The 120566-nt window shown below is 47.5% G+C and overlaps 6 protein-coding genes across 12 annotated transcripts in view; 3 read left to right on the forward strand and 3 right to left on the reverse strand.

Annotated features, from left to right (window-relative positions):
• The first annotated feature begins 1307 nt into the window (after positions 1 to 1307).
• On the forward strand, positions 1308 to 9043 carry MAGOH (mago homolog, exon junction complex subunit). Its single transcript, XM_044004391.1, has 5 exons — positions 1308 to 1540; positions 5545 to 5603; positions 6340 to 6450; positions 7996 to 8078; positions 8806 to 9043. The coding sequence occupies exons 1-5, from the start codon at positions 1453 to 1455 to the stop codon at positions 8903 to 8905; spliced, it is 441 nt and encodes a 146-aa protein (XP_043860326.1). The 5' UTR covers positions 1308 to 1452; the 3' UTR covers positions 8906 to 9043.
• Positions 9044 to 10964: 1921 nt separating this feature from the next.
• On the forward strand, positions 10965 to 21695 carry CZIB (CXXC motif containing zinc binding protein). 4 transcript variants are annotated; one of them, XR_006356277.1, is made up of 9 exons: positions 10965 to 11062; positions 11188 to 11271; positions 11702 to 11758; positions 13809 to 13890; positions 15858 to 15889; positions 16610 to 16687; positions 17371 to 17436; positions 18187 to 18364; positions 21543 to 21687. XR_006356277.1 is itself a non-coding variant. In XM_044000726.1 (9 exons), exons 1-8 carry the CDS (start codon positions 11057 to 11059, stop codon positions 18262 to 18264), a joined length of 483 nt encoding a protein of 160 aa, XP_043856661.1. In that variant the 5' UTR covers positions 10965 to 11056; the 3' UTR covers positions 18265 to 18302; positions 21543 to 21695. The 4 variants fall into 4 exon arrangements, 3 of the variants coding, with proteins under 3 accessions (XP_043856661.1, XP_043856660.1, XP_043856662.1); XM_044000726.1 differs by having other exon boundaries at positions 18187 to 18302; positions 21543 to 21695; XM_044000725.1 differs by lacking the exon at positions 21543 to 21687 and having other exon boundaries at positions 18187 to 18379.
• A 1053-nt stretch (positions 21696 to 22748) lies between these two features.
• Positions 22749 to 36272, reverse strand: CPT2 (carnitine palmitoyltransferase 2). Of its 4 annotated transcripts, XM_044000724.1 has the most exons (7): positions 35945 to 36054; positions 32573 to 32815; positions 32341 to 32467; positions 31935 to 32015; positions 29382 to 29488; positions 23900 to 25204; positions 22749 to 23516 (listed from the first exon to the last, which is right to left on the reverse strand). In XM_044000724.1, exons 4-7 carry the CDS (start codon positions 31985 to 31987, stop codon positions 23185 to 23187), a joined length of 1797 nt encoding a protein of 598 aa, XP_043856659.1. In that variant the 5' UTR covers positions 31988 to 32015; positions 32341 to 32467; positions 32573 to 32815; positions 35945 to 36054; the 3' UTR covers positions 22749 to 23184. The 4 variants fall into 4 exon arrangements, with proteins under 4 accessions (XP_043856659.1, XP_043856657.1, XP_043856656.1 ...); XM_044000722.1 differs by lacking the exon at positions 32341 to 32467 and having other exon boundaries at positions 35945 to 36056; XM_044000721.1 differs by lacking the exons at positions 32341 to 32467; positions 32573 to 32815 and having other exon boundaries at positions 35945 to 36272.
• Positions 36273 to 48331: 12059 nt separating this feature from the next.
• Positions 48332 to 63386, reverse strand: LOC122753358 (carnitine O-palmitoyltransferase 2, mitochondrial-like). The gene is made up of 5 exons (XM_044000720.1): positions 63187 to 63386; positions 58035 to 58115; positions 57532 to 57638; positions 53449 to 54750; positions 48332 to 49252 (listed from the first exon to the last, which is right to left on the reverse strand). Exons 1-5 carry the CDS (start codon positions 63384 to 63386, stop codon positions 48921 to 48923), a joined length of 2022 nt encoding a protein of 673 aa, XP_043856655.1. The 3' UTR covers positions 48332 to 48920.
• A 12434-nt stretch (positions 63387 to 75820) lies between these two features.
• On the reverse strand, positions 75821 to 85633 carry LOC122754543 (carnitine O-palmitoyltransferase 2, mitochondrial-like). Its single transcript, XM_044003070.1, has 5 exons — positions 85431 to 85633; positions 83412 to 83492; positions 81014 to 81120; positions 76935 to 78239; positions 75821 to 76155 (listed from the first exon to the last, which is right to left on the reverse strand). Exons 1-5 carry the CDS (start codon positions 85631 to 85633, stop codon positions 75821 to 75823), a joined length of 2031 nt encoding a protein of 676 aa, XP_043859005.1.
• Positions 85634 to 104439: 18806 nt separating this feature from the next.
• SLC1A7 (solute carrier family 1 member 7) overlaps positions 104440 to 120566 on the forward strand; it is an 88978-nt gene continuing 72851 nt past the window's right edge. The window contains exons 1-2 of the mRNA XM_044004886.1: positions 104440 to 104580; positions 108789 to 108868. Of these exons, the coding sequence (XP_043860821.1) occupies positions 104440 to 104580; positions 108789 to 108868 (221 nt within the window). The remainder of the gene's footprint in view (positions 104581 to 108788; positions 108869 to 120566) is intronic.

Raw genomic sequence — 120566 nt, forward strand, 5'->3', positions numbered from 1 at the left:
CTGCCCCCTATGAGGATTATATTGTTCTACTGCCTCCAATGCTCCCACTTCCCTTTGCCCTCAGCCAAGGTCGAGAGGACTGTAGGGGCTGTTTAGAGCTCTCCAAGGTACCCCAGGGCAATGCTCTGGTGCCTTCTATGACCCTCTGTACCTCAGGATAACCAGCCTTTCTTACTCCTCTGCTGCCATAACTCCTTTCTTCAGTTGTGACTCAGCCCAGGATCCTTTGAAACTTACTCATCATTAATAACCTGCTAATTGAGGCAGCTTCCATCAGGAAACAACATGCAAACAAATAGGTAAGGGCATACTCTCCAGGTCCACCCATTCAACTCTCCCAAATACATTTCAATAGAACAAAGCCTGTGTGAGACCCCGAGTCACTTCCCTAGGTGTAAAATGAGGAGGCCTTCTTAGTGAGAGAAGGGAATAAGCATTTATAAGAGTGGAAAGGTGAGAAGGGGCAAGTTCCAAAGGGCTTGGAATGCCAAAGAGAGGGTTTACAGTGATTCTAGAGATGAAAGGATGCTAATGGAGTTTGAGTGGGGGTGGGGTGGGGGACGTGGTCAGCTCTGGGCTTTAAGACCACTTTGACAGCTGAGTGTAGGATGGACAGGATGGAAAGAGCACCAAAGAGAAGAGAGTAATGGGCGGCATTAGAGACCGCAGAGGTCAAGGAGAAAAGGCCATTGCATTTGGCAGCTAAGAGATCCTTGGTGATTCGGGGGAGAGTAGTTTTGGTGGAATGATGAAGCGGGAAGCCAGGTTACAGAGAGTGAGGGGAGGTGGAAGCACCTAGTGTAGACAGCCTTCCCAAGGAGAGTTTAACCACGAAGGCAGGACAGCTCGTAGGGATGGACGGCTCAGGTGGGGGTGTTTTGAGGTTGAGTGTTTGCAGGTGCAGAGCAGAGGGAGAAGTGGAATGGTGAGAGATGGTGAGCAGACGAGGGGATCGCAGAGTTCGTGGACGTGGAACCTGTGGCCCACGGGTGTGGGATGGCGAGACCCAGCCTAGCTTGGGGAAGTGGGCAGGGAAGTCAGGGGTTTTGCTGAAGGCCCTTCGCATGGGTTGGGAAGCAGAAACAGGCCGCTCCTCCTTTGGTAGGAAGGAGTGGCCGGCACAGAAGGCACAGAGCTGTCCAAGGTTTCCTAGGTGACTGATAAAGCCCAAGGTGAGATGGCCTTCTGAGCATGCGCATCCTCGCTCCCTGGCCTCCGCGCGCCTCGCTCGGGGGCGGGGCCAGGGTGGTGACGTAGGAGGATAGGGTGGGGCCTCGGCGGGCGGAAAGGAATGGGCGGGGCCTCGGCAGCCGGCGGGCGCTGGCTCATGACGTCAGTGTCGCGCGCCCCGCGGCCTAGGCAAAGGCGACGCCGGTCTGGTTAGTGGAGACGGGTGTGCGGCCCCTTGTTCCTCCGCGCGTCCCATAGATTCAGGCCCGGCTTGGCTCGGCCATGGCCAGCGACTTCTACCTGCGCTACTACGTGGGCCACAAGGGCAAGTTCGGCCACGAGTTCCTGGAGTTCGAGTTTCGGCCGGATGGTGAGGGGCGGGGGCGGCGTGGCCGGGGCGGGGGGAAGGGGTTAGGAGGGAGCGGGGGGAGCCCCGACTGGGGTGGGGAGGGACACGGGGGAAGAAAGGGTGCGGGGGGGACCCGGAGTGCGGGGGGACACGGGGGAAGTAGGCGGGCAGGCCGGGGAACCCAAGTCTGGGCATTTGGGGATGCTGACAGCCCGGAGGCCGATCCCCCGGTAATCTGGGGTCGGGGATTGTTGCTTTTGATGGTTAATATACCGGCCTCAGTTTCCTCTTGTGTAAAATGGGATAACAACGGCCCCTGCTCCACGGGGGGTAAGGACAGGCTAGAGGTGAAGGACTGCACACCTCCAGGTGCTGCGGATCGTCTGCTTTTACCGGGCTCCCCCCCCCCCCCCCCCCCCCCGTCTCTCCCAGGCCTATTTCCTACCTTGGGCCGCCGTAGACGGGAAACTCCCTGAGGGTAGGGGACAGTTTGGTTTTTGTCTTTTTCATCCCTAGTGTCCCGTACCTAGCTGGAGTTTAATAAATGCCTGCTTAATGATGATGGGAAGCTGAAGTTTGACCAAAGTGGCAACTGGGGTGGGGACCAGGGAAGGGTACTGGAAGGTCTACAAGCATTCATTAAGCTCCTACTGGATAGGATGGGCTGAGCAAAGAAGGGGAGAAGAAAGGTGAAGGGACCATTGAGATGGGGATGAGGTGGGTGGGGATCCCAGGAGGGCGAAGCCAAGAGATTGTGCAGGATCACGGCTTCCCTGTCCGTGTCCTCCCTTCTGTTCAGAACAGGCAGGTGGGAGAGCGAAAGTCTGATTGTCCCCATTTGCCAGGTGATAAGGTGAGGCCCGATGACTTGCTTCTGTCATCTAGAACCCAGACTCAATGGACCTCCCACAGTTCTTGTGCTGCTTGTCTAAGAGTTTCCCTTTGAATGCCCCTCAGCAGGCTTTACCCAGATGCCAGGCACTGGATGAGGCATTGGAGATACCCCTGCCATCCAGGAGAGTCTCTTCTGTGCAAGGGAAACATGTATCTTAACTGATTAGTTACAAAACACATACAAAGTAAATGTGAAGTGACTGGGAGAGGGAATAGATTAGAAAGAAAAGCTTCACTCTTCCTTCCCAAGCCTAGTTCCTGCTCCCTCTGCTAAGCTGAATGTGTGACCACCTGGCTATTCAACCTCCTCTTTCATAAAGAGAAAACTGGGACCCAGGTGTGGGCAGTGACTTGGGTCATAAAGAGGAAATTAGTAGCAGGACCATGACAGGAACCCCTGTGCCCTGGCTCCCAGTCACTGTTCTGCTCATAAAACTCAGGTGATTTTGATGCTTTCTTTGAAATCTTATTTTAGATATTGAGCATGTCACTCATTTGGTGATCAGTCATCTGTATGAAGCCTTGTGACTTACATTCCCTTGTTTTCCCCTTGGCTTTTCGTGTATTTGACTCTCATCTCCCAGGGAATCATTAAGTCCCTTGAGGCTTGGAACCTTTTCTTCAGATGTCTTTTGTGTCATACATTCAGGGGAAGGAGGGATCTTTCAGATCATCTAGACTGAGCCATCATTTGAAAAGCTATGGAACTTGATCAGGCTCATTTGAGAGGCAGGAAGCATTCAGGATTCAAACCCAAGGCTTCTGGCTCCCAGTTCAGTACTCTTTGCCCTGCATCCTCTTGCTTCCATGTCTGGTGCAGGGCCCTGGGCACAGTCGGTACTCAGTAAATATTTCTTGATTTGCTTTGACAAGTTACAACTCACCTGATTTGTCATAGGGATAGACTAGAGAGATCACCAGCTTGATGACATTTGATGTCTATCTGGGATGTGAAAATGTTGAGTTCTTTACTTAAAAATCTGTCAGGTCCAGAGGGCTGTTGCCCTAAATGTGACAAATTTGTTTAAGGGAGAACCCTATTTGAAGTAGTTAAAAAAGCATAGCGACAATGCATATCACTTTCTGCCTCTAATGTTCTTTCTTTATCTCAAATCTGAGTTGAAAGGACTTTAGAGTCCAAGTTGTACATGAACAGGAAGGTCCTGTCCAATACACCTTTGCTAGAGTAACTCTTTTGATGGGAAACCTAGGACCTTAGAGTTTTAAAACATGGAATCATACTTGACCTTTATCCAAACCTTAGAAATCAGCTCTCCTACCATCTGGATTGCCTGTCAGGTGATGCTCTCTCCTCCTTATAGATGCTGAGCTAGAGTGGTTAGTCATCTTATCCCAAGTCTCCTGTCATTTTCCCTCCATCACCCTGCTCCTCCTTGTTGGTGAACATCAGATCTACAAAACAAATCCCCTGCTTACTGATCTTGTGAAGGAGGAAATCGTCATCCGGGCAAGTCAAGAAATTCTTTGCCCCTCTGCTTGGGCCAGATGCCCAGATAATGGAAGTGACTCAGTCATTACCATAAAATTCCCCTGTGCTAAGCTTCTGGTCCATTTCTTCTGGTGTATTTCACAGCCTGCTCGGGTGGTCTGTAGATTCACCTGTGAAAATTGTTGGTGGCCAGACCAGGCAGCTCCTGAGGTCCCAGAGTGAAGAGCGGCCTGTGCAGGGAGCAGAGCAGCAGCAGAGATGTTCAGAAACTCCAGGAGATAGAAATCCAGGGCCCTGAAAGTCAATCTGGAGGCCTCAGCTGCCCCCACATGGTGGGCACCTTTGCTGATCTTCACCTGAACTTCATTCTGGTTCTGGGTTTCCACCATGATGTTGTTTTTGTAGCACCCAAAGCTGTTGCTCAGAATAACCTGACTGGAGAGCTGGCCTGAGAAGTGGAGAGATGCTATCTGCCTTGGGAGAGGAAGCTCCTCTCTGGGAGTTACTGATCCTCATGAAATCACAGGTTTACTAAAGCCCAACTAATAAACAGACATGATCCTCTATCTGTTTCTTTAGAATGGTTCAAGCTTTTGCAGGACGTGTCGCTTCGTGAGCTCAGGCTCAGTTCCTCTTGCCTGTCAGCTGCTTCTTCGACATTTATGTGTGGGCAGCTGAGGCCAAGGGTTTGACTGGAGCCTCCTTTCTCATCTCTTGGAATTTCTGATCGTCTTTGCTGCTGTTCTGATCCCAGCTTGGTAGCTTGCTCCTCTGGGGCACCATTCAGGGCAGCCCCAAGAATCCTTTAACCACCACATCCCCACTGAGTGGCCCCTAGCCTCTGCCCTATCCCCTCCAGATCTGAACCAAAATCTCTCACTCAGCAGCTTCCCCCCATTGCTCCTGGTTTTGTCCTATGAAGCCAAGGAGAACAAGTCAGCCTTCCTTTCTTGTGACACCTTTTAACAATGAATTACACAGTTTGCTGTTGTACTCTCTTTCACACTGTAAGTTTGTCCCTCTGAATGTCAGCTGTGACAGTCAAACATTTATTCAGTGCTCACCTGCTATGTGTTATACCAGGTGCTAGGGATACAAAGAAGGGTAAAAGACAGGCCCTGCTTTCCAGGCGCTCGAAGCCTAATGGGGGAGACAATGTGGAGACAGCTATGTACAAGCACGCTGCATACAGGATAAATAGGAGACGGTTCACAGATGGAAGGCACTGGGAGTAAGAGGTTTCCTGTACAGGATGAGATTTTAGTTGAGACTTGAAGAAAGCCAGGGGGAGGTCAGTAATTGGGACAGAGGTGGGAGATTCCAGCCATGGAGGGCAGCCAGAGGGAGTGCCCAGGCTGAGAGATGGAAGGTCTTGTTGGTGGAATAGCCAGGAGGCTGGTGTGCCAGGACTGAAGAACACTTGTTGGGGAGCGAGGTGTGAGAAGACTGGAAGAGGGGGGCGGGGCGGGGCGGGCAGGGCAGCCATGTTAAAAGATGCTGCTAGGAACAGCAGATGGGATTTTAGAGTGGATCTAGATCCTGGGAGTGAGAGTGAGCCCCAGACCCGGCGTGTGGGGGTGAGGGGATCGTGGCAAGGCCTGTGTTGGAGCAGGCTGCTTTGGCAGCTGTGTTTTACCAGCTTTTTTTGGTGATCTGAATGTGATTTTTTTACTCCTTATAGGAAAACTGAGGTACGCCAACAACAGCAATTACAAAAATGACGTCATGATCAGAAAAGAGGTGAGAGCTTTGGGAAGCTCCTCCATCCCTGCTCCGTGTCTGGCCCTTCTTACTTTTTAGAGCTGTCGGGAAGGGTGGGCCAAGGAGCTCTGTTCAGTCCCTGCTGAAGCTTGTCTCTGGATTTAAAATCGTGTGCGGCGATTGAGACGGCAAAGCTTGGTTTCTCTCCTGATTCTAGGGGCCCAGATTGTTAGACCTGGAAAGACATTGGGGATCATCTAGTTCAACCACCTATTACAGAGGAAGAAGCTGGGAGGCCCAGAGGGGAAGGGAGTGGGAGGAATATTGGGTGTCCTGAGGCTGCCACCTGCCAAGCTCTTTGCACCTAACCAAGGTGTCTCCTCATTTGAGAAGTTCCCTAGGTTATAGTCTAGGTTTATTTTTTCCCTTTATTCTCCTCATTTATATTACCACCTTTAGATATTTTATTGAGTAGTAGGCCTTCTAAGGCTTTTTGGAAAATACATGTTCCTGGCCTGCCTGAGCTGTCTCTATTTACAGGTGACCCGGAGGTGACAAGGCTCTCATAGCCAACACTTCCCATCTTGGCTCTTCCTTGTACCCCAGGCCGGAGTTGGTTAAGTTCATTAGGGTGGGATGAAGTGTTCAGAGGAGGCCAAAGGTTTCACAGGGAGAGGCGGGAGAACTGGGCCCCCTTGTAGAATAGGGCAGACAGTGTGTACCAGCCCAGCTCACTTGTAGCCTGTGCTGACCTTGTTCTCTGGCTCGCTCCTAGGCTTATGTCCATAAGAGTGTGATGGAGGAACTGAAGAGAATCATTGACGACAGTGAGATTACAAAAGAAGATGATGCTTTGTGGCCTCCGCCTGACAGGGTGGGCCGACAGGTGAGTGGGAAGGATGAGGAAGGATCATGTGACTTTTTTTTACAGCTTCTGCCTTTATTGATACAATGGGCAAAAGAACCCCCCTTGGCAAGAAGCTTACATTTTAACTGTCAGTCAAGGTACAGCAGGGGAGATAACAGATATGTACATTAGTATAAAGAAAAGAAACCGAAAAGGTGCTGGGTGGCCTGTGCATAAGGTAGTTTGAGAAGTCAGATGACAGTGACAGCCGAGGGGATCTGGTAGGTTCTGTGGAGACAGTGGTGCTTGAGCTGCCTTGAAGAGTGAAGGGGAGTCTATGAGGCAGAGGTGAGGAGTGAGGGCAGTCCGGGCATGGGGGCAGGGAAGTGGAGGGAGAGGGCGAGAAGGGGGGGGGGGCGGGCAGGCAGTGGTTTAAGTGGGAACAGGTGGGGGTCTGGAAGTAGAAGTGACAAAACTGCATATGTGAGGAAGGAGGGAGGACCAAAGATGTTGGTGTGAACCTTCATGACTGGATGGGTGGGAGCTCTCAGCAGGAATGGCCGGCTTGGGGACTAAGAGATCGAAGTCTGTTTTGGACACATTGGGTTTGAGTCGCTTCTGGGGAATGCCTGTGGCAAGGTCCCATGAGCATTTGGTGACCTAGGCCTGGCTCTCCACACCTGGTTGCTGTGTGTATAGAGGTGATGGTTGAGCTCTTGGGAATTGATGGGGGTCACCTTAAGAGAGAATAGAGGGTCCAAGACCAAGGCCAGGGACAGCCCACTGGTGGCCCACCTCCTAACTTAGGGACGCATCATTACCACACTAATGTCATCCAAGTTCTGCTTCTATTTTTCAGCATAGTCATTAGCATTCCTCCATATATATTCCTCCATATGATGGGCAATTATTAGAGCAAAAACTTTGTGTAGAACGCAACATAAAATTATCTCAATGTCAGGAAACCCCTAAAATCGTGGTCTCTTTTTTTTTTTCACTGTTGACTAGTATTTAGATTGGAATGGGCTGCAAGATTGTAGCTTTGGATCATCTCATAGTCCCATTTTTCAGATAAAGAAACCAAAGCCCAGAGAAATTGACTTACCTAGGGACCATATAAGCAGCAAATGGCACTGTCACATTTGAACTCGGATCCTCTGTTTCTAAAACCAGCCTTCTTTCCCCATCTCCTGCTGCCTCTCCATCCTCCTCATTCTCTGTTTTGTTTTTTGTTTTTTTGAAGGGCAGTGAGGGTTAAGTGACTTGCCCAGGGTCACACAGCTAGTTAAGTGTCAAGTGTCTGAGGCTGGATTTGAACTCAGGTCCTCCTGAATCCAAGGCCAGTGCTTTATCCACTGCGCCACCTAGCTGCCCCCCTCCTCATTCTCTGAAGAAACTAAGACCCAGAGATTGTAAATGACTTTGTAGGAAGTCAGCACTGTTGTTAGTGGTATGGCTGGGCCCTCCTGACCCTGGGCCCAGAGCCTCGGCCCTCCCCACTTTTCCCTTCGTCTCAGTTTGTGTGGATGTGATTGGGCAGGGCCTGGACTCAGGATGTTTTTTTGTTAAACCATTTCTTTTCAGGAACTTGAAATTGTGATTGGAGATGAACACATTTCTTTTACAACATCCAAAATCGGCTCCCTTATTGATGTGAACCAGTCCAAGTAAGTGTGCTGCCATACTGCTGTCTGCACATGGGGCGGCTGCTGAGACATTGTTTGGGTCACTGGGGCCCAAACAGTGGCGGTGACCACCCACAGAGGTGCCCAGAGTAACCTTGGGGTCTTTCCTGGTAGTGTGATGTTTCAGCACCCTCAGTGCTAGTAAGAATACCTGGGAAGAATTGAAGGTGTTTCATGAACCCGTCCCCACACAGGGGCCCGATAACAGGGCGGCTGCTGAGGATGGCTGTTAGCCACTCTGCCCTTGCTGCCTGACACGTGGGGATGGGGCTCTTACCCTCTGGCTTGCTCCCAGAAAGCGCTGAGCTCACCTCCCACCCTGCCCCTAACCCAGGCTCATTGGCATACAAAACCTATGTGCAGTCTTTGCTGGAACTGCAGGGGCTTCAGGGGCTTCAGGCTTCCTGCCTCCAGTATCCCTTCATGATTGCCGGGAGCTAAGTGGAGAAGGTGCCTTGGGCTGCTCCCCTTGCCTCAATTGCGTCTAAATGAGTCTCTTGTTAACTGTTCCTGTGGATCTCTGCCCTCTCCTCTCTCTGGAGGAGCAATCTGAGACCATTTGTATGGGTAGCCTCACCACAGGAAGCCCGTCAGTCACATGTTAAACACAGGATGGGGGTGGTTGCTCGTAGCTCTAGCGATTGGGCTGGAGAAGACTCACTTTTGTCCCTCCGATACAGAGCCTAACTCGCCTTTCCTTGCCTTGTAGGGATCCCGAAGGTTTGCGAGTCTTTTATTACCTGGTGCAGGACCTGAAGTGTTTAGTCTTCAGTCTTATCGGTTTGCATTTCAAGATCAAGCCCATCTAGGCTGCGGGTTTTGTCTTTTTCCATGTGCTTGGGTGACGGCATTTTTCATTCCCACTGTCAGAAGACTTTTGTGTAAGCTAGGAAAATATTTTTTTATATGCTGTGGAAGTGATTGTCTTTAATAAATATTCAGGTGAATCCAGCGTCTGTTCACTTGCAAAATTCTGCGCCAGAGTCGCCTTCAAAGTTTGGTTCAGGAGGGCCTCAACTTCTGACAGCAAGTAACTTCTGGGACAAGGATGCTGGCAGTGTGGGAGTTCTAGATCAGGGTTGTGTGGCTTGAGCTCCTTACCTGAGCAGCTGACCACTGTTGGGTGCCTGCTGTGTACAGCCTGCTCTACTAGGCCCAGGGAGAAGATAAAGATGGGGCCTGCTCTGAGCACCTCATGAGGCTGCAAGTCCAGTGGGAGAAGAGAAGGCACCGACAGGGATAAATCAAATCCAGATTGTGATAGAAGCGCACTAGAGACAACAAGGAGCAGTCTTCCTCCTGCTCTCAGAGGGTGCAGTGGCTCAAGCTGGCCTGGCCACCACTGCCCCCCACTCCTCTGGGCTGTTTCCCCTTCTCACCTCCCAAATACACCCTCAGGTCCCCCAGAATCCTCCCTTGACCCTGCCTGTCCCTCTTCAGCCTCTGGTTTCCACTGACATTGTTCTTGGCAAAGGGCGCCCTACTTCGATCTGAGCTGCCCTTGGTTGGATGCTGCTGACCCCCCATCCTTGATGGGGCGCTGCTCCTTCTGCCTGCTGGTCTTTCCATGACTGGCTGTTCCTTCTTTTGTCTTCTGGCCTTCCCTGTCAGTGGGCTCCCTTCAGCCAGTCTGAAGGCCTCTCCTTTAGCCCTGAGTAGAGGAGCACCCTGCAGCCCCCACACTGCCCCTCCTCCCAAGAACATTCCCCCCTCAGGGATGCTGCCCCTCCCATACTCGGGTCACTTCTCCAGAGGTCATTCCAAATCTAGGTGTACAGACCCGGTCTCCTAAACTGAAGTCCTGCATGTACCTGCAGGCATTTGCACCAGGTCATCCTGCACACGTCTCAAACTGAAGCAGGACATTCTCCTTCCCTAAATCTGCCCTCCCCGCCTTGCTTATTTCTCCCTTGGGCTCAGAGGGACCTTTCAGGTACCTCCTCCCCAAGCCAATACGGCAGTTCTACAAAATGCCACCAGCTGAGATCAGGGCCCGGGCGCCTCTGGTCTATGAGCTTGTGCAGCGACCATCTCCTGCCTGGAGCCTCTCTTTGCCTGCCTGTCCAGCCCGTGCAGCTGCCAAAAGCACAGGTCTGACCAGGTCACGTGGGACAAACCCTGCACCTTGCTAACGATGTCTGCTGCAGTACGTTTGCTCAGCTCCAACCACACTGGACTTCTAGCTCAGCCTTTTCCCCTTTCTGTGAATAGCCCCTGCCGGCCCACAGGCCTGGAGCGCCTGGCACCTTCATCCCCGTTAAGGAACTTCTGGCTCTGAGGCTGCCAGAGGCTCCTTCCTCCAGGTAGTTTTCCCTGCTTTCACTGCTCTGGCTGAGGGGCATCTTCCCTTCTCGAAGCTCCCTGAAACACTTTACCCCTCTTTCTCGGGGACGGGAGGGACTTGGTGTCCAAGGGCAGAGCCAGGAGTGAGTGACCCGGGCACCCGGGAAAGGAGGTGGCTCGGGGCACCAAGGGACACAAGAGTGGGCGTCTGCATTTCGCGGATGAGGAAAGTCTCGGGAGTGACTTGTCCAAAGCCTTAAGTTTAGCACATGAGATTATGAATAAGCACCAGCCCAATGAGCACTTCTGGGGCGCCTCACGCCTACCCTCCCGCGCAGCCGCGCACTCAATGCCTCAGTTTCCCCATCTGTAACATGTGCCCAGGGTCAGGGGGAGCACGCGTCTTCTGCTCCTGCTGCGTCAAAGCGCATGACAAACGCCAGGTGTTTGAGACCCCTAGAATTATCCCTATAACTAACTGTAAGAGGCCGGGCCCCAAGAACTGCTTTCAAGCAGGAGGGGGAAGGGGGCGCGCCTCTGTTACCGTGGTAACAGGCCCCGCCCCTCCGTCTAAAGCTGTGCATGCGTGCCGGTGCTGCGTGCGCAGGCAGGGCAGTGCTTTTACGCCAGGCCGGAAAGCAGCGCGCCCTCAGTGACCATCGCGGTTCCGGCCAGCCATGGGGGTGAGCGGGAGGGGCAGTGGATGGAGGGGTGAGGGTGCTGGTCGGGAGAGGGAACAGGGGGAGGACTGGGGGGTGGAGGCGCGGCCCGGACCGAGCCTCAGCCTCATCCCTCCCGCCTTGTACAGAGGATCGGGTTGCAGCTCAAGGCCACCCTGGAGAACGTGACACACCTACGGCCCGTGGGTGACGACTTCCGCTGGTACCTCAAGGTGCGGCCCCTGGGGGCGGGGCCTAATGCGGGGGGGGAGGGGGAAGGGAAGGGGCGGGCCTAGAATGAAGTCTAAGGCGAGGGACGGGTCCATAGGGCAGGCAGGTGAGGGCAGGCCGGAGGGGCGGGGCTTAAGGGGCTGACTGGGCATGGGGTGGAGTCTAAGATGAAGGGGCGGGGTCTGCAGTAAAGTCTAAGGTACGGGGTGGACCCAGAGGGCAGGCAGGTGAGGGGGGGCTGGAGGGGAGGAGCCTAAGGGGATGTCTGGGTGTGGGGGCGGGGCCTGCGGAGCAGACCTGGTCAGGGAAGCTGTGATGGGGCACCCCTGGGTGGGGTGTTGGGGTGAAAGCTCTGGGCCGCCGCCCTCTCCTCCTGGATCCCCTCCAGCCCACATTGGTCACTGACTGGCGCTCTCCCTCCTCTTCCCCAAGATGAAATGCGGCAATTGCGGGGAGGTGTCGGAGAAGTGGCAGTATCTCCGGCTGATGGTAAGGCCCCTTCCCAGCCCCAGGGGCAGGGGCAGCCCATCCTGGTGGGAGGGAGGCTGGGGGGGGGGGGCAGGGGGCCCGCCATCTGGGCCCCAGGAGCTGATGGCCAAGGTGCCTTCCGTGCCAACACTCTGAATGATCCCGTCCTTGTAAACGTCAATGGCTGAGTGTCACTCTGTAGAAACTGGCCTGATAAAGTTTAAAAAGAATCCCCCGCAGGGGGCAGCTAGGTGGCACAGTGGATAAAGCATCAGCCCTGGATTCAGGAGGACCTGAGTTCAAATCCAGCCTCAGACACTTGACACTTACTAGCTGTGTGACCCTGGGCAAGTCACTTAACCCCCACTGCCCCGCAAAAAAACAAAAAACTAAAAACAAAAAGAATCCCCCTCCACCCCCAAATCAGAGTTGGTGAGAGACTGAGTCCTTCCGGGCTTATAGCACTGGCACAAATTTCACACGACAAATCTTGATGTTTTTTATGCTGTAGACAAACTCCCCTCGATCTATAGGAGGTGTGGGCTGGGTGATCCCAAAGGCCCTAGAAGCTCTCCCCCTCCATTCTCCCCTAACCGTACCTTACTAGACAGAAACTAGTATCCTGGTAAGGGTGTCCTTGCAACTTTGAGACAATGAGCAGAGAATCCCCAGGAATGGATCTTCCACTTTATTGATAAAAGCAGAGTCAGGAAGGAGAGAGGTGTGATCTGGAAGTTTGCATGAACCTGTGGCTCTTGAGGGAAGTCCCTGCCAAAAATGCTTGGGCTGATCTTTGATCATAGGATTTATCCCCCAAAGGGACCCTAGAGATCCGGTCCAGCCTCCATACTTTTTAGCTAAACTCTCAGTCCTGGGCAGTATCCAGAAGAAGACGGGCAGCAGTCCCATTGTCCTCTGCCCTGGTAAGACGCATATGGAAGCTTTGTTGCGGTGAGTTCTGGATGGCACATTATAGGGGGGAAGGCCCAGAGGAGAGGCATAGGACAGGAACCCATACAGTGGGAAGATCAGGTCAGAGACCTTGGGATGTTCTACCTGGAGAAGGCCAGGTCTGGGGGTGGCGAGGACCTGGAGGGCTGCCCAGACATTAAGCACCTCCTCTATGCCAGGCCCTGTGCTAAGTGCTTTACAAATACCGTCCCAGGCAATCGGGGGTGAAGGGTGGGGGGTGGGGGTGGGGTTAGACTTTTCAGGGACAGAGCTAGGAGTGATGCCTGAGAGTTCCAAGGTTATAGATGTCAGCTGGAATAAGGTGTCTTGTAAGGTAGTGAGTCTCATCACTGGAGATGCTCAAGGTGATCTGGATGGACCTCCTGAGGGAAGCTGGCAGGAGTTTGGGCTGAGGGTTGGAGTCAGGCCTAGATGCCCCAAGGGCCCTTCTAACTCAGGTTCTCACTTTGTCCCTTGGGTTACCCTTGCTGATCTTGCTGGATGGTTTATAGCACTTGGGGAGGGGGCGGTGCAGTCAGGAACTGACCTCCCCTTTTACAAATATTTGATGAATTGAATGTGGACTCGTGCCCAGAGGGGAGTTAGAGAATCGGAGTCTAGCATGGAAGAGATTTCAGGGCTTTTTTGTCCAAACTGCCCCTGCTTAAGCTGAGCCAGGCATCAGCTGCCGTGCTAACTAGGAAGGAGAATGTTCAGTGGCTTGAGAAGTCACCTTGGGGACCTTGACCCGGCAGCTTGAGAGCTGCCCCAGGATGAAGGGTCTTGACTGTGTGTGCTGGACCCCAGTGGCTGTCATTCTGATGGGCCAATGGACCCTTTCTCAGAGTCGTTTGAAATGCATCAAATACACAAGATGGATTATAAGGGAATCCGGTTATCAAGTCCTTTCTAAAAACAAGCTCACAGACCGAGGCTGAGAGCCCCTGAGGAGGTCTGTTTTGGGGTTAGACAGCAAGGCTGGGGGCAGCCTGGTGACCGTCTGATGTGCTGCTGACCCCACCACACTGCCCGCCAGTGCAGGTGCTGACAGAAGCTCCCCCAGCCCCCCTGGGGCCATCCTGCTTCCTTTCTCATTTGGACTTCCTCTCTTCCTTTGCAGGACAGTGTTCCCCTGAAGGGGGGCCGGGGCTCTGCAACGATGGTGCAGAAATGCAAGCTCTGCTCCCGGGACAATTCCATTGGTAGGTGCTTGGGGCGGGCCTCACGGGGGCCCAGGGCAGGCTCCTCACCAGGCTAGACCCTGCTGCCTCTTCTGACACTCAAGGCTTATTTGCCCACTCACGCCTCATCAGGCCTCACGCCCAGGGCTGGGGAGCTCCTGAGGTAAATTAGACACTGTCCCTATCTTCAAAGGGCTTCTCGTCCCTGTGGAAACACAAGCCAGCAAACAGTGCAGGAGGCTGCACGCCCCGGTCTCTCCAGTGGTCTGCACCAATTGTCCAGAACTGCGCATGGTGTCTACCACATCCTCTAGTCCAGGGGCCCCGGTCTCCTGGCTCTTCCAAGAACAAAGCCCTCCGTCTCCAGATTCTGGGCATATGCACTGGCCGTGCCCACGCCTGGGTTGTTCTCCCTCCTCATCCCCTCCTGGCTTCTCTCACCTTCCACAAGAGCCTTTCCCAGCCCACCTCTTGTTGGTGCATGCTTGTGTGCATGCTGTCTCCCCTCCTGCTCCTTGCGGGCAGGGACTGTGGTTGCCAACCCAGTGCTTGCACACAGTAGGTGCTTTACGAATGCATGTTTACTGAGTGTGACAGGAATCAGAGACACGGGGATCACTGGGCTGGAGCTGTCTGGGAAAGCCTATTCGGTCCTGCCTCCAGCTTCTTCCCTCCCCACACCTACAGAAGGGATCCCAAAGCCCACAGGTGCTCACCATGCCCTTCCCCATGGGGCTGCCACACTGATCCCGCACCCCTTCTGCCCAGGGGCCACCCTCAGCCTGGAGCACGAGCCTCCTCCTCTTGCCACTTACTGTGGCTCTGCATTCTGTACACGAGCCTCGTAGATGGATCCTCAGCCGGGATTGTGTCGTGTCCCTCAGGAGAGCATGACCTTTTGCAGGGCAGGAATGTTTCCCTTCTGTCTTCCTGGCCCCTCCTAGATGCTCCTAATGCTGGCGGAGGTGAGCCAGGCTCACCTCCTTTGTAAAACGAGGCTCTTGGCTCTGCCGTTCTTCCTTCCTCCACCCTGTGCACTCTTATCAGGAAGCCTTTGTCTTAGCACCTGGGTCTGGGTGGGGACCCTGGGGAGTGTGGCCCTGACTCCTTAGGCTGGTGCTCTGGCCTCAGCCCTTCCTGCCCATCGCCCTCTCTCTACTCACACAGCTAAGGGATGCCCCAGACTCGCTGTTCTCAGAGCTGGCCATCGGGGTCTCCCTATGGCCCACTGGGCTGGCCATCGGGGTCTCCCTGGCTGTGCCCACACAGCCTGTTCCTGGACCTGAGCATCCCCTCTTCTCCCATCTCCTTGTCCTTGTCTGTTTCCCCCATACCCGGAAAGCGTTCCTTCATCTCCACCTCCCAGAATTCTTCTCTTCCTTCTCAGCTCATTTCACTTGTCCTTTTCATGCCAGTGTTAGTGCCTTGGAGGCAAGGGGTGCTCCCCTTTGTATGTAGGGCCTGGCATGCGGTGCTGGGCATTTCCTAAGTCTTTGGTGAACTGTGGAATCTAATGAATGACTAACCCTGAGGGAGGTACTAAGCCAGGAGTCCTAAAGTCTGTAGTTGGGAGCAGGGAAGAACAGATATCACTGCCATGATTCCCAACATTGTAAGAGGGAGGAAAGGCCGGCGCTGTCTTGGGGAAAGGGAGGCATGCCTGATGCCCATCTGCAGGACTGTGGCATCATTCTCCCTGGCAGCACGCCCACTGTTAGTGGCCTCCGTTTCTGCCCCAGTGACTGAAGCCTGCATCTGTTCTTTGGGTGCCTGAGTCGGGAGTCCCGAGAGAAGGCCCTGCAGGGGCTGGGCCCCTCCATCTACCCCAACTTAGACCCCTGAACCTGGGCAAAGAGAAGCAAGGCCATTGGGGGACTCAGGGTGGCTTTGAAGCTTAGGGCTCAGGCCTGTTTTCTGGGGCAGTGTCGGTAGCAAGCAGCTCTGCTGTCAGGGGCCCAAAAGAGACTCACCTTCTCTTCTCATTTCAGATATTCTGAGCAACAGCATCAAGCCGTACAACGTGAGTCTGACCCTTCCCCTGGCAGGGAGGGTGGGGGTGAGGGGCAGCTACAGTGGCTGCAGCCGGGACTGGGCCTGGGTTGATACCGTCAGTGGGCATGCTAATTTAGTCCTCAGTCTTCTCTCCTGTCAAGTGGGGATAACGACCAGTGCTTGCCTAGGAGGAGTAGGTCAGGATGGATGAGAGGGCACTTTGAAAAGTCTTTTTATGCTTTGGGCAGGTTGAGCCATGGGAGGCCCTCCCTGAAGATAAGAGGAGGTTCTCCAGGAGCATCAGACTCCATGCCAGCCAGAAGCAGGCAGTTGGTTCTGCCTCAGGACTCACTGTGGCCAGTGTAGGGATGGAAGGATCCATCACAATCTGAGATCAGGGGAAAGGAGTGTTAGGAAAGCTTTTTGGTGACCTACAGCGAGAATAGAAAAGACCCTGGGTTTGGAACTGTGATTTGGGTTTGAGTCCCACTTCTGCCACTTAGCACCTGTGTGACTCGCTCTCGCTAGGCCTCGGTTTCCTCTTCTGTAAGATGAAAGGACTGGTGGTCTCGGTCACCCCTCAGGTCCCTCCCACCTCTGAATCCCACGATCCAGTGGCTCTGATTTCCTTTGGGGAGAGTCGCTGCCCAAGGGCGGCCCTGCTGGCCAGGGTGGGAGGACGGTTTCTTGCCAACCCGGGCAACTGAGAAAGGGTTGACTCCCCTCTCTCAACCTCTCGCTCGTGTAGGCTGAAGACAGTGAGAAGTTCAAAACAATCGTGGAGTTTGAATGTCGGGGCCTGGAGCCAGTGGACTTTCAACCCCAGGTAGGTAGTGCCTCCCTAGGGCACCTCCTGTCCCAGCTTGCCTATACGGAGCCAGAAAGACACTGACCCTGGAGGCTGCTGGCATCATAGCCCCAGCCCCCACAGTCCTCTAAGTGTGAAGACACCTGGGCACAGACAGCCCTGGGAGCATCCACAGAGTTATTTGAGGGGCTCAGATCCCCCAGTGAAGTGGGGCTGTCAAGACTCCTCCCCTCCAATACCAACAGGGAGAAGTGAAGAGCCTCTGCTCATGGCAGTAAGTGGAATTCAGATTTATTAAACGCCTCCTGTGTGCAGGGCATTATACCAGGCCCTGGCGGCACAGACAGAAGCCCAGGGTCGGGGGAGGGGACGATGAGAGTGAGGCCACAGAAGCACACAGGGCCCGGCCTCTGGGTCTGGGCTAGACACTGGAAGCCAAAGGGGCCCCACCAGGCTCTCAGGGTGGCACAAGGTACGCATCTTGTAGAGTTTAGAGGACATTTAGGAGGCCAGGTGGTGCAGTGGGGGCCTCAGGGCAACTCCGGCCTCAGTTTCCCCCTCCTTAAAATGACAGGCTTGAGCTAGTGGTCTCTAGTTTTATTTCTAGCTTTCCCATCCAAAGATTACGTGGCTCTGTGACCAGGGCCACGTCCCTAAGGCCCCTGACCTGAACTTATTAGCTCTTTGCTGGTGTCCCCCAGGCTGGCTTTGCTGCCGAGGGCGCAGAGACCGGGACGACTTTCAGTGACATCAATCTGCTTGAAAAGGTATGGACCACAAGGACAGGCAAGGTGTGAAGGGAGGCGGCGTACTGGCCTTCTCTGTGGGCAAGAACGAATGTGGAAGGCCTGCTAGGCTGGGGTGGGATGCACAGGAGGCTGGGCATCACAAGATCTGGGATCTGGCCCCTAAGCCTTGGCGTCTTCGTCTCCAAGCATGAGGGGGTGAATCGTAGTTTCACAAGATGCTGCCCCTTGGCAGACAGCTGCATCACACACTGTTGGGTGGGGCTCGCCTGTCCCTTTGGGGAGGGGGCTGTCAGGGGTATGAAGGAACACTGACATCAGGAGGGTGGGGAGGGAGCGGGGAAGGACTTGAGGACCCCCAAAGTCTCTCCTGGTTCTCTGATCCTGTGGCACACCCTGGGTCAGGAGTGGGTGAAGGGTCACCAGGTCACTGAGCTGAGTCACCCAGGTGGGAAGGTGTAGATCCAGGCTCCGCCCCCTGAGGAGCTTCCCTCTCCCTCTGCCTGGAGGCTTGGAGCAGATGGTGGGTTCCCTAGGCCCGTGGGGCCTGGTAGGGAGGCCACGGTGCCGTGTGGTCTGCAGGGGCACCACAGTCTGGCCCCTCATTTTGTGGAAGAGGCCAGAGGATTCAGGGGTGGGTTCCACAACCTCGGGTTCCACAACCTCGGATCCCGAGGCCTCTCCATTGTGGGCAGGGGTGCAGAGAAGCCCTGGTGGGTGGGCAGAGAACACCTGGCATCCTGGCCACCTCGTGTGCCTCTTCTTTCCCAGGACTGGACAGACTATGATGAAAAAGCCCAGGAGTCGGTGGGAATCTTTGAGGTCACTCATCAGTTTGTGAAATGCTGAAAGAAACTGCCTCTGGCCGCCATGACCACCGTGCACAGGTCGGCCTGTGGCCCGGCCTGGCCCAGCCTGTCATTGTAGCTTCCCGGCTGCAACAATAAAGGCCAGTGTCCCCCAAGCCTCGTGATTCTGCAGCACAGGGAGAGCGCGTGGGGGCCCCGGCTCCCACACGTGCAGAGGGGGCAGACACAGGCGCTCGGGGAGCCCGGCTCTGTGCAGGGGGAGTGGGGCTGCCTCTCCAGCCTACCTAGAGCCTGCTCGAGTATCCGCAGGTCTGCTGGGGTTGGGGGGCAGGTGGTGTTTGAGAACAGATGCTGTCCCTCTGGAATGCAGCAGCCGGGCTCCTGTTAATGGCCGAAAGGGGCCTCATGGGTCCTTGAGGCCAACAGAGACACCTAAAGGCCAGACCATGACTTACCCTGGGTCACAAAAGCAGCGAATTTTGATGCCAGGGCCCTTACACACGACAAAGGCCAGCCACTGGTCAGGCGGATGAGACAACCATTAGTTAGCTGGAGGCCTGGACTAGAGGGGCAGCCCAGGTCAGGAGGGAGCCCTAGGTAGTCTAAGAGCCAGTTCCTTAAGACATGGCGGGGGTTTGAGACCCTGAACTCGGAGTAAATGGCCTTGGTTCTGATGACCAGCAAGAGTCCCAGCAGCCCTGGTGTTGGCGTGCAGTGACAGCCAAGTTCTGGGGCAAGGGGAGGTCATGGGACAAAAATGAGCCAACCAGAGGATAGGGACGGGACGGTACTGTGCCGGGCCCAGGAGAGACAAGGGCAAAAGAGCCCCTGCCCCCCGGGGTCCAGGAGGACCCCAGGGCCACAGTTGTAGGGTGGCAGGCACCTTAGAAGTCCTTGAGTCCAACAGACAAGGACACTTGGGGCCCAGACATGTTAAATGACTTGTCTGGCGTCACGTGTCTCAGGCAGGATTCAAACCCAGGTCTTCCTAAGTCTGCCCTCTGTCTTCTGTACCTCTAATGATGGAGACAGATGTTAGGAAAATCAATAATGTGAAAAGGCTGGTGACATGGGAAGTGTCAAGAAGAAATGGGCTGAGCCCTGAAGGAAGACGGGCATTCTGAGAGGTAGCGACCAGAAGGGCGCACATCCCAGGCATGGGGCACAGGAGGTGGTGTGTGGTGCTTGGGCCAGAGCCCAGTGAAAGGCAGCAGCTCGGCCGGGCAGGCTGTGGCCATTGAAGAGAGACGGCCACTTTCTCCTGGAGACAAGGACTGGAGAGACTTCCCAGAAAGACTGGAAGTGGGGCAAGTGACCAAGCCATGATGCACAGACAGTAACCAGGCAAGGGCTGGTGCTGCCCCCAGAGGAGAGGAGGGAATTGGGGCAGGAGGCAGAGCAGACGATCGAGGCCGATGCTGAGATTTGGAATGGGGGCGAACTAGAAGATGGTGGGACCCTTGACAGAATCAGGAAGTCTGGGAAGAGAATCGACAGGGAATGGCTGCTGTGTAGGGATCTGTTGAAGAGGCCTCAGCAGAAGATGACATTGAGGGAGGGGGAAAGAAGGGGAGGTGCCCCTCATGCCCCCTCCCCTGAATCTGTAGCTTTCTTCAGGATTCAGCTTATGTCAGTTCCTTGGAAGTTTTTCCTGATCCCCAGGGGTGACCACTGTATGCTTCTCTTCCCACCATTTATCCTGTACAGACTCAGCTGTTTACATGTTCATCTCTCCTGGCGAATGCAAGCCTGAGGGATGGGGCCTGTTTTCTAGTTTGTATTTGAATCCCAGTACCTAGTATATGTCTTACATATAGTAGGTGCTTAATAAATGCTTGAGATTGCACTGAATTAGGCCCACTGAGGTTCCTTCTGACTCTGAAATTTTATGTTGTCACCTTATGTGACTTGGTAGACAAGGCCTAGTGAATAAAGGGGCAGAGGCCTGTGAACCACTTAATAGAGGAGCGACTGCTCCCAGGAAATGGCCCCTTCACCACCACGGCTCTTTTCCTCCTGTGTGGGTAGTCAGGCCCACCTATTTCCTGGTCACTGGGGAAGAAGTGAGTCCCAGAAACAAGGGATTGGCTTAGGATCACACCTGAGTGTCAGGGCCTCACCTCCAGATCTGGTGTGTGCTCCCGACATCCCATTGACTCCTCCACCTTGATTATGGCTCCACGTGGGGCCCGTTTGTCCCAAACCTCATGTCTGTACTTGATGTTCGAGGTCCCTTTGTGGTCTCCCTGAAAACTGACCAACATCAGCAGGGATGCTCTCCATTTAGCTGTATGAGTTTCTGTTGGCTCTCTGTGCCCGCCTCGCCCAACACCGCCCGGCTTGATACAGTGCAGGCTGCTTCGTGAAGTTGGCTGAGGTGACTCTAAGTTGGGAGCGGGGACAGGAGCAGGGTGATGGTGGTGACCTTCCTTCCACTGTCTGAACGGTTGTCATGTGGAGTGGGCGTGGGCATCCCTGGGGTGCCAAAGCACTGCAGGAGTGGAAGGAGCCTAGACCAGAGGTCAGGAGCTGGAGGTTTGGGTCCTGCTGCCTCAGGCAAGTCCCTCCCATCTCTGCCCATGGTCAGTTAAGTGAGAGAGCAGAGTTAGCTGGGGGGATGGCAGGCTTGGACTCAGGACCAATGAGAGGCAGCTCAGCCTGGTGCCAGCTTTGTGGCTCGTGCCTCCCTCCCAGAGCCTTGGTTTGCTCGGCTGTCAAACAGGGCTGCTGATAGCTGGAGATGGCTTTAGGTTAATCATCTAGCAAACCACCGTGTGTGCCCTACGTGTTAGCTCTTGCCAACAGACGGAATTGCCAATGACCCATGAAGCAGTGAGGAAGCAAGGTGGAGCGGGGAGGATGAGACTTTGAGCAGAGGCTGCCCTTGCCCAGCGTGGAAGGCTAGACCAGCTCAGTCAGCCCTACACAGTCCTGCCAACTCAGGGACCCCGAATGCTACAGAAAGAACTCAGGAGATAGTCTCATGTTCGATTAGCCAGATGGGATAGAAAAGCTTCGCCCTTGAGCCACTGCCTGATGCTCCCTGGGGTCTCCTGCTCTCGCCGCATACTTTATCTGCCATCACTCCCCCAAAGCCTGGAATGGCAGGAGTGAACCTCCTGCTGATCCTGGTGCTAGAAGCCACTCACTCCCCCTTTCCAGCTCTCTTCAGGCAGACTCAGAGTCAAACGCTTCTTTTTTCTTTTAAATAACAAGGTAAAAACAAACAAGGCACAACACTTCTGTGTTTTCTTTTTAGGATCATAGCCCTCAGGAGAGGTGACCTTGAATCATCTAACTCACCTTTTTATTTTACAGACCAGGAAGCTGAAGCCCAGAGGAATGAAGTGCCAAGCTGGGGCTGAGCCCCAGCTCTTGGATTCCCAGCCACCATCCTCTACCCACAGTATCCCATGGGGGCACTTTTTTTTTTTTAAATAAAGAAAACAATGGGAAAATAGGATCCAGTTAATGGAAAGTTCTTCTTGAGCCATCTTGGCTGCATGCAGCCGAAGGTGGCGCCCTGGTCTGAGAGCTCACTATGGGCCGGGCCCTGTGCTAAGTGCTTTACAAATATCTCACGGCAACCCTGGGAGGTGGGTGCCCTATTTTACAACTGAGGAAACTGCGGCAGAGCCTAGGCGACTTGTCCAGGGTCACACAGCTGCAAAGTGTCTCCGGTGGGACTCGATCACGGCTCCACTGAGCCACCAGCTTCCTCATCTAGAATCAGGAGGTGGAGGTTTGAGGCCTGGCTCCCGACTTACTTGAGCAAAACCTTTCAGTTCTGAGCCTCAGTTTCTTTGTCTTCAACACCAGCCCTGCCTCCCTTTCCAGGGCATCGTGAGAATCAGAGAAAACAAGGTGTGTCAGACACTGTAAGCAGCAGCAGCTATGGCGGTAATCCTGCCCGGTGGAGGCAGAGACCTCCCTCCATCTTCCTTCCTAAGTCAAAAATCTGTGAAACATCTGAGCTAGAGAGGCCGCTAGATATCCCAGGACCAAACAGGCCCAGACAGGGCAAAGGTCTTGCCTGAGGCCACCCCAAGCAGAGCCAGACCTGGCATTTCTTAGCCTCCTGGTGCCAGCGGGCATGTTGGTGCTTTTGGTCCTGGGCTCAATCACTCCCCTCTTCCCTTTTGGTGACCCTAGGGGCAGAGGGCAGCCCTACCATAGCTGAGCCTGGAGAGCGAGGTGGACTCTTGGGAGACCAGAGTTCAAGTCAGCCCTGACACTGTTGAGGCTACTGTCATCTCATCTCACTGAGCCCTGGGTTCACAACCAGCTCCCTCAACAACTGTTGCACAGAGTTTTCTAAGAATTCAGTGGAGGGGCAGCCTGGGCCTCTGCTGCCTCTCACTGTCACTGATCAGCACTGGGAGAGGGCGGCTCCTCGCTGGAATCTCCCTAGACTGATGGAATCACAGATCCAGGCACCAAATAGTAAGGGTTCAGTTAGTAAAGACAAATGCCCCAACAGGCTGACCCATGCTGGGTTAGAGAAACAGCCAAGAGAGTCACTGGTTTCATGAGGAGAGTGTTTATTGCAGGAGAGTCAGTGCCCAGAAACCAGCAGGTCACCCCTGACACAGACCCCAAAGGAGACTGAGCCAGTTTCCAGAAGGGAAACTAACGTGACCCGTGCCATGATAAGTAGGCAGGAACCAGCAGCCTCCTCCTCAGGGAGAGACCCTGAATGTGTCCCCTCCATCCAGCTCAAATCCCAGCCCCAAAGAAGCTTCCAGAAGTCATGATTCGCTATCTAACTTGTCAATCCATCCTACTTTAAATAACCCGTTAATTTTGTCAGATTCATGATTGCAAAGTGAAAATACGACCATCTTAGTGACTCGGACATTTCATGATTCTAATGCTCACGGGACACCCCCTCCCCAGCCACCTCCTGCTCGCAGTTATCACTAGAGAGGAGCTAGGAGCTCAGAGAGCCCTGACCTCCCCGCTAACTTCTGACAGGTTTACCTTCCAGCACATCAAAAATATCTCCCAAGGCCTTATTCACACACCGGAGGAACTCCCTGACATCTCGGGCCGAGTAGGAGGAGACATTGCAGCCAATCCAGTCATCGTGGACCCCGTAGCCGACACCGAAGCCGTCGGGGACGACGGGGGCAAAGCCCCCGATGTTCACAGCAGGGCTGGTCAGGGTGCTGGTGGACAGGATATTGTGATTGATCTGCCCATACGCTGGGTCCTGGTATAACTCAGGCAGTTTGTGGCCTTCAGCTGCTGCCAAGTATCTCAAGGCAAACAAATGTCTGTCAAATCCCTGGCCTGTGGGACAGAAGGCAAACAGTGACTGGCCTATCTACCACCTGATTGTCCAATAAAACCACCTGTCTGCAACTCAGCCTCCATCCTAGCAGGATGGCAAAAGCACAGCTCAAGATCAGCCCAAAAGGTGTTTAGAGCAGTTAGTAACGGTAGAGAACCTTCTCAGAGGGGCCTTTAGTGGCTGTGCCGTCCAGTCACCCTGTCAGGCTTTGACTCTACCCCATCTATGCTAAGTCCTCCTCTAGCAACGGGGAGCTCCTGACCAGCGCGGGCCATTCCTCCCTCTGCTGGACAGCTCTGGCATGGAGGCCTTCCTCGGCTGAGCCCTGGCCCCCTTCCCTCCCTCCCAGCAGCAGGACGAGTCTCATCGTGGGGACACTCACCCATCGCCGCCTCCTTTGTTAGCTGGCTGTGGTACTTGGAGCACTGGGTGACCATCTCCTTCAGCTGGTCTGCAGTGTTCTGGGAAGGCTCTCTGACAAATGCCTCGGAACACTTCTTGGTGAACACGGAAGCCGGACGGATGGTCTCAGTGCGGCCGTGTTTGAATGCCGCCGTGCTGCAGGACTCGTAGGTAGCCACCGTCTGCCCGTACTGCCGGAGGAAGGCCATCTGGAAGGAGAGCTGAGCCACCGCATCGGGGCTGAGCTTGTGTCTCTTCAAGAACTCTTTGCCTCCTCTCTGAAACTGGATGCTGTCGATAGTGAGGGTCTGCATGGTGGAGTCAAACTTCTCTTTGGCTCTGGTGATTCCGGCTTTTAAAGTCTCATTCAGTCTAAAATCGAGCTTCTGCACAGCCCTCGACGAGTCCACAAGTGCAGGCTGAGCCTGGGGCGTGATGGCAGGGGTCTGCGTGCTGTCTTTAAACACTTCATTGAAGAATCTAAGCACAGCAACGCCATCGCCCCAAGAGTGCTCAAAGTTGATGGCGGCATCCCCATTTTTGGCTACTATGAGGTTGAAGGATTTGTCAAACCATCGGTTTACACCATCTCCGTGCAGCATGGTGTGGGACAAGTGAACCAGGTCTGTGATGGAGAAATCATCCAGACACAGACAGAACATAGCCGAGTCCACTTTCCCCAGAGCTTCCTTGTTGCCATTACTCAGCAGCTCCTGCCTCAGCCCTGCCCAGGTGTCTCGGTTTTCAGTGGTCAGATATGCCAGAGGAAACTCGGGAGTGGGGCTATTGTCAGAGAGAATGTACTTCAGGTGTGCATGGACGTCCGCTGCTTTGAGTATGTTCCCATCTCGATCCAGGACATCGAAGACATAAAAATTTCCGTTCTTCAGCACCAGGAGGTGCTTCTCCTTTTCATTGGTAAAAAGTTCATCTCGACCAGGCTTGGGCAGCCGAGTTGAATTGAAAAGTCTAAAATACTGTGACATATCCAAGGGGTAGGCATTGACCATGTAAGCCCCGTACCAGGCCAGGGCTGAAGGTACAAGGCGAATAACTCTCCTGAAGGTGTCGGTGTCGCTTTTGGCAGGGTTGAGGTGAAACACCTCCGGCTCCAGGAGGCCAGCCCGAAGAGTCTTCATAAACCGCATGGCTGACATGGTTAAGTTAGTTGCTCGAGTGAGCTGGTCATTATAATCAGGTTTTGGGTCAGGATTGAAAGACATGAATGGATTAAAATTCAGAACAATGGAGTCTCGAGCAGACAGGTACATGTCAAACCAGGGACCTAAAAAGATATTTGAAGTCATAAGTCACAGGTACCAAAAGTTCATTCCAGAAAACTCACACCCCTACTTATGAAGCATCCGCTAGGTGCAGATCACGGTGCTTAGTACTGGGAGAAAGGAGGGAGAGGGAGAGACACAGACAAAATGACCATAGTGAGGTAAACAAAAACCCGAGTGCTGGCAGGTAGGCAGCTTGCTCTGCAGGCTCACAACTGTCCCACAACACACACTTTTGGGAAAAAACAATCAGTTTCATTCCTGCAGAAGGCAAGCCCTAACTAATGTGAACAGGTGACTGAGAAAGGCCCCAAGGCCCCTGGATGAGACCAGGCCCAAATGCTAGGACTCTGAGGTGAATTTATGCAAACAGCATATGTGAATAATCCTTATAAAGTGCTCTGCAAAATGGCTCTTTTGTTTTATAAGGTCCAAGGTCCAGACGGAGCTCCCGACAACTCCTAAGGGTTTATAAATTATTAGCCTCCTGGGATAATGATGTCAACAGATGAACTGCTGGTACTTGGAATAACTGTGTGTCAGAGACCAAAAGGAATGGCAGGAAAACATGTCTGCAGTGACAGGACATGACCAAAGCAATCTGCTTCTCAGGCACTCCATGGTGCATCCAGGTTGGGGTGGTTCCTTATGGCAGGGGAGCCCGTGCCTGGCAGATCAAGGACAAGGCCCAGTAATGGACTGTGGGTCTGCTTTCTGAGGACCAGCCAAATCACATATAAAGAGGGCGCCACAGGGAGGAAGAGGATTTTGCCAATGCTAATTCAACCAGAGGCAGCTCAGTGGCACAGTGGATAGAGCACCAGACCTGGAGTCATCTTCCTGAGTTCAAATCTGGCCTCTCACACTTACTAGTTGTGTGACCCTGGGCAAGTCACTTCACCCTGTTGGCCTCAGTTTCCTCACCTGGAAAATGAGCTGGAGAAGAAAATGATAAAAAAAACTCCAGTATCTTTGCCAAGAAAAATCCCAAATGGGGTCAGAGTTGGACACAACTGACACAGAGTTGGACACAACACACAATTCAACCAGTAGGGGTTACAGGGACTGTGATCTACATCTCTTAAGGAAGATCAATCCTGACAAAAGCCCAGATCTCAAAAACTAAAGAATTATCTATTGCCTAAAACAAGGCACATCTGTGTAACATGGCAAATGGATTCAGAAACCAGTGTGGGCCAGCTTGTAGTCCTCACCTCACTCTGATTATTACCACAGAAGACAGACTTCCTCCTGAGAGGAGGATGGCACCAGAGAGGGTCTGAGTTTCAATCCCCCCCATCACTTTCTGGGAAACCCGAGCAGTTTCCTCCCTTCTCTGAGTTCATTTATCTGTAAAATGGGGGACTAGGTTTCTGTCCAACTCTAAACAAGCCCATCAATTTCAGAGGAGAAATTGTTGCTGTCCCTGGATGGCAATGGGGCACCTCCGCCATCACAGGTCACCTAAGCCCATTCCAGATCTCAGCAGTCAGGAGGAGCCAAAGCAGTGGGGCTGCCACGCACAGGCCAGCAAAAATCCTGCCCGATTCTCTGCTGGGAGTCTGTGAGAATGGGACCAGGTGGGCTATACCTTCACTCTTAAATCACCTTGAGTCACCACTGGTGGCCCAGCTGCTACAAGGCCTTAGGGCTGCTGAGGGCAGGGCCAGCCTGCCTATGGGCGCTGCTGGGAGACCTCCATCTTCCTCAGCTGCAAAGAAGATTGGGAAGTCATCCAGTCAGAATCCTGGGATCTGAGCCCCCATTCTTACACTGACTCACTGTGTAACCCTAGGCAGGTCACTGTCCTCACCTGACCTCAGTTTTTCCATTTGTAAAATGAGAAACAATTAAACTTTGTAATTCACAGGTGCAGCACTAGGGAAGTGGCAGTGAGAGATGCTTCATCCCTGATGGCAGTCCATCCACGTCACCTTTTCTGAGCAGTTTTGTTCCCATTTTCCTTCAATCCCTCCTGCCCTCTCACATCCACCAAAGCCCACCAACCTTTTAGGGTGGGAGTCTGGGGCAGGGGGACGTGTGTGCAACTTGGCCCCTTAAGGGGTCACGAGAACTGAACAGGGTCCTGCCCCTTTCTCCCTGTGTGTGTGGTGGCCAATGTGCAGGCTGGTGATGACCCCCTGACCCTCTGTGACACCTGGGACTACATTAACACAGGGGAAGCTGCAGGTCAGTCGCATGAAGGACGATGTGGGTGGTTTTCTACACTTGCCCTGTGGTGGGGCATCAAGAAAGGAAAGCAGCAAGAGCAAAGAGCTTGGACTTTGGACTGGGTTTGAGCCTAGTCATGCCACTGCCCAGCTGCAGAGCTGATCAGAGCCTTTCGTCTCTCCTCATCCGTAAAATGGGGACACGGGCATCAGCCCCCTCGGGTTTGCTGGGAGACAAACTGAAATGACCTAAAAATCTGGCTGTTATTGTTATTGCCGTGTGCCAGAGGCTTCCACCACAGCCCTAACTCGGTGCCGTTGGGTCCTTCCAGACTGGAGAGGCTCCCCCAGAGGACAGGCCTCATCACCAGGGAGGCCACAAGAGCAATGAAGGCCACCTACCCACTTCTCTGCACAGCGCCCCGCCCCTGCTCCCTAGTGGTGGAGATGCGCCGACACGTGCCCATCCTTCAGGACATTGGGCTCACCAGCTTGGGCCCAGGGGATAGCTGGGGGGCCCTCCTTCCATAAGGGGAGCCCATATGGCCACTGCCTGTGCATGGGATACCCTGGGAACCCTGGGAGTTCAGGTGGCTTCCTTCTCCTGAGGACATGGTGGCATAGGGGAGAGACCGCAGGTCTGAGTCACAGGGACTAGTGCCTCTCCACCCCCCACCCCCCAGGGCTGCTGGCGAGGAAGGGGCTCTGTGGAAGCCTCCCCTCCGGTCCTCTGAGCTGCTCTGAGACAGGATGTTCTGAGGTAGGAGGCGCTGAAGTCACTGCCATACACTGCGTGGCCTTCCTGTCTTCAGTGTCTTACTCGGTGCTCTCCCTCTCTCTGCACTCATCCTTTCTCTCCTGTCTCACCTTTCTGCTCTGGGTCTTCTGTCCATCTCTCTTCCATCCTCATTGCTTCCTTCCTTTGCTCTTGAAAGAACAGAATCAGCACAGGGTATGCCCCAGTCATCCCTGCCCACCTGGCCCCCTTGCCAGGGGAAACCCATAGAACCCAACCCAGGGACAGGTGAGCACTGGGACTGTCCATCAAAAACAATGACGAGTGAGCATTCTCCCTGTGCAGGGGAACCAAGGGCACAGCAAGCAGCAGCTAGTCCCGGATTCCTCACCCAGACACAAAGGCCGGTGCCGCTCACCTACTTCCTGGCTGGCCAATCCTGAACAGGTCCTGGAGTCCCTCTCCTCCCCACACTGGCCCAACCGTTCTGCTGCACCACGGAGGCTGTCCCCCACCCTCTCCCTCACGGGGTCACCATGAAAGCAGAATGGATTTAGAGTTAGCACACACAGGTTCAAGTACTAGCGCTCACACCTGGCATGGAGAAGTCACCATCCCTCTCCGAGCCTCAGTTCCCGTGTCTGTGAAACGAGGCTGGGCTTGTGGTGAGCTGATGTAACAAAGTAACAGTAGGCATCCAGGGTGCGCTCCCAGCTTGCCAAGGAGGCCCAGATGGAGGGTGGGGAGACCTAGCTGAGCACAGCCACTGACCTAACTGCAGGCCCTCAGTTCGGTCCCCGCCTGCCTCCAGGCCTCAGCTGCCCCTGCGTAGCACAGAGGGCCTGCCCGGGAATGGATGGTTCTTTGGTCTCTTCCAGGCTGAACATTCTATTTTTTTTAAGGGAAAACACACCTGCCAATGGGGCCATGGATATAAACTAACGGACAGCATCTCTGTGCACACACAGAGAAGAAGACTGCTGGGTCTGAATGGTGTTTTCTGGTTATGGCCGCGCCCAACAACGGGGCCCCAACAGTCAGCATCTCAATGGGGCACGGCCCTCGGCATCCTCTACTTTGGCAGACGTGGCTCTCCACTCCTACTGGCTGTCCTCTGACCCCCGTGTGGCACTCCCCTCAGTACTTTTAGGACCAGAATTCCCCTGCACGTGGTCTGCCTTGTGGTCACAAGGTCTCGGGACAGAATGGGTTTGTTCCTCACTCTGCTGGCCTGAAGAGTGCAGGTGCAGGGCACACCTCACTTCAGCCTACCTGAAATGTAACTCGTGTGCTTATTCTGCTTGTCCTGAGCAACCAGCTGTGCGTGCAGTTCTTTGCCAAGTCCGTTTTCAAAGGTTCTGCAGAGCTGCTCTGTTCTCCTGAGACATTCAAGAAGGAAGTGTCAGACCCTGTGGCCAGTACAGGCAGAAGAAGGGGCTACAGACCCCAACCAGGCTAAACTGGGCAAAACTCACCCTTCTGTAGCATCTTACTGTTTACAAAGAAAGTTACCCCCATCTCCAGGATAATTTACACGAGGACCAACATTTACATGGTGCCTTAATGTTTGCAAAGCACTTTACATAGGCTCTCACTGAAGGTGAGCTGCCTGGCCAGGGTCCCTCCTACCTCCAAGTCCAGAGCACCTTCCACCCCACCCCCCTGCTGCCTCCAACCTGGGCTCTCTATGCTGAGGTTAAGCCACCTATGTCCAGAGCACTTAAGAGAGCAGGCAAATGGGACTCATCATTTCCCACTGGCTCAACTTCTGGACTTCACTCAAATCTCATCATCCTGCAAGATCACATCAACCCGGAAACTCCCACCTGCTCCCTGGGACTGGAGAAGAGAACAGACACCCCCATTCTCCCCACAGAGGGCACCCAGGCAGCCATCCCTTCATTTCCCACAGGCTGCACTACCCCTCTCCTCCCCCACCCCACCCTCCCAGCTTCTTTTTCTGTGCTGTCATCCCCATTAGACTGGGAGCGCCTTGAAGGCAGGGACTGTCTTTTGCCTTTCTTTGTATCCTCAGGTTCAGCAGTGTTGGGCACCCAGAAGGTGCTTAACAAGTATTTACTGGCTGGTGGAGCTGCCGCTGGTGATCTTGGTGAGCCCCCAGAGGAAAGCAGAGGCGCCCAGGCCTGGAGGAGGGCGGAAGGGGAAGCACACGGGTATCTCTAGATTTGTAGATCTCAGCCACATCTGAGCAGGCATCATTAGGGAGATGTCTGTGGGCACTAAAGGGTGACATGGCATCACCAAGTCCAGGCCATACCCACTTACCTCATGTCTCCTTTTTGCCAGGGAAGGCCTGACAAGCAGCATCTAACAGTCTCATGCTGCCTTTATCCAGGATAAAGTGGAGACATGGGCTCAATGACTGGACAGTCTGGTAGATTTGGGAGGGAAGTGCTCCTTAAAGAGAGGATGTTAACCTGGAGGAGAGTCTCCAGCACCTGTCCCTGGGCGCAACCTCTTCAATCTCTTGATCAGTGACTTGGCTCTAGGCACGGACCACCTGCTTGTCAAACTGGCATGACCCAAAGCCCGAGAGGACTGGTAGCACGTATGCAGTGAAGCCAAAGCCAAGAGGCTAAAAGGTGGGCCAAACCAAGGTGGCATTTAAGAGAGGTCAGGTAAAGATTTAGGCCAGGATGCAAAGACGAGGCAAAAGGGGGTTGGCTTTTTCTGCAGCTGAAAAATCTCCAGCTTCCCTGAGCTGCATTCAGAGAGAGTATCCAGAACAAGGGAGGGGAGAGTGGCCCTGACTCTGCACGGGCTAGGCCACAGCCAGATACTGCGCCAAATTCCGGTATCGCTTTGTTAACAAGGACACTGACATGCTGGGTGCTGGGTCATAGCAAGGCAGGGCACCCCTGCTCCTGAGGAGGCAGATGCTGGTGGAGATGTGTGCCTGGACGAGGCCACAGTTCACTAGATGCCAATAACCTTTTGTCCACGTCTAGTTCACCAATGAGAAAAGCCTCCCAGCAGAGCGGTCCTACCACAGAGAAGACTGCCTCTCAAGTCTACCTCTGATCACCACTTGTCAGGGACTCTGTGCTGCAGGTGGGCAGTAAATGGGCTGTCATCGGAGGTACTTTTCAACCCCAAGTCTAGGATTCTTGGTGACTTGATTAAAAAAATAAAAAATAATGCAAAGCATATTGCAAAAAACCCCAAGAAAAATTAAGTTAAAAAAATCTGCTTCAAATAAATAAATAAATAAAAAATAAGGGCAGTTAGGTGGCACAGTGGATAGAGCACCGGCCCTGGATTCAGGAGTACCTGAGTTCAAATCTGGCCTCAGATGCTTGAAATTTACTAGCTGTGAGACCCTGGGCAAGTCACTTAACCCCAATCGCCTCACCAAATTAATTAATTAATGAAATAATTGATTAATTAATTCATTAATTAATTAATGTGTTTACTAAATTGACAAAGCTCAGGACCAGACCCTGGACACTTGGTTACCCCTCGAGGTTCAACCTGACCAGGCCCCACTGGCCTCTCTGGTCCTCTTAACCACTTCATGCATGGAGATGCAAAGTGAAAGTGACAGTCCCTGACCAAGGGGTGAATGCCCAAAGAGAACCTTATATACAGGGAAGTTTGATATGAAGGAACCCTGGAACCGTCCTGTAGGAACACAGGTGGTCAGACAGAACCCCTTCTCCTGGGCAGGAGGGGAAAGGGGGAAATCCGGCAAGGCCAACCATACAGTGACGATGCCTGAGAGGAGGCAGTGAGGAAAGGGTCCGTATCTGGGCCACAGGCAGCTGGAGAGGTGGGCCTTCTCTCTTCTGCGTTGTTGGCCTTTACCTGTACTGGCTGTCATCCAGAAGAGGTCTCTGGGCACTGAGGTATCTCTTCATTGTGTCTTCAAGTTTAGGAATAGGCAGCCTGAAGAAAAGAATTCAAGTCAGCCAGGTACAGTTTCAATGAAGAAGAGTAAATGCACCCTCTAACTACAGCAACCAAGCAGATGTTGGCAGATGGACGGCTTTGCAAAACTGAAGAGAAAGCAGCTCTGTGCAGACTCTGCCCAGCCGGATCTGCATGAGCCAACCTACCTGCTTCTCCCACTCAACATGGCCAAAATCAACTCACCAGCCCCCCCCTCACCCCCGCCAACCTCCCAGTCACTTCCCATTCTTCCCTCTCCTCACCTCCCACCGTTCCTGTGGTGCCACAGTAGCCCCCATCTCTGCATTCAGTCACCCCTCACCTGCAGTTATCCTCCTAGTTGGAATCAGCCCCTGCTTCCAGCCTCTCTCCTAATCCTTCCTGCACGACTCTATTTTGGAGGCTCCCTATTGTCCCTGGGATATCACACAGCCTGGCATGGGGGGCCCCTGGAAGTGTGAGGGCAGGTGAAGACAACAGCTCCGCTTTACCTTCGACCCTTTACCTTCAGTCCCCTCCTCTGCCCTGGGCGAGGCTCTGCAATACACTCTCACCTCTTCTTTGCCTCACAGAGGACTATCTTCTTCCAAGGCTCAGCTCGGCTCTCACTTCCTTTGTATAGCATTTCCTGACGGGCGATGCAGTTCCTTCTCTCCTGATATTCCTGAGGCCCTTTGATCTGTCCTCTGCCTCCTTCACTCCCTAGCTTGGACACCTATCTTGACATAGCATATCCTCTCCACAGAAGATAAGCTCCTTGAGGGCAGGGACTCTGTCTGTCTTTGTATTCTCAGTACCTAAAGCAGTGCACAGAACAGAAGGGCCCTCAGTGAATGCTTGCCGGGTTGCCCTAGGCGTGGGAGCTGGAGGCCTGGGTTCACATCCCAGCTCCAACCTGTGGGACTTGAGGCAAGTCCCTTTATTTCTCTCCCTTTGTAAAATGGGAGCTGGCCCAACACCAGGTGCCAAGAGTTCTTATTCTGGGTACCAGTACCAGAGACAGGCCCATTCAAAGGGGTCCTGAGAGGGCAGTTTGTTGTGCACACTGCACAGTAGCAGGTAACTCTTCTCCAGGCCTAGGACAAAGAGGCACAAGGATCCTCTTGAAGTTACTTTCTACAGACATTGTAGTTCTGAGTAGTTACAACGTAGTGCAGTGGAAGGTAACCTTCCTGGGGCTGGTAACCACTGGGTTCTCATCTTTCTATCTCCAGGGCCTGGCACACAATAGGGCTTAATGCTCAATCCCAATGCCCATGTCCAAGACTGGGCTGTCACTGGTTTTACCTTTCCAGGCTGGACAATCTCCTACTCAGGCTGCTAACAAGGCAACTGCTCCAGTCACCCTGTGATGTCATAACCTTTGTGTCCTGTGTAACTCTGGGCAGGTTCTCAATCTAGAAAGCCAGCTGGCTGGGCTCTGCTCAGCTTGAGTCCCATGGGACAAAGCTATTTCTCCTAAAGCCACAGGCGAGGGTGTCCATCCGATCCCCAGAAGCTGTAATTAGCCATAAAGATGGCTTTGAACCTGACAAACAGGAATCAATGAAGAGCCAGCCATGAAGAAAAGGACGGACCTTGGGGAGCAGGGCCTGGCTTGGCCTCTTGGCTCAGTTAGTTTACTCAACCTGGACCTCTGGGCTCCCTGCTGGTTCTGGAACCTTATCCTATTCCTCCTCTTTCACTCCCAACCTTGCATTACCTTCCCTGGGATGGACCTCAAGAAAAGGCAAAGGTCCTCAGGGGCATGGCCTGCCTTGCTTCTGGTCTGTCTGCATCCCTCCTTCACATCCACAACATTCCCACTGGGAAAAAAGTGGAAAAAGCTAAACTCCCTGACCTCTGCTTCCTATGCTGATTCTGGAAGGGGGTGGGGGCAGGCAGAGTCAGGGACACTCCCAAGAGAGGACAGTGGCATTAGCTTTTTTGACTAATGACTTCTATCAGGCTTACATCCACTAATACCCCGAAGACCTTTTTTCAAACTGCTGTCCAATCATGCCTCACCTACTCCCATCCACCCCCACCCCATTTTCCAGATGAACAAATTCAGATGACAAAGGTGAGGTACCTTCCTTGCCCAGGGGTAGTGAGGGGCAGAGCTAGTATTTGAATCTGGGTCCCCTGAATGAAATATAGTGCTTTGCCCAATTCTGCCTCCAAAAGAGACCAAGTCTGAGAATAACAGCTATATGGTTATCTACAATCTGGGCCCACCTCAAAGGTGAGAAGCGCTTTATCACCAGCAAGATGCCTCCTTTGGGATGAACCTTTTGGCCCACCCTAAATGGGCTTTAGTCTTTTCTCATTCCTATTCCTGCTGCAGCAGTAAGAGAGGTTGCTAAAAAGCAGCAGTTTTAAAAACCACCCACAAACATTAATTTAGCTGTTGGCATCCTGTATATAGGTGCCTTGGCACCTCAATATGTTGGTCAAACTTAGGGAAGGACACTGAAGCAAGCTGCATTACTGGAAGCAAAGCCCAAATGCCTGAAATCACAGAACCACTGGAGTGATGCTGTATAACTAATTTTTTAAGAAGAAAAGAGAGAGTGAAGGCCAGAATGGTACATCTGAGCTATGTGATGGTAGAAAAAGGAAAGGTAGTTAGGGGGTGGGGTGCTGTGGGGCTCTGCAGAAAGCTAAGCAGGCTCAGGGACCAGAAAGGTGGGGATGCTCTTTGCATCAAGAGAGAGGGTTAGAGATCAATGAAGATTTAGCAGAGGTGAAAGCCCAGTGTGGCGCATTAGCAATTTAACAAAACCGTAAACTGAGGCAATTCTCCAAGCAAGATATTTATTAACAGAGGCAGGCAACCTGATAATAAAGGATGGGTGTCTTGATAGACCTTCTGAAAGACAAAAGTTAAAAGCATAAGCATAGTTAGGCTAGCAGTAACCAACAGATTGGGTCATTGGTCCCTCTTGCTGACCACACACCAGGAGGGCTGAAGGTCTTTTAAACCTGAGTGTGTCTTCCTTCTGATTGGCCTGCAAGTACATCATTTGAAGTTCCCCGGGCAATCGGTAGCCACTTTACTGAGGCTGTGGGTGAAGAGTCTTTGGCTCATTACTTATGGAGGTTAAACGCTCAAGCTCAGGTTCGGGCTCCACAGAAAAGCTGAATCCTGATTAAGCCTAACAAGGCTTCTTAGGGCCAAAAGTATGTCGCGATGACCCCTCAAAATCATTAATGTGCACATTGCAATCTGAGCGTTCCTCTCAGGCCATCAGTTAGAGAGAAGCTCGATCCATAATTCCAGGCTTCCTTCCTGAAAGTTTCATTAGTCATCATCTCACCCATCCCCTAAGGAAAGAAACCCGTCGAACGGGTCACTGAATTCAGGCTCCTCCATTTGGGGGGGGGGGGGTCACCCAGAGGCTGATTAAGGAGGAGTCAGGGACTGCAGAGATCCTTCTGGATCCTTCTCCAAGGAATGTTAAAGGCTGTAAGTGAATTTGCACGCGGGAAGGGGTGGCTGGTGGTCAGGTCGAGGTCCAGAGCCAGCAAGAATTTGGGGGGGGGGGAGGAGGGGGATAAAAGAAAACCGAGATTCCCCAAACAAAGGCACCTGCCGGTGAGGGAGAGAAGCGCACACCCGGGTCCCTCTTTTCTCCCCAAGAACATCCGTCCATCGGTCCGCGGGGACAAGGTGACCCATTCCCTGACCTCAGCGGAGGCGCCCACAGGGAATGACCCGGACGGGCCGCCCCCCGCGGGGAGGCGCAGGTGGCGGTGACCTTTCCCCCACTTGGGACCCCGCCCTGCCCGGAGGGCGGCCCCAGACTAGCTCCCTCTTCCCCGCCGCGGGGGGCACTTGGGGCCGAGAAGGGGCCTGCGCCGAGGGGTTGGGGCCCGCAGCCCGACTCCCGACCCCAGGGACCCCGGGACCCCCGCGCCGGGCGCGCACAGCAGGCGCCTTATACCTGGGCAGGCTCGGCTGGAAGTGCAGGGTGGGCACCACGCTCCGCTGCAGGTACTCCCGCCCGGCCAGCGCCTCGGGCCCGGCCTGGGCCGCCAGCCGCCGCCGCCCGCAGCTTCCGCCCAGCGGCCACAGCGGCGGCGGCCGCGACCCGAGCCTCAGGCGCCCCACCAGTGGCCCCATGGCGGCTCCACCCGGCTTGCCCCGCGCGCCGGCTCCGCCGCGTCCGCTCCGGCTCGAGCCCGGCCAGAAAGACTCAGGAGTCTCGGAGTCCCCAGTCCGGACAAACACAGAGAGCTAGATGTCTGGTTCCGCCAAAGAGGGGGCGCCCTCCCCTGGAGGAGGGGGGGAGGAGAAAGAAAAGGGAGGAGCGAGGGAGGGAGGAGCAAAGGAGGGAGGGGCGGGTTCTATCCCGAGGGCTCAGCTCCTGGTCGACCTTCGGGTCCTGATTCATAGAGGTGATGAGAAGGGGGAAAAACCAAGCATTTATTAAGCATCTACTATGTGCCAGGCTGGGCTAAGCACTTTACAAATAGGAACTCATGTGGTCTGCACAAGAACCCTGAGAGAGGCGACACGATTACCCTCATTTTGCAGATGAGGAAACTGAGGCAGGCAGATGTTGGCTTCTAGCTCTGGGAAGGTTTCTGGAAGTTCCTTTCTCCTTCTGCAGAGGCCTTTCAAGTGAGCTTTCAGCCCCTGATGCCCACCCCCCTCATCAACTCCCTCACCTTCTCAAGTTCACAAAATCCTGCCCTGGTCCGTGGGGGAGGAGGGAGCAGCAGTCCTGGGCTGATACCCTCCTCCCCCGATGTACACCCCCCCACCCCCACCCTTTGGCAGAGCCCCAAGGATCTGCCTCTCTGGGCACTTATGAGCCCTGCCCAGCCTTGGAAGCCTGACCACTCCACTGCTGGACCATGAGATGCGACATACACAACCCCACCGGGCAGGACGGATGCCCCTCATCCAAGCACAAGGCATTCCCTGCGTGCTACCCTCTTCTTTCATCCAGCGATCAAAGGGTTAAGGATTTGTTCCCACCTGATTTACACTTTTGGTTGATTGATTCAATTGAGTACAAGGGGGTAATGATAATAGTCAGTCCAAATATTCCACTTTTTTTTGAAGGTAGAGAGGGTTTTGTTTTTTCTTTGTATCCCCTGTTCCTAGCACAGTGCCTAGTACATAACAGGCACTTAACAAAAGCTTGCTTCTGTTCATGAAACCTGTTTACATTGTTTCTATTTTTCATCTATTTGTTATCTTAGAAGTTTCATTCTTCAAGCTATGTTAAACTATTGTGATGGAACACTGTTGTGTCATAAGAAATAACGTGGGGGTTGTTTCAGAAAAACCTCAGAAGACTCATAGGAACTGCTGCAAAGTGAAGTGAACAGAACCAGGAGAACAATGTACACTGGAACAGCAACATTGTAACAAGGATCAACTGTGAAAGACTTGGCTCCTCTGATCAAGACAATGATCCATGACAATTCCAAAGCACTCATGATGAAAAATGCCATCTACCTCCCAAGAGAGAACTGATAAGCTTTGAAGGCAGATTGAAGCACAGCTTTTCCACAATATTTTTCTTGCTTTTCTTGTTGCAACATAGCTAATATGGAAATATGTTTTTCATGATTTCATATGTTTAATCAGTATCACACTGTTTGCCTTCTCAATGGATGGGGGAAGGGCTGGAGGGAGGGACAGAATTTGGAACTCAGAATTTTTAAAAAGTAATAATAAAAAGTAAGTAATGCATTTTTAAAAGAAAACTTTCATTCTTAAATGCCCTCAGGGTGTTGGCACAGTGGAAAAGTACTGGCTTTGGAGTGAGAGGAGCTGGGTTCAAGGCCTTCTTCCAATCCTTACTGCCTGGGTGACAAGTATTAGGTTAGTCACTTCTCCCTAGGCCTTAGTTTCCTTATCTGGCAAATTAAGAGGGCTGGATGAGACAGTTTCTGAGGCTCTTTCTAGGTCCATTTAGCTTAGTCAAATCAAAGTTATTTCCCTTCTATTGCTACTTCTTTTTTTTTTTTTTTTGGCAGGACAATGAGGGTTAAGTGACTTGCCCAGGGTCACACAGCTAGTAAGTGTCAAGTGTCTGAGGTCAGATTTGAACTCAGGTTCGCCTGAATCCTGGGCCAATGCTCTATCTACTACACCACCTAGCTGCCCCCTCCTCCATGAGATTTTATAAATGATTTAACAAATTGGCCTTGTCCTTGATTGCTTTATCTTGAGGCTTGGGAAACATCTGACATTTGCTGACAGAAGGAGTTTCTAGGTTCTTTTGGTCTTGTGGTAAAAATGATTGGAGTTTTAGCTGACTCATTTCTCCTTATTGGCTTCAACAGGTTGTTTGAAATGGTCAGGTTGAAACTGCCTTACTTATGTAACATATTTTCTTCCTATTTCACTTTTCCTTCAAACTTGGCATTGCTTTTGATCTTTGTTCTGTACAAAGATGGCCAATTCAGAAAGACTCCCTTAACTTCCTGTCTGTTAAAATACATTTGATTTAAACTCTTCTGATTTTGTTTGGCCCTTACTGGCTCCAAGCCTCCCAAATTTCTTCTTTTATTTTTTTTCCAAACCTCTTCTTGAAGAAAGTGTTCATGATATATGAGCAAGAGGCTCCTGTACCACCTGCAGGCCTTGGGCTTCTCTTGGTTCTGAACTTCTTTAGGTCCATCTGAACCGTATTCTCCAACATGTTTTGCTATCCTCCTGTATGCCACATCACCAAAACCTTTCTAGAATAACAGAACCTGCTAGAGCTTTTGCTGTTCCTACTGGTGAGTGCTTCCCATAGCCCACTCTGTCTAGAATACTCCAGGCATGCTTCACTTTACTTCTCAGCCCCCTTCCCTTACCCCCAGCTTTCCAGTTCTGGAACCAGAATCAGATCAGCACCACCAATGCTCCTAGAAAGGATGTGTCAGTACACTTTCCTTGATGGCTCCATTCACCATTCCTATAACTTTACAAATCAAAACACTCCTCCCTGACCACAATGCCCATACATGTGTTATCTCCCCCCATCAGAATATAAGCTCTTTGAGGGCAGGAAGTTTACTTTTGTACATGTAACTCCGGCATACTTAATAAATGCTTCTTTTTCATTCATTCATTCACTGGAATAGTTTTTGAAAAGCCAAGATAACCTGGGTTGCTGAATGAAAGTTTAATTAATTAATTTAATTGTAACCCTTGGCTCAAAGGGCCAATTGCATAGGACTCTCTCCTCATTGGTGGAGATTGATTACTCAGTGCCCTGTGCCTTCATGAGGGGCAGCAGAGCTGGTGAGAGCTGAAGGGGAAAAAGAACCTGGTCTTTTGGATTCCTGATTCCAGAGAGAGAGAGAGGTCATGTTGTTCTGGATTCTCTTCAGGTCCCTAAAGGGAGAAACTGACATGCTCCGTGTCAGCTTCTTCCCAACCCAACTGAGCCTAAATTAATCCAGCCACCGCAGGTGAATGGGTTTGGCTCTGCTGGGCTCCCTGAATTGCTATGGCATCTGCAAAGCACCCTGGATGCCATGCTGCTATCCTGACATACTCACACCATATGAAGCATGTATAGTCAGAGCTCTCCTGCCCTGGGCCAAGGTTGTTTAGCAGCAACACAAAATAATCTCCCCCAAATCTAAATTAAAAGTAATAGACAAGAAATGAACAACTGGTTCTGTTGATGATTAGCTAGAAGGGAGACAGTTTTTCTAGGAGATGAAAGGGTTCACTGTTTCCCACAAGAATGGCTTCCCCCAGAGTGGACAAAGAAGAGAGGACAGTTAGATGCCACTAACCCCAGCAAGAGAATATCTCTCTTCCCCACCTTCCCCAACCAGGCATTGCAGATCAATAGTTCTACTGGGTTTCCATTGGCTGGCTCCCATAGCTTCACTGGATGGGTCCTATCCCGTGGTTTGCTTCTGCTATTTCTTCTTCTGGTCATTGCTCTACCTTGCCACTATCTTCTCTAGTATCTTCTGTCTTTTCCTTTCCTTCAAGTCCAATGTCAAGGGCACTTTGAGTACTCTCTCCTAGGCTACGTCCAAGGCCGCAGGAGTTTAGGAATGAGTGAGAAGTTGACTGGGGCCGGCTCCCTAGCTCCTGCTGAGACTCTGAGTAGGGCCCCCAAATGAGTTACATTCACAAATTTTATGTCACATAATCTCAGACTTGGAGGAGACCTCAAAGACCAGCAGTTTCAAGTCATAGCTTGCCAATAATCTCCTCCATGACATTCCTAATAAGCGCCTAGCCAGCTTTTGCTGGAAGACCTCCAGGGAGGGGGAGCTCTTTCTTCCTGAGTCAGTTTATTTCACCTTTACACACCGTCAGATGCTGGGAAGGTTGTCCTCATGTATAGTCATAGTGTGCCTCTCTACACAACAAGTCTAATCTCTATCATAGCCCTTCAAATACTTGAAGCTTAGGTCCCTTCTAAGTTTCCTCTCCTTCAGAAGAAGGGCACTGTGGCCCTTGTTCCTGATCTTCCAATGACATGCCCTCTTGGCCTCTCACTTTCCTGCTTGTTCTCCTCTAGAAGTCTCCATGTGATCAATACTTCCCAAAACGTGGGGTCTGGAACTGAGCACAAGACACTGGGTGTGTGCAACCAGAGTCTATCTGTCATGTCCTGTGCCCTGGAACAGCATTAGCTTTTGGAGCTATTATACATCCTTTTGGGTTCACACTGAGGTTGCAGTCCACTTTGACCCACATATCTTTTTCACACTGACTATTGTCTGGCTATGCTGTCCCCATCTTGTAGTTGTAAAGTGGATTATTTGTCAACCCAAGGGTAGCATAGGACCATAGGTCTGATCGTGCTAATTTTCTTCTCCTCAATAAACTCCCGGGGTTCTCTACTGCTGCTCAGTAAAGTAGAGACCTCTGTTTGGCATCAAAAGACCTAGATTCATGAACCTTTCCCAATAACTATGGGATTGAAGCAAGGATGCTCACTCTCCCTCCTCTAATTTGATATGTCTCTGGAAACGTTAACATCAGTGAGACAAGAGAAAGATATCAAGGGCATAAAGATAGGCAAAGAGGAGATAAAGTTATCCCTATTTGCATGTGATATGATTAATTTGGAAAATCCTAGAGAATCAGCAAAGATGTTAATGGAGATAATTAAAAGCTTCAGCAAAGTTGCAGGCTACAATATAAATCCTCAAAAACCAACAGCATTTCTCTATAATAATAATACATAAAGATACAATATAAAACACATAAATATAATATAATAAATATATAATAAAAATTATAATTTTATACATAGTATATCATAAATATATAAGTATAATAAATATAAAATAATACAATAAAAATACAAGAAGCAATAATGGAAAAGAAAATCTCATAACTACAAAATGTGTAAAATATCTGAGTATTGACCAACTAAAGCATATAACAGTCTTATTGTATAGATTCAATAACAAAGTTCTTCTTAAAGAAATAAAGAAAAACTTAAATAGTTGAAGGAATATTCAGCACTTAGGTCTAGGCCATGCCAATATAATAAAAGTGACAATACTACCAAATTAATTTGCATGTTTAATGCCATACCAATCAAATTACCACGGAGATAGTTAATAAAACTTGATAAAATAATTATAAAATTCATTTGGAAAAACAAAAGATCTAGATTATTTGGGGAAATAATGAAAAGAAATAGGGAAGAAGGGTGAACCAGAACTTTCAGACCTCAAACTATGTTATAAAGCAGCAGTCATCAAAACCATTTGGTATTGGTTAAAGAATAGAGACAGATCAATGGAATAGTCTAGATGAGGGACATTCAGAAACAATGGAACTCAATAAAAAAACAGTGTCTGATAAAGTAAAAAACATAAATTACCCAGGAGGAAAAACTAATAAATAACTTCTAGGAATATTGGAAAGCAGTCAGGCAGAAATTAGGCTTAAACCAACATGTTACACTACACTCCATAAAATATTTTAAAAGGATATTGTTGTCGAATCACTTAAGTTGTGCCCAACTCTTCATGACCCCATTATGGGGTTTTCTTGGCAAAGATACTGAAGTGGTTTGCTATTTTTTTTTTCTCCAACTCATTTTACAGATGAGGAACTGGAGCAAATAGAGTAAGTGACTTGCCCAGGGTCACACAAGTCAGTATCTGAAGCCTGATTTGAACTCATGAAGATTAATCTTCCTGATCCCAAGCCCAGTACTCTATCTACTTTGCCACCTAGCTTCCCCTTTAAATGGATATGTGACCTTAATGTTAAAGATAATACTATTAAAAATTATAAGAGAATAAGATCACATACCTCTCATAGTTATGGCTAAGAGACTTAACCAAACAAGAGATTGAGGTAATTACAAAAGATAAAAAGAGATAACCTTGATTATGTCGATTCGAAAAGCTTCTGTACAAACATTAATGCATCTAGGATAAGAAGGGAAGTGCTCAAATGGGGGGAAAATCTTTGTATCAAATTTTTTCTGATAAGGGTTTGGTAGCTATGAAATATAAACAACTAACATATACATGTTAGTTATTATATATTATATCTATAACTAGTAGTGATTCTCCAATAGACAAATGGCCAAAGAATATGAACAATTCTCAAAAGAAACATCATTGGGAAGCTAGGTGGCGCAGTGGATAAAGCACCGGCTCTGGATTCAGGAGGACCTGAGTTCAAATACGGCCTCAGACGCTTGACACTTACTAGCTGTGTGACCCTGGGCAAGTCACTTAACCCTCATTGCCCTACCAAAAAAGAGAAAGAAAAAAAAAGAAACATCACAAAGTGTTCACAATATGTGAAACAATGCTCTAAATAAATAATAATAAGAGAAATGTCAAACAGACTATTTGTGATGTGGGACTGAAGCCCAGGAGACTTCTAATTCTAATACATGGAATTCATACTTCCTAGACTAGTCTGATGCAATGTTTAAAATCTAAATTGTGTGATCACCTTAAATAAGAAGCTTTAGCACCAGTCTTTGGGCATTAAACATTCATTAAAGCATACAGATATTCATGTGGAGTTCAGAAATCACATGGAGTTCAGAAAGTTAAGAAAAGGCCTATCTAGTCTAGAGTTCCAGCCTGGTCAGGTTCTTCCTCAAGTCCTCCACCAGGAGCCTGCTTCAATCATGAACTCTCTAGCAAACTGATTGTAGAAGCTTTTTATAGGTCCAGAGCACGGGCAGTCCTTACGTACTGCTTCAAGCTGTCATCCAAATCCATTGGTCACTGGACTTGAAGGTGGTCTCAAGTTAAGTTCAAAGTCTAGCTTCTGAGAACAATATCTTCTTAAGGGCTAACCAGGTGTGATTACAATCTAGTTAACTTGAAGTAGGCTAATCAGCAGTCAATCACTCTCACTTAATTCAATCAGTTTAGATTAATCTCCAGGTGGACCTTTGAGTATCTGCTAAATCCCATTATTTTATTACACTGAATAAGTTATTTTGTGTAAGGTATTAAGAAAATACTTGACGTCTTCATTCCTTCTGATGTATATTTTCAGATATGTACTCTTTATTTTTGTTAAATCACAAAAATATGTATGGCATGAATGTGCTGCTTAATGGGAAGTTTAGGTTTCTTTTTCCTTTCTAAGTATAATCAATACTGTAAGACCTTAGAAATTCAAGTAAGAACTTGTAATCATTGTAGTTTACTTTAATCTTATTTTAGGGAGGGAGAAATAATATCCTTAACATATATCCAAATTTTGTAATCTAATGTTAGCTCACTAATACCCTTGTGGTCTGATAACAGTACGTAGTTATCAGAAATCTGAATAATGGAATTGAATTACTCCTTGGTTTCTAAAATACTATACTCTTTTAAGGTATCTTAAAATGTTTATAAAACTCTCTTTCTTTTATATACTTAGAATATTGAGTTGCATTTTATTCCACCAATTTTTGCATGTAAAAACCCTGAGGTCTAGGAAAATAAATGTGTTAACACCCTAAAAAATTGTGAACTGGAAAATACACTTCAGAGAATCCATGATCTTACTCATGTGAGTATTTTTTCCAATGGCAAAGATCCATGACTTCTCATCTTGTGTGACTCCTGCCCATGTTTACCCACAAATCCTCTGCAAGAGGCAAAGCAAGTAGGAGCTAGTCTAGCATTTCTATGTGTGCCAATTTAACACAAAGGCTCTCCATATATTAGACCTTATTCTCAATGCATGACAGGTCTGTCTCCTTGCTCAGTCATACATCTTTAATTCTTTTACACTGACTCTTCTATGAAGTTTATCTTCCGTAGCATGTTACAGTCCAGAGATGTCAAACTCACACCTGCATGTGTCCTACAAAACTCCCAGGTGCCACCCAAACCAAATTAAAATGAATTTGATAAATGTTTAACAAAAGAAATAGAAATAGAGGGGCGGCTAGGTGGCACAGTGGGTAAAGCACCGGCCCTGTGGGTAAAGCACTGGCCCTGGATTCAGGAGTTCCTGAGTTCAAATCCGGCCTCAGACACTTGACACTTACTAGCTGTGTGACCTTGGGCAAGTCACTTAACCCCCATTGCCACGCAAAAAAAAAAAAAGAAAGAAAGAAAGAAATAGAAATAGAACAGAGAGAGTATCCATTTGTGGCTTTCTAAGTCAACATGTGACCTGCATGGATTCTTCTCTATTTGAGTTTGATGCCACTGCAGTGGCCTATTTAAAGCTATTAGGGTTTTCTCCATTACCCACTGGGTGTTCCAACATTTTGATTCCTTGGATATCATGACCCATGATCTACAGTCCTATAGCATCATCTGAAGAATACTAGTGGTTTTTTTTTTAAATAAAAAAGGTGAATTTTGGTTTCAGAGGAAAGCCTGTGGCCTTGGAAAGTCCTGAACAATTTCCCAAATGAAATATAGTCAGTTTCTTTATTTTTAAGTAACAAACATTTTTATTTATAGTTTTGAGTTTCAATTTTTATCCCCCTTCCCTCCCTCCACTCCCTCCTCCCTTATAAGGGTGTCAAGCAATCAGATATGGGTCACACATGTAAGATCACGTAAGATATTACTATATTAGTCATTTTGTACAAGAAAACCTGAATCAAAGAAAAAAATGAAAGAAAGTGAAAAACAGCATGCTTCTTCGTAGGTGGATGGTATGTTTCAGCAATAGTCCTTTGAATAGTCTTGGATCATTGTATTGTTGAGAATAGTTCCATCTTTCACAGTTTTTCATTAAACAATGTTGCTGTCTCTGTGCACAATATTCTCTTGGTTCTGCTCACTTCACTAGACAGCAGTTCATACAAGTCTTTCCAGGCCTTTCTGAAATCATTCTGCTTGTCATTTCTTATAGCACAATAATATTCCAACACCATCATATACCACAGCTTGTTTAGCCATTCCCCAGTTGATGGGCATTCCTTTGATTTCCAGTTTTTAGCCACCACAAAAAGAGCTGCTATAAATATTTTTATACAAATAGGTCTTTTTCTCTTTTGGGGGATGTCTTTGGGATACAGACCTAGCAATGGTACTGCTAGATCAAAGGATATGCACAGTTCTATAGCCCTTTGGGCATAGTTCCAAATTATTCTCCAGAATGGTTGGCTCTTTTGACAACTCCACCAACAGTGGATTAGTGTCCCAGATTTCCCACATCCCCTCCAACATCCAATATTTTCCATTTTTGTTAAAATATAGTCTGTTTCCTCTCATTCTATTTGATCTAGGCCCAACTCATCTGTGGTGTCTATTCAACAGGCTCAATGGGCTGGATGGTACATGTTCATCACCCACTTGGTTTTTCCTGTGTGAATTGAATGGGGTAACTGAAGTATTTGTGAATCTTATTTAGAGGGTACTTCAATGCTCCTGAACTCAGTGCAATAAAGTACAATACCATTCCCAAACAGGAGCATCTAGAAGTAAGGCTTCAGCATGCATGGAACTTTCTTTCCTTTAGAAATCTGCACCAGTCGTCCTTCAAGGCAGTGGTAAACACATTTTTGGTGACCTTACTTATCTCTGTTTTGTTCTCTCATTGTTAAGATTCAGAACAAAGACATTTCCATTTGTTGCATTTATCATCACATCAAAATCAATTTACACCTTCTAAGTGTACTGTTATCTGTCCCAATAAAGATAGTCTCAAGAGTTACAAGTATCTTCTTCCCATGTAGAGCTGTAAACATTTAAACCTTATTGAATAACATGCTTATTTCATCTTTCCCCATCCCTAAATACCCCCTCCAGCTTCCAAAAAAACAAAATTATGTCACCTCTAGTACAAGGGGACAGGACTTTACAAACATCTTCTTCTGTTTGTACATGGTATGTATGATCTAGCTGCTCTCCCCATCCTTATCTTCTTTGTCTTTGCATGTTTGGTGCTGAGTATATATACTGCACACAGTAGGTACTCAAGTAAATTCAAATGAATTGAATATAGCACATTGTGAACTATGGTTGGAGGTTTTAGAGGGTTTTTTTATACAGTATTATGGTGAATCCAATAGGAAGAATAATGAAAAAAGATCACTATAGAAATGTTGAAAAATCTTTATTCCAGTTTTCATTTGTTGTCTTGCCAGTTTCGTCTATGAATGGTCTTGGGATACTCTAGCTTTGTGGGCTCTCATGCTGAGCTTTCTGCTTGGCTTTCTCTTCTGTGGCTTTTTGATGTTGTGTGAGATGCTGCTCACAAGCTTCTGCCCCCTCTTCCTGTGTTATATGGTCAATGGGAGGGGTCCAAAATGGGGGTTATTAGGAAGGAAGGACAAAGGACCATGAACTCTACAGATGTTAAGCTCTATCTGCAGCCTGGGTTTGTGACATCTAACCCTGGGCTAGGCTTTTAGGGGCTAAATGGGGTTGGCAAGGTATAGAGAGCAGTGCTGGATCTTGTCAGTGAAGCATAGGAAAAGGGGAAACATGGGTAGGAGAGGGCTGCACTGGAGGCCGAGAGTACCTAGAGAAGGGGGGAGGTAGAAGGAAATAGCTTGGGTGCAGCACAGCAACCAGTTGATGGGACACTGGCCAAATTCTACTGGCAGGTATCATGAGAAGGTGTCATCTCCTAGCACCCCTATTCAAGGACACCTCCACCATCACCAATTCCCTGTGTTAGTCTGAATGGTTTTTCTATCATGATAAATAAGCAGGAAGCACAAAGAGTGTATTGGCTAGGACTGCAAAGGTTGTGGTTCATATGATTCACCTGGTTACATTGCTGAGGAAACGCTGCTGGAGTCATATCCCCCATGACTGCTGGGCCTGAGTGTCTGGGGAGTGTTCAGGTCATGTTATTAGGGTGTTTGATGGGAGTCCTGAACTCTGGGGTGTTTGGGGTGAAGCTGTGCCCACTGCCCTGGACCCCCGAGTGGATAAGCCCTCAGATTCATGGGGCTCTGACCTCTGGGCAAGGGAGGCTCCTCAGGTTTCTCCTTCTTCCCCCTATTCTCCTGAACTTAGAACTGGATGCCATACCAAGGACAGCTCACGCTGTGGACATGATGAGGGAGACAAGGTGGCGAGAGCTTACTGAATCTCTGCTTTGCTCAGATGAAGACTTTTGATTTCATCTGTGGACGAGCTTGAGCTCTCGGAGACCTGCACACAGTGGGGCCTCCTCTGGGCTATACTGGAAGGCAGGGCAAACTCCCAAAGACAACCATGGCCTCGCCAAGGGGATGAGGTGATGGGAAGACTAAAAAACACCACAGCTCATTCTTTCTGCATCTCCTCTCTCACCTTGACTGGCCTGTAACTGGAGAGGAGGGAGTGGGAGCTAGAGATAATTATGACAGAAAGAGGAGGCCTTCGGATGTCTGGTGCATAAAACAAACCCACAATTAACTATTACTCTACTGAGCAAGAACTCAACTGCAAAAGCACCAACCAATAGAAATGTGTTCAGAGCTCTGCTTAAAAAATAGACACATGACCAATCCAGGTGGAATCAGAGATTTATTTAAAAAAAAAAAAAACAAAAGAAAAAACAAGACAGGACGACTAGGATGCGTCCTGGGCTTTCTTTCCATTCAGCTCGATCTTTGACACTATTGGCTACACTACTGTGTTCAGTTTCCATAATGTCTGAACTCAAACTAGTGTTTTGAAAGGCTTTGTCAGGCATCCTATTCAGTGGGTTATGCAGGACAGCCAGTGGCCTGAGAGGTTTTAGAAAGCCTTTGAGCAAGAGGAAAAAGAAAAAAGTGTTGAAGGTTAACCCAAGCATTGCAACTAATTCAAGTTTTATTGTAAGGAGAGGGAGAGAGGGAGGTAGGTAGGGAGAGAGAGAGAGAGAGAGAGAGAGAGAGAGAGAGAGAGAGAGAGAGAGAGAGAGAGAGAGGAAAACAGATATAGTTACAGAGAAGGATAGCAAGATAGGTATAAAAATGGTTGGAGTAATAGATAAAGGGATGGATGGAAGGAAGGTTAGACAGATATAAGCAGGTAAAAAAATGGAGAAATCTTGATAGAGATGATATAGATGTGCAGAGAGAGGTACTAATGGACAGATACATACCCAGATGACAGGTGGGTAGACATAAAGAGAGAGAGAAATAGATAATAGTTGCGTAGGTGATAAATTAGTAGTTGATAGACATAGACAGATAACTGACAGATGATAAATTATAGATTGTTATATTAATAGTTTAACAGATTATTGATAGAAAGATGATAGACTGGTAGATAGAAACAGATAGTAAATGTCTGAGACAGACAGACAGACAAAAAGAGAAGATGTGGTTGGGAAGGACAGCCCAGGTATAGGATCCCTTTCTTAGACTACGACATACACAGTCAAGTATCTATTCTGGAAAGGTTGCAAAGCCTTGGAACATATGGATGGTGGCTTGCTGATCACCTGTTGGAGACAAGATTTCGCTAACTCCCAAATGAGGTTTTGGTCACTGTGGGCCCAGGGAAAGGCTCCGATTCCCCTTGCATCCTTCAGCTTCCATGGCTCATTCTGTGGGAGACTAGGGAGCACTAACGTGCAATGGGCTCACCTTTTAAAACATCCACGATCTTTTCCAGGCTAGTTTTGAGGATCTGGATGAAGTCCTGGATATCACAATTAGAGCAGGAGGTGATATTGAAGGTGATGCTGTCATCTTGCACAGAGTAGGCGATCCCCAAGCCATCGGGCACAATGGGCATAGAAGCCCCGAAATTCAGCGTTGGGTTGAACAGATGCCTTGAGAAGATGAAGCTGTGATTCATCTGACTATAGGCAGAGTCAGAGAAGATATCAGGCAAACAGCCCTTTTTGGTGTCGGCCAAGATCCGAAGAGCAAGCAAGTGTCTGTCAAACCCCTGACCTGTGAGCATGACCAAAATGGCAGTGGTGTTTTAGCTTGGGGAATGGCTCTGGAAGGGCCCCACCTTCCCCTCGAGGTAGCTGTGGACTGTGAGCAGGGCCCTCCCTCTCTCTGGGCCTCAGTCCTGGAGGCCTTGTCCTAGGTGGTCTCAAAAGCCCTTCTGACACCACGTACTGTGGTCCAAGACCTAGCCTCAGAATGACAGAGTGTTAGGGGTGACCATGGAGGCCAACCCACACCTAAATGAGAATCTCCTCGACAATATGCCCAAGAGGAGTCACACAGCCTTGATTCAAAGTACCCCCGGGTTTAGAGCAGCTCTCATTGGCATCTTCCTCTGTGTGTCATCCACCACTGCATTTTGGGGCCAAGAAGGACACATCTAATCATGTTTCCGGGGTCGGCCTTTTAAATGCTTGAAAACAGATACTGTGTCCCCCCCTCTGTGAGTCAGTCTTCTGTTCTCTAGGCTACAGTTTCTAGAACAGCTTCTCATGTACCATGACCCCAAGGCCTAGCACTGCCTTGGGAACCCTCCCTCCAGTTTCCCTCCTGCTTATCCATGAGGAGCCCCAAACTGAACAACACCTTCCAGAAATGGTCTGATAAAGTGGAGGGTGATGGCTCCATCATCCTTCCCCATATCAGCTGTACTTTCACTTGTCAATCCTAAAGTTTCTCCACTTGCCTCCCACACACAAGTCCTGGAAGGGGATCGACAATTGCCCCCTGCTACCCTTTCAGACTTGCCTTTTGGTGTCATTGCGCAGCAGCTTCCTCTCTTAAATTTACCTCAATTACCATTTTTCACTTTATTCCCTCAATTACCATTATTCACTTTATTAATGCCCAGAAAATCCTCCGTTTTTTCTCAAGGACATTCAACCCTGGCTCACCCCTTCCCTTCCCTCTCCAGCTCCTCCCACTATACCAGGGGCCTTCAACATTCATGTTGACACTCCCTTAAGTTCCTAGTTCCTCAATTTCTTTAAATCCAATGACTAGGAGGTCTCATCCAACTTAGCCACCCACAGGGATGGTCATCATGTATCCCACCATTTCCCACAAGTATTTCCTTAATCAGAAACTCTGATATTCTCTGACCATAACCTCCTATGATTCCAACGCTCCCTATGCCTCACCCCTCCTAAATCTAGCCTTTGCCCTCATTGCATCCTTCAATCGCTCTACCCCTCAATGATTTCTCCAACCACTCCCCTTGCTTTGACTTCTCTTCCTTTTCAGTCTTCACTTTACAGTTAACTAATGCGGATTCACACCATCTCTCACATCCTTGCCCTGTTGCCACGTAAGCCTTTCTGGCCTCCAGTCCTGGATTGCTTTCCCCATCTGCCTCCTCTTCTTCCACTCACATGGGGAAGAATGGGAGTCATCCAGCTGAGCAGAATAGGTCCACAAGTTATCCAGTGTCAATTGCTTCCCTGCAGTAGGACAATCCTTTTATATTTCCTTAAGTGGTTCCCTATCTGAGTGCCCACAAAGCCTCCACAAAACTTAGGACACTGTCCATGAGACCCCCTCTTCTCCCCTTCTCTTCATTCCAAAGCTCTTGGGCATCATTTCTCATCCTACCCACCTTTGTCCAGTCTCTGATAATGAGGTGGCCCTTCTCCTTACCCAAACCAGCTTCTCTAAATGAGCCTCTGATCCCCTCCCCTCCCATCTTCCCCAACAGATCGCCCCCTCAATCACCTGCTCTAATTTCCACCATTTGTTTCTGCTTCCAACATGTTCAAGTCTCTCCCGATCTTAAGAACCCTTCACTAGACCCTGCCATCTCCTCGTCATACTATTCTGTGTCTCCAGTTCTTAGCAAGATTCCAAGGCAAAAAAGCTATTGACACTCGTGTCCACTTTTCCTTTCACTCACTCCACGCACTCCACCTGTATTCTGATCTCCACTGAAGCCCGTCTCTTTAGAGCCGCCAGCTCTCCTCCTCGCCAAGTTCTTCTAGAATCGATCATCCCCAACCTCTCTGCCTCATCATTCTATATTACTTATTTGGTCCCCACACTCTGTGATCGGGTGGCTCTCTCCTGCTTGTTCTTCTTCGCTGGGTCATCGCCCATACTGCCCACGGAGCTCTCCAGCTCTCGGTGCTGGCCACGTGCTCCTTCTTGCTGGCACTTGGCAGAATCCTTGTCTTTCTTCAGGACCCAGTTTGAGGGCCGTCTTCTGTATAAATTAGCCTTTCCTGATCACACCAAGTGCCGGTGCCCTCCAATCCCCAAGGACCTCACCATGAAGCGGCCGGCATTCCTTTATTCTCCTTATCTCTATTCTGTCCCTATCTGTCCCCCTCTTTGTTGTCTCCCCCATTAGAATACCAGTGACTGGAGAGCAGGGGTCGTCTCCTTCCTTTTACTTGTGCCCTGGCACCATTATGCCAGTCCTTAATAAATGCCTGTTGATTTAGTTATCGTAGTAGTGTCCCCCACCCCCACCCCTGCAAGCAGCGATCTTCCACTTTTCTCCAAGATCACTTCTGCTGACCTGCTCCACCCTCGCCTCAGTGTTCCCAGCATTCTTCTCACAAGTTGGCCATGCTCCTGTTGCCACACTCTGTCCTGGCTCTTGCTTTTGTCTGACTTTCCATTTCAGAATTTAATTAAGGCGTTTCTTTTTCCTCCATAGAAATTGAGGGTGCATAGCAGACAAGGGTACAAACCAGGCACAATGAAAGATCTGAGAAAAGAATGTTGTTTCCAACTGGGGGATCGGCCAGAAGTAATTTGACAAAGCAGTTAAGGATTCTTTTAGGAGAGTAGTCACCTGTTCTCTCTCTAACTGGAGTCTACTCTTGGGATCTACTGGGGAGAAGGAAGATGATTCATGGAAACATGGCTGCAAGGGAAAGGCCACTGTTCTGTGTTGTACTATTGATAACTACCACCAACAAGTGACCTTTGAGAGGTGCAAAGGAATGTCTACATCCTAGACCCTCCAAGAGCACAAGAATATGGCTAGAGCACTCCTTCCTCTGGTCCCACCAGCTGTAATGCTGCTGTTGTCATGCCCCTGGACTGCCTGCAGCCTGAAGGCAGCTTCCTCTCAGCCTCCCCGTCCTTTACAGGCTCAGGAATATGGGGCAGTTCAAGTGAATGGAAATAAATCCTCCCCAATCCCCTCCAAAGTCCTCCGGCAGTGACTGGACAACTGATGGCCAGCAGTGCCTGCTGTGCAGGGCATTTGTTCAGTGGGCAGGGGGTTAGACAAAAGGACCTTTCAGGATTCATTCGACCTAAGGATTCTGATTCTAGGACCTGTGCTATCTGGTCTTTTTATTTTTTTATTTTTGGTCAGGCAATTGGGGTTAAGTGACTTGCCCAGGGTCATACAGCTAGTAAGTGTCAAGTGTCTGAGGCCGGATTTGAACTCAGGTCCTCCTGACTCCAGGGCCAGTGTTCTATCCACTGTGCCACCTAGCTGCTCCTGTGCTATCTGGTCTTGATTTTCCTGTCCGCAAGGTAGAAGAGGAGAAGCATCTTTGGAAATTCTTCAGCCACCCCTTCTTGCCCAAACTCCTGTCCAGCATCTGGCGTTGAAGGCCCTCCTCAATTCCATCCAAGCCCCCCTAACTTTCTACTCTGCTTCAGTCACAAAGGACCACTCCCCCACCCCCACACACACTTTCTGGCTGAGTGCTCCTAGTTCCGCTGATCTCTGTCCCTGGAACACCCTCTCTTCCCCTCTATTGAAATCACTTTTAAAGTCAAACTTAAATGCCACCTCTCAAAGAAATCCTTCCTGCTCCCCTTGGCAGATAACCTTTGCACCTGGTCATAGCTAGCAAAGCCTAAAACCTCTTTGTAAAATTTAGCTGAATTTGGGAGCTTGGGAAGCTCTGTTTGCTGCCCATTTCCTTAGCCTGGGCATGGTATGAGGGGGCACCCCAAGTGTGGCTTTCAGGGCAGCTACATGCATCCCAACCAGATCACTTTGGAGGAAATCTAAGCTCTGACCTTTGAGTTCCCATGTGGCCCCTGAACCCCTTCCCAATCTGGCTCCAGCCCCCTTCATGTGAGCTAAGATCCAGCCAAATGGGCCTCCACCTACACAATTCCCTCTCCCACCTCCCAGCACAAGGAAGATGAGACCCGAGGGCAGGGGGGAGCAGGTGGGGGCCCAGGGTGAAGCCCAGTGCCCCCTCACCCCTCTGGGCAACGGCACTCACCATGGGCGGCTTCCCGGATCAGCCGGACATGGTAGGCAGAGCACGTGGACAACATGTGCTTGAGCTTGGCCACGCTGTGCTTGGAGGGCTCTTGGAAGGCCAGGGCGCATCTCTTGGAGTGAATGGAGGTGGGGCGGATAACCTCGGTGCGGCCATGCTTGAAAGCGCCTGTGCTGCACGGCTCATAGGAAGACACAACCTGATGATGAAGCCCCAGGAAAGCCATCTGCAAGGCGAGCTGGATCATGGCGTCAGGGCTCATGCCCTCGCGCTTCAGGAAGTGCTTGCCTCCCTTCTTGAAGTGCATCAGCTTGGCGGAGAAGGTCTGCACGGCCGAGTTATAGCTGGCTCGGGCGCTGCTGATGCCCTCTCTTAAGGAGTCATTCAGCTGGAAGTTGAGTTTCTTCACGGCCCTGCAGCCATCGGCAGCCAGGGGCACCTCCTGGGGCCTGACTGTGTGGGCCTGTGTGCTGTCTTGGAACACCTCCTTCATGAAGCGCAGGATGGTCAGCACGTCACCCCAGGAGTGCTCAAAGTTGATGGCCGCTGAGCCGTCTTTGGTGAGGATGAGGTTGAAGGATTTATCAAACCAGCGGTTGTGCCCGTTGCCATACAGCATGATCTGAGTGAAGTGGTCAGCGTCCTGAACGAGCAGATCATCCAGGCACAGGCTGAAGATGGCCGTGTCCACCTTCTTTAAGGCTTCCTGGTTGCCATTGACCAAGAGCTCTTGCCTCAGCTTTGCCCATGTGTCTCGCTTTTCAGTTGTCAGATATGCCAAGGGGAAGTCGGGTATGGGGCTCTGGTCAGAGAGTATGTACTTCAGGTTGGCATGGATTTCTGAGGTCTGGATCATGGTCCCGTTGCTCCGTAGGATGTTAAAGATATAAAAGTTCCCATTCCTTAGCACCAGGAGGTGCTTGGCCCGCTCATCTGTGAGAAGTGTGTCCCTCGCAAACTTGGGCAGACGGCTTGTACTGAAAAGCCTGAAGTTCTGTGACATGTCCATGGGGTAGACATTAAACATGGCAGCCGTTTGGCACACGAATGACTTGGGGATCCAGCGGATGAACTTCTTGAAGAACTCAGTGTTGGTTCTTTCTGGGTAGAGATGGAGGACTTCAGGCTCCAGCGTACCAGTTCTGAAGGCCCTCAGGAACCGGATGATTGAGACAGTCATGTTGGTGGCACGCGTGAGTTGGTCGTTATACTCATCTTTGGGGTCTGGTTGGAAAGCCAAGCCTACATTCATGTTAAATACAGGCGGGTTGCGACGGCCTAGATAAGAATTCAACCATATATCTAGAGAGAAAGGAATGTTGAGAAGTAAAATGATACAAAGGATATATAACAGGAAGCAGTGGGAAGAGATAGACTGGAGGGTTAGGAGAATAACCACAGACAAGTCACCCACCTCTCAGGGCCTTGGTTTCTTCTTCTTCTTCTTCTTTTTTTTTTTTTTGGTGAGGCAATTGGGGTTAAGTGACTTGCCCAAGGTTACACAGCTAGTAAGTGTTAAGTGTCTGAGGCCGGATTTGAACTCAGGTCCTCCTGAATCCAGGGCCAGTGCTCTATCCACTGTGCCATCTAGCACAGTTTCTTCTTGATAAAATCAAGATCTGAACTCAGATCACTGGATTTGGAGTGAAAGGATATGAATTCAAATCCCTACTGTATCAATTACTAACTGGATAGACTCAAGCAAGTCACTTCCCCTCTGTGGGCCTCAGTTTTCTCATCTGTAAAATGAGGGGAATAGGACCAGACCTTTAAGGTCTCTCCTACAGTCTCTGAGATGCCTTCCAGTTCTATATCCTTGGATTGTGTGTATTCACAGATTCAGTAAGATGTAAGGGTCCCTGTTCCAAAGCCTATTGGAAGGGAAATCTTTCCTTATAGGAGGAGAAGGTGGCCCGGCCCTGGCTGAGGGACTTGGCCAGGAATTTTCTAGATGCTCCAGGTTGCAAGTCTTCTCCCAGATTCTTCAAGCCTAGTGGCTTTGGGACCTTCTTGCTTCTAGCTTCAAAGAGGCCAACCAGGAATGAAAACCGGTGTTCAGGGCAGGGCACTCCACCAATAAAGAAAGGGACTTGTATCCAAGGGCTTTGGGATGGGTTACGGGAGGTAGCCAGGGGCAGGAGCCACTCTGTTGTGGTCTTTATATCCCCAAATGCTCAGGACAGAGGTAGCCTAGCTTGGAAATGAAAGCACTGATGGAGTACCTTATGGTTTACAAAGCGCTTTACAAAAACTATCTCATTTGAGCCTCACAACCCTGGGAGAGAGGTACTATGATCATCCCCTTTACCATACAGGTTAGGAAACCGAGGCAGGCAGAAGTGAAGTCATTTGCCCAGGGTTACCCAGCTAGTAAATGTCAGGCTGGTTTTGAATTCTGGGTTTCCTGACTCCAGGTCTAGCACTCTATGTGCTGTGGTGCTCCCTAGTGGCTCATAGTGAAAAGAACACCAAATCTGGAAGTCAAGAGTATCTCGATCCAAATCTCACCTGTCACTGCCTATGTAACTTTAAGTTTTCCAGGCCTCAGTTTTCTCATCCTTAAAATTAGAATTGGACACAATGGGCTCTGGGGCCCCTTCTAGCCTCCAATCAAGGTATTTAATGACTATTTATTGAATTGATATGTGCATTCCATTGTAAATATGGGAATTAAGTTTTTAGCAATCATTGTCCTATTGTCACAGATGTTTTCTGGCATCCCTGTCCATTATGTGTACACCTCTGTTTGTGTGTGTGTGTGTGTGTGTGTGTGTGTCTCTTCCTGCCCCTCCCCCCCCCACCAGCCCCCACTCCCGCCACGGATGCCCTTTCTCCCACTGGTCTTCTGCCTATAATGTCCTCCTGTCTCTGCAATATCTTTCGCATCTGCTCCCTCCTATCCACTTTCTTTTTTTTCTTTTTTAGTGAGGCAATTGGGGTTAAGTGACTTGCCCAGGGTCACACAGCTAGTAAGTATTAAGTGTCTGAGGTCGGATTTGAACTCAGGTCCTCCTGACTCCAGGGCCGGTGCTCTATCCACTGTGCAACCTAGCTGCACCCCCCCCCCCATCCACTTTCACTGTCACCACTACAGGCCCTCCTTACCTGTTATCTGGACTACTGAGTTCATAGTGTCCCTGCCTCTAGTCTCTCCCCTCTACGTTCATCTTCCTACATCGAAGCTCTGATCACACCATTCTCCTCCTCCAGAGGCTCAGTGACCCCCCCACCCCCCCACTGCCCACAGACTGCTCTAGGGCATTCATTGGAGGCTTCCCTAGGAAGGCCTGTTCTTGTCCATGACCCATTTCTTGGTCTGACTGAAGCCAAGGCTTTCTCTGCACTTTGATGAACTTCACGTCCTTCCTTCCTAGTTCCCAATTCAGCAACTTCAATCTCCACAAATACCTGGCATTCAGATAGGTCCCAAGGAGTTACTTAGCAAAGAACATGAGACAGTCTGTGTTCCAAGGCAGCAGGAGGTGTGAGAGGGAGGAGAGAACATCTTTAACACTTTCAAAGAGTCATGAGAACAGTAACAACAATAATAAGTTGTTATTATTAATATTATTAATAGCAGGATGACATTTATGTAGCGTTTCAAGATTTGTGAAGCACCTTACAAATATCTCATTTAATCTTTACAACAACTCTGGGAGGTGGGTGCTTTACAGATGAGGAAACTGAGGCAGTCAGAGGTGAAGTGACTTTCCCAGGGTCACGCAGCTGGGAAGTGTCTGAGGCTGGATTTAAACTCAGGGAGGCTCATCTTCCTGACCCCAAGTCCAGTGGTACATCCACTGGAGCACCTCCCTGCCTCACACTGACCTTGACACCTCCACCCCCAAGTCCAGAGTTCCATCTCTGGAGACAGAGGACACCAAAGTCACATGTTACTTAGGAAAAGCGGTCCTGGGCAGGTAAGTGGTGGAGGTGGCATCCCATCAAGCAGGGCCCAGCCCCCCCCCCTGCCCCGGAAAGTGGCTTCTTGGGGAAAGAGGAAGACAACGAGAGGGCCTGGACACCTGCTACAAAGCTAAGTCTGCCTCCAGAACTCCCCACCCCCATGTCATCACCTCCTACCTGAAATGTAGCTCGTGTGCTGGCTATGCTGATCCTGGAAAATCAGCATGTTGTGCAGCTCTTTGCCGAGGCCATTCTGAAAGTTGTGGGAAAATTCTTCTGTCCTCCTGAAGTAATGGAGGAGAGGCTTGGTTTGTGTGCCAGCCTCGGGCTTCCCAGCTCTCTCCCTCCTTTCCCTGCTCCGACTCCCACCTTCCCTGGCCTGGCTTCGGTAGACTAGCAGCCCACCCTCTTGCTTCCTCTCCCTGGGGCTCTCCTCAGGAGGAATCACTGAGCGGAGAAAGAGGAGGAGGGCACTCTGGGTATCCACTGGGACCACTTCCATTCCTTGTCACTGGCTAAACAGTTAACCAATGTAACCTCAGCCAGCACCGGAAAGAATCAGCAAATGGTGGCTAATGGATCTCCTGCGAGCCTGGAACTGACTGAGTAGGATCCTCCCTGCCCCCATCGCCCCTGCCACACTCAGGCCTGGTCCTCACGTCCTGCTCTGTCATCTATACCTGAACTGATCTTCAGTTAACAGAGGCTTCTGGGCTCTCAGGTATCTTGTGATAGAGTCTTCAAGTTTGGGAATGGGTAATCTGAAGAAAAAGCAGTCACGTTAGTCTGGGTACAGCCTGGCCTGGCTCTGCGGAGGAGAGAAGGGCCCTCCTGCCACCACAAGCCCCCACACACAGGGAAGAGAGGGCTCGACTGCAAAGGACCTCAGAGATCCGCTAGGAGAACCCCATTGCATCCTGCACACCGGCGTTCTCTCATATCCTCCTCCACCCAAAGAACCGGCTGGCCCTCATCTCCAAAAATTGATTCAGTAAAACTCACCCATCCTTCAATCAGTACCAAAGTCCTACAGTGCCCAACCTCTTCATTCCAAGAATGGGGGACAGTCTAAGCAAAGGCATGGAGGCTGGAGATCGCAGGATGAGTTTGGAGAACACCAAGGAGGCCGGTTTTACTGGAGCATGAGAGTCTTGAGCAGTAACGAGGGAAGAACATCCTCCTCTCTCTTCTTTCTGTCTACACTTGTCTTTGCAGGTAGCATCATCATTTAAACATTTTGTTGTTCTTTTCATTTGTGTTCGAATCACTGAGTCCAAGAGAGGGGAAATGACTTGCCCACAGTCCTCCAGGTTGAGCCTCTTGACTCCCAACTTAGCATCATTTTGACCACCCGCTGTTGCAGGTACAATCACCATTCTCTGAATGCCTGACTGAAGGAGCAGATGAAGCCAGCCCCTCCTGGCTGACTGCCCAGGGACTCCACAGATAGAATTGGCCATGAGATTTTGCCTGCAGGTGAAAACATCTGTTCCCCTGCACTCTGAGCTAGCCCATATATATCCCTGCAAGGTGGAGGTGAGCCGCTGGCCTGCATCATTTCCAGGACTACAGGTCACAGCATGGGGGAGACATTTTAGTCTGATGGACAATGACGTACATTGGTGGCAGAGCTGGGAAAAGAACTCAGTTCTCCTGACTCCAGGCTTGGAGCTCTCACCAGAACTTGCTCTGGAGTCCAATGGCCAAATCCTGGGCACCCTGAACTGATGTCAGAGAGGATGCCCTGAAGCACCCTGGGAGAAAGAGAGAGGCTTCCAGAAGCAAGCTGTGCCAGCCAGGACTAGCCAAGAGCCAACCACTGTGCAAAGGCATGGAGGCTGGAGATGGAATGGCAAGTTTGGGGAACACCAAGGTTCTTACTCTGTGGTCAGTCCTGGGCCCTTCCTAAAGATGCTGAATCTTTAGTCTTTTCAATTTAGAGCTAAGAAGCATCTCCATCTGTCCTTCCTGGGAATGGGCCCCCCCTGGATCCCTGGCCTGCTTTCCGCTGACATCCCTTGTATCCTGGCACACTAACCCAGCCAGCAGGCATCCAGTAAATGCCTCCTTCATTGTGAGACCCTTAAGGATCTTAATGCTACATACTAGACACATACGTATACATCTGAGAGGAGTGAAGAAAATCTTCAAGATGACCAAGCATTAACAAAAGAAAGACAAACAAAACCCTTGTGACAAAGAAGCGGTGTTGGCCAGTCCACACACATGTGTCATTTTGAACCCCTCTGTCCTCAGGCGGGTCCCCTGGAGCCACGGCTGGTCACTGCGCTGGTCAGAGTTCCTCTCTTGTCCAAGATTGTGCCTTTTACAATGGGGACGTGACTGCACACACTCTCTTCGCTTCCCAGCATCTATTCATGCAAGTCTTCCCAGCTTTCTCTGACATTCTCTGTGTCTTCATTTCTCATGGGGAAGACTGTTCCGGTTCGTTCTTCCGCCAGGACGTGTCCAGCTTCTCCCCAAGTGAGGCCTCCCTCTTCGTTCTCTGGTTCTTTGCCACCACAAAGAGAGCTTTTGTACCAAGGGACCTTGGGTGTCTGTTCTTTGCTGCCCTTGGGAAGGAGGACTGGAGACAGAACAGACTTGCTGGGGTGCTGTCGGCTTCCCAAGGTCCAAAGAGGGGATCGCCAGGCCCCTCGATGAGGGGCCTGCGAGGAGAGCAGCCCTGGGCAGCCTGCCTTAGCCAGCCTCGAAAGGGATGGAGGAGCCAAGAGGAAAAAGTGTCCACTGGGTAGGGACCACTCAGAAGTGAAATGGGGGGATGTCGAACGCTCTCTCTCAACTGCTGTAAGCCCAAACCCACTCTTCCCAGGGCTGAAGGCAGAAAAGAGGAGACTGACCCCCAGAAGGTAGGGGGAATGTTTATATCTTCTCAGTAAATATCTCTTTGTAAAAGCTAATTGGTTAAAAGGTTAAACAGTGCTGAAGAGCTAATCACTGACAGTTGGCTGGGGCAATGGATAGAGTCCTAGACCTGGAGTCAAGAAGACCTGAGTTCAACTCTGGCCTCAGACACTTACTAGTTATATGAACCTGGGCAAGTCACTTCACCTTTGTTTGCCTCAGTTTCCTCAACTGTAAAATGGGGAGAATAGTATCCGCCCCCGAGGTTGTAAGGATCAAATGAGATCTTTGTAAAGCGCTCTGCAAACCTTCCAGTATGATAGAAGTGTGATGATGATCATTTCTGATGACTGAGATGGTGGGAATGCCCTGGAGGCTCAAGCCAATATCAACACAAGGCTGGCCAAGCTCTGGGCCACACCTTCGAGCCCTGAGGGGAATGGAACCCCAAGTCTTGGTGTGGGCGCCCAAAGGCCCCACGTCAGCTCCGTGCCATAGGAAGGCCCCAGAGGATCACAGGTTCAGTCTAGGGCTGGAAAAGGCCCTTGTGGTCACCTACTCTGACCCTCTTGTTTTACAGAGGAGGGAAATGAGGCCCAGAAAGGCACAGGGATGTGCCCAAGGAGGCCCAGGTAGGGCTGGAGCCCAGGGCTCCTGACTACTGAGCCACATGGGAAGGGGAGGGGGTAGTCTCAGCACAGACACAAGTCTGTTAATGGATTAACGAATCCGGATTAATCCAGAACCACTTCCTACTGTGCACACAGGCCTTGTTTGTGGTGGCCATGAGTAGAGTCCTTGAGGGATTAATTAAAACATGCCCAATTCAAGGATCCTTATTAAGTGCCAGCTGCATGTTCCCTGCTGGGAATACAGAGACAAAAACAAAGCAGGCCCTGCCCTCAATGAGTTTATATTCTACTAGGAAAACAGGATATGAGCTGATAAGGAAATCCAAGAGAATGGGAAGGGGATTCTCCCCTGTGCTTCCCATAAGGGGTAGCCCACGAACTGAGTCCAGAAGCTAGGAATCCTAAGAGGCAGATGTGCGTCCCATGCACCAAGCTTGGGCAACAGCCACTAGGCCCATTTGGCTGGGATATAAAGTGAGTGCAGAAGAGGGGCATGAAATAAGACTGGAAAGAAGCTGGAACCAGACAGTAGAGGGCAGCAGAGAGGTCGGGGTGGGAGAGGTAGGTCTGAGAATCATCAGCACAGAGAAAGTGATAAATCCATGGGAGCTGACGAGATCCCCGGGGGAAGTGGGATAGAAGAGAGCCCAGCACAGAAGCCTGAGGGACACCTATGGTCAGAGGGTGTGAGCTGCAGCAGGATCCAGCAAAGGGGACAGAGGAGCGGCCACAGAGGTAGGAGGAGAACCAGGAGAGAGGAAGGGGTGTCCTAGAAACCTAGAGAGAAGACTGTATCCAGGAGGAGAGAGGGGTCAGCAGTGTCACAGGCTGCCCAGAGGTCAAGGAGAATGAGGATGGAGAAAAGAGATCACAGGAAACTTTGGAGGGGACGGTTTTGGCAGAATGATGAGATCACAAGCCTGAGTGTTAAGGGCTTGAGAAGAGAGGAAGAGGAGAGGAGGTGGAAGCACCTAGTGTAGGCGGTCTTCTCAAGGAGTTTAGTATCCAAAGAGAAGAGAAATAGGGTGACAGCAGCCAGTAGAGAAGGAGAGACTGAGGATGACGAGGGGAATCAGCTGGAGGAGACAGGGTGAAAATGGGACCACTTATGCTTAGAGATGAGTCTGCCTTGGCATGGCCAGCCAAGGGAGAAGGAGCAATCCAGGGCTCAGGCCTGGCAGGGCAAGAGCTGCAATAAGATAAAGGGGCAAGGGCCTCAGGAGAAGAGGAGAGTGGAACCGTTTCACCAAGGGCTCAAGGTCAGGAGGGGAGGAGATCGTAGCCAATGCAGGATGATGGCCTGGGAAAGAACTGAGAGGCTGAGGGGCTGAGGTCAGAGGGAGGGGCTGAATGATGATGGACTGGGATCAGAGAAGGGAATTCCAGCGTTCACAAACTTGGGGGTGATGCCAAGGTCAAGGGCATGGCCATCCCCCTGGGTGGATGAGCTGGGGAGGGAGAGCAGCTCATGGGAAGTGGTGGGGGGGCTCACAGTCCAGCAGACTGTCACCCATGCTTGGCGTTCCTTCTCTAATCTGCTTTAGGAGGTTTGAGTGTTTGAGAGGGCATCACTAGGGAGGATGAAGACCCCTAGGATGAGGGCAGGAGCTGGGGGGAGGAGAGTAGGCCAGGGAAGCAAGCACCGACCTCAGTGAGAAAGGAAGGGGAGGGTCCTGGAGGTTGGTAGAAAACAGCCACCACCAGAATTCTGTTTGGGTCTTAGATACCGAGTGAGGTCCACAATGGAAAGAGTACCCCTTGTCAGACTGCTGGGCAGCACCATGGTGCACAGAGCGCCAGGCCTGGAGTCAGGAAGACTCATTTTCCTGAGTTCAAATCAGGCCTCAGACACTCACTAGCTGTGTGACCTTGGGCAAGTCACTGAACCCTGTGTGCCTCAGTTTCCCCATCTGTAAAATGAGCTGGAGAAGGAAGTGGCAAACCCCTCCAATATCTCTGCCAAGAAAACCCCAAATGGGGTCACGAAGAGTCAGACACGACTGAAAAAAAGCCCCCAAAACACAAGGAAACACCACCACAGGGAGGGCTCCTAGGAAGTGCCCCTCCCTTGGTCCCGCCTCCTCCTTGGCCCCACCCATTCCTCCCATTTCCCCCCTCCCAGGCTGTCTTGGTAGTGGCAGGAGAGTAGGACCAGAACAAGCCCCTCCCCTTCTCTGGCCACACCCCCGACTCCGCCTCCCAGGGCACGCTGTCCTTGTAAGCAGCGCAGGAGAGCAGGACTGGTCGCACTGATCAGGCCCCGCCCCCTCGCCGGTCAGGCGCCCGCCCCCATATGGCTCCACCCCTCAAGGCTCCGCCCCCTCGCCTTCCTAACCGGGGCAGGCTGTTCTGGTAGTGCAGGGTGGGCACGATGCTGGGGGCCAGGCCCAAGTCTCCGCTGCTTCCCTTGTCTCTCGTGTCTCTGCCGACATCCCAGAAGGAGACCCCAAGGCTCCGGCGCGCGGGGCGGCCGTGGCAGCCGCCTTGAAGGCGGAGAAGAAACCGGAGCGGGCCGGGCCCCGGGGACAGCGCCATGGGGCCCGGCCTCAGGTTCCTCGCCGGTCGCCCAGGCAACCCGGGCGCCTGCGTAGTGCCGCCTCTGCCGAGCTGGCGCGGCGCCCCCCCCACCCCCACGTGCCGCCTGCCAGAACGGCCCCTTTCCACGTGGCTTTCCGCGGTGTGTGGGCTCACCAGCCACGTCCGCTGAGCTTGCAGTCCACTGCAGCCCCCGGATCCTTTTCAGAACTCATCTTGTCCCGCCTAGTTACTTGGCATTTATTCCTGTTGCATTTTTCCGTGTTAGATTGAATGAATGAATATGAAAAGCATTTGTTAAGCACTTAGTATGAAAATAGCCAAGCCGGACAGCCCCAGCTTTTAAAGAGCGCGTGTTCTACCTGGGGGGGGGGGGGAACAGAAGAGAGTGCAGCGGGAGGACCGACAGGGAGGCCCAGAAGCCCTAAGGGGCAGCCCCAGAGGGAGGGGGCAAGGGCTGCAACTGGTAGGGCCTAAGATTGTCAAACGTGATAACCTACTTCAGTATAATCAGTTTCCTTTGTAACCCTGTGTATTTTATTTTGTGGCCCTGAAACCAACTTAACCTGACTTCTCAAATTGCCCCATTTTCCAGACACTCTGGACTCAGGGTGTGCAGGAGGCCCTGAGCATGTCAAGGCTGAAGTCCCTCCTGGGCTTCCAATGGTCAGGAATGAGAACATTCTGCATTCAAGGTTCCTGAGCAGGAGAAAGGACAGAGGCCATGCACAACCATGAGTCATGTTTTTTTTTTTTTTTTTTGCAGGGCAATGGGGGTTAAGTGACTTGCCCAGGGTCACACAGCTAGTAAGTGTCAAGTGTCTGAGGCCGGATTTGAACTCAGGTACTCCTGAATCCAGGGCCTGTGCTTTATCCACTGCGCCACCTAGCCGCCCCCCATGTTTTTTTTTTAAAGACCCCATGTATACACCCTGGCATGCCAGTAGTCCTGCACAGTGAACTTCATTGTTCACCCTGAGGTTTCCTGGGATGCCAAAGAGCAGCTGGAATTGACTGACATTGATGTGGGTGACCTGTGGGGCAGCCCATTCTTGAAGCATTCCTAGCCAAGAGTCCTTGGATGGGCCCTTCCAACTGACTCCCAGGTCTGGGGTGACCAGCTACTCCAGCCTCCTCCCCTTCACAGCTGAAGACACTGATCTATAACTAGTGTTTGGTTTATTTGCATCCAGGTGAACAAGGAGTTAATGGAGTTCTTTTACAACTCCATTTTCAAAATTCCAGCAAAGCTTTTCTCTTGTGGAGAAATGTTGCTGTGAGATACAGTAACAACTGGTTAAAGTAATGGACTCTTCTCAGTTAGGGAAAAGCATGCCCATATAAGGAATGGCAAGGCATTATTATCTAGTAAACTAGGTCAATTCAAGAATTTGAGAAAAGTAAGTTTTTCAGGGCTAGAGGGAGAACTGATAAAAACCAATTTGAGCTGACTCTCCCCAGTGCTCTAGTAAAAGTAGGTAAAAGTTCAACCCTAGTCACCACTGCACTTATTAATATTAACTTCTCCTCCCATGCCTAAAATCTCCACCCTATTTTTGATCATGGGTTGCATGAAGGTGTATGTGGCTGGGAGGGGTAATATATGAAGGAGAATTTAGTTAGAACTCTTCCAGGAAGATTGTGAACCTGAGCCTAGCAACCTACAGGCAAGGGACTTAGTGAGTCAGGGCTTAGGATAAATAAGGGCTGCTTACTCTTAGCATTGGCATTTACTAATTGGTTTTACTGTGGGTGCCCATTCTTATGAAAATGCAATAAAAGGCTTTTGTCATATCAAAGTTGCCTCTGAAAGAACTTATTTTGAGAAGGTGGTATGCACCTGTTTCTCCCAATGGGAAAGTAAGTCCGTGAATTACCGGAGTTATACTTTGATCTTTGGGTTTTCTGATATCAGAAGTAATGACTAAGTTTTTATAGGGTGAGTCAGTCTAGATTCCTTTACTCTCTACAATGTTTGAGATCTGAGTAAAGGACTGAACTATCAAATAATCAATCTCATATTACCTGGGTCTTGGGGGATGACCAGTAATAGCAATCCATTTGAATTTGCAGGTGAGATGAAGCTGGGAGAGAGAGTTAACATGCTGGATGACAGGTTCCAAAACGATATAGAAGGGTCAGCTAGGTGGTACAGTGGATAAAGCACCAGCCCTGGATTCAGGAGGACCTGAGGTCAAATTTAGCCTCAGACACTTGACAGTTATTAGCCGTGTGATCCTGGGAAAGTCACTTAACCATCATTGCCCCCCCCCCAAAATATGTCAACAGGCTAGAATGTTGAGCCAAACTGAACAAGATGGAATTCAATAGAGACCAGTGTAAAGTCCTGCCCTTTGGGTAAAAAAATCGATTTCACAAATTCAGAATGGGGAAGATATGGATAGATAGTTTATGTGAAAGAGACTAAGGGTTTTACTGACCACACAATATGAGCCCATATTCTGGTGGAACAGCCCAAAACACCCAGTCATTTTCCATCAAGCCATCAATGAATCCATGGTGCCTCCCCCCTGCTACTTGCTACCCAGTGTCAGACCAATCTAGTACTGGAAAGAGGTGCTGATTCTCCATTCTTTTCTTCGTCCTGTCTGATTGTGGGTGACAACAGTTGCCTTTCTGCTCTCAGGTCCTGTGCCTTGTCCACTCCCTTGATTCTGTCAATGGCTAGAGCTTAAACTGTTTATCATTCAGAAATGGCTGTTGGGCTTTCAGATATCTCCTCAAAGAGTCTTCCAGAGTGGGAACGGGCAACTTGATACCAAGAAAGTCACAGGAGTATTTCCTAGTAAAGGCAGGGAGGGCTGGGGGTATTGCCTGAGTCACAGGGAAGAGCTGAGTCCTCCACTTTGCAAAGGACTGTACCCTCCTGGAGTCTGTGAGTGAAATTGAGAATTGTGTTTTAGTTCGAGGCTCTCTTGTCTTGCTGCCATTGAGACTCAATGGCTGAATGGGGTCTTTGCTGATACTCTTGTATTTGAACTTCCCACTGGTATCGGGTGGAACGCAGAACTTTGCTTGATAAGTCTTAAGGGTTGGCATCAACTAAGGGAAAACACTACCACCTAGTGGCAACAGTAGGAAACGACAACCTGCTCCAGTGTCTTTACCAAGAAAACCCCAAATGGGGTCACCAACAGTCAGACACAACTGAATACCACCACACACGAAGCCCCTTAAGAGAGAGTTCGTAACCTGGGGACCATGGGGCCACCAAGATCTCTGTAAACAGATCTCAGGCGGTCCATGAACTTGGATGGGAAAACCATTACAACTCTTTCAATTGAATCGGGTTCCCTTATCATCCAGTTCTTTTATTTTACAACTTTAAAAACATTCTGAGAAGGGTTCCTGTCAGTGGGTCCAGGACAAAGGGGCAAAGGTTAAGGTTTAGTCCCAACAACAACCCTCTGAGGAAGCCAGGAAAGATGGTGCCCAGGAGACCACTCAGCTGGGAAATGAGTAGGGAGCTGGGTACTGGGAGGAGATGGACCTTTTTTTTTTCAACTCCATTGGAATCTTCACTTTTCTTTTGCTCACTCAGATCAAAGCCTTATCTGCTACTGGTAATTTACACTTGAGGGTGAAGGACTTTCAGAGCCTGCCTGAGTTGGGATTGCAGGAGGACTGTCTGTAGAAGCTGCTAGACCCCAAGAATCTGATGGTATATGGGCATTTTATGTCAGGAATGTTTTCTACTACTTTTTTTTTTTTTAGTGAGGCAATTGGGGTTAAGTGACTTGCCCAGGGTCACACAGCTAGTAAGTGTTAAGTGTCTGAGGCTGGATTTGAACTCAGGTACTCCTGAATCCAGGGCCAGCGCTTTATCCACTGCGCCACCTAGCTGCCCTTCCACTACTTTTCAAAGCAGCTTCATCCGAGGTTCAGTCGACTCTGTGGGCCAGCCTGAGAATTCACACTCTATTCATAACATTGTGTGCTATCCTAGAAACCTAAACACCTTTTATCATCATCACCATCACCTTTACCATCATCCTCTTCATCATCCTCATCCTCCTTCTCCTTCTCCTCCTCTTCCTCTTCCTCCTCCTTCTCCTCCTCATCATTCGATTTAGCCTGGAACCTGAACTCCATTTGAAAGATTATGAGGTAGCCTGGGAACCGAAATACCATTTATAATATTGTGGGCTAACCTGGGAATCTAAAGTCCCTTTATAACATCATGGGCTAGCCTGGGAAATGAAATTCTATTTATAATATTCTGCACTAGACTGTGAACCAATACAATATTTATATTATATCTATAGAATACTAATAATAGTTCATAGTACTTACTATGTGCCAGGCTAAGTGCCTTACAAATATTATTTCATTTGAGCCTCACAACAACCTTGGGAAGTAGGTGTTATTATTATTAGTATTCCAATTTGATATATGAGGAAACTGAAGCAAAGAGAAGTTAAATGACTTGTCCAGGGTCACACAGCTAGTAAGTGTCTAAGACTCCATTTGAATTCAAGGGTTCCTGACTTGAGGCTTGGTGCTTTACTTCCTAGGAGCATCCAACTTACACACCAACTTTTACAATACAACCCATTGGCAGATTGATATTATTTTTATTTTATTTTATACAAATATTCAAATTATGACTCAAAACATTTAAAGAGCTAAGGAAGACTTTTTGTGGGTTTTTATTTATTTATTCATTCATTCATTCATTCATTCATTCATTCATTCATTTATTTATTTTGCGGGGCAATGAGGGTTAAGTGACTTGCCCAGGGTCAGACAGCTAGTGAGTGTCAAGTGGCTGAGGCTGGATTTGAACTCAGGTCCTCTTGAATCCAGGGCTGCTGCTTTACCCACTGCACCACCTAGCTGCCCCCTTTTTGTGTTTTTTTAAACAATGTTTAAAAGTTTCCTGGAATGGGGGGGGGGGCGGGGAAGGTAGGTGGCGAAGTGGATAAAGTGCCAGCCCTGGATTCAGGAGTACCTGAGGGGCAGCTAGGTGGTACAGAGGATAGAGCACTGGCCCTGGATTCAGGAGTAACTGAGTTCAAATCTGGCCTCTGACACTTGACACTTACTAGCTGTGTGACCCTGGGCAAGTCACTTAACACCCATTGCCCCACCAAAAAAAAGTTTCCTGGATCTATTTCAGGTAATAAAAGATGACCAGATATATATTATCATCCCTTAATGATAAACATTACAAAATACTTATCAAGTTACTGTAAAATAACGGAAATTCATAGTATATAAGTGAATAGAGTTACTCATCCCTAATGGTCACAGATACTGATTTAATAATGATTGCTTTAGGGGCAGAGAAGTGGCAAAGTGGATAGAGCACCAGCCCTGGAATCAGAAGGACCTGAGTTCAAATCCAGCCTCAGACACTTACTAGCTGTGTGACCCTGGGCAAGTCATTTAACCCCGACTGCCTCTCAAAAACGCCAAACCAAAACAAATAATGATTGGTTTGCACCTGGGTTTCAATTTCCAGCTCTGACACTTACTGGTTGTGTGACCTTGGACAGGTCATTTCACACCTCAGCCTCAGTTTCCTTAATGGGCTCCAGAAATTCCCTTCTCTCCCCTTCACTGTTCCCATTCTAATCCAGGTCTCTCTACCCCTTACTTATCATACTGCAGTCACTTCCTAACTGGCTTCCCTGCCTCTGGTCTCTCTCCCTTAGAGGGAGGGTGACAGAAGAGCATTGAATTTAGAATAAGTGAACTCAGCTTCAAAGCCCATCTCTGCCACTTAATGCCTGTGATCTTTGCCAAGTCACTTTATCTCCCTAAGGTTCAGTTTCTTCATCCATAACATGACAGAGGATCCTGTGATCCAGATCACCAGAAGATTGGCAGCTCTGCCAGGGACCATCCAGGGGCCTCAGAACTGAGACTGTTGGGGCTGGGAGGGGCTGTGAGAACAATAGGATGTGAGCTGGACCGAGACAAGAATCACCACTAGAACGTTCTCAAGCCCCTCTCCTTGAAGACCGCCAAGAAGGAAAATCCCCTTTCTCTTGAGGTAATTGATTCTACTTTGGGATAATTCGAGTTGTTGGGAAGCGTTTGCTTGCACTGAGCTTACGTTGGTTCCTTTGCGTCTTCTGGCCTTTGCCTCTCGTGCCAAGCAGAAGCAACAGGCTTCCTCTCCCATAGAACAGCCCTTGGGCTCCTTCAAGACAGACCTCAGTTTTCTTCTGAGTCTTTTCTTCCCTGGTACAGACGTGCCCATCTCCCTTCTGTGTGTAGCGGGGTCCCTGCATCCCTCTCATCATTCTGGTTGCCCTCCTCTGGACTCCAGGCAGCTTATCAATGCCCTTGCCAAAGTGTGGCACCCGGGCCCAAACCCCCCAGTCCATGGGTGGTCTGACTGGGGAGGGAACAGTGGGGCGGTCGCCTCTCTCATTCTAGACACTGTATGTCCCTTCGTGCAGACGAAGGCATTTTTTCCACTCCTTATTAAGTTTATGAGATTTGCTCTCTGGGGGACAAAGAAAAGATATCTTGCTTAAGAAGTGGTAAATAAACAGTACGATACTGAGCCGAGAGGGACCAGGAAAGGACTTCGGATTGTCCAGTGAAGGAAGCCTGAAAGGGATTTCTTTTAGAACCTACGTACTCCATTATCTTGTGGGTGAATGGACACCAGATGAAGACATGGCATAACTGGGAAGGAATGAGACAAACTTCCATAAAATACACAAGAAAACCCATCATGCGAGGCAGGCGTGGACCTCCGCCAGTGATGTGCAAGGGAAGGCAGCGTGGGGTGGTGGGAAGACCTTGGACTGGAAGTTGGAAGCCCTGGGTTCCCATCGAAAGTTCCCTGACGCTTCTTGGCTGGGGAACCCTGGGCAAGGAAACCACATCAGAAAATCCATTTCTCCATGTATAGTCATGCAGAGAAAACATGGAATTATGCCCATGGAGAGCATAGGATCCCAGGATCAAAGATACTGAACTGGAAAGGATTTCAGAAGCCATCTAGTCTGACTCCTCCCATTTTGCAGATGAAGAAACTGAGGCCTAGAAATGTTACATGACTTATTTAAGGTCACCCAGCTGGAAAGTGTAGTAAGAAATGTTCACAAGAAAACTAGTTATTTATTGTGAGGATCAAATGCAATCATATTTGTAAAGATTTAGCCAGAGCCTGGCACAAGAAGATGCTTAACAAACACATTCCTTAGGAGAAGGTGAGCTCCTTGAGAGTATTTGTATTTGTTTTTGTTTTTGTGGGGCAACGGGGGTTAAGTGACTTGCCCAGGGTCACACAGCTAGTAAGTGTCAAGTGTCTGAGGCTGGATTTGAACTCAGGTCCTCCTGAATCCAGGGCCGGTGCTTTATCCACTGTGCCACCTAGCTTTCCCCTTCACTCTTCTATTTGTATAGCCTTTAGCATCCATCAGGTGTTCAATAAATGGTTTTCTCATTCATTCAAACAAGATATTTGTATAGCACAGTGCCCGGCACACAGTAAGTGTTTATGTAAATATCTTCTTTTTCTTGATCTTGTTCTTGTTCTTCATCATCATTCACAGCAAAGCAAATTCCATTTTATAATCTATAAGTAATAAACCCAGTGGGAGTTTGCATTCTCTCCATCTACCTTTCAGTCAGTTGTGTGACAGGAAAGATCCAATGATGCTGAAGAAAGTCATTCGGGAAAGCTTGACTGTTGTTTCCTGCTCATATTTTCTTCGAGCGTAACCTCATTGTATTTTCAGGGTTCAGCTCAGTGCCTAGCACATCAGGAATGCTTGAGCTTGGTTGATTGAAGATGTGAGTAGATCTTTCTCCTAATAATTTTTTTAAGATGAGAAAGTATCTAAATACTTACCATGTATCAGGCCCTTTGTTAGAAAGTAGACATATCACTCAGTAGTTGTGAATAGTAATTTTTATAATATATATATTTATACATACACATAGACATACATATACACACATACAAATATGCATGCATATTTTCTCTTTCTCATCTTCATGGTTCCTGGGGACCTGTCACTGGGTGAATGGGGTCTCTGATCTGGGCCAGGAGCAGGAGCCTTGGGGATGTTAGTCCAGGATTCCCAGTCTGGGTTTTATAGCCAGCTGAGCATCAATGCCCTGAGGAGCAAGAGTCCTAGCTCCTCCGAAGCTGATAGTGATTTTGACTCTACATATGACCTTGGAAGGAGCCTAACATTAGGAAGTAGGAAGTAAGAAGTGGGAGCCCAATACTTTGTATCCCCAGAGACCAAAGAAGTGTAGAGGACATTGTGCCCCCAAAGGTGTCATGAGAAAACGTATGTTTATTCTCGATAGATCTATGAAGTAAATGTTAGATCTGTTTTGGTTCCACCAAAAGTGCATTAATGTGCCTGTTTTTCTGCATGTCCTCCAACATTTGTAATTTTCCCTTTTTGTCAACTTTGTGAATTTAATGGATAAAAGAACCCCAGAGTTGCTTTTATTTGCATTTCTATAATCATTTATGATTTGTAGCATTTTTTGCATACACACATGTATTGAATCACATCTTATATTACATACATTATATTTATTATATTATATATTCTATTCTATTTATTATATTATATAAAGAATCTACTCATATCCTTTGATAGAGGGAGTAGCTCTTTTACATTTGAATCTGTTTATTCTTTATAAATCTTGGAAATAAAACCTACCCCAAACATTTCCCTCCACTTATGTTTCCCTTCTAATTTTAGCTACATTTTGCGTGTGCAAAAACTTTTACATTTTATGTAATTGTTTATGTCAAATTGTCTAGTTTATCATCTGTGATCCTTTCTATCCCTTGTTTGGTCATGAACTCTTTCTCCTATCCATAGATCTGAAAGTAATTTCTTCCTTGTCACTCTGTTTATAATGTCACCCACTATCCCTCTATGTCATAGAACTTAGATTGATACATGGTGCGAGATTTTTGTCTGTACTTAAGTTTCTGCCAGATGACTTTCCAGTGTTCTTGGCAATTTTGGTCAAATAATGAGCACTTAGTAACTAGGGTCTTAGGTTTATCAAACACTTTGGTTATGGTGTTTATTTGCTTCTGTGTGTTTTGTACTGAATCTAAGCCACCAATCAAAATATTTTTTTTATCAAAGTATTTAACTACACCAAATCATTTTGATGATTACTGCCTTGAAGTAGAGTTTGAGTTCTGTTATTACTATGCCTCCCTCCTTCCCACTTTTTTTTTCATTTACTTCCCTTAAGACTCTTGACCTTTTTTGCATCTAGGTAAAATCCACTATTAATTTTTTCTATCTTTATAATGTACCCCCTTTCATAGTTTGATTGGCATGGCACTGATTAGATTAATTTGGGAGTAGTACTGTCGTTTTTATTATATTGGTTTGGCTGACCCATGAGCAATTAATATTTCTTCGATTATTTAGGTTTGTCTTTATATAAAGAGTTTTTTATAGTTGCATTTGTATCGCTCCTGTGTGTGTTGGTAGGCAGGCTACCAAATATGTTTTACATTTGGTAGGGTTTTATTTTGTTTTTGTTTTTGTTTTGGCGGGGCAATGAGGGTTAAGTGATTTGCCCAGGGTCACACAACTAGTAAGTGTCAAGTGTCTGAGGCCAGATTTGAACTCAGGTCCTCCTGAATCCAGGGCCAGTGCTTTATCCACTGAGCCACCTAGCTACTCCCAGGTAGTTATTTTAAATGGAATTTCTCTATCTCTCCCCACTGGGTTGTGTTGTTTATATACATAAATTATGTAATTGCTGTGGGTTTATTTTATATCCTTCAATTTTGTTGATGTTATTTGAATTAAATTTTTAGTTGACACTTTAGGGTTCTCTGAGTTAACCTTCATATCATCTATTTAAAAAACGGTAATTGTGCTTCCTTTTTACCTATGCTTATTCCATTAATTTATTTTTCTCATCTTACTGCTACAACTAACATTTCTAGCACAATATGAATTAGTAGTGATGATAATGAACATCCTTGCTGTGCCATTGATCTTACTGGAAAGTCCTCTAGTTTGTCCCCATTACACACATTACTGGCTCTTAGTTTTAGATACAACTTATCATATTAAAGATCTGTTTATTCATATGCTTTCTAGATTTTTTCTGCAAAGGAAGAATGTACCTAAATGCAGAACTCATGCTTCCTCATACCTTGATGGGTTAAAGCAATGATCAGACTAAAGGAGGGTTTTTTTCAGTCAATGGAAGCATCCCTTGAGGTCACTTTTGAGCAGCTGGAAAAGAAAATCCTTGGAGTATTTGAAGAAAGTAAAGGATTTTAGAAAATACTTCTCTAGGGTATGCTATAAGTTAAAAGGTTATTGTTTGATGAAAGAAAAAATAACTTTCACCTTGGCTTTGTATAGGCATGAAATGCATCTTATTGTTTAGAAATTGTAACTCCAGATTGGCTTGTGTTAGAGAAATTTCCAAGGGCCTGGACTCTGCTGGGAAGGACTTTTCTCTAAGCAAAAAAGAAAAAAAAAAAGTTTAGTTAGAATAATTTAAATGAATCAAAAAATGTTCTGGCAGGCTTGTGTCTCAAGTTCCAAGGACAGATTTTTCTTCCACAGTGTAAACACTAGAGTGGAATCATTATAAGCTTTTCTCCCCCGCCCCTTTTTTTCAGGGCAATAAGGTTAAGTGACTTTCCCAGGGTCACACAGCTAGTAAGTGTCAAGTGTCTGAGGCTGCATTTGAACTCAGATCTTCCTGAATCCAGGGCTGGTGCTTTATCCACTACGCCACCTAGCTGCCCCCAAAACCTTTTAGATTTTAATGGAGACAGGGTAAATCTTAGAGAATGGAGAAGAGAGCAAGAGTATAACATGTGCCCAGTGGAAATGGAGGTAGAAAGGTGAGTCTGTGGGGATTAAGGAAAGGCACTAAAGACTACCACCTAAAGCATCACCTGGTCTTCACCTAAAAGACTACCTTAAGCTGCTGAGTACGCCCTGGGGGACAATGACTAGTCTATGTTTGTGGGACTTAGCCATTGCTTTTGTTGCCCCTGGGAATAGAGTTCTGGGAAGTCATTTCTTTAGGATGAACCGAATACATTACCTGAGCCAGGAAAAATGTGACTGGACTCCAGGAATTCTAGACATGGGTGACCTGCAGTTGATTGCGACCCCTCTGCGCTGTCTCATATTAATATTGAATATTCAATGTCAACCAAAGTAAAAGTCCCCCCCCAAAAAAAAAGACAGGAGACTTCATGTTTCACTCAAAGTAGAATTCTTATTCAAGTTCCAACTTTTCTCTAAAACATGGGGAAAATCTTCAACAGAAGGAGTTACATTTAACTATTAAGGGAATCCAGTTTAGACTCCAAATTTTCTGAAATGCTAAGGGGAGGCAATCAATTCAATTAACAAATATCATCACCACACTGCCACCTTTATCAGGTACCCAGTCAAGCATCTAGGACACAGAAGACGTCCACGCTCTCAAAGGAGACACAAGATTCACATGCGGAAAATGGTAGATTAGGAGTTTTTTGCTTGGCTTTCTTTAAATCTCAGTGATACAGAAACTTTTAAAACACACCAACAATGAAAGACTCTTGTAAAATGGGTACTTACAGGTCATTCCTTATGTTTTGGATGCTTGACTAGACTGGAATCTTTTTTTTTAGACTGGAATATTTTGTTGCCATGTCTCCTGGTGGTGGTGGGGGGAGTTAGAGGGGGCTCCTCTTAGCTACCAGTAAAAGCAACTTGGAAAGTTATTCTAACCTTCAGGACCAATAAGCTCTATTTGAAAGGCGTGGCCAAGCTCTGGTAGTGTGGCCCAACATTTTTCTTCAGGGACATATAGTTAAGAAATTTTTAAGTGGCAGAGTCGAGAGAGAATAAGAATGTTCTCAATGTGTCCTGAATAGACCCAAGACCCAAAGCCATAACCGCTGGCTAAGGTCCAAGCAGTGTCATTTAAAGAGCACAACTCATGCTTGAAGAAAAGACTATTCTATATCATCCTTCCCCTAGTGCCCTTATCTAGTACAACTCCTTCCAAACAGGGAGAATTTATTTACTCTGGTAACTACTTATAAAAATCATTTGTGATTCCCAGGAAAGATTCAAGGGCTTCTGGACACTTCTCCATCAGTGTTGGAGACATCTGTGAGACTCTCAGGAAGATAACAAGGAGCCCATATGAATGGAAGCTTGAAGGAGCAACGAGATGCTTCCCTCATCAGGAATATATTTGGATGATGGCACGGCTGAGGGCCAACATGTGAATGAATGGACAGTGGGCATAGGACTGGGCACTTAGCTCTAGAGAGAGAGTCCCCTTTTTCTCCCTCCATTTTCAGATTCTCTGGGGAAAAGTGGAAGGCCTAGACCAGAGCAAACAGGTGGCCTTTAATTTGTACTGGTTCCAAGCCTGGCTGTTGAGTCTTCTGCCCTATCCTCACCCACCTGTTTCATGGGTCTTCCTTAGCTATGAATGGGTCTGCCTTCTAGAACACTGAAAATATTTTCTAAGCATTTTGTCACTCCCTGATTGAACTCGCCCACATTTCTACCACAGTAGGAGGCGACCGTGAACTTCAGGTAGTCTTGGTGAACCGAATACCCCACCGAGATGCCATCGGGAACTACTGGTGCAAAAGCGATGTTGGCTACCAAGGGGCTGCTCAGTGTGTTGGTCAAGAGGATATTTTCATTGAGATAAGAATACGCAGGATCCTGGAAGAAGTCGGGGATCAAGGGGCCTCTCTTTGCTGCTGCCAGGAACCTGAGGGCAAACAAGTGCCTGTCGAATCCCTGACCTGGGGAACAGACAAAAGGTTGTTAGCTCCCTGAGGCAAGGAGAGAGAGAAGCCATCAGAGGATGCTGGGGCTCCTGGGGGGCCTCAGTGAGTCACACACACTCACGCCCACTCCCAGCCCCATATACACCAGTTCTACAATGTGAGGAACACTTGGGACCTTACAGAGCATGAGAGACCAAGGCACAGAGACGTGGTGACAAGCTGAAGGTCACGTAGCAAGTTGACAGCAGAGCCAGCTCTAGATCTGGGCCCTGCGGGTGACTTTGGGGAAACCGCTTAACTTACCAGCCCTCCGTTTCCTCCACGATGCCCAAGGCCCCTTCCCACTCAAAGGTTGTGATCCATGATTTTATGACCCAAGTCTTTCTTTTTTTAAAAATTTTTAAAATTTAAAGTTTTTTTTGGGGGGGGCAGGGCGATGGAGGTTAAGTGACTTGCCCAGGGTCACACAGCTAGTAAGTGTCAAGTGTCTGAGGCCGGATTTGAACTCAGGTACTCCTGACTCCAGGGCTGGTGCTTTATCCACTGCGCTACCTAACTGTCCCTGACCCGAGTCTTTCTAGCTTGGCAGGTCTGTGGAGTTCTTGCGGCACTAGCTTAGCCTTCAGGAAGGCAGAGCCATCCCTATGTCACAATTGGAGGGGGACCCCAGGGAAGGATAGACACTTCTCTCTTCTACAAAAGACTCTACTGCCCCATGGAAGAGTAAAAATAGGGCTTCCCTCCTCCGGAAGGATTCCTCAGTCAGGAGTCCCTCGACCCCCATTTGCACTCACCCATGGCGGCCTCTCGGATCAGTCGTACGTGGTACTCTGAACAGTCAGACAGCATATTCCGAAGGTCCCTCACTTTGTACCGGTAGGCCTCCCTGATGAAAGCCTCGGAGCACCTCTTGGTGTAGACGGAGGCAGGACGAATGATCTCCGTCCGGCCGTGCTTGAAGGTCCCGGTGCTACACGCCTCGTAGGTCGGTACCGTCTGCCCATAGAGCGAAAGGAAAGCCATCTGAAAAGAGAGTTGGATCATGGCGTCCGGGCTCACCTTCTGCCTCTTCAGGAAGGTTTTCCCTCCCTTCTCAAAGCGGAAGCACTGAAACGTCAAGGATTTCTTCATAGCTTCAAAGTTTTCCTTGGCTTTCGAAATGGCTTCTCTTAAGGTGTCGTTCAGGTTGAAGTCTAGCTTCCTCACGAAGTAAGAGGAGTCCACGTTAGCCAGGTAGGAGTGGGGGGTGACCATGGGCTCCTGGGTGCTGTCTTTAAAGATCTCACTCATGAAGCGGATCACTGCCACACCATCCCCCCAAGAGGTCTCCAGGTTGACGCCTGCAGAGCCGTCCTTGGTGAGGATTAAGTTGAAGGACTTGTCAAACCAGCGGTTCATCCCGTCCCCGTGGTGGAGGGTCTGAACTAATTGGTCAATATCTGAAACAGGGAAGTCGTCTAGACACAGGCTGAAGATGGCCGTTTCCACAAGTCTTAGGGCCTCTTCGTTGCCATTTTGCAACAGCTCATTCCGCATCTGGGCCCAGGTGTCTCTGTTTTCACTGGTCAGGTATCCCAGGGGGAATTCGGGGGTGGGACTTTCGTCTGACAGAATGTACTTCAAGTGGGCATGGATTTCTGAGGCCTTCACAATATTCCCATCGCCATCCAGGACATTGAAGGCATAAAAATTCCCATTTCGTATCACCAAAATGTGCATCCCACTTTCATCGGTGATCAACTCATCCTTCTTGGGGAGGGGAACACGGGTTGTGTTGAAAAGCCTGTAGAACTGAGACATATCCAGAGGATAGGCGCTCACCATGGAGGCCGCTGTGCACACGATGTCTGGAGAGATGAACTGAATGAGTTTCTTGAATTGTTCATTGTCGGTCTTCTCTGGGTACAAATGCATGACCTCTGGCTCAAGGTATCCAGCCCTGAAAGTCTTCAGGAACCGGATTGATGACATGGTCAGGTTGGTCGCTCGGGTGAGCTGGTCATTCTGTTCTGGGTTTGGATCTGCTTGGAAGGCGAGAGCTGCATTACTGTGGAAAGCTATAGAATCACGAAGAGCCAAAAAGGCATCGATCCACATTGCTAAAACAAAAGAAAGAAGAAGAAAGACAAGAAGGAAGGAAGAAAGAAAGAAGATAAGAAAGAAAGAAAGGAAGAAAGGAAGGAAGGAAGGAAGGAAGAAAGAAAGAAAGAAAGAAAGAAAGAAAGAAAGAAAGAAAGAAAGAAAGAAAGAAAGAAAGAAAGAAAGAAAAGAAATGTTTGTTGACAAAGGGTCAAATTCCATCTGGTTCAATTCAAAACACACTTTTAACAGCACTCTGTGTTATGTACCAGGAGATGCCAAGGTTGGATAAGATAGAAAGGTCCTGCCTTCATAAAGCTTACCTTCTAAAAAGCTGATAAATATTCCAATTTATATCTTTTTGTGTGTGTGAAATTTATATAATTCTTAAAGAAGTAATAGAGAAATATAACTATACTGAATACCAATGTACATCCTAGGGTCTGCAAGGACAACTTGTGTCCTCAAATAGTCCTTGGGCCTGGTCACTAGACCATGGCCTGGTCGAGGGGCAAGAAAAAACAGTTAAGCAAAAACACCCCATAGAGTGTTTATATCTGCCAATGGATGCAGTATTCCACCCATACGGCCTCCAGTGAGTCATGGGAGACATGCTGCATTATCTCTTCTCTGGTCCCAGAGCTGTGGAAATTTATTTTGATTTGGGTACCCTGCCTTTGGGCTGAGATTAAAAAAGCCTGAGACCCTTGGGTTTTTTTCTGTGTGAGGGGCTGGTGCCCCTCCCCCTCCACTTCAGCTGAGCCAAAAAAGCCCCATGGGCTTTTCAGGATGCCAGGTCAGATGGCTGGGGGAAAAAAAAAAAAAAGAAGCCCCAGCTCCCTGCGCCCTGAGGGGAGCTGCCCCGGAGATCCCAGGCTTGTCCTGCCAGGCCCTAGCATAGCCTGTGGGGAGGTCCCAGGCGTGCCGCAGAAGGCATGGCCCCTGGAGCCCCAATGGGCATAGCCCTAGTACGGCTGGCGGGTTAACTTGGCGTGTTCAGGGGCGCAGAGAGCCCGAGGTTTGAGGGGAGAGAAGGAACATATATGGGGAAGTGAGACAGTGAAGGAGGGGAGGACGGTGGAAGATTAAGAGAACAGGGGGAGGGGCAGCTAGATGGTCGGCCCTGGATTCAGGAGTACCTGAGTTCAAATCCGGCCTCAGACACTTACTAGCTGTGTGACCCTGGGCAAGTCACTTAACCCCAATTGCCCCGCAAAAAAAAAAAAAAAGAGAGAACAGGGGGAGATGGTACAAGGAGGTTGGAGAAGACAGTAAGAGAGGAGACAGACAGAGGAAGGAGCAATAAGGAGTAAGGGACTTTTCAGGGGTTCATCACAATGGTAATGAGAGAGCAGTAAAAGTGAAGCAGGAAAGCTGGAGTGAAGGAGAAAAAGATTGAAAATTGGAGAAAGCTGGAGCATACCCTAAGGCAAGAGGCAGCAAAGGCCCTTATATTAAAAGCAAACAGGTTGTATAATTTGCATTTCTTTACCCTTATCATTTATATTGTTTTTATAAATAAATTCTGCTTTGGTTATTTAAGAGGCTTCTTAATCCTTTGCTTATCAATTTGGGAGCAGTGTGGAGAAATTTTTATATGGCCCATATTAAATTAATAGCAGTCAGCCGGTGAGTCAAAAATCCCCAGATTACTCCAGTCAGATAGGCCCCCCAAATTAGGCCTAGTAAATTAATAAAATATTTCTACATTTGAATGGCAACCATGAAGGGATTTATGGCCCAATTATAATTTTTCTAAAGTTATAATTTTTCATGTAGCCAACAGTTATATATATTTTTTTCAGATTAAATTAGTTATAATTAATAATTTTTTACAGGGCTGATGGGGACATGAGTTTATAATTATCTCCTTTTTATCCCACATACAGCCCTCTCTGTATATACTTGTTTGCATATTGTCTCCCCTACTCCATTGTAAACTCCTTGAAGGCAGGTGCTATCCTTTGATTCTTTTTGTGTCCCCAGCACAGCTCCAGATAATGGAAGTTCATTAAATGAATGAATGAGGGCCACAGTGTTGAAATGATGGGTGCAGACATCTGCTCAGCACCAACACGTGCCAACCAAGCAGAGTTTCTGTTGCAGAGAATGAGCTCTCTAAGCCAGGTAGTGACGGCAGATCCCCATTAGCCCAACTCTCTGCTTCCCCATGCTATAGGGAAAGGGAACGATCTCCGGGGCCTAGAAGGATCTAGAGGTATGAATGGCTGTGGAGTCTTGGGGTGACAAGGCCCTAGTTCAGGGCAGCTGGGTAGTGTGATAGCCAGTCCTGTGTGTAGAGAGCTCCCACCCTGTCTGTCTCCCAGCTAATGTGACTCAGGCATCCGGAATGGCAGCTGACCCTGCTGAGGCCCACTTGCTCTCCCTTAACAGGCCATATGGAAGGAAATCTTCCACTCTCTTGGGTCACCTGAGTGCAGATTCAGAGAGGGTTCTGACAACCCCCTTTGGCCCTGGCTTGACATTTGATATTTCCCAGACACTTTTGTCAAGTCTCAGAACACAAGAATGATAGAGATGCACAGCTCCTGCATCTCTGGTTTGCACCATCTCGAGTCGGGGTCTTAAGAGCTTTAGAGATCAACTATTCAATCCCATTGCTTTCAGGAAGTAAAGCAGGTCTTGAGTCTCACCGCAAGGGCCTTTCCAGGACTGGGAGTCCCTAGGTCAGCAACTTCTTAGCTGAGCGAGTCACCTCCCCTTGCCCCCAGGACTCTGTTTCCTTCTCTGAAGTTAGGCTGGGGGGCTGGCTCCCTTCGGTCTCTCGTCTTACCTGAGATGTAGCTGGTGTCCTGATGGAGCTCATCCAAGGCCACCAGCTCTTCATGCAGATCTTTTCCAATACCGTATTTAAAAGAATGACTCAAAAGTTCTGTTTTCCTAGGAAGAGAAGAGAGAGTTACACCAGCCATGGCCAAGGACCCTGCGGAAGCGGCTTCTACACAGCAGAAAAATGAAGTGGGTAACTGAGGAAAAAGATGAACCTCTACTGTGGAAAGGGGAGGAGGAAAGGGCACTGGGCCAGGAGGGAGGAGACCTGGCTTCTAGTCGCAGGAGCTGGGTGACCTTGGGCAAATGGCAATTCCTCAGAGCCTCTGTTTTCTCATCTGTTTCATGGGGCTGGAAGGAGGACTTACACACTAGATACAAGGCTCTTCCTATAGAGAGGGGTGCTGGACCCTCGGAGGAGGAAGCAGCTGCTCACACTCTATGCTGTACATTATTCCCAGGAGGGCGAGGGAGGGAGAAGGAAAGGTAGGGAAGGAGGGAGGGAAAGAGAGAGACAAACAGACAGACAGACAGAGACAGAGAGACAGAGAAACAGAGAGAGAGAGACAGAGACAGAGACAGAGATGGAGACAGAGAGAAACAGAAAGACAGACAGAGAGGAAGAATCAGATGAACACTGGAGGAAAAGAGATGACTAGTGTTGGGGAACTCCCTTAGGAGGAGGCACTCAGCGGCTTTCTGGCAAGCAGAGGTGAACCTTGGAAAGATCTGCTCTCTTGTTGGGGTATGTCTGGGATTTGCTGGTGAACCTCCCTTGCCTTTGTCTAACCTGATAACTGTACTACCCACTTTGGGTGACTCACATGGGAACAATTAATGCTACTGGAATTTTCTAAGGAAGAAACCCAAGTTATTAATAGTTATATGATAAAGAGGCTTCAGAACAGTAATAATCAGAGAAATGCGAAATCAAACAACTCTGATCTTTCTCCTTTGCACCCATCATATTATTTGGGTTTTTTTGTTTTTGTTTTTTTAGTAAGGCAATTGGGGTTAAGTGACTTGCCCAGGGTCACACAGCTAGTAAGTGTTAATAGTAAGTGTTAAGTGTCTGAGGCCAAATTTGAACTCAGGTCCTCCTGAATCCAGGACTGGTGCTCTATCCACTCTGCCATCTAGCTGCCCCGCACCCATCAGCTTATAAATGCTGGAGGGGCTGTGGGAAAACAGGCACATTAATATACTGTTGTGGAGCTGTGCACTGGTCCAGCCATTATGCATACCCTCTGACCACTCAATACCACCAGTAGGTCTATCTATACTACCAAAGAGATCAAAGAGGACAAAATGCACAAGAAATTAACTGTTCTTTTTGCAGTGTCCAAGAACTAGTATCTATCAGCTGGGAAACGGATGAACAAATTGTAGTATACTGATAGAACACTTTTGCTGTTTGAAATGACAAAAGGGATGGGTTAAAAAAGTGGAAAAAATTAGCCTTCGTGACAGAGGCTTCAGGGCAAGTGACCAGTCCACTTAGCCTCCATGACAGTGGAGGAGAGGCGAGAGGAGCTTGGACTGCTAGGTGTGCTGGACCCCCCTGGGTTGGGGCGGGGGAGGGAGCATGAGCAGGATCCCATGGACTGAATTTCCTTAGGAAGGGTCAGCCTAAGAAGGGGTGGGAATTTCTTAGTATTGAAATTCGGAAAACTAAAAAGGATCCATTTGGATGAAGAGAAAGGCAAAGAGTTGTTTAGGGAGACCAAAGTCGAGGCAGAATGAGCACATTAACTTAGGGTTTTTAACTGCCTGCAGAGAGAATAGGAGAGCTAAGGAAAGATGAATACAGAGGTATGACTTGGTCCTCCAAGAGTATTGAGAGCTTTTCAGTGCAAGATGGCCCACGAAAGGGTTTGTGTGCTTGGTTTGCTTATTTGTTTGAGGTTTTTTCTCCTACGTTGGAGAAAAGAAGAGATTCAAAGTAGAGATATCTAAGATCCCTTAGGACAGGACAACAATAAAAATGAAGAGAAGTCAGACATGCTCAACATACTCAATATTTTGTTGCCTTGTTTCTACCTTTAGACTGGGAAGGACAGAACAAAAATGGTGAATAGAGAGTTGAAATACAAGATGCGACCAAGTTTTTCATGCCATGGTAATTGCCAACATGGAGATATATATGAACTAGATGGATTGCAAGTGGTTGAATGGCCGAACCCAAGGATGTCATCATTGCTGACTTGACATCATGCTGGAGGGTGAAGAGCCAGGGGCTTATTGGAGGACAGCTCCCTACTATACTTCTCTCCCACATGGCCCACCCCACCCCCAGAGCTCCCATGAGCCTTAGAGAAGAGGGCATGAGGGGGCCTTGTGAATCCAAACATGACTCCCCCAAGTAACTCGGCTCAGGAAGTTTCCTTTTCACTGGTCTTTACCTGAACTGGTCATCATCTAAAATAGGCTTTTGGGCACGTAGATATCTTCTTACTGAATCTACAAGATCGGGAATAGGCAGCCTGAAAGGGAAAAGACTCGATTAGAGTCTGAATGTTAAAACGTTAGAACATAAGGACTTTTTGGTGCTTGCAACCCTAGAACTTAGACATGCCCAGCACATAATAGCTAACATGGGGGCAGCTAGGTGGCACAGTGGATAGAGCACCAGCCCTGGATTCAGGAGGACCTGAGTTCAAATCTGGCCTCAGACACTTAACACTTACTAGCTGTGTGACCCTGGGCAAGTCACTTAACCCCAACTGCCTCACTAAAAAAAGAAAGAAAGAAAGAGAGAAAGAAAGAAAGAAAGAATAGCTAACATGTCTACAATGTTTTACAGTTTGCAAACTGCTTTCCAAACAATATCTCATTTTATACTCAGAACAACCTTGGGAGGTAGGTGCTACTAGCGTCTCTATTTTACAGTTGAGGAAAGGGAGGTAAACAGTGACTTGCCCGGGGTCAGGAAGCTGTGTGTCTGAGACAGGATTTGAACTCAGATCTGTCTTGATTCTCGGTCTATCATTCTATCCACTACCTCACCTAGTTGCCTTGAAGTGCTTACTACATGGCTGTTGACTGATTCTTTAAAGTTTCTGAAGTGAATGCTTAAGACCCTGTGAATCAGATAGATTTTTTTTAAGGCCATAAAGGGATGGTCTAATGAACTCCTGTGGCTTCTTGTATCCACCCTATGCAGAGGTTTCTACATCTGTATGTCCAGCTCCTGTCTCTTTCCCAAGTTCCAGGTCCCCCTGCATGACCAGCTGCCTGCTGGCTGTGGGCACCTCTATCCCCCCCCCATTGGCCTCTCCAGTGTGCCATGGCCAAAATGATTCCCTGCCCCGCCACCTGCTCCTGTGACAAAGATGGATTTTATCTCCATGCTTAACCTAGCATGATGCCTGTCATATAGTAGGTGCTTACTGCTTGTCGACTGGTTTGGACTTGAGAGATGAGAGACAAGTGACAAATTGGGAGGGTCCTGATTTCCATTGGTTTGTCTGTTAGTGGCACCATTGTCTTCTCCATCAGTCTGGCTGGGAACACCAGAGTCCTTATAGATACTTCCCTTCCCCTTTTCTTTTCTTTCTTTCTTTCTTTTTTTTTCTTTTTTCTTTTTTTTTTTTGGGAGGGCAATGAGGGTTAAGTGACTTTCCCAGGGTCACACAGCTAGAAAGTGTCAAGTGTCTGAGGCCGGATTTGAACTCAGGTCCTCCTGAATCCAGGGCCGGTGCTTTATCCATTGCGCCCCCTAGCTGCCCCTCTCTTCCCCTTTTCTAAACTAATTGCCAAGTTCTGTTGATTCTGCCTCTGACTCTTCCATCCGCTTCCATCCAACTCCTTCCTCCTTCCTCCTGACTCCTATTGATTGTGGCAATAGCCTCATGGGGTTATGGCCTGTGAGGAACACCAGCTCTAGTGTACTCTCTGGGTCTTAATTTTCCCCTTTGTGAAACGAGGATTACAATACTCATTACAAGGTCCTGCCTCCCAGGTTTTTTACAAGGAGAAGCAGATGATGTTACGGTTGAGAAAGAACTTTGGGAACTGTGCAAATGGCCCTGCCTATACTGCCTCAATGCCACCAGCTCTTACCAGGGCAAATGAATACCTGGCAAAAGCATACCTGGGCAGGAGCTTACCTGGGTGGGGGCTTGCCTAGTCAGACTTTTACTTAATCGGATCCTTTTGTGGGCACCCTCTTACCTGGGCAAACACTAACTTTGGCAGGCCCTTACCCGGCCAAACTAGGTGAGGATTTGCCTGGGCAGGAGCTTACCTAAGTAGAAACTTAGTTGAGCAAGAGCTTACCCAGGTTGGCATTAATCTGGGAAGGTTCTTAGCCAGGCAGGCACTTACCTTGGCAGAAATTTACCTGGACAAGATCTTACCTGGTGAGGTCTTAGCTGAGAAGGTGATTACTTGGTCATACCCTTACCTGAACGTATCCTTACCTGGGCAGGCTTTCCTGATAGTGCATGGTGTCCACGATGCTGTGATGCAGATAGTCTGTGTGCTTTATCGGGTGAGTTCGGAAGGCCCGCAGGGCCCTAGCTGGAACTAAACTCCAGAAAGTGTCCCCGTGGCAGGTTATGAGCTTCCTTAAGGCTCTCCTGGCAGCCCCCTGCCCAGGGGACAGTGCCAGGCACAGGGCCATGGGCCCCAGAAGCTTGGTGGCCTCTCCCTAACCCCCTAACAATAGAGCCTCTGCCGAGGGGGCCTCTAGTTACATCTGATTGTGAAGCCTGGTTCCCACCCCCAAGAATCGTGTAGGGGCAAAGATGGGGTCGGGGTGCTTGTTTAACGCTGCTCCCTAGACCTGTTTCCCCTCAGGTCTGGCAGGACAAGAGTGCCTGGTCTCATGGAGAGGCGCCTGTGGGTGATTTCTGGCCTCCAGAAAACATCAAAGCATCTTCCACTGCAAGAAGAAAGCTGCCCAGCCCACAGGAGGGCCAGTGGCCAATCAGGAGCCCGCAGGGCACAGCGGTGTGTGCTGGGGCACTCTCTTCACTTAGAAAGGGCTGCCTTCGCCTCCATCCATCTCTGCCTGGCCGTGTTCTTTCAAGGCCGCTGCATTTACCAGGATTTCTCTCAGCTCCTCAGCAGGTCTCTTCTGGATGATCTCCAACAGTGCCTCAGTGCCCTGTGCAACAGGGGGGACAAGGAGAGAGCAGCTGCTAGGGCCTCCCCCGGCCCTCAGGCTTCTCTCTGCCCCACGTGGTTGGTGCACAGCTTTTGCTTGTAGGACATGGGTTACTCTCCCCCAGCCCCAGCCACACCTCCTATCCCCCCACGCACATAAACTCCCCAGACCTGGGGCTGCTTCGTTGTTGTCTTCAGGGCCCTGGTGCCTAGCAGCTGCTAAAGATTTCTTTCTCACCTGGGTTTGAGTCACAATCTAGGGATAAGGAGCTTGGAGACTCAGCTCAAACTCCACTGATTTTGGGAAGCCTTTTTTAATTGCTCTCTGTGTCCCTCTGTCTGTTTCTCTTTTTCTCTCTCAGTCTCTCAGTCTCTGTCTCTCCTCTCTGTTTCTGTCTCTGCCTCTGTCTATCTCTGTGTGTGTGTGTGTCTCTCCTCTCTCTGTCTCTGTCTCTGTATGTGTCTGTGTCTCCTCTCTCTGTTTCTCTCTGTTTCTGCCTCTGTCTTTCTGTCTCTCTCTCTGTCTCTCTGTCGGTCTGTGTGTGTGTGTGTGTGTGTGTGTGTGTGTGTGTGTGTGTGTCTCCTCTCTGTTTCTCTTTCTGTCTTCTCTCCTCTCTCTGTCTCTGTGTCTGTATCTCTCTTCTCTCTTTTTCTATCTCTGTCTCTCCAGTTTTCTCATTTGTAAAGCAAAGATTGGATTCTCTCTTCCTAAATTCCTAAAACATATTTTGTTTGACCCTAAATACAGTTTTACATTGTTAGATGGTCCAGTGGACAGAGCACTGGACCTGGAGCCAGGAAGTCCTGAGTTCAAATCCAACTTCTTACTAGCTTACTTGCTAGCTGTGTGATACTAGGCAAATCACTTCACCTCTACCTGCATCAATTTCCTCATCTGTCAAATGGGGATAATAATAGCACCTCCTTCCTAGGATTGTTGTGAAGATCAAATGAGATATTTGTAAAACTTTTTGCAAACTTTAAATGTTATACTATATAAATGTTAACTATTGTTATTGCTAGTTATTGTTGTTATTTTCTTAGGTGTAAGCTCTATCTTTCCAATTAGACTATAAGCACCCTGAGGGCAGGGACTATGTTTTCAGAGTCACAGAATCTAAGAACTGGAAGGCCCTTAGAGACCATCTAGGAGTAATGTAGAAATAACTATGTTTCTTGAGTCAGAGGACCCGGGTTCAAATCCCACCTCAGATGTTTACCATCTCTGCAACCTTGGGTAAATCAATTCCCCTCCTCATCTTTAAAATAAGGGATTGGACTCAGATCCCTTCCAGTTTAGACCTGTAATCCCATGACCTGACTGAGGATCCCCTCTCCTGAGAACCCCAACTAGTGGTAAACCAGTCTCTGTATGATGGGGAACTCACTACCTCACCAAGCGACTCTCATCATTAAAAATCTTTCCTGACATCAAGCACAGAGGGTGAAGAGGCCCTGATCCTGATGCCCTGATCCTTTCCTATGGCTTTGCAAAACCTAGGATCAAGCTCCCCTCCTCCTTCCTCATCTCCCTCAATCCAGCATGTGATTCTATGATCCCAAGAGGACCAAGCATAGTGTAACATACACTTGAAGAATCCTCACTCTAGAGCTAAATGGGACCTCAGAGGTCATTTTATCTTATGCCCCTTTTTTACAGATTAGAAAACTGAAGTTAAATGGCTTCAGGTCATTGGGTCATAGATCTATAGTTGGAAGAGACTTCAGGGGCCCTTATTATTATTATTATTATTTTGTGAGGCAGTTGGGGTTAAGTGACTTGCCCAGGGTCACATGGTTAGTAAGTGTTAAGTGTCTGAGGCCGGATTTGAACTCGAGTCCTCCTGAATCCAGGACTGGCGCTCTATCCACTGTGCCACCTGGCTGCCCCCCTAATTATTCTAATAACATTTATATATGTCCAAGGTTTGCAAAGTGCTTTACAAAAATCTCATTTTGTCTTCATGGAAACCCTGGGATGTACAGGTGGTGTTGTCATCCCTGTTTTGTGGCTGAGGAAACTGATGCAGACAAAGCTGAAGAGACTTGCCCAGATTTACACAGTTAGGAAGTCTCTGAACTCAGATCCTCTGATATTCAAAACTCTGCTCCTTCTATTGTCTCCCATGGTCTCCCATATGAGATCTGGGATTTGGGGAGTATTTGTCTTCCCTTCACTGATGCATATTGTAAGCCTTCTACACATTAGGGGTAGGTCTCTCTGAACTGCTGTGGTAGAAGGAATACATCCCCTGCAGGGGGCACCATTTGTGATCTACCTCTATGCCTGCCCCCAGGCTGGTCCTGAGACTGTGAACATCTCCAGAACCATCCACGCTGAAGCTAGAGTTTGTAGGATATTTTCCATTTAAAAGGAAAATAAATGTATCCCCTGCAAAGGACAGGGAGGTACATTTGGCCAAAGGGGAGTCGAGGGAGCTTGAAATTAAGTGTGAATTAAAGAGGAAAGAGAACATAGGACCCAGCAACTTACTCACAGACCTGGGACGCTGGCCCACAGATATCTTTGTGCCCTGTTGCACTGCATTCTCTGAGGAAGAAATATCACCATGAAGACCCACACTCCCCCAAAGCCCTCACAGGCCTGCTCTACATCAGGCTGGGGGGCCGGGGAGCCCCATGATTGACCCAGGGAGCTCGGCCCTGGTGATTCTCTCCACACCACAAGGTTGCCAGTTGCCAATGGTCAGCTGCCCGGCCAACTGACACCAGCTTCTGGAACCTTCTTGGGGAAGGCAGCCAATGGGGGTTGGGGTCCAGCTGCCCACGCCCACTTCCTATAGAAGGAGCCGTTGTCTCAGAATCCATCCTAGCCTCCTGAGCACACCAACTTGTTGTTTCCTCAAGCATCCATTTAGTGGGAAGTCAGTGGTCAAGATCCTCCTCCTGCTACGTTCCAGCTGTGTCTTTGAGCAACTCACTCCCCTCTGGGAGCATTGGTTTCCTTATCTGTAAAATGAAGGGGCTAGATCAGATGAACCCCAAGTTTCCTTCCATGTCTGCATCCTGTGACATGGAAGTCATCCAGAGGGTCAAAACCCTCTTATTCCATTGAAGTAGAGTGGGAGCCCCTTAAGAGCAAAGACTATTATGCCTTTATTTGTATAGTCCCCCCCCCCACCAGCCCCATAGCGGATGAACTGAATTGAAGTGGGAAACTTAGCTTCATATTTTCATTGATTCTCCTCATTTAAACCAGTTCTTCTTCCCATTCACCCTTAACCTTTACCTCCTGTGATTTAAATTTTGTATTTTATTTTATTTTATTTATTTACTTATTTTTGTGGGGCAGTAAGGGTTAAGTGACTTGCCCAGGGTCCCACAGCTAGTAATTGCCAAGTATCTGACTCTGGATTTGAACTCAGGTCCTCCTGAATCCAAGGCCAGTGCTTTATCTACTGCGCCACCTAGCTGCCCCCTAAATTTTTTATTTTATATAGCCAGAATTGAGGAGGTCTTCTTCATGTCTGTCAGGTGTACTGAGAGGAAAAATCACTTCAAATAAAAGTCTTAGTCACCTGGGAAATGGATATTTCTACCCATTGATGGTGAAGAGAAACATAGCCGTCCCTGGAGCTGGGTTGGAGAAGGGAAAGGAGATAAAGGGGCTCCCTGGGCAAGTCATACAGCTAGTAAGGGCAGATTTGAACTCAGGTCTTCCCGACTCCAGACCTGGCACTCTATGTATTACAGCACCATTTACCACTTCACCTCTTTCCTGGACCACTACAATATGCCCTTAATTAGTTTCCCTGTCTCCAACATCTCTGAAGGACAGAGCCAAGCTCCCTGGCCCACAAGGGAATCAGACCCACGACTGTGACCTCATTGGTGCCAAACTCTAAACAACTCAGCTGAACTTCATTCTCCACATTCTTTCCAAGCTCAGTCTTGCTTGGCTCAGGGGCTTGTTTTCTGTTTGTTTTTTGTCTTTTCTGAAGCGTCAGAGTCCAGCTGTTTCCATCTTTGAGGACAAGACATCTCTGCTGGGCTCCTCCCTCCTGGACCAAGAAATCATAGACCTAGGCAGGGCTTTGTAGACTTGGGGAACTGGCAGCTCCCCACATCCAGTCTTCTCATTTTACAGATGGGGAAACTGAGCCCCAGAAGGAGAGATGTGTCAGAAGGAGCAGGGACAGTGTCTTTGCTAAACCTCCCAGCTCCCCCTTCTCACAGCACAGGGCTTGGCACTCAGCAAGACTGCTTGTGGAATGATAAATGAAGGAATGATCTGTGCAGCAGAAGGGTTGGTTGATAAGCCTAGCACTCTTAAAGTAACAACAACAATAACTAACATAGGCAGCCATGGCTCAGTGGATCTCACTGGGTTGGGAGTCAGAAAGATCTGAGTTCAAATCCACCCTCATATACTTACAAGCTATGTGACCCTGGGCAAGTCACTTCACCATGTTTGCCTCAGTTTCCTCATTTGTAAAATGAGCTGGAGAAGGAAATAGCAAACCACTCCATTATCCTTGCCAAGAAGACCCCATGATATGGTCCATGGAGTCACTGAGTCAGACACAACTCAGCAAAGACAACACGTTCCAGGTACTGGGTTAAGCACTTTACAATTTATCATCTCATTTGATCCTCAAAACACTTGGGGGTAGATGCTATTATTATCTCCATTTTATAGCTGAAGAAACTGAGGCAAACAGAGGTTGAGTGACTTGTCCAAGGTCACACAGTAAGTATTGGATGCTCGATTTGAACCCAGCCCTTTCTGACTCCAAGCAGATCACCAGCTGCCCTGGCATAACGTAAATCATTAGAGGAAAAGAGAGCTCCACTAAAAGTCCAAAACCCTGGTCTAGACCTGGGCCAGTCGTTATCGGGATCTGTGACTGGACAAATCACTTAACCTGAGGGTCACCACTATAACTGGCAATTTGGGCACTGGGGGCAAGCAGCACAATAATAATAATAATACAAGTAAGTTGGGGAGCAGAGCAGGGCTGGGCTGAGGAGGGTCAGTTCTGGAGAACTGATGAAGTACATCTCACTCCTCTCAGTAGAGAGGTGGAGGACTACAGGTGTGGAATTCGGCATACACTGTTGGATGAGGTCACAGTGTCTATTGGTTTTCCTTAGATGTTTTGGTTACAAGTGAGGGCTCAATGTTTGGGGGAAGGCTAGGTGGGGGGAGGGGTGCTCGGTAACTTTGATATAAAACCTAAGGCAACATTAAAATGTTTTTTAGACCTACAGATATAACACATTTTCAATCACACAATCTTTAAAAATCATTGTTCTGTATTATCTTGCCTTCTAGATTTTGGTGCTGATGGGGCAGAGCGCTGGTCACCTGGCCCTAATTATGGCGCTGGTGAGGACCTAGGGGCTGAACAAACACTCTGTAAACAATAGAGAACCCTATCATTGTCCCAACTGACATCAACCCTTGATGTCTCTTCTTGAGGTGGAAACGACCCTGGGTTCTTTAAGGCTGTGTTAGCAGAGTAGATTTTGGCAGATCCTGTCTCAGTAGGATACCTGGTGGTGTATGGTGTGTGTGTGTGTGTGTGTGTGTGTGTGTGTGTGAGTGTGTGTGTGAGTGAATGTGAGTGTGTGTATGTGTGAGTGTATGTGAATATGTATGTAAGTGTGAGCACTCACAGTGTCTGTCCTGGCTATAGACCTCATCACCCCACATGTGGATTGTTGCAATAACCTCCTGATTGGTCTCCCTGCCATCAAGTCTCTCCTCACTGCTTTCCTTCCTTCTTCCACTTGGGTGCCAAAGCGAACCTCCTAAAACTCACACCTGACCCTTCCCGATCAGCTCCGGAGGCCCTTGATTATCTTCATACCTTGTCACAATCTTCTTACACTTTCCTCCCTCCCTTTCGTGTGGTCCATCGACACTGGCCTTTTTGCTCTCCCTCACACAGGACATCCATCTCCAGACTCCACGCCTTTTCACCGGGGGGGGGGGGGAGCCTCCTGTGCCTGGACTGCCTTTGAGTCTCCACTCCAATCCCCCTTCTGCAGGAAGCCTTTCCAGGTCCCCCTCCCACCTTCCCGCAGAAATGACATGTTCATATTATCTTCCCCCACCAGACTGTAAGCTCCTTGAGGAAAAGAATCATGTCTTTTACTTTCTTGGTATCCCCAGTATTCCTGGCCCTTATTCAGTAAGCCTGCTGACTGACTAGAATTCACTCACAACCGATTGGATTCAAGCGGTGAGGCATAGGGCAGCATTGCTGGCAAACCCAAGGGTACAGAGCCAAGATGCAGGATAAATGAAACAAGAAGTGAAAAGCAGAAAGAGGAGGCTTGGGAGTAAAAAAATTCACCTTTCGAGGATCTGGTGAGACATCAAGATGGAACTATCCAGGGGGCCTGGACTTCAGAACTGAGGTCAGGGATGGAGACAGAGATTTGAGAGCCATCAGCATAGAAGCTGTGAGAAACAGAGAGTTTAGGTAATCTCCCCAGAGTCACACAGCAGAACCAGAACTAGAACCCAGATCTCTTTACTTTTAAAGTGTCCAGACTTTTATTTTTCTCCATGTTTCCTCACCTACAAAGTTCTAGATCATGGCTGGCCCTGGATAAGTCCATTTTTATGCTCTTCTGGCTTTTCCAATCCCCCTTTCCCAGAAATGGATGGCTTGAGGCCAAGGCTGTATTTGTTTCTTATGTTTTGCTTTCCTGGCTCCCCCGGGGTACCCAAACACCTGAACACTGAGGTCAATGAGAACTTGGATTCCCCCAAACCCATCCTTTCATAGACCCCAGAGAGAAAGCACAGCCTCAGAGCTGTATCCGGAAAGCTTCCTGGACAACTGCCTGCTGCTCCCAGCTTCCGTCCGAAGGACAGCCAGAAATGACAGGTGGTGATGGCGCAAAGCCCAAAGTTGTCCCAGCAACAAGGGGAAGTGGGAGTGGGCCTCGCAGGTGGCTCCAGGAGAGGACCAGAGACCCCAGAGACTGGCTGGTCCCACCCTTCCATGGGCAGGAATTCTCTCTCTTAAACAAGCAGCCATCCAGCCTCTGTTTCAAACCTTCCAAGGACCGGCTTAGTCCATCGCTTTTTGAGACCATTCTGCTGGTTAATCAGTGTTTCAGTCTATTGAGCCAAAATCTGCCTTTCTGCAGTTTCTGTCGTTACTCCTCTTTCCTTATGTCCCAGAGTAGGAAACTGCAGATCAAAGAATCCTGGGATCCAGGATCACACATGTGTCCTGTTTCCCCGTCCTGAGTACTTTCCAATACAACAAAGTTGTCAGTGTCCTCTGGATGATCTTGGAGGGCAGGAGAGGAGCCCCAGGGCTGGAGGTGTCAAAGGTTGTATCAGTTTTCAGAAAGTATAAGAAGGGGGCACAGTGGATAAAGCACTGGCCTTGGATTCAGGAGGACCTGAGTTCAAATCCAGCCTTAGACACTTGACACTTAACTAGCTGTGTGACCCTGGGCAAGTCACTTAACCCTCATTGCCCTGCAAAAACAAAAACAAACGTGTGCCTTAGGCTCCTGTGGCTGTTGGTCTCTTAATTCTTCTCATAATAATGTTTTTAAATGCATCAAATAAAATATATAACATGGAAAAGAAAACCAGTAATAGTGAAGTACAATTATAATTTTTTTAAAGCTCATAGACCTTACATTAACAACCCATGCACTAGACACTAGGAAAGATGAATTTGATTTGGATTCCTGGCAAAATTCTTCAATATTATTAAATTAGCATTATCATAAGGACTTGGAAAGAAAATGATCACTACAAGATTAACATCCTGTTACATAATTATTTCATTTTTTAAGCCTAGGACTAATATAACAGTCACCAAGATCCACATAATTTCCTCCTCTTTAGGAGTTTATTTTAGACAAAAAAGTTATGAATTCATTCACAAGTCCCCAGATAGGAAAGATGCCCAATAGTGAGGCAAAGCTTGGGTTCTCTCCTTTTATGTCTCTTTGTGGTTGAGGAGAAATTCTGTTAACTGGAAACATTTGGGTCTGTGAATGGAAAGCATTGGAGTGGGGGAAAATTAGGGAAAGACCTGACCTTTGGGGGACTTCCCTCAGTCTGGGTTTTCCTCTCTAAGAAATCTGTGGTGCCAATGACTCTGCCATAGTTCCAACTTTTCTTTTTTAAGAAAGTATTTTATTATTTTCCAGTTAAATATAAGGATAGTTTTCAACATTTGTTTTCATAGGATTTTTAGTTCCAAATTTTTCTCCCACCCTTCCTTCCCTCCCTCCCTCCTCAAGATGGAAAGCAGTCTGATATAGGTTTTATATGTATAATCACATTAAACATATTTCTGCATTAGTCATCTTGTGAGAGAAGAATCAGAACACAAGGAGAAAACCTCAAAAAAGAAGGAAAAAACAGCCCAAAAGTAGAAACAGTATGGTTCAATCGGCATTCATAATCCACAGTTCTTTTTTCTGGATGTTGAGACCATTTTCTTTCATGAGTTCTTTGAAACTGTTTTGGATCATTTCACTGCTGAGAAGAGCCAAGTCTATCCCCATTGTTCATCACACAATGTGGCTGTTACTGTGTACAATGTTCTCCTGATTCTGCTCCTCTCAGTCAGCATCAGTTCATGTAAGTCCTTCCAGGTTTCTTTGAACTCCTGCTCATCATTTCTTACAGCACAATAATATTCCATTACATTCATATACCACAACTTGTTTAGCCATTCCCTAATTGATGGGTATTTCCTCAATTTCCAATTCTTTGCCACCACAAAGAGAGCTGCTATAAATATTTTTGTACATGTGGGTCCGTCTACATCTTCTATGATCTCTTTGGGATACAGACCTAGCAGTGGTACCACAGGGTCAAAGGGTATGAACAGTCCCATAGCCCTTTGGGCATAGTTCCAAATTGCTCTCCAGAATGGTTGGATCAGTTCACAGCTCCACCAACAGTGCATTAGTGTTCCAATTTTCCCATAGGATCTCCAACATTTATTATTTTCCTTTTTTGTCATATTAGCCAATCTGATAGGTGTCAGGTGGTACCTCAGAGTTGTTTTAATTTGCATTTCTCTGATCAAAAGTGATTTAGAGCATTTTTTCATGTGGCAATAGATAGCTTTGATTTCTCCATCAGAAAACTGCCTGTTCATATCTTTTGACCATTTCTCAATTGGGGAATGACTTGAATTCTTATAAATTTGATTCAGTTCCTGATATATTTTAGAAATGAGGCCTTTATCAGAAATACTGGCTGTAAAAAATTGTTTCCCAGTTTTCTGCCTCCCTTCTAATTTTGGCTGCATTGCTTCTGTTTGTACAAAAACTTTTAAATTTAATGTAATCAAAGTCTTCCATCTTGCATTTCACAATATTCTCTATCTCTTGTTTGGACATAAATTGTTTTCCTCTCCATAGATCTGAGAGGTAAACTATTCCTTCCTCTCCTAATTTATCTATGGTATCACCTTTTGTGTCTAAATCTTAAACCCATTTTGACCTTATTTTTATATAAGGTGTAAGATGTTGGTCCATGCCTAGTTTCTGCCATACTATCTTCTAGTTTCCCCAGCAGTTTTTGTCAAATACTGAGTCCCTATCCTGGAAGCTGAAGTCTTTGGGTTTATCAAACAGTAGATTACTATAGTCATTTACTACTGTGTCTCCTGTGCCTAACCTATTCCACTGATCCACCACTCACTTTCTTAGCCAGTACCAAATAGTTTTGATGACTGCCCCTTTATAGTATAGCTTCAAATTTGGTACAGCTAGCCCACCTTCCTGTGCATTTTTTATTAGTTCCCTAGATATTCTTGACTTTTTGTTCTTCCAGATGAATTTTGTTATTATGTTTTCTAACTCTATAAAATAATCTTTAGGTAGTCTGAATGGGTATGGCACCAAATAAGCAAATTAATTTAGGTAGAATTGTCATTTTTATTAGCTCGGCCTATCCATGAGTAATTGACATTTTTCCAATTACAGAAATCTGATTTTATTTGTGCAAAAAGTGTTTTGTAATTGTGTTCATAGAGTTCCTGGTTTTTTCTTGGTAGGTAGACTCCAAAGTATTTTATATTGTCTACCATTACTTTAAATGGAATTTCTCTTTGTATCTCTTGCTGCTGAATTTGTTGGTCATGTATAGAAATGCTGATGATTTATGTGGGTTTATTTTATGTACTGCAACTTTGCTAAAGTTGTCAATTGTTTCAAGCAGTTTTTCAGTTGATTCTTTAGGACTCTCTAAGTATCCCATCATATCATCTGCCAAGAGTGAAAGTTGTGTTTCCTCGCCTATTCTAATTCCTTTAATTTCTTTTTCTTCTCTTATTGCTATAGCTAACAATTCTACTACAATATTAAATAATAGAGGTGATCATAGACATCCCTGTTTCACCCCTGATCTTTTTGTGTGTGTGTGTGTGTGTGAGGCAATTGGGGTTAAGTGGCTTGCCCAGGGTCACACAGCAAGTAAGTGTCAAGTGTCTGAGGCCAGATTTGAGCTCAGGTCATCCTGACTCCAGGGCTGGTGCTCCATCCACTGCACCACCTAGCTGCCCCTTCAGCCCTGATCTTATTGGGAATGCCTCTAATTTATCCCCATTACATATAATGTTTGCTGGTGGTTTTAGGTAGATACTGCTTATTATTTTAAGGAAAGCTCTACCAATTCCTATGCTCTCTAGTGTTTTTATTAGGAATGAGTGTTGTATTTTGTCAAACACTTTCTCTGCATCTATTGAGATAATCATATGATTTTGGTTAGTTTTCTTATTGATGTGGTTGATTATGTTAATAGTTTTCCTAATGTTGAACCAGCCCTGCATTCCTGGTATAAATCCCACCTGGTCATAGTGTATTATCCCGGTGATCACTTGCTGTAATCTCCTTGCTAATATTTTATTTAAGATTTTTGCATTGATATTCATTAGGGAAATTGGTCTGTAATTTTCTTTCTTTGTTTTGGCTCCATCTGGTTTAGGTATCAACACCATATTTGTGTCATAAAAGGAATTTGGTAAAACTCCTTCTTCACCTATTTTTCCAAATAGTTTGTATAGTATTGGAATTAATTGTTCTTTAAGTGTTTGGTATAATTCACTTGTAAACCCATCTGGCCCTGGAGATTTTTTTCTCAGGGAGTTCATTGATGGCTTGTTCAATTTCTTTTTCTAAAATGGGCCTGTTTAAGGATTTTATTTTCTCTTCAGGTACCTGGACAATTTGTATTTTTGTAAATATTCATCCATTTCACTTAGATTGTCAAATTTATTGGCATACAGTTGGGCAAAATAGCTCCTAATTATTGCCTTAATTTCTACTTCATTGGTGGTGAATTCACCCTTTTCAGCTCTTAGTTTTATTGATTACTTCTATAGTTTTCTTGCTTTCAATTTTATTAATTTCTCCTTTGATTTTCAGTATTTCTAATTTAGTATTTAATTGAGGATTTAAAATTTGTTCTTTTTCTATCTTTTTTAGTTGTATGCCCAATTCATTGATCTCTTCTTTCTCTTTTTTATTCATGTAAGCATTTAGAGATATAAAATTTCCCCTAAGCACTGCTTTGGTTGCATCCCATAGGTTTTGATATGGTGTCTCATTATTGTCATTTTCTTATTATTGATTATTTAATAATAATTGATTATTATATAAGTTATTGATTGTTTCTATGATTTGATGTTTGACCCACTCATTCTTTAGAATGAGATTATTTAGTTTCCAATTAATTTTCAGTCTACCTTTCCATGGCTCTTTATTACATGTAATTTTTATTGCATCATGATCTGAGAAGGATGCATTTACTATTTCTGCCTTTCTACATTTGACTTTGAGGTTTTTGTGCCCTAATACATGATCAGTTTTTAGTCTGTACCATGTACTACTGAGAAAAAAAGGCATATTCCTTTCTATCCTCATTCAATTTTCTCCAGATATTTATCGTATCTAACTTTTCTAACATTCTATTCACCTCTTTAACTTCTTATTTATTTTGTGGTTAGATTTATCTAATTCTGAGAGGGGAAGGTTCAGATCCCCAACTAGTATAGTTTTGCTGTCTATTTCCTCTTGTAACTCACGTAACTTCTCCCCTAAGAATTTGGATATTATACCACTTGGTGTATACATGTTTAGTGTTGATATTACTGCATTATCTATCGTACCTTTTAGCAAGATGTAGTTTCCTTCTTTATCTCCTGATCCTGACTTCCCTGGCTTTCCAATTAAAATCCTGCCTCCTCCAGAAAACTTTTCCTTCTTTCTCTTAATGCCAGTGCCTTCCTGCTGTTGGTTCTTTCCACTTTACCCCCATCTAGATTGCCTTTTGCCTCAGGCCTTCCCTCTTAGGCCTCCCCAGCTAGCCAGGTCTGCCCCAGCTGCACTTGAGCTCATCTTGTTTTTTGGTTGGAGTGAGAAGAGGCCTGTGGGAGGGGAGGAGGTCACCAGACAGAGAATTAAAAGTGGGCCTTTGTGAGTGTTTAGGAACACTGGAGAGTCCTGTGAAATCTCTTGTACAAACAAACAGTCCACAGAGGAGGCCTGCTAAGGTCGTGTCGAGATCGCCACTTTTGGCCCTGTAGACGTTTCTCAAAACACTGGAGTAGCTGCAAGCAAGCAGCCTGATTGGGAGGGAGGGGAGAGGGCACTTGCCTTAACCCCTCCCCCCTTTCTTGGTGCCTAGGGAAGTAATTGCTCTGCTTACTTCATAGATAGGAAAAGATGGATTTTTCAGCTCCCTGCATTAACTTGAAAATGTTTAAGAATAACAAAACAAAAATATGTTTGCATGGCTTCTCCCCCATTAGCCTATTTTCCTGCTTTTCTGTACTTTACATACAGTACCTAGCACATAGTAGGTACTTCATCAATGTCTGTTGACTGACAGCTTCTTGGATGGGGGTTGGGGGTGAGTTGAGAATAACACCAGGTTGTGAACTGGGGAGCCTGGGAGGATGTTGGTGTCCTTCCTTAACTAAGAAAAGGGAAGGGCTTGGGGGAGGAAGACAATGTCCCATTCTGGACATGTTTAATGTAAGATGTCTTCAGGATATGCAGTTTAAGACGGCTGATGGGCAATTGAGGGTGTGGAATTGGAGGCCACCATAGAGGTGAGGGCTGGGTATGGAGGCTTAAGAATCATCAACAAAGATGGGAACTGAATCTATGGGAACTGATGAGATCTCTGAGTGCAATCCCAGAGTAACAGAAAGCCTTGGGGGACACTCGGAGTTAGTGGGTGTGACCCGGATGTAGGAGACTAAGAAGGGAAAGTCAGATAGGCAGGAGGAGAACTAGGACGGAGCCCCAGTTGTTTGTCCTTCGTTTTTGAAGAGGACCAATGACATCATGGGCTGAGGGACACGTGGGTATGTTTGTAGGCGGTAGAGAAGCAGCCGATGGACCGGGAAAGATTGAAAATTAGTGAGAGATGGGGGATGAGAGGGGGGCAATCACTCTCACCTCTAGAACTCCAAAGTTCTTGCCCAGTTTCTTTTTTCTTTAGTTATAAAAGTATTTTATTATTTTCCAGTTACATGTAAAGATAGTTTTCAACATTTGCTTTCATAAGATTTTAGTTCCAAATTTTTCTCCCTCCCTCCCTCCCTTCCCTCCCCCTTCCCCAAGACAGCAAGAGATCTGATATAGGTTATATATGTACAATCACATTAAACATATTTCTACATTAGTCATGTTGTGAGAGAAGAATCAGAACAAAAGGGGGAAACCTCAAAAAAGTAAAAACAAAAACAAAAGTAGAAACAGTATGGTTCCATCTGCATTCAGAATCCACAGTTCTTTTTTCTGGGTGTGGAGAACATTTTCCATCATGAGTCCTTTGGAATTGTCTTGGATCATTGTAATGCTGAGAAGAGCAAAGTCTATCAGAGCTGATCATCACACAGTGTTGCTGTTACTGTGTACAATGTTTTCCTTGTTCTGCTCATTTCACTCAGCATTCCAGGTTTTTCTGAAATCTGCCTGCTCATCATTTCTTAGAGTACAATAGTATTCCATTACATTCATATACCACAACTTGTTCCCAATTGATGGGCATTGCCTCAATTTCCAATTCTTTGCCACCACAAAGAGAGTTGCTGTAAATATTTTTGTACATGTGGGTCCTTTATGATCTCTTTGCCCTTCCCTATTTTCTCAAGATGCAACCAGAAGTCAAAGGGCCCTGATGGCCATAGGTTAGTCCTGGCTCAGACTGAGCCCAGCATTTTACTAAGCAGGACATTCCCATAATGACCTGGGATTCACCCACTTGGAAAATATGAATTGAATTCATTCCCCCATTCTATAATCCCAAGCTCTCTCAGTCTCTCAGGAAGCCTCTTACTTTTTTTTTGGCAGGGCAATGAGGGTTAAGTGACTTGCCCAGGGTCACACAGCTAGTGTCAAGTGTCTGAGGACAGATTTGAACTCAGGTACTCCTGAATCCAGGGCCGGTGCTTTATACACTGCGCCACCTAGCTGCCCCAGGAAGTCTCTTACTTTCAAGGAGTTCCTTGGGGGCTGGGGGTGGGGGTGGGGTCTTATGACTGCATTCCTACATCATCTCTGAACTAGCTGGATCCCAGCCCCTTCCTCTACCTAAAGTGGCAGCGATGTGGGTAGAGGGAAAAAGAAAAAAATAACAATACACACCATTACATTTTCCCATCACCCAGAAAACTGACAAATCTCACGCAGCTCACTCCCAATTTTCATAAATGGCAATATTTTCCTTATAAACCACAATTTAAAAACCACACAGCAGGGCATCCAAGCCCTTTCCCTCATAGGTCCCTTTGTATAGTTCTACTAGCTAAGGCCACTTAATTTAATTTGGGGGTGGGGAGGCAAACGAGGTTAAGGGTCCAGGGTCACACAGCTAGTAAGTGTCTATGGCTGGATTTGAACTCGGGTCCTCCTGACTCCAGGGCTGTGCTCTATCCACTGTGCCACCTTTCTTAATTTAATTTTTAGTTTAATTCTATGAGCATTTTAAAAACCATTAGTCGTCGGCCATCCTAGGCACTGATGACACAAAGACATAAGTGAAACAACCCCTAACCTCAGTGAGTTTATATTCTATGTGGGGAGGGGAGGAGGGATGACAATGTGGGCATAGCTGAGTAAATACAAAATGAATACAACATATACAAAACTATTTTGGAGTGGTGAGCATCAGCACCTGGGGGGAACTGATAGAGCAGAGATTCTCAAGCCTATTTGAGGAAACTGAGGCTCATCAAAGAGAAAATGAATCTCCTGGAATCCACTGGACTCTACATACTTCTCTCTGCCTGCCAAGGTCCATCACAGTCAACTATATTATGTATTTATATCACCTTTATTTTTGTATATGTTTTCCCTCCCCTCTTCCTTCACTCAGTGAGTCATACTTTGCAACAAAGAATAAAAAATAAAGGGAAGGGGATGAGGAGTTCTTCAAAACTATCACATCCACTGGGTCTGAGTGTATGCAATGTTCCACACCCATAGCTCCCCACCTCTGCAAAGAATGGAGGGAAGTGAATTTTCCCACCTCTTCTTTGGTGTCAAGCTTGGCCGTTATCATGATCATATAGCTTCCTTTCCATGAATTGGGTGTCACTTGCCATGCTAGATGTCATATTTTAATCCCTAGAATTTAGGAACCAGACAACTGAAGCCAGGATTTCAAAGTTGATTTCACCTTTTGCTTGGAAGCAGAAATCAAGGATGTTGCAACATAATAAAATATTAGCATCACAACCATCTCCCCAACACCAGAGGGTGCTATGAGGATCAATCAAGCTGGCTCTTCTCCCTTGATTTATGAAGACAGATGGTTGTCTGTAACCCCCTAGCTCTGCCCCTGAGTGGGTGGCACCCCATTTCTCAGGCCTGTGTCTAAGTCGATGTGTGTGCACATGTCCATCCGTGGGATTCTTTGGCTTGGCTCCCCATTCTTCTAGTCACTCTTATTTTGTCCATTTAAGCCATGCCTTTATTGAATCCCCTTTGCTAAGATCATTATTTTAGGAGAGCATTTAGTCAAAGACATGACAATTTCAAAGATAAGCTACATGTAACACAAACTGTGGCTTTCTCTGAGTCCCCATTCAAAGGCCTCAAGCAGCAGAGAAGGCAAAAACCTAGTTCACTCCAGTAACTTCCAGTCAGTAGTCAGCTGAGTAAATATGATTTGCTGGATTCTGCTGTTGTGTTATTTTCATTTACATCATTGTAGCTACTTTGTATATGGTTCTTTTGTCTTCCCATTATACTGTAAGTTCCTTGAAGTAAGGAATAGTCTTTCCTTTTAAAATTTGTATCCCCAGTGCCTGGATCATAGTACGTACTTAATAAATATTTATTGATTTGACTTGAATTGAGCCTGATACCTTTAGGGAGTGAGAATGCCTGACTGAATTAATCAAAGGCACAAGCTAGGTATAAATAAATTTTTAGTCATTTGGGAGGAGTGGAATGAATTTGAGAATTGGAAGGAGTCAGATGATGCTACATGGGAAATATATTGGGGTTCATTGAAAAAATGATGGGTTATGGGGAAGCTAGGTGGCACAGTGACAGAGCACTGGCCCTGGAGTCAGGAAGACCTGAGTTCAAATCAGACACTTGACACTTACTAGCTGTGTGACCCTGGGCAAGTTACTTAACCCCAATTGCCTCACCAAAAAAAAGAGAAAAAAAAATGGGCTATAGCTCTGGGCCTATGGACCATAGGGAAGGAGATTCAAGCAGGAACATTCCAGCAACTGCTTGAAGCGGTGACATTTTGGGGATCAGAGAGTTAGAAGGATCCTGAAGGGTCAATGAGTCCAATCCCTCCATCTCCACTTTACAGAGTGGGAAACTAAGAAAAATGAGTCAATGCCCCCAAAGTCAAACACATCATAGGAGGCAGACCCAGGAATTGAATTGTATCTTTGACTACAAATCTACCACTCTTTCCACTTCACCAAAATGCATTAAGAAAATGTATTTCTTTTTATGGGCAGCTAGGTGGTGCTACAGTGCACAGAGTGCCTAGCCGGGAGTCAGGAAGTTCAAATCTGCCCTCAGACACTTACTAGCTGTGTGACCCCAGACAAATCACTTAACCCTGTTTGCCTCAGTTTCCCTATCTGTGAAATGAGCTGGTGAAGGAAATGGCAAACTCCTCCAGTATCTTTGCCAAGAAACCCCCAAATGGCGTCACAAAGAGTTGGACATGACTAAACAACAACAAATAATTTCTTTTTACATAAAAAAAGGAAGGCTTGCCCACTGGTTTAAAAAAAATCCTTTGATTATAGGCTCTTAGTAAATGGAGGTTGTTGTCACTTCCCAAAAATGTCTGATTTTCTGAAATCTTGCACTTCCCACCAGGAAGTCAGACTTACATAACGGTTCCCTCCGTTCCAAGCAGAAGGCTTTAGTTAAACAAACAATTTTCTTTGAGATGAGAATGACAGCAACAAGACCAATTTCATTCATTCATGGACGGTTGTTCGAGGCTATGGATGTTAGCCCGACTCCTGACTTTAGCCTGAGCTTAGAGCATCATGGATTTAGAGCTCTCTCTCGACACCCAGCCCTGTCCTGATTCCAGCTTGGTAGGGCCCACTGGAGCTCAGTCTCTGCTGGCCCGGCCTTCATGGAGGAGGATCTCCCCTACACCCTGGTGAAGCGCCGGGGGAGGGGGGGTGGGGCTGGCTACATCCACTGTTATTATTACTATTATCGTAATTATTAGCACTGTGATTCTGTGATCGCAAGTAATGGCCGTAGAACCATGAGATGTTAGAGCCAGAAGGATGTTTGGTAACTAACCATTTAACCGATTTCCTCGTTTTGTCAAACTGAGAACCCACTGAAAGGGAGAGATCTGGCCGGAAGTGCCCAGTAGGAATGGAATCTGAGCCCAGGGCGGCTGCCACTTGGCGTGCATGGGTCCTGTTGAAATTAGCACCAGCCTCAAGCCCCCTTTTCCCTGTTTGCTTTTGCATTATGGCCTCCTAGAATGTGAGAGCCGGAAGGGAGCTGGGGGGTCAGCGGCTCCAGCTCCTACCCCCATCTCTGCGGGCCCATGCCGCTTGCACCCTTCCGGGCTTCACTCTAATTTCCCCGGGCTCCCTAAGCTGCTCCCAGGCTCTTAATGATGTAGTTGATAATAGGATTGTGGGCATTCATTTGGAGCAGTAATAATGCCGGAGGGAGCCCTCCCGGGGCCTGGCTGTGGGGGGGAAGGGTGACCTCACAGGCTAAGCAGCCGGGCCGGGAGCTTGGAGCAGACGGCCCGGGGAGCCCGGAGCAGGAGGGCAGCTCCATGGGCGGCTGACCCCACGCGGGGACCCTGCCTCCAGGGCAGAGGGCACCATGGCTCTGGCTTTGGATGCTCTGCTGGCTCGGGTGAAGGATGTGTGCCGGAGGAATGGGCTGCTCATCCTGTCAGTGCTGTCCGTCATCATAGGCTGCCTCCTGGGCTTCTTCCTGCGGACCCAGCACCTCTCGCCCCAGGTCAGTCCCTCGGAGTCTTGGCGAAGGCTGTGCCTCCCCTCCCCCACCCCCTTGGCCCCAGGTGCTGTCCTGCCTCCCCTCCCCCACCCCCTTGACCTCAGGTGCGGCGCTTCCGACATCCACATGTTATCACCTATGAGCACGTCTGCACGCTCATTGTGACCATCCCTCTCCCCCTTCCCCAAATGTAAGTTCTGGGACAACTTTGTATCCTCAGTGCCTGGCGCACAGTAGGTGCTCAAGAAGCACGATTGAATTGAATCTAGTTGAATAATGAAGGTAATAATGACAATGACAATACTTCCATAATAACAAGGGGGGTCCATTCTCTCATTGAATCTGGGAGACAACCTGATGCAGGAAGGAGAACAGTTATTGGTATCCTCATTTGGCAGATGAGGAAACTGAGGAAATGACCCTTCCAGGGTCACACAGATCATCACCATCAGTGGTAGGGTTGGAACCCAGGTCTCTCTAAGCTCCAGGGGAAGGGTGATTTCATAGATGTGGGCATGTCCTCCATGGGGACAGATTTTAACTGGTCTGGGACTTCTCATCCTCCGCTGTTCTGGTCCAGTTCCTCCCATAAATCCAATGCCTAAAAGATGTCCCTAAAAATCTTTGTATATTTGATAGCTATCAGTGAGTGGTACTCCATCTGTGTCTGTCTCTGTCTCCTCCTGCCATCTCTCTCTCTCTCTCTCTCTCTCTCTCTCTCTCTCTCTCTCTCTCTCTGTCCCTCTCTGTTTCTGTCTCCATCTGTCTCTGTCTCCTCCTCCCATCTCTATCTCTCTGTCCCTCTCTCTGTCTCCTCCTATCTCTTTGTCTCTGTCTTTCTGTCTCTGCCACCATCCCTGTCTCTGTTTCTGTCTCTCCTCCTGCCATCTTTCCCTGTCTCTGTCTCTCTTCCCCACTTCCTTTTCTGATGATTATTCCTTTCTCTCTTCCTAAGAGCTTCCTAAGGGAGGAAAATGCAAGGGTTAGAATACACATTTTACAGAAGAAAAATACCAGAGGGTTAGAGAAACCAAATGACTTCCCCAAGAGGTCAAATGTGAGGAGCATCAGAGGTCAGATGCAAACTCAGGTAGCAGTAGCTTCTGCAATGCCCTGGAACTCCCCAGGGAAGCAGTCTGTAGGACACAAGCCCAGTGTCTCAGGGGGACCAGGGAGAGCCTGATCATGACAGCATAGGCAGCAGCCTAGGGAGGAGGATTTCGGGGATTTTCTCTCTTTCTCTCAATATCCCTTTGTCTCGCTGAGGCAAAGACTCGCTCTACTATTAGATAGTCATTCCTTTGACTTGGAGACCATTAAAAGAAGTATACCTTCCAATGATAGGGAGATGGTCAGACTTCATCTGCATTATTGTGCCCATTCTGAGCGTCATGGTTTAAGAAGAATGTTGACCAGTTGGGAGGGTAGTCTGGACTCTGACATAGAAACAGAAACATTGGACCTGGGAAGGCACTTCATTAGTTTTTGAGGCAGCCTGGATGGGTAAGCACCTACTATGTGCTAGGTGCTGAGGGAACAAATCTAAAGAACAAAGCAAGCCCTGACCTCAAGGAACTTCCAGCCTAATGAGGGAGATGATGTAGACATAGAGGGGAATATGCCAAATACATAGCTGCTCATCTTGGAGGGGAGGGCCAAGATACCCCACTTCCTTTGCAGGAGAAGCCTTCTGTAAAAAATTACACAAATCAATCAATTAACAATTAAGCACCTACTATGTGCCAGGCACTGGGGATACAAACTAATCTGGCCTTGCAAGGAGCTGCCCTTCTTGGGGTCAGAATTCCCTTGGGCACCGCTTGAACTCTGAGGAAGTTGGTCCTGACCTCAGGCTTAATTTTCCTCTTTCCATCTTCCCCCCAGTCGCTGCTCCTGCTTCAGCCCTCAAGGGCCTAAGAGAGCAAGACTAATGACTATAGGTTCCCATGTCTGCCCTGAGCCTTTCTCTTCTCCAGAAACATTCTCAGTTCCTTTGCTCAGACTTGAGAGTCCTTCCCTAACCCATCTGTTGTTGTTTGGTTGTTTCAGTCATATCCAACTCTCTGTGACCTCGTTTGGGGTTTTCTTGGCATTTGGGGTTTGCTATTTCCTTCTCCAGCTCATTTTACAGATGAGGAAACTGAGGCAAACAGGGTGAAAGGACTTGCTCAGAGTCACACAGCAAGAAAATGTCTGAGGCAGGATTTGAATTCAGGTCTTTCTGATGCCAAGTCTAGCACTCTATCCACTACACCATCCAGCTGCTGGCTGAAGTCCTTGTTAACTGTGGAGCCTTGGACTAGTCACTTCCCCTGTAGAGGTATCAGTTGCCTCCTCTGTAGAATAGGTTTCTGAGGTCCTTTTCTGCTTCCAGTCTAGGACCCTCCCCAAACCCTGGACAGCAGGGTAGCCACAAGCTGGAAGCCATCTCTTCCACTGAGTTATCATGGGACCAAACATTTATTTACTGCTAGGGCTTAGCTTGAGAACAAATTTGGAATTCCTATGTGTTCCAGACCTGGTTTGGTGGGGCCCTTCTCATCCAAGCAGCCCTCCCCATCTGTTTGGACGGGTCCACACTTCCTGAGCCAGAGAGATAACAGGAAGGATGTGGACGTTAGAACAAGCGCTTGGCAGGGGTCCAGGACATCAGTGCCTCTTTGAAATAGAATCCCTTAGTGCCCGTCTGATGTCTCAGCCAGGGACTGGAGCCCTGGACCACCCCCTTCCCTAAACAATGCTCTTGTGTACAACTGGGAAGACATGCACGGATAGAAACAGCCCATCCAGGGAGTCCCAGGAGCACATCTCTCCCAGCTCCCACCCTTACTGGCCCTGGGCTCTGGCATGGGGCCACATTCTGGGCACATCCGTAAAGTTCGACTAGAAGAACCCTCCTTCTCCTCAGACTTGAGTTCAAATCTCCACCCCCACTGCAGACACCAATGCTAGCTAGCTGTGTGACCTCGGGCAATGGCTTCTCCTGGGCCTCAGTTTCCTTTTCTGTAACAAGAGGAGAACAGAAGCTCCCTCACAGGGTTGCTGTAAGATAAGATGAGTTATAATACTGAAGAAATAAATGTTTATCGATTGATTGATTGAATCACTTGGCACACCCGGAAACTCTATAGCAATGTCAGTGAATTTTGTAGATATTATTACTCTTGTTATCATTATAGTTTTGGAGGGACCAAACCTGTGATTTCACTGGCATAAAGAATTCCTGATGAGAAGGTCCCTCCACTAATGCAGATTGGCACCTGCACTTCAAAAATCATCTTACAGAATTTCCTGGGACACGGTCTTAAATAACCAATATGTGTCAAAGGCAGGGTCTGAACCCAACTGTTCCTGAACTCTGAGGTCAGCTCTCCAACCACTAGGCTATACTACCTTCATTAACATCATCATTACCATTATAGTCTAAGTCTCCTTCCAAGTCTGACATTCTGTGAAAGTCATGACTTCCCCTTTCTGAGCCTCAGTTTCCCTATCTGTAAGATGAGAATGATCTTGTACTTCTTGCTCACAGGACTACTAAAAAGCCTAAATGAAAAAGAAAAATGCCTTGTAAAGCAATGTTTGGATACAATTTGTTTTTATTTCAACTTGCTATTTTCTTATGGTATGGTAGAAAAAGCATGAAGCTAGGAATGAGAAAACCTGGGCTCTGTTCTCAGCTCTGCCACTGAGTCACTTTGTGACTTTGGGTAAGTCAGTTTCTCTCTCTGGGACTCAGTTTCCCCATCTGTAAAACAGTTGAGAGGGTTGGACAGTACCAGAAGCCAGGAGCCCAGGGTTTTAGTCTTAGCTCCAGGGTTACCCACCTGGGTGGTCCTGGGTAAGTACTTATCTCTGTTTCTTTACTTATAGAATGGAGTTAGATCAGATGACCTCATCATGATCCAGACTTGGGAACAGTAATGAACCAAGCAGCTGGAAGCAAATTTAAAGGGCTATCTTTTCTAATCTCTCTCTTTTTTAATGGTTGAGGAAAGCAAAGCTCAGAAAGGAGTGATTTGCTTCATGTCACACAGCAAGTCAGGGGTAGAACAGGGATGAGACCCCTAGTCTAAGGCTTTTTGCCCTGCCCATGAAGCTTCTGGAGAATGGCCTCTTCCCCTTGAAAAGACTGATAAATGTAACAGCATTAGGTCAACACAACTGAGCCAGAGCCTGCTAGAAATCCATGCTTCTTCCTGCGCTTCTAGGAAATTAGTTACTTCCAATTCCCTGGAGAGCTGCTAATGAGGATGCTGAAGATGCTGATCCTGCCCCTGGTCGTCTCAAGGTGAGTGACTATTAAGATGTTTGCCAATGTTTGGCATAAACAAAGAGTGTGTGTGTGTGTGTGTGTGTGTGTGTGTGTGTGTGTGTGTGTGTGTGTGCGCTCCCGCTGAGTCCGTGGTTGTCTGGGTCCCCTTGCTCTCTTGTTTCTTAAATCAAATTATCTAATGGTTTGTCTATTTTATCATGTGGGTTTTTTTCCAAACCAACTTCTTATTTTACTTATTAAATCAATGGGAGTTTTTTGTTCACAACTTTTTCTAATTTCCTCCTTGACTTTCAGAATTTCTGTTTTGATGTTTAAATGGCTTTTTAAAAAAAAATTCTTGGTTTTCTAGGTGTTTTTTAGTTAGTTGCCCAATTTGTTAATCTGTTTGTCCTCTCTTTTGTTAATGAAAGTATTTAGAGATATAACTTCTCCCCGAGGAAGCTTTATCTAAAAATCTTTTACTGGGCTGTCTCATTGTAATATTTAATGAAATTATCTATTGGTTTTTTTTATGATTTGTTCATTTTACCCACTCCTTATTTAGGATTAAGTTCCTTAGTCTCCAATTACTTTTTACCTCTTTCTTCATTGGGCCTTTACTCAATATAATTTAATAAAAGTTGAGTTTAATATTTCTGCTTTTCTACATTTGCTTTTTGAGATTATAATGCCCTAATTCATGCTCAATGTTTGTAAAGGAACCATAAACAGCTGAGAAATAATATATACAGTCCTTTCAATTCCCAATCAATATCTAACTTTTTAAAAATTCCATTCTGGTCCTTAACTTTCTTTTTTATTTTCTCTTAAGTTTGTCTAGGTCTGGAAGAGGTGCATTGGAGTCCCTTAGTGCTATAGTTTTATCGTACATTTCTCCTCTAAGTATTTCAATTCCATGCCACTGAGTGCATAAATGTTTAACTATTGATATTTTATTCAATGTCTGTGTGCCTTTCAACACAATATAATTTTCTTGTTTGTTTCTTTTATTTTAAATCATTTTACTGTTGCTTTGTCTGAGATCATGGTCACTATCCTTGCCTTTTTTTTTAAGAATAAGATAGTAGTTTATTTAGAGGAAGGGGAAGGGAAGGGAAACCATAAAAGAAGTCCTTGGACTTCTCATGAGGAGAAGGCATGGCACAGAGCATGGCTCTGAGATACCAATCTCTCTCTCTCTCTCTTTTTTTGTTTGGTGTGTGGGGCAATGGGGGTTAAGTGACTTACCCAGGGTCACACAGCTAGTAAGTGGCAAGTGTCTAAATCTGGATTTGAACTCAGGTACTCTTGAGTCCAGGGCCAGTGTTTTATCCACTGCGCCACCTAGCTGTCCCCATATCCTTGCCTTTTTTAGTTCAGAGAGACCATAATAGATTTTTTCCATCCCCTACTGTGTACATTTTTATATTTCAAGTGTGTTTCTTGTAAACAACATATTGTTTGATTCTATTTTGTAATCCAATCTGCTATTCTCTTTCATTTTCTGAGTGAGCTCATTCTACTGACATTCACAGCCATGACTGTTAATTATGTATTTCTCTCCAACCAATCCTCTTGGACTTTCTCCTCCCTTTATTCTCTCCCTCCTCTTTACAAAGAAGAGGGTAGAAAGAGAGGAATGTGCTCAAGCACCAGTGTTTTATGCTCCGTGTAATTTGCCTCTAATCCCCAGCCCCTTTTCTCTTTTACTTGCCCAGACTTTAATTAGATGTTTCCTTTTTTCTTTCCTTTTAAATCCCTCTTCACAATCCATCCTCCAAGGTTAGAGTTTGTTTTGCTTATAACTAATCCCTTCCTGAATCTGTTTTCCCCTTTATTCCCCAACCTTCTTTCTCTTCTCTCCTGTCTCCCCATTCCCTCCTATTTCCTTACTGAGTTAAGTGTATGTCTACACCCAACTCTGTGTGAAGACTCTACCCTCCTTTGACCAGTTCGGACAACAGTGACATTTAAATTTCACCAGCTATTCCTACCCCGTCTTCCTTGTTCATATTATCTTCCACTTATGTACTCCATTTATGTGAGATAATAAATTCCCCCGCCCCTTCCTTCCCATTTCTTCACTAATATATTTCTTTTCCCCCTCCCTTTTCTTTTTCCTTTCAATATAATTAAAACATAATAAAAAACACTCCCAGGTCTTATTGAACTATCTGTGTGATCCCTGATAACATTAAGGTTCAGAGGGGAACTTGTGTCATATCAGTCAGTCAAAAAGCATTTATTAAGTGCCTACTATGTGCCATACACTCTGCTAAGCACTGAAGATAAAAGAAATGCAAAAGACAGCCCTTGCTCTAAAACAAAACCAACACAACCCCAAAAAAACTACACAGTGAGGAAGACAACACAAAATAGATATGTGTAAGATGTTCCAAATGTCTTAGTTCAGCTTTGAGCTTTTTTTTTTTTTTACGGGGCAATGAGGGTTAAGTGACTTGCCCAGGGTCACATAGCTAGTAAGTGTCAAGTGTCTGAGGTTGGATTTGAACTCAGGTCCTCCTGAATCCAGGGCTGGTGCTTTATCCACTGCACCACCTAGCTGCCCCAGCTTTGAGCTTTTAAGTCTTAAAATGACACTAAACTTTTTTGGGTCACCCTGTACAAGATAAATTAGAAATAATTTTTTAAAAAGAAAAAAATAATTTACAGATCAAGGCACTAACATTAAGGGAAAAAAAGAAAGCCTTCTTTTAATTGGTGGAGAGGAGGAAGGGAATTTCAGGCATGGGAGACACACAGTGAAAATGTCCAGAGTCAGGAGATGGAGGGTCTTGTGTTGGTGTTGCTGAATTGCAGAGGTTGGGGTGAGTTGGGTGGGTGATATGTAAGAAGACTGGAAAGGGAGGAAGATGACAGGTTAGGAGGGCTTTGAATACCAAAGAGAGGTTTTTATATCTGATCTTGGGAGTGACGGGGATCCACTGGAGTTCACTGGATAGTGAGATGGCACAGTCAGACATGTACTTTAGGAGGATTAATTTGACAGCTTAGTGGAGAATGGCTTGTAATGAGACAAGGCAAAGAGAAACAACCAGCAGGCTATTGCAATGGTCCAGACACGAGGTGGTGATGATGGCAGCTTCCCAGGAGACAGAGGCTGTGTATATGAGAGATGTGACAATTATAGAAACAGCATGACTTCAGAATTGATTGGATATGGGGTGGATGAGAAAAAATGAGGATTCAAGGATGAACCCAAGGTTGTGACCCTGGATCATTGGGAGGGTAGAAATGGAGAAATTAAAGAGTGGGGGAAAGATAAGGAGTTCAGTTTTGTTCATGTTGCGTTTAAGATGTCTATGGGACAAATAGGTTGAGATATACAGTAGACAGTTGGAAATTTAACTCTGGAGTTTAGGAAAGAGCTTGGTTAGGCTAACTAAGCAGAATCAGCAGCATAGAAATGATCATTGTAGCTGTGAGAGCTGATGAGATCACTAAGTCAAATAGAGAAAAGAGAAGGCCCAGAAGAGAGAACTAGGGGATATCTGCCATTAGCAGGCATGACATGGACAAAAATCCACCAAAGGAAACTTGTATTTACCATTTTATATTTCTCTTGACCCTGGTGTTTGTCTTTCAAAGTTTGTACTAAGCATTGGTCTTTTTGTCAGGAATGCTTGGAAGTCCTCTATTTCATTAAAGATTCATTCTTACCTCCTGTAGGATGTTGTTGCTGAGTATGTTGTTCTAAGGTTGTAAGTGTATGTTTTTGCCTTTTAGAATATTGTATTCCAAGCTCTCTGCTCCTTGAAAGTAGGAGTTGCTAATTCTTGTGTGATCGTAACTGGCTCCTCAGTACTCCAATTTTTCCTTTCTAGCTGCAATATAGAAAATAGTTTATCTTTGGCATGGAAAGATCTGGATTTGGGCTATGACATTTCTAAAAGTTTTCATTTTGGAATTTCTTTCAAACAGTAGATTCTATTTTCACTTTTCCCTCTTGTTTTAAGAGATCTGGGCACCACCTAACAGCAAGTCCATTGATTTTTTTTTTAGTGAGGCAATTGGGGTTAAGTGACTTGCCCAGCGTCACACAGCTAGTAAGTGTCAAGTGTCTGAGGTCAGATTTGAACTCAGGTACTCCTGACTCCAGGGCTGGTTCTCTATCCACTGCGTCACCTAGCTGCACCCCTTTGATTCTTTTTTTTTTTTTGCAGGCAATGAAGGTTAAGTGACTTGCCCAGGGTCACACAGCTAGTAAGTGTCAAGTGTCTGAGGCTGGATTTGAACTCAGGTACTCCTGAATCCAGAGCCAGTGCTTTAACCACTGTGCCATCTAGCTGCACCCCCATTGATTCTTAAATTATCTCTCCTTGATCTCTTTCCCAAATCAATTGGTTTTTGCTTTGAGATGCCTTATACTTTCTTCTTTGTTTTAATATTTCTTGTTCTCTCATGGAGGATGTTGGAAAGAAAGACACAAATGCTAATTCACTTCTGTTTGTTCATTCTAATTTCCAGGGAGTCTTTTGCTTGTGTAAGGATTTTCACCCCTTAAGCCTATATGTCCATCCTCCTTCCAAGTCTTTCCCCCCAAAATCTTCTGTTTTCCTAGTTTTCCCCTCTAAAGGTCTCATTTCATTTAGAAAATCATTTTAAAACTTTAAAAAATGTTTAACCTTTATTTCAGAAATTCTCATTGGTCATGTGTCAGAGCTGTATTTTTGAGGCTTTTCTGGCAGATGTTTTGGAATCCTTCTTTCTTGTGGGTTTGCATCTTGGGCATTTCTGCCCATAGTAGCTCTTGATGGTGGTTGTCTTTTTTGTTGGTTGTTTACTTGATTTTTTAGCCTTATTTCCCAGATTAAGATTTTATGTTAGAGCCAGGCTCTATATGCTTGTGGTAGGAACATCTGGTCCTTGTTCAGTCCTGATTTGTATTCTGTGGAGGTTTGCTGCTGCTCTTGTTGGGCAGTGAACTCTGTGTTCTTCAAGCACCCCAGAAGCAGCTGAGACTGCAGACCATCAAGCTTTCAGTGCATCCAAAGCAGTCTGATCCAGGGCAATGTCTGGTTTCTGGCTGCTTGGTCTGAGCTTTGCAAACTGTTGACTGAGCAATACAACTGTAGGCTTACCCCTGATTAGAGCTCCAGTAGACTGCTGCAGGCCCTAGCCTCTCTCAGTCAGATGGAAGGCTTTGCAGGTTCAGAGAGGCAGAACTGTGGGCTTACTCTTGGTCTGAGCTCCATGTCATCACTGCAAGACTCAGACTGAGCTGGGGACTGAATACAAGACCCTACTCAGAGGTCAGAGTTGCCCAGCTGCTGTTTGATTTTGTTCCTACTTTTAGCTCAGTACACAGCCTCAGGTCCACGACTATTTCTGCCCTAGACAACTGCTCCTGGGGGCAGGTCCCATCTTCAGTCCTCACTGGATCTTCAACCTGGGCAAGGGTACAAACAACAGAGCTGCCGGCTGGCTCCTCTTCCTACTTCACATCTCTACTGGATCTGGGACCTCTTTTTGCCTATGTTGTTGCCCCCCCCATTAGATTGTAAGCTCCTTGAAGGCAAGAACTGTCTTTTGCATCTTTTTTATATCCTCAGCACTTAGCCCAGGGTCTGGCACATAGTAGGCACTTAATATATGTTGATTGATTGATTGATTGATCATGCACAACCATAGGCCCCAGTTCAGTGCCAATGCTAGAAAGTTCTTCATGGGGAACCTCCCAGGCTAGACCCCTGCTATAGTGTCCATAGACCTCTGTCTCCTTATGCTGACCTGGGGAAGAAAAAATAACTCACTGTGATTTTTTTCTTTTTATTTCCCAATCACAACTCTGACGTTTTTCCTAGGGCTGTGCTAGAGTGGTTATCAGGGAGAGCTTCCCCTCTGCCATCTTTGCTGGTCCTTCCCACCCCTTTGTTTTCTCCTGATGGGCAAATTTCCATCTACAACATGTGCTTAAGGTTCTAGGGACTGAGTAGTCTGGAACTTGTGGTGTGTGGGAGGAGCTCTGGGCCAGAGGGCAGGAGGTGCAGTTTGTGGCTCTAGTCTGCTGCTAACTGGCTGGGTGACCTTTCAACCTCTCTCTGAATCCATTCCCTCCTCTCTAAAATGGGAAGGTTAGACGAGGCATCTTCTGATGCCTTGCCCCACTCTGAACTCTCTTCTAGGACCTCTCCCAGCAGACATTTTGGGTTCCAAGGCTCTTCCTAGCTTGGACCTTCCATGACCCTCTGAAACATTGAGAGGGAGCTTTTCCAGTTATGAACACAACTGACTTCACTCATTCACGCAGCTCATACTGGGTGGGTATTGTGGGGGATCCAGACACAAATCAGACTCTACCTGAAATCAAGGTCATGACCTGCCAGTTCCCCTACACTCCCACCCCAACTTTGGACCCAACATTTCCTGGCAACCTGATTCCTCAGGAGATGGTTTCTTGAGGTGTAGAGGAGACAACGTTATCTGAGATCCTGGCTCCTTTCCCTTTCCACTTGATCAGCCAGATCAGACACGTATAAAAATAAGTCTAGTTAAATGTAAAACCAGAGAGATGTCTCCAGGGAAGTGCCCCAGAGCTCCATCCTTTCTCTTTTTCTGTTCTCCATTTTTATCACAGATTTAGGTGAAGCCATAGATAGCCTGTTTACCACATTTTCAGATGACTCGAAATAGAAAGAGATAATTAACATATCAGTTGACTGAGCTGGAATTCAAAAATCTCAATGTGCTATAATGTCCTGAATTGAATAAGGTTAAATTTAATAAGCACAATAACTGTTATCCTCATTTATAACTTAATAAGGATAAATATATGTGTGTATGTATATGTACATATAAGTACAAAAACACACACATATATTTGGGTTAGAAATATTTTTCTATTGATCCTGGGGGAAAAATCACTGGCACCAAGAGGAGTGGGTCTCCACTTCCAGCTCTGGCATTCACTAAGCCCGTGACCTGGAACAACCCTGTGACTCCGAGACTTATCATATGAGCTTCTTCATCTGCAAAAAGGAATAATAATATTTACATTCTGTTCCTCACAGGGTTCCTATAAAGACAGTGGTTTGTAAACTTCAGAGAGCCATAAAGATGATTTCTTTCATGAGGTGACCTCCCAGACCAAAACTTCCTTCCCTCCCTGTTTTTTGGCTTCCAAACCCTCTCACAGTCTCTACCTGAACCTCTATGATACTTTCTCCAAGGGATGGTCTTGGTTAGAGGTAGATTTTTTGAGGCTTAAGAGGAGGCTGTAGGATGAAGTTGGAAAGGACTCTGGAATTTTATTCAGAGAAACTTAGTCTGAGGCCTGGCTCTGCCACTTGTCCTATGTGTGACCCTGGATAAATAACTTCCCCTTTATGAGCCTCAGTTTCTCCATCTGTAAAATCAAGATAATAATTTATTGTCTCCTTCACAGGATTGAACTTGAGAAATGAGGAACTTTAATACCAGATACTTACTAAGTGAAAGTTACAATAATTAGCACATTGTAAGCCTAAGGGGGTGAGTATAATAGCCCCAAAGATCCACTTGGTTCCCTCCTCTTCATCTTTATGGAATCCATTTTAGATGAACAGTTATAAAAGTTTAAAAGTTATAAAAAATTTATAAGTTCAGTCATGGTTGCTCTAAGTCCCTCATCAGTCAAATTCTTAACATTTAGACAGAGGTTGGGCTCCCTACTAACTGTACAATTTTACCAGGTTGAGGGGAATTGACAGGACTCAAACATATCGGTAAGTTAGGGAGGTGTCTACACCAAACATGGTCAAATGGGAACAATTTGTTTCAATGGCTATGAAGGTGGGTGAAGTAGGCTCTGTGGAGAGCTTAGACCTTGGTCAGACACTGAAGCTGCCAGGGTCATCCTCAGCATTCTGGGCCATTACCAGTCATCTTGACCATTGTCTTGCAGAAGACTCTGGGGGGGGGGCGCAGCTAGGTGGCGCAGTGGATAGAGCACCAGCCCTGGATTCAGGAGGACCTGAGTTCAAATCCGGCCTCAGACACTTGACACTTACTAGCTGTGTGACCCTGGGTAAGTCACTTAACCCCCATTGCCCCGCAAAAAAAAAAAAAAAAGACTCTGGAAGGGAGAGTGAGGCTGACATTCTTTGTGCAACTCTGCCTCACTTAAATCTAATTGATAAGAAAGGCAAGACATCCCCCATGATGTCATTGGTCCTCTTTGAAACAAAGGATGAACCACAATAATTCTATCTATTTCCAGTTAACCCCTGGCTTCTTTGTGTTTGAGGCGAAAAATTCAAATTTGAGGCAAAATGGAAATGTTTGGGTAATGAAACCACAGATGACATTATAGTATCTGTGGATACATAGGCACCTTGAGGGAAAAGCAGGGGCAAAGTGATCTTTTCCTGGGATCTTTCCTTCTTTCTTTCTTTTGGAGACAGGGCAATGAGGGTTAAGTGACTTGCCCAGGGTCACACAGCTAGTATGTGTCAAGTGTCTGAGGCTGGATTTGAACTCAGGTCCTCCTGAATCCAGGGCCAGTGCTTTATCCACTGTGCCACCTAGCTGCCCCTCTTGGGATTTCTTTCAACCAGGATCTACTTTGAGATGTCTAGTTGATGGTCCTCCTCAATATTTCCCTATCTTCCATACCTCAGGTCTACTCTTGCCCCTCAGAGCTGTGTTGGATGTCACACTTGCTCCAAGGTTACTCCAATCTCTCTGTTTTGAGAGTCTTCCCTGAGAATCACTCTCCAGTTCTGTATTAGCTTCTTTTAGCTGTATGACCCCGGGCAAGTCACTTAATCCTATTTGCTGTAGTTTCTGCACTTATAATGTGAGTTAGAAAAAGAAATGGCAAATCATTCCAGTATTTTTCTAAGAAAACTCCAAATGGGGTTGTGAAGAGTCAGACACAACTGAAAAATGACTGAACAATAACTGAGTGCAAATTTCTTAGCGCATGACTATACCTCTCTCACTATGGTTTTGGTTGATTTGAAGAGGTGTACATACTTGGCTCATACTTGGTGCTGATTGACTAAATCAAGAGGCATTCGTACCTAACAAAAATTAATTGTAAGGGAGTATAATAATCAAGGCAGCCCCACTACACAAATGTTGAACTGTCCTGTGATGTCTGGGGATATTTCCATTTTAATGCAAGGAGAAACAGAAGCTCCTAAAGGTAATATGATTTACCTAGGGTCGTGCAGTGAGAAAGAAGTTAGGGCAGGATTTGAACTCAAATATTTCCTAACTCAGCCTATTTTTCTTTGCTCTATTCTATGAGTAACACATTTGAAATATTAGTATAGGCTTTGATAATCCCCCTGCCCTCTGCAAGGATATCTTGTATGTGATTTTGTATGTGTTTGGTATATGTTTACAAAGGTGCATTTAAGTATGTGTGTGCACAAACATATATATGCCTCCTCCATTAGTGTAGGCTCCATGAGGGCAACGACTCTTTTGTTTTTGTCTTTGAAGGTTCACTGCTTCATAAAGACCCAGCGCACAGTAGGCATTTGGCACAAACTTCCTAATTAATGAATTGATTGGTTTCCCCACAGTCAGTTGTCAAGGCTCATTGACTCTATATAACCTACCTTTGTCCCCTCCTCTATTCCCTCTGCTAGTAATGCCTTTCCATCCTTATCTCAGTCTTCTCAGCTCCAGCTAAAGTGAACGATTTGCCATCCCCTGTCTACACCCTACACCCTCCTACCTCCTTGCCTTCAGTCAGGCTGTTTCCTATATCTAGAATGCCAAGCTCCCCATCCTTTGAGGTCCTGTTCAAATGCCCTTTTCCCCCCACATCATTTTGTTTGCCTCTCACTCATTTGCCATTTTATATCATGGCTGTTTTCATAGGTGCTGTGCTGTACCTCTCTATTAGATTATAAGAACCCTGAGGGCAGAGATTATATATTACTTCCCATCAGCATCTCCCTTAGCTCTGCTCACGTGGCCCTGTACATGATAGAAGCTTAATAAGAGCTTAATGACCATTTTCCACCTGGCTGACCTCCTGGATTTCGTGATTTCCCAAAACTCATCATTCCACAAGATGAACTCATCTCTGTAACTCAGGCTTCCTAAGGTCATTTCCTAGCCAGCTGTGGGACTCACCACACCCTCGTGATGAGTGTTCCCCCCTCCCCCATCGGACTGTTGTCTTCTCCCATTAAACTATGAGCTCTTAAGTCGGGAACCTGGGATTTCATCAGTGGAGGGAGCTGCTGGAAGGGATCTTCTTGGAGTCCCACCACGCCCTCGTTTTACTGATGGTGTCTTCCAGACTCTGAGTTCAGTCTTCTGACCATGACATCACACTGTCTCACACTTGTCAAGTGACACCAAGACCAAAAGAAATGGGGTTAGTTTGGACTGATCTGATTTTGATGTTGGCTTCTTAGAACATAGTATTTATGGGACAGAATGTACCAGCTGGGAGGGAGCTTAGAACACAAAATATGTGAACAGAGACTTCAGGGCTGAAGGAGGTCTTAGACCTTTTCTACTCAAAACTATAATTTTACCCAGGTCAATGACATTTGGTAAATATGAGTGTGAGGGAGTTGGTGGAAGTGGGATTGTTTGACCCTCATAGCAAACCTATTAAGTTATCCCCATTTTATAAAAGAGGCAACTGAAGTAGACAGGTTAACTGACTTGCCCAGGGTCATACAACTTGGAAGTGTCTGGGGCAGGATTTGAACTTAGATCTTCCTGACTCCAGGTTCAGTGCTACACTCGCTGTGCCACCTAGCTGCCTATAATTGCATAGCAGGGTACCACAGTGAAGAGAACTTGACTTAGAGCATCTGGGTACTACCACTAGTTGGGCCAATCTCTTCAGCTTCCATATCTTTGAAATGGGGGCGTTGGACTGGATGGAGCCTGAGATCCCTTCCTGTTCTTGGTCTGCACTTCTATGATCTTCCACCATCGGACAATTTACAAAGTAATGACCCAAACAGCCGGCTGAGTGGGGTGGACAGACCAGACACTATTAGCCTCATTTTGTAGCAAAAGAAACTCAGGTTTGAAGGAACAAGGTCCTCTGTTACCCCACAGTAGAAAGTGACCAAGCCGGGCCCCCTCCTTCCAGTCCTGCTGGCCTCTTTCCACTAAACCACAAAGACATTCTCAGGGACTAATTGCATCAGTTATAGCTCATCAAGTATTCATTATGCACCTACTGTTTGCTGGGCACTCTACTGTGATGTCGGGTGAGAATCCCTGTTCTCTAACCATAGCGGCTCTAATTTCTCCAGGTGGTTTGATATCAAGCGGTTCCCTCACACCTGGGTCGGGTCATGTTGGTAGTGAGAGGGTTGTTATTTTCATTTTACAGAATGGGAGACTGAGGCCCAGGTAAGTGGGTTGAGTGACTTGGCCAGAGTGTGTCAGAGACTGGAGCTCCCCTCTGACCTTCCTCCCAGTGACCCAGGTCTGCAACTGGGCAATGCCTCTGACTCTTCATTCTTACTCACCCCAAATCTCTGCTCCACCACCACACCCAAGTACATTATGAAACAGGGATAAAGGAAAGCAGAGATCGACCCAAACTGTATTTGTCTAAGGCCTCTGGTCATCTGATCTGACCATAACCGAAGCTGGCTGAATGGTGATTCTACTTCTATCATCTCTCTCTCTCTGTCTGGCTTCGGTTCCCAGACTTACAAAGTGGGTACGATGCTACCATCTGGTTTGAAATGTATGTGGTGGGTTGGGAAGTACTCAGGCCTCAGAGACAAAAGAGTCATGA

Source organism: Dromiciops gliroides, chromosome 4 (assembly GCF_019393635.1).
Source record: "Dromiciops gliroides isolate mDroGli1 chromosome 4, mDroGli1.pri, whole genome shotgun sequence".
Taxonomy (NCBI): Eukaryota; Metazoa; Chordata; class Mammalia; order Microbiotheria; family Microbiotheriidae; genus Dromiciops; species Dromiciops gliroides.

Bases quoted from the DNA above. Each gene is read 5' to 3' on its own strand.
- CPT2 (XM_044000721.1), bottom strand. From the start codon at position 36,123: ATGGGGCCACTGGTGGGGCGCCTGAGGCTCGGGTCGCGGCCGCCGCCG. The intron at 25,205-29,381 runs GTAGGCTGAAGT...ATATCTTTTTAG, and splicing joins GCACACGAGTTACATTTCAG to GTCCCTGGTTTGACATGTAC. The intron at 23,517-23,899 runs GTGAGTGTCCCC...TCTGTCCCACAG, and splicing joins AACAAAGGAGGCGGCGATGG to GCCAGGGATTTGACAGACAT.
- CZIB (XM_044000726.1), top strand. The intron at 15,890-16,609 runs GTGAGTCTGACC...TCGCTCGTGTAG, and splicing joins ACAGCATCAAGCCGTACAAC to GCTGAAGACAGTGAGAAGTT. The intron at 17,437-18,186 runs GTATGGACCACA...CTTCTTTCCCAG, and splicing joins ACATCAATCTGCTTGAAAAG to GACTGGACAGACTATGATGA.
- LOC122754543 (XM_044003070.1), bottom strand. From the start codon at position 85,633: ATGGCCCTGTGCCTGGCACTGTCCCCTGGGCAGGGGGCTGCCAGGAGA. The intron at 81,121-83,411 runs GTAAAGACCAGT...TTCTCTTCCTAG, and splicing joins TTAGATGATGACCAGTTCAG to GAAAACAGAACTTTTGAGTC. The intron at 78,240-81,013 runs GTAAGACGAGAG...CTTTTGTTTTAG, and splicing joins GGACACCAGCTACATCTCAG to CAATGTGGATCGATGCCTTT.
- MAGOH (XM_044004391.1), top strand. From the start codon at position 1,453: ATGGCCAGCGACTTCTACCTGCGCTACTACGTGGGCCACAAGGGCAAG. The intron at 5,604-6,339 runs GTGAGAGCTTTG...GCTCGCTCCTAG, and splicing joins ACGTCATGATCAGAAAAGAG to GCTTATGTCCATAAGAGTGT. The intron at 8,079-8,805 runs GTAAGTGTGCTG...CTTGCCTTGTAG, and splicing joins ATTGATGTGAACCAGTCCAA to GGATCCCGAAGGTTTGCGAG.
- LOC122753358 (XM_044000720.1), bottom strand. From the start codon at position 63,386: ATGGCGCTGTCCCCGGGGCCCGGCCCGCTCCGGTTTCTTCTCCGCCTT. The intron at 57,639-58,034 runs GTATAGATGACA...CCATTACTTCAG, and splicing joins TTAACTGAAGATCAGTTCAG to GAGGACAGAAGAATTTTCCC. The intron at 54,751-57,531 runs GTAGGAGGTGAT...CTTTCTCTCTAG, and splicing joins GCACACGAGCTACATTTCAG to ATATATGGTTGAATTCTTAT.